General features: G+C 44.7%; 3 protein-coding genes across 5 annotated transcripts in view; 1 reads left to right on the forward strand and 2 right to left on the reverse strand.

Moving 5' to 3' along the window:
• Positions 1–14,043: 14,043 nt before the first annotated feature.
• LOC121599301 lies at positions 14,044–65,109 on the reverse strand. 3 transcript variants are annotated; one of them, XM_041927011.1, is made up of 10 exons: positions 64,900–65,109; positions 52,934–53,316; positions 24,936–26,489; positions 24,170–24,396; positions 23,709–23,862; positions 23,318–23,587; positions 22,651–22,929; positions 22,374–22,574; positions 17,257–17,435; positions 14,044–16,964 (listed from the first exon to the last, which is right to left on the reverse strand). In XM_041927011.1, exons 2-10 carry the CDS (start codon positions 52,992–52,994, stop codon positions 16,479–16,481), a joined length of 3,411 nt encoding a protein of 1,136 aa, XP_041782945.1. In that variant the 5' UTR covers positions 52,995–53,316; positions 64,900–65,109; the 3' UTR covers positions 14,044–16,478. The 3 variants fall into 3 exon arrangements, with proteins under 3 accessions (XP_041782945.1, XP_041782943.1, XP_041782944.1); XM_041927009.1 differs by having other exon boundaries at positions 23,709–23,865; XM_041927010.1 differs by having other exon boundaries at positions 23,709–23,865; positions 64,669–65,109.
• Positions 65,110–97,942: 32,833 nt separating this feature from the next.
• LOC121600041 (CCAAT/enhancer-binding protein-like) lies at positions 97,943–101,749 on the forward strand. Its single transcript, XM_041928315.1, is given in 2 exon segments — positions 97,943–99,332; positions 99,335–101,749. Coding segments are annotated over 2 exon segments (1,365 nt in total). The 5' UTR covers positions 97,943–98,564; the 3' UTR covers positions 99,932–101,749.
• A 40,838-nt stretch (positions 101,750–142,587) lies between these two features.
• Positions 142,588–144,179, reverse strand: part of LOC121598589 (alpha-catulin) — a 74,516-nt gene continuing 72,924 nt past the window's right edge. The window contains exon 13 of the mRNA XM_041925638.1: positions 142,588–144,179. This exon is cut by the window's right edge and continues 5,010 nt beyond it. The gene's annotated coding sequence lies outside the window, so the exon portion shown is untranslated.

A 144,179-nucleotide genomic window follows, 5' to 3' on the forward strand; every position in this document is an offset into this window, starting at 1 on the left:
TTTTCGCAAAAACTTCTGCGATTTTCGCAAACATTACTGCGATTTTCGCAAAAATCTATGCGACATTCACAAAAACTCTGTGACATTCACAAAAACTTCTGCGACATTCGCAAAAACTACTGCGATTATCGCAAAAACTTTCTGCAATTTTCGCAAACAATTTTGCGATTTTGCAAACACTTTTGCGATTTTTTGTAAACTTCTGCGGTTTTCCTCAAAACTTTCTGCGATTTTGCGCAAACACTTCTGCGATTTTCGCAAAACCTTCTGCGATTTTCGCAAAAACTTCTGCGATTTTCGCAAGAACTTCTGCGATTGTTGCAAAACTTCTCTGCGATTTTCGCAAAACCTTCTGCGATTTTCACAAACAGTTCTGCGATTTTCGCTAACACTTCTGTGATTTTCGCAAAACCTTCTGCGATTTTCGCAAAAACTACTGAGATTTTTCGCAAACACTTCTGCGATTTTTACAAAACTCTCTCGCGCATTTTTTCAAACACTTCTCTGCGATTTTCGCAAAACTTCTGCGATTATCGCAAAAACTTCTGCGATTTTCGCAAAAACTACTGAGATTTTCGCAAACACTTCTGCGATTTTCGCAAAACTACTGCGATTTTCGCAAAAACTTCTGCTGCGATTTTCGCAAAAACTTCTGCGATTTTCGCAAAAACTTCTGCATTTTTCGCAAAAACTGCGCGAGTTTCGCAAACACTTCTGCGATTTTCGCAAACACTTCTGCGATTCTGCGATTTTGACGAAACTTCTGCAATTTGCGCAAAAACTTCTGCGATTTTCGCAAAAACTGCTGCGATTTTCACAAACAATTCTGCGATTTTCGCAAAACCTTCTGCGATTTTCGCAAAAACATCTGCAATTTTCGCAAAAACTTCTGCGATTTTAACAAAAACTACTGCGATTTTCGCATAAACTACTGCGATTTTCGCAAAAACTTCTGCGATTTTCGCAAAACCTTCTGCGATTTTCGCAAAAACTTCTGCGATTTTCGCAAAAAATACTGCGATTTTCGCAAAAACTTCTGCGATTTTCGCATAAACTACTGCGATTTTCGCAAAAACTTCTGCGATTTTCGCAAAACCTTCTGCGATTTTCGCAAAAACTTCTGCGATTTTCGCAAAAAATACTGCGATTTTCGCAAAAACTTCTGCGATTTTCGCAAAAACTTTTGCGATTTTCGCAAAAACTTCTGCGATTTTCGCAAAAACTTCTGCAATTTTCGCAAAAATACTGCGAGTTTCGCAAACACTTCTGCGATTTTCGCAAACACTTCTGCGATTTTGACGAAACTTCTGCGATTTGCGCAAAAACTTCTGGCGATTTTTCGCAAAAACTGCTGCGATTTTCACAAAAAGTTTTGCGATTTTCGCAAAAACTTCTGCGATTTTCGCAAACACTTCTGCGATTTTTACAAAACTTCTGCGATTTTCGCAAAAACTTCTGCGATTTTCGCAAAAACTGCTGCGATTTTCACAAAAAGTTTTGCGATTTTCGCAAAAACTTTTGCGATTTTCGCAAAAACTTTTGCGATTTTTCACAAAAAACTGCTGCGATTTTTCGCAAACACTTCTGCATTTTGCGATTTTTTTCGCGACACAAAAAACTGCTGCGATTTTCGCAAAAACTTCTGCGATTTTCGCAAAAACTTCTGCGATTTTCGCAAAAACTTCTGCGATTTTCGCAAAACCTTCTGCGATTTTCGCAAAAACTTCTGCGATTATCGCAAAAAGTTCTGCGATTTTCGCAAAACCTTCTGCGATTTCACAAAAAGTTTTGCGATTTCGCAAAAACTTTTGCGATTTTCGCAAAACTTCTGCTTCTGCGATTTTCACAAAAACTGCTGCGATTTTCGCAAAAACTTTTGCGGTTTCGCAACACTTCTGCGATTTTAACAAAACTTCTGCGATTTTTTCAAACACTTCTGCGATTTTCGTAAAAACTTCTGCGATTTTCGCAAAAACTTCTGCGATTTTCGCAAACACTTCTGCGATTTTCGCAAACACTACTGCTGCGATTTTCGCAAAAATCTATGCGACATTCACAAAAACCTTCTGCGATTTTCGCAAAACTTCTGCGATTATCGCATAAAGTTCTGCGATTTTCGCAAAACCTTCTGCGATTTTCACAAAAAGTTTTGCGATTTTCGCAAAAACTTTTGCGATTTTCGCAAAAACTTCTGCGATTTTCACAAAAACTGCTGCGATTTTCGCAAAAACTTTTGCGGTTTTCGCAAACACTTCTGCGATTTTAACAAAACTTCTGCGATTTTCGCAAAACTTCTGCGATTTTCGCAAAAATCTATGCGACATTCACAAAAACTTCTGCGATTTTCGCAAACACTACTGCGATTTTCGCAAAAATCTATGCGACATTCACAAAACCTTCTGCGATTTTCGCAAAAACTTCTGCGATTATCGCAAACAATTCTGCGATTTTTTCAAAAACTTCTGCGATTTTCGTAAAAACTTCTGCGATTTTCGCAAACACTTCTGCGATTTTCGCAAAAACTTCTGCGATTTTCGCAATAGCTTTTGCGATTTTCGCAAAAACTTCTGCGATTTTCGCAAAAACTTCTGCGATTTTCGCAAACACTTCTGCGATTTTCGCAAAAACGACTGCGATTGTTGCAAAAACTACTGCGATTTTCGCAAAACCTTCTGCGATTTTCGCAAAAACTTCTGCGATTTTCGCAAAACTTCTGCGATTTTCGCAAAAACTTTTGTGATTTTCGCAAAAACTACTGCGATTATCGCAAAAACTTTCTGCAATTTTCGCAAACATTTTGCGATTTTTGCAAACACTTTTGCGATTTTTGTAAAAACTCTCTTCTCTGCGATTTTCTCAAAAACTTCTGCGATTTTCGCAAACACTTCTGCGATTTTCGCAAAACCTTCTGCGATTTTCGCAAAAACTTCTGCGATTGTCAAAAACTTCTGCGATTTTCGCAAACACTTCTGCGATTTTCGCAAAACCTTCTGCGATTTTCGCAAAAACTTCTGTGATTTTCGCAAAAACTACTGCGATTTTCGCAATAACTACTCTGCGATTTTCGCAAAACCTTCTGCGATTTTCGCAAACACTTCTGCGATTTTCGCAAAAACTTCTGCGATTTTCGCAAAAACTTTTGTGATTTTCGCAAAAACTTCTGCGATTTTCGCAAAAACTTCTGCGATTTTCGCAAAACTACTGCGATTTTCGCAAAACTTCTGCGATTTTCGCAAAAACTTTTGTGATTTTCGCAAAAACTATTGCGATTATCGCAAAAACTTTCTGCAATTTTCGCAAACAATTTTGCGATTTTTGCAAACACTTTTGCGATTTTTGTAAAAACTTCTGCGGTTTTCTCAAAAACTTCTGCGATTTTCGCAAACACTTCTGCGATTTTCGCAAAACCTTCTGCGATTTTCGCAAAAACTTCTGCGATTTTCGCAAGAACTTCTGCGATTGTTGCAAAAACTTCTGCGATTTTCGCAAAACCTTCTGCGATTTTCACAAACAATTCTGCGATTTTCGCTAACACTTCTGTGATTTTCGCAAAACCTTCTGCGATTTTCGCAAAAACTACTGAGATTTTCGCAAACACTTCTGCGATTTTTACAAAACTTCTGCGATTTTTTCAAACACTTCTGCGATTTTCGCAAAACTTCTGCGATTTTCGCAAAAACTTCTGCGATTTTCGCAAAAACTTCTGCGATTTTCGCAAAAACTTCTGCGATTTTCGCAAACACTACTGCGATTTTCGCAAAAATCTATGCGACATTCACAAAAACTTCTGCGACATTCGCAAAAACTACTGCGATTTTCGCAAAAGCTTCTGATTTTCGCAAAAATCTCTGCAATTTTCGCAAACAATTCTGCGATTTTCGCAAAAACTTCTGCGATTTTCGCAAAAGCTTCTGCGATTTTTGCAAAAAGTTTTGTGATTTTCGCAAAACCTTCTGCGATTTTCGCAAAAACTTCTGCGATTATCGCAAAAAGTTCTGCGATTTTCGCAAAACCTTCTGCGATTTTCACAAAAAGTTTTGCGATTTTCGCAAAAACTTTTGCGATTTTCGCAAAAACTTCTGCGATTTTCACAAAAACTGCTGCGATTTTCGCAAAAACTTTTGCGGTTTTCGCAAACACTTCTGCGATTTTCGCAAAAACTACTGAGATTTTCGCAAACACTTCTGCGATTTTTACAAAACTTCTGCGATTTTTTCAAACACTTCTGCGATTTTTTCAAACACTTCTGCGATTTTCGCAAAACTTCTGCGATTTTCGCAAAAACTTCTGCGATTTTCGCAAACATTACTGCGATTTTCGCAAAAATCTATGCGACATTCACAAAAACTTCTGCGACATTCGCAAAAACTACTGCGATTTTCGCAAAGCTTCTGCGATTTTCGCAAAAATCTCTGCAATTTTCGCAAACAATTCTGCGATTTTCGCAAAAACTACTGCGATTATCGCAAAAACTTTCTGCAATTTTCGCAAACAATTTTGCGATTTTTGCAAACACTTTTGCGATTTTTGTAAAAACTTCTGCGGTTTTCTCAAAAACTTCTGCGATTTTCGCAAACACTTCTGCGATTTTCGCATAAACTTCTGCGATTTTCGCAAAAACTTCTGCGATTTTCGCAAAAACTTCTGCGATTTTTGCAAAAACTTCTGCGATTTTCGCAAAACCTTCTGCGATTTTCACAAACAATTCTGCGATTTTCGCTAACACTTCTGTGATTTTCGCAAAACCTTCTGCGATTTTCGCAAAAACTACTGAGATTTTCGCAAACACTTCTGCGATTTTTACAAAACTTCTGCGATTTTTTCAAACACTTCTGCGATTTTCGCAAAACTTCTGCGATTATCGCAAAAACTTCTGCGATTTTCGCAAAAACTACTGAGATTTTCGCAAACACTTCTGCGATTTTCGCAAACACTTCTGCGATTTTTACAAAACTTCTGCGATTTTTTCAAACACTTCTGCGATTTTCGCAAAAACTTCTGCGATTTTCGCAAAAATCTATGCGACATTCACAAAAACTTCTGCGACATTCGCAAAAACTACTGCGATTTTCGCAAAAGCTTCTGCGATTTTCGCAAAAATCTCTGCAATTTTCGCAAACAATTCTGCGATTTTCGCAAAAACTACTGCGATTATCGCAAAAACTTTCTGCAATTTTCGCAAACAATTTTGCGATTTTTGCAAACACTTTTGCGATTTTTGTAAAAACTTCTGCGATTTTCTCAAAAACTTCTGCGATTTTCACAAACACTTCTGCGATTTTCGCAAAACCTTCTGCGATTTTCGCAAAAACTTCTGCGATTGTCAAAAACTTCTGCGATTTTCGCAAACACTTCTGCGATTTTCGCAAAAACTTCTGCGATTTTCGCAAAAACTTCTGTGATTTTCGCAAAAACTACTGCGATTTTCGCAATAACTACTGCGATTTTCGCAAAACCTTCTGCGATTTTCGCAAACACTTCTGCGATTTTCGCAAAAACTTCTGCGATTTTCGCAAACACTTCTGCGATTTTCGCAAAAACTTCTGCGATTTTCGCAAAAACTTCTGCGATTTTCGCAAAAACTACTGCGATTTTCGCAAAACTTCTGCGATTTTCGCAAAAACTTTTGTGATTTTCGCAAAAACTACTGCGATTATCGCAAAAACTTTCTGCAATTTTCGCAAACAATTTTGCGATTTTTGCAAACACTTTTGCGATTTTTGTAAAAACTTCTGCGGTTTTCTCAAAAACTTCTGCGATTTTCGCAAACACTTCTGCGATTTTCGCAAAACCTTCTGCGATTTTCGCAAAAACTTCTGCGATTTTCGCAAGAACTTCTGCGATTGTTGCAAAAACTTCTGCGATTTTCGCAAAACCTTCTGCGATTTTCACAAACAATTCTGCGATTTTCGCTAACACTTCTGTGATTTTCGCAAAACCTTCTGCGATTTTCGCAAAAACTACTGAGATTTTCGCAAACACTTCTGCGATTTTTACAAACTTCTGCGATTTTTTCAAACACTTCTGCGATTTCGCAAAACTTCTGCGATTTTCGCAAAAACTTCTGCGATTTTCGCAAAAACTTCTGCGATTTTCGCAAAAACTTCTGCGATTTTCGCAAACACTACTGCGATTTTCGCAAAAATCTATGCGACATTCACAAAAACTTCTGCGACATTCGCAAAAACTACTGCGATTTTCGCAAAAGCTTCTGCGATTTTCGCAAAAATCTCTGCAATTTTCGCAAACAATTCTGCGATTTTCGCAAAAACTTCTGCGATTTTCGCAAAAGCTTCTGCGATTTTTGCAAAAAGTTTTGTGATTTTCGCAAAAGCTTCTGCGATTTTCGCAAAACCTTCTGCGATTTTCGCAAAAACTTCTGCGATTATCGCAAAAAGTTCTGCGGTTTTCGCAAAACCTTCTGCGATTTTCACAAAAAGTTTTGCGATTTTCGCAAAAACTTTTGCGATTTTCGCAAAAACTTCTGCGATTTTCACAAAAACTGCTGCGATTTTCGCAAAAACTTCTGCGATTTTCGCAAACACTTCTGCGATTTTCGCAAAAATCTATGCGACATTCACAAAAACATCTGCGACATTCGCAAAAACTACTGCGATTTTCGCAAACACTTCTGCGATTTTCGCAAAACTTCTGCGATTTTCGCAAAAACTTCTGCGATTTTCGCAAAAACTTCTGCGATTTTCGCAACACTTCTGCGATTTTCGCAAACACTACTGCGATTTTCGCAAAAATCTATGCGACATTCACAAAAACTTCTGCGACTTTCGCAAAAACTACTGCGATTTTCGCAAAAACTTCTGCGATTTTCGACAAAATCTCTGCAATTTTCGCAAACAATTCTGCGATTTTCGCAAAAACTTCTGCGATTTTCGCAAAAGCTTCTGCGATTTTTGCAAAAAGTTTTGTGATTTTCGCAAAAGCTTCTGCGATTTTCACAAAAAGTTTTGCGATTTTCGCAAAACCTTCTGCGATTTTCACAAAAAGTTTTGCGATTTTCGCAAAAACTTTTGCGATTTTCGCAAAAACTTCTGCGATTTTCACAAAAACTGCTGCGATTTTCGCAAAAACTTTTGCGGTTTTCGCAAACACTTCTGCGATTTTCGCAAAAACTACTGAGATTTTCGCAAACACTTCTGCGATTTTTACAAAACTTCTGCGATTTTTTCAAACACTTCTGCAATTTTCGCAAAACTTCTGCGATTTTCGCAAAAACTTCTGCGATTTTCGCAAAAACTTCTGCGATTTTCGCAAAAACTTCTGCGATTTTCGCAAAAACTTCTGCGATTTTCGCAAAAACTTTTGCGATTTTCGCAAAAACTTCTGCGATTTTCGCAAAAACTGCTGCGATTTTCGCAAAAAGTTTTGCGATTTTCTCAAAAACCTCTGCGATTTTCGCAAAAATACTGCGAGTTTCGCAAAAACTTCTGCGATTTTCGCAAACACTTCTGCGATTTTGACGAAACTTCTGCGATTTTCGCAAAAACTTCTGCGATTTTCGCAAAAACAGCTGCGATTTTCGCAAACACTTCTGCGATTTTCGCAAACACCTCTGCGATTTTCGCAAAAACTTCTGCGATTTTCGCAAAAACTGCTGCGATTATCGCAAAAACTTCTGCGATTTTCGCAAAAACTTCTGCGATTTTCGCGAACACTTCTGCGATTTTCGCAAAAACTTCTGCGATTTTCGCAAAAACTTCTGTGATTTTCGCAAACACTTCTGCGATTTTCGCAAAAAGTTCTGCGATTTTCGCAAAAACTACTGCGATTTTCGCAAAAGCTTTTGCGATTTTCGCATAAACTACTGTAATTTTCGCAAACACTTCTGCGATTTTCGCAAAAACTTCTGCGATTTTCGCAAAAACTGCTGCGATTTTCGCAAAAAGTTTTGCGATTTTCTCAAAAACCTCTGCGATTTTCGCAAACACTTCTGCGATTTTCGCAAAAACTTCTGCGATTTTCGCAAAAAGTTTTGCGATTTTCGCAAAAACTACTGCGATTTTCGCAAACACTTCTGCGATTTTTACAAAACTTCTGCGATTTTCGCAAAAACTTCTGCGATTTTCGCAAATACTCCTGCGATTTTCGCAAAACCTTCTGCGATTTTCGCAAAAACTGCTGCGAATTTTTCAAAAAGTTGTGCGATTTTCGCAAACAGTTTTGCGATTTTTGCAAAAAGTTCTGCGATTTTCGCAAAAAGTTTTGCAATTTTCGCACAAAGTTTTGCGATTTTCACAAAAAGTTTTGCGATTTTCGCAAACACTTCTGCGATTTTCGCAAAAACTTCTGTGATTTTCGCAAAACTTCTGCGATTTTCGCAAAAACTTCTGCGATTTTCGCAAACACTTCTGCGATTTTCGCAAAAACTTCTGCGATTTTCGCAAAAACTGCTGAGATTTTTGCAAAAAGTTCTGCGATTTTTGCAAAAACTACTGCGATTATCGCAAACACTTCTGCGATTTTCGCAAAAAGTTTTGCGATTTTCGCAAAAACTACTGCGATTTTCGCAAAAACTTCTGCGATTTTCGCAAAAACTTCTGCGATTTTCGCAAAAACTTCTGCGATTTGCGCAAAAACTTCTGCGATTTTCGCAAACACTTCTGCGATTATCGCAAAAACTGCTGCGATTTTCGCAAACAGTTTTACGATTTTCGCAAAAACTTCTGCGATTTTCGCAAAAACTGCTGAGATTTTCGCAAAAACTACTGCGATTTTCGCAAACACTTCTGCGATTTTCGCAAAAACTTCTGCGATTTTCGCAAAAACTTCTGCGATTTTCGCAAAAACTTCTGCGATTTTCGCAAAAACTTCTGCGATTTTTGCCAAAACTACTGCGATTTTCGCAAAAAAAAATTTGCGACAATCGCGGTACCAGGGGCGTTCCCGTGGTACAGTCGTCAACTCGATCGACTCAATAACATACCCGTCATAGGTTCAAGCCCAGAATGGACCGTTCCCTTGTAGCAAGGATTGACTATCCGGCTACGTGGTAATGAATTAAGTCTCGAAAGCCTGTATTGGCCAGCATGTCCGCATAGGACGTTACGCCAAATAGAAGAAGATCAACATTTGCTGCTTCAGCTGTGTTCATAGCTGTCATAATAGGTATAGGGTAAAATCTCGGGCCATCTGGTAAATTTGTCGGTCGTGGTAAGATAATAGAAATTGTCTTCTGATGTTGTTAACGGTTCTATGTGATCCATATGAATGTGTGCAAATCGGCAATCAGACGTTTTGTTTTGTTTTGTTTTGTTGTGGCGTTATATTTTAGATATCTTCGTTACAGATGCTTTACATTCTCGACGAAGAGAAGGCCAAAAGAAGCGGTCAGATACCAAACGAAGAGTTGCACGTATACCTGGGTTGATTCGCCATGCATTTTCTCTAGAATCAATTTTCTCCAATTCCTTTGGTACAAAAGAACGAATGGCTTCTGCGTGTTTTAAGCTTTTCAGGTACTTTATTTATCACACTAATACGCTCGACCGGCTGCTCGCAACACCTCTCTTGCTCGAGCGTACAACATACAGTAAGCGGCCCGCGCAACACACTGTCGTTTCCTGAACATCCACGGTGGACCTCCAGGGGTCGGCACGGCTGCCCACAACACACCCCTTTTTACTAATCCAGGGGGGTTCAACCTACACGCGCATATTCCATTGCGGGAATATCGGTGTGCTGACCCCCTCCGGCCCTAGTTTCATCATTCTGGGGCATTTTAGCGCAAATGCAGCTTCTCTGCTGTGACCACGATACCCGTCTACCGCAAGCGCTGTTACGACGTTCTAGGAAATCTCCCCGGTGGTGACCGTATTGTCCCGCTAGCCTCATCCGGTAGAAGAGCACTTCCCAGCAACTCGTTCCGCACCGCATATCCTGGCTGCAACCAGGGCGGCATACGTCCTCGCCCTTTCAGAACACGATGGTGGCTGCTACCCGGGCGGCATTTGTCCTCGCCCCTCTTCCTGTATCAGTCGTTAAACTTCTTGCGACAGTCGATTATCGATGGTAACGTGTACATTATGAATGTGTATGCACTGTATGTGTTTTGGCATGGAAGTTTGTTTACATTTTTCAATATGAAATTTGAATGATTTTTATATTATTACTAGCTGACCCGGAAAACGCAGTAATTCCCACAAAACAAAAATATTTCATCTTTGCTTTATTACTTCTGATAATTGTATCGCGCCCGTATTATGCCCACGATTATGAACGTGACCCCCGAGACTGGCGAATCATTTGCACGGTGCCTATGCACGACTTACCGCTTAGGGCCCCCGGTACCCTGAATCCCCCACTGCTTATTGGTGTCCGCTCAGAAGCGTATCAAATGTGCTTATTAAAAAGCAATTTGTAATTTTGAATCACAATGTCAAACCATTTCCAACCAGCTTTAAACGAAAGCTTTCCATGGAAAAGATAAATTTCCCTACCACACAACTTTTGCCCACTTTCAATGGTGTGTGTGTGTGCGTAGTAAAACAATTTTCCAAAACTTTGCCGTACTTGCTTCCCCGATATCGTCGTTTCGTTTTGCGTCTCGCGGAAAATTCGTTGGGTGACAGCATCGACAGACGACTTGGAAAAGTCGTCAAAGTTTTGTTCCCAGACCAAGTCCACGCGGCGCGCTATATGCTGCTGGGCCACTTTCTTTGCGTGATTGCTGGTTTCTTCCTCTGCTTTTGCGATGAATAAAGGCTGTTGGACATATTAAATGATTCCTCTGTCCAGTGGGCTAGTGATGGTGCAAGTTTGTGTGTTGAAGCTGGTCACACACACACACACACACACACACACACACACACACACACACACACACACACACACACACACACACACAATGTAAGGAATGTATTATTTTACGCAAATAGTACTCATTTGCAGTTTAAGTTGTGAGCACGAGCATTGTTGAAATAATGTATGCAGCTAAAACAAAACTTATCGTAAAACATACAGTTTATTTACAGATTTATTAGGGTTTAGCAAAAACAGTTCTGGCTGGATTTCCACTCAAATGTAGGTTTAAGTTATGAATTATACTTATTTCCAGCATTTTGATTGCATTTTACGCTTTAAAATAACTTTTAACAAACATTTTTCTGAAAAATGCATGTTGCATACCTTCAGGCGCTTTCAAAAGCTAAAAAGGGTGCTAGATTAAGCGACCTCTGTTGGCAATCTTTATAAACAGAACGTACAATATGAATACACTAAGGAATCACGCTGAAGTTTTCTGTACTGCAAAATACTTCCGATTGTCCTTAATCTAAGCCTCGTAGGAGCCATCAAAAGAAGCACTTTGAGATATTGGTCAACGCTTTTAAACATCGTCAACTGATATTGATCTGTTGCTTCAGGTCGGTGTTGTACATTTTCACATAAATGTGTGCGTAATATGCAATTTTAAAATGAGCGTTAGAATTTTTTTTCATTTTAGGATTTTTTTGTTTAAATTGCTTTTAAATATTTGAACTCAAAATCATACAAATCTGCACTACTTTATTTAGCGTTTTTATCTTCTGGGACTTTCAATTAAACTGCATCGTTTTCAGCAATTCAATCGACCATCGTCGGAAACCTAGATGCATCGCAGCCGCCGTGCCGTAATAAGTGTTTTCATAATTGATCATTTTCAATAGTTATCACGTAATTACACAATAAATCCATTACGCACGATTCCCAGAACCCTGTTTACCTTTCATTACCGGTAGCTGTCGCGATTGATAGGAGGTAGAAGGAAGAGGTTCCACAAAAGCGTGTGGAAACCATTTTCCAACGTTCGGAATGTTTCTTCGGTCAGTTTGCTTCGAAACCGCTATGCCAATGCCACATACACACAGCGTTGGAACTATACCACACACACACACACACACACCCAGCGTTGGACACATTGCTCGGGTGACATTTGCAAAAGGTGACCGAACATTCCACGGCTTGGACAAACAATATGCGCCCGTGGCTGGCCGTTTGGAAGGCGGGAAGGATAATTAATGCAACGTCGGGTCTTTGCATTTGCATAATTAAAGGTGTCCGTGTCGTGCGGGATGCGTCTTGATGATCAAAGAAAATGGTACACATCGTCTGTGTTGGCCAACAGAAGGGTATATCCTGGTTCGGTGTCAAGAAGCGAGTTAGGGTGGCGAAGAGTTAGGGGACGCGAGCGAATTCATAACAGCGAAACTATTTGAAGATGGTTTTGATGGAGCGGTGGGAAATGGGAAGCCTGTGCCCAAGGGGTGGGTAAATACTGCAATCCGAACGATAATACAACTATCTGTGCTATTTTCAGCAGCAACCCGAAGTGTGGATTCTTCGATACCGTAAACTAATGCAGTATCATTATGCTTAGAGTGGAGTGGTTAGATTGAGGACAAACAGGATGAAAGATACATAGCAATATAGGCGACATGGTTTCGAGAAGAGCGTGTGTGTGTGTGTGTATGTGCATGCCGAACGCTCAGAAGTGGAACGTTTGATTCACAAATCTTCCGGGTAATCTTCGTTTCCAGTAAAAGGGATTACGTCATCGAGGCCTGCAGCAGTCGGAAGAAAGAGTCCGCAAAGCAAAGGGACAACGGTCCCAGCTGGCGTCGGGTTGGCAAGATGGGGTTGGAAAAATTGCGTCCAATTCCAAACCACTCACCAGTAATCGCAGGTGGAGGCTGAATGTTCGCCAAATCCTTTCCGAAACAAATGGCACATTCAGCTTGGCCGAGTGAACGCACCTGGAAATTTGGTCCCCCGAAGCTATGATTCACGAGAATACTAGCAAGGGAGGGAGAGACAGACAGAGAGAGCATCTAACCTCATCTCTTTTCAAACAAATCGGTTGGTTTAGGCAATTTTGACCGAACCATCTACGGGTTCGTGTCTGACGGGTCCGGTGTGCCTTTTGGTGCGCAATTGGCATCACAATTCTTCCTACACTTCACAGCGACGCGAAGGGCGGGAAATGGGAAGGCGCACCAGGGAATGTGTAAATTATGTGTTTTATGCCACCGTTTATTCGTTTCCGGCAATAAAACCACATAAAATTATACTTTTTATCTTCGGATTTCAGCTCCTTCGGACCTGACAGAACTCATCGTCCCACCTGCCTTCTCAACTCGTCGTCGTCGTCGTCAGCATCATCATCATCATCGTTGCTCAGCCGACCCCCGCTCGGGCACGGGTATGGTATGATATGGTTGAAGGTGTGGGGCAAATTATTCGCAGGTTGGTAACCGGATCCTAGGGTTGGTTACCTTCTTGATGCCAGATGGTTGAAGACGAACGATGCGTTGGCTGGGTCCACCCTCGGCCAAGTCCCCCAAAGAGCTGGGGAGGAAAAGGTAAAGATATGGTTACCTTTTCTTGGGATTAAAATTCAGTGAGTACGGACGTTGCTTGCTGCTTTTATTTCATATTTCTAATAAGAAAAAACTTGAAAAGGTGTATTGTGATATATCAGTTGAATAAAATTTAGTCAGTTTGAGATGAGAAGTTGAATAACTTTAAAGGTAAAGAAATTATACAAAATCTGCACCATGTTTCGATAATAGTTTTCATTTTATTTTTCCATTGTTGGTTTTTGTACAAAATGACAGTTATGTTTTTTTTTTCGTTTCTTGAATTTTTATTCTATTTTATTCATTTGCTGTTTTATTTTGGGTTTTTAAGTGGGCTTTTTGTTTTAGTTTTATTTATGTTAGAAAAACGCATTTTACTTCAAATGATTGGATCCACTATTGGCAGTTAAAACTCAAAGTTTCTCATCCTTGCACATCGAAACCGATACCTGTTTGTTTTTTTCATGCAAAGCCTACAATAACCTCTTCTCATTTCAGTATCAATAGAACTCAGCCGAATGTACACCTGCTTGCTACATTCTTCAAAACTATCTCCAACACAACAAATCTCTTACCGTAAAAAAGTAAAATGCCAATCGAGAACCGGGTCGAAAACAGAACTTAAAGTCCCACCGGTCGCCCTTTAAGGACGCTGCCCAAAACAGGAGCCCGTATGTGTGTGTGTGTGTTTGTGTTTATGTATCTGTATGTGTGTTATCTACTCGTTTTGTGGGGCGTTATCTGCTCGCCGTTGAGCTCCCCGAAATTTAATTCACAGTATAATATCGGTCAGTTTTGTTCTCGTGGTTTCTTTGTCTTTTTTATTAGTATTAGTTTTGGCTTTGTTTTGTTGCATTTTCTTCGCTTGCTCCCTCCTTTTAACCTCAACGCTTTCACTTTTGCGCTTTATTTACAACGGGCTGCCGCCCGGCACGGTTCGCGGATTTCGGGGAAACACCTCTAACAACCCTTTCTCAATCCTTGTTTTGTGTGGTTTTCCCGCGCCACGTTCGCGAGTGTGTTAACTTATTCATGGACTCTGGACTCTGGAGTAGTGTTGGAGGAGTGTTTTTTTGTTGTTGTGTCTTTTCTCTAGTAGATGTAGATAGTGGGAAATAGCAATGGGTGTGGAAATGATGAGGATGATGTGTTGATCATGTGTTTTATGGTAATTTTTCTTACTTCCCTTTAACCGATCATTATCTCGATCACGATCGTTGTTGTTAGTGAGGCGAAATGGAGTGATGCAGTAGTAACTTATCGCTAGATGATGACGATGATGACACTGGTTTATACTACAGAGTGGAACCGATAAGCGATAAATGACAACGACAATGTCTTACTGCGGGTGGCATGTACAGGGATGGTGGGGGCCCAGCGAGCCCCACCAATCGCCCACCTTGCTAGACTAGAGTGCAGTGCAGTGTTTTAGTTAGGATAGGAAAGATACCGCTTTGTTCGTTAAGGAATAGTGTACAGTTTACAGTAAGCATTTTAACAAGCCAGTAATTAGTGAGCTCCATTTCGTTGGGAAGAAAGAGAGACAGATGGATAGAGACGGTAGATGAGGGAGCATAGAGAGCATCCGTTTTGTTAGCATTTCTCTTTCTCTTGCCCCGACGGTGGTAGAGATTAGTGTATGACGGTGCCTTTGCTAGCAAGTTTGCAATTAAAAGAGTCCATCGTACCAATTTGTTCGGCTCTAGAAAACTTCAGCATATTTACTCTTTGCAGTTTGCCTCCAAATTGTGAGGAAATATTGGCACCATTCCTGTGGATACGTGCCCGCTCACGGTACTCCTTTACTACCCCGCTTGTATCACTATGGTAACAAAACGATGTTCTAACGCTTTATTCTCTTCGTTTCTCGAAACTCCTTTTTAGTTTCTTTATAAACCAATCAATGCTTGTATGTTTTCCCATTTATTTTAACCTTAACTAGCACCTAATTCCCTAAATGTTGTTTTTCTTTTGTTATCTCTTTCTTCCTTGATGTTTGATCTTACACGCGAAACTAGTAGGTCTGTCTTTACACAACAACGATGACGCATACGAAACGGAAGCCAACCGTTACGGACACAAGTGATACAAAACAATGCTTAACTTAGGTGACGATTTCTTATCCGTTTCATGGGAGCGGGCCGTGGGAGTTAGGTTTTTTTTTTGGCTAATATGTACAGGTTAGTGCGTCACTGTTTTTTGTTTCTTTTGTTCTAAACAGCCACTTCTCATTTCAGCCTGCAATGAGCCGAAATTGAGCCAACGTTTTGGCACCAAAAAACAAAGAAATTGAAAGGAACTGTAACGAAGAACCGCAATTGAAGCACCATTATATCTTTGCTCATTTTTGCATTCAACTTGTATCATTGTCAACATCACTTACAGCTCGCTCTGTATTTTTCTCTCTCTCTTTTGGTTGGGTTCTCTCAACCAGCTCATAAAATCACGGGGGTGGGGGCGCATTTGGTAAATATATTTCGATCAAAAAATTTGCTCCATTAGGTCCATTTCCAGCTCGTTTAAGGTGTTTGGTTTTCGTTCTACGCACTTTTGTGTACATTAAATGTTGGTTTGCAATAAGTTGCACCTGTTACAATGTCGCATTGGTTGGTGGAAAATGATCACCCAACGTTCCCAACGTTTCCAGTCGGGAGGACATGGTGTACATTGTGGTTCTGGTTCGGATGTGTATAGCTCGATCGTTTCCGTGTGTGCACTTTGCGAGTGACAGAGAGATCGCCACGGGAAGGGGCACATGTACAAATGGTCTCATCTAATAGAGCTCTTTGCAACAATCAGTAGATTGACAATAACGGTAGAATAGCCAGGTGAAAGTTTGAAGATTTAGTGAGATCGGTCAGGATTTAGAGCTGATACAAGAGTAAGAGACGTACGAGACGTTGATGACCCTTGATGGTCTTCAATTTAAATTCCAAAAAGAGTTGCCCAAAAACTACTGCAATCGTTTCAAACAAGGCTCTGTAAACAACCTTTCCTCATTATATCGTACAGAGTAAGTTGGGGAATAGGACGTCGTTAGTCGTTAGTTTGTGAAACAAGAGAACCATCAAATTAAATTGAAAGTTACAGTTACCGCATAAGATTAGAGTTAGATCACTAGTGGACTTACTATAGACAGTAATAAGGACTGCTGCTGACTGCCATCACAATGAGTGGCAAACTGCTCGCGGCAAGAACGGCCGCATGAAGCACTCGCCACCCACGGCCACCCGCACTGCCACCCGTGCCGAAGATGGGAAAATGAATCTCTTCCGGCTCCATCAGCTCCTCGTCATCATCCAGCCCGTTGCCCGGCACGGTGTTGATCGTGTTGGTGTTGATCTTGTATCCCGAGCTGCCCCCGGTAACGGTGGTGCCCGAACCGGAGGACGACGAAACAGAGGAGGAAAGGGAGAAGGGACTGCCGAAGGTACCGGAACCGGCACCGGACGCACCCGATCCCATCTGCTTGTGTTTGAGCGTGTAGTTGACTTTGAAGACCGCTTCCGCGACACCGCCGGGCGAGGAGACGATGAAGTAGAACGTTCGCGGGACCTTCTCGTGCATGTGCACGTAGGTCAGACGTGCCTCCTTGCAGAATGGTGTCGGTAGGTCCTGGTTTTTTTGGTTTTGGGAGGGAAGAATGCAAAGCAATCAGAGAGATACAGTGCTCGTCCGGTGAAATTGGGGAAATCTCTGACTTGGAATGAACGAGATCGAGATGGCACACTTTGAGTTGATTTGCAACGCTTCACGTCCGGCACTGATCCGGCGGGTCACGTTTGCAAATCAACCGAAAGTGGATTTAAGAGTTTTGAGGCCAAAGTTTTAAACAATCTGCTCTGTTTGCGCTACTCCCTAGCCTGTTTGTGGTGATTAATTTGAACGTTTCTAAACGGCTACTTACGATGAAACCATAGGCGAGCACGTCCGTCCCGTACTGGTTGCCGGGCGTGTAGACCCGATCGCCGTGCAGCCAGCGGGCCGCATACGCCGGCGGGTTGGCACAGAACTCCACCGACAGATGAAGCGGCGAGCCCGGGTAGGCGACGGGTGTCATGTTGCGGGCACTTACACTTGGAGCTCCTGTAATTAGGCCACAAAAATTGGGAGAAAGAACAGTTGAAAACCCCAGTTTAACTTTATCGTTTGTACAAATGAAATGTATTTTAATATTTTTTGCTTTCAGTATGTCAGCACGCTAGACGGGGTGGAATGTTCCTCGCTCGCGAATGTCCAACGGAGTGGAACGTCCAACCGAACGTAATGACTTCCATTAAATGAGACAGCTCTCGAGGGACGTATTAAAAGAAAAAGTGGTCAACTGGACCGTCCCAACCGAAGAAAGAAAGATTAAATTTACAAAAGTACTCAGAGAGAGAGAGAGAGAGAGAAAGGATCTACGAACGATATTAGAATACGCGCGTTCGGGGACCTTCCATGAATCATTCAGAGCCAAAAAACGGGGGTCTGTAGGTGGCGACCGATTTGCTAGAAATAATATTTTAATGCAACACCGGGACGATTGCATAAATTTCACCCGAAAGGTGAGTTATTAAACCTGGCCGCTTTTATCTTGCTTGGCGAAACGAGGGAAGGGTAATGGTGGACTGCAAAGCGAAACACGGCACGCTAACTAGTGCCATTAGCGTGGTAAACGGTTTTGTACGAACTCCGATTTCCACAATGCTGACAATTTGCCCCTACCAGGAATCCCGGTGTTGCGCTGTTAAATGTTTTATACTTGTTTTTTTTCGTTTGGTTGTTGCGGGCGCGCGTGTGTAATAACTCCATTTGAAATGGAAAGAGTGCCACATTGGGAGCCGGGGAACAAACCACCACTCGTCGGTCAACCAAAGCTGTCAAATTCATTTATTCAACAACGATCATAAATATTCAATTCGCGCTCTGTTTGACACCGCGCGGTAAACCGCCGCGAGTTTGGCGTGATGGAGTGTGCTGGAGTGCAGCGTTTTGAAAACAAAAAATAAGAGAAAGAAAATGGGGAAAAAATGATACCAGCAAAGCGAGAAACATTTGCTAGCTATGTGTATGTGGCGTTGCATTGCAATTTTAATGATTGTATTGAGCAGAGCGCATTGTGTATTGTCGAGCTATACCAAGAGGCGTATAAGTCAATGGCAATGATTGGCGAAGAGGGGTTGTTTTTTTTTTTTTTTGGCAAAGTGCATGAAATTCTTATGCGCACTCCGGTGCTCCATCGAATGCATCGGCTTCTGGGGTTTGAAAATTTAATCCACTTGCATCGGAGGTGGTGTACGCTAGACCGCGCCATTCGGTTTATTGTGTTTGGTTGTGAAGCACTCTAAGCTTTTGAGATATTTTTAAACCCTTTTTTTGGTTGTCTCCGACTAGTTTCATGTCAGCAGCACACACAAAAATGGAAGAAAAGCGCACTCTACATATGATGGCAGAAAGCAAATATATCATGTGTCAAACGTGGAATGTGACAGGAAGGGCCCACATGTCCTCAATGTCCTCGCACACACACACACACACACTCACTCACCAAAAATACACACCCCGAAATTGTGTTAAAGCAAACACTTCGCAGCGACGATTCGATTTGTCAAATTTGCTCACCGTCTGTTTGCTCTAAGCTCGCACACAGAGTATTGGTGCAAGGGAACGCACGGACACACGCGTACCAGCTAGAATGGGTGGTAGAAAACCTCCCCCAAAAAAAAAGCCACCTTCTGCACATCTCGACATCTAAATGCAATTGTGTCCAATGGGTTCAATCATTGGGTAAAAAACACAACAAAACACAACAAGAAATCCCAAACACATTACGGACATTGGAATGAAATTGTCTGTGGCGGTGTTAAACAATAGTGCGTGTGTGCCTCTGCCCGGTCAAGCGCTCTGTCGAATGATTTTTTCCTGCCTGTGTGTTATCTTCGCCCCAGTTTTGCCTCCCACTCCCGCTCTGGTGATTCAATTTTCTCCTTCAATGTTGACTTTACTATGTGAAATGGAAATTGAATTTCGCACAACAAAAGCCGAGGCCCGGGTGTTGTGGTGGATTATTTGCTAGCAAAATCAAGGCAACATAGGCATAAAACAATGGCATGTGTGTCCACGAGCGGTGCGTGTGTGTGTGAGTGATATATTTATTTTAATCTTTATTTTATTTGTCAAGCTTTTGGTTGGGTGGGGGTCTTTGCTCAGCGGGATGATGAACATAAAAAATGGCATTTTATTTGGTTTGCCCGTCAACGATTCAACGATTCTGGCACGTATTTGCATCTAATTTCATTTGATGAATACGCCACAAAGAGCTATAAGTTTGGCTGAATCTCTCGTTTTTTTTTGGTCCTATTTATTAAATTTTGCGGTGATAATTTATATTTTTTTGTTGATTTATTATGATTTTTCCCTATGTTTTTTTTCTTCTTTTTTATATTTTCTTTGTTGGTAACGATCTTTTGAGTTGTTATTATGTTACGTGTGTGACATCCTCTTTTTAACTCTTTCATATGTTTATCTTCTAACTTGAAAGCTGATCAGCATCTGTGACATTCATAATAAGTTACATCTGCAAAGTTGCTATCTCCTGAGCCTGTGAAGCAAACAATCTAAACAACAAAACAATCTAAATCCCGTTTTAGCACAACAGTGCCGCTCGAAAGCAAACGCCAGCGCTTAAAACAAACGCACCCCAAACACATCCACTTGGGTGCCGTTGCCGTCTGATTTGTAACCGCAAAACTAATTTACCACCAAGCGTTTGGAACCGTTGCACCGAGCGGACGGGCCACGAGATGCTAGTAAATAAATACGACCAGTGCCAGTACCCGCGGAACGTGAACAAATTCGGACACCGTTTTGCACCGTTCTGCTGCACCCAGCCAAGCCGGGCATGTTCAGCCGGGCACACATCCTGTTGAACATTTGCCCACAACTTTCCACCGAAAACACCACCGTCGGGGGGCGGTACTGCACCGAAACGTTCGGGCGCAGGTGACGACGGCTGGTGAAACATTCACTCGCATGTCAGCGACAGTCGCTTCAGACTCGCCGGTGCCACACGCACACCCACGTGTGCGGAGAGTGTAGCAGCCCGCTACAGCGCCGGATATCCGACTGCGCAGCAATGGCATACTGCCGCCATTCGTCAGGACGCATCCCAAAGCCATCCGGCCGTGGCGATGGCGGCACACAAGGCACAACAACGGAAAACGGAACTCTGCCACAACGTAAACAACGCGGTTTGCAACTGTGCGCCTTTGCCGGGGTGCTTTGGAGCGCGAAATTCAGCAGCTGGAAGGTCGGTTGGGTCGGTTGGCAGCAACCAGTTAGCGACGGGGGGGGGGGGGGGGGGGGTGAGAGATGCTGGGAGGGCTTCAGGGAGGGAAGTTGTAAAGCAGAGTTTCAATTATCGTAATGGTGTGCAGATTCGAGAGCGATTGAAAGTGAACATTTCGGGCGACACTTTCGAGAGTTTCGAGAGTTGGGAGCTTTTTTAAGGGACGGCCGCATTTTGGATAGCGTGAAACACAGCGTACTTCGGACTGTGAAGGGGATCTCGTTTTTTTGTTCCCGGTCGTAATTGTATCCTCATGAGATGGATGGAGGTACAAAGTTTAAATGGTCTCGCCAAGAGCGTTTGCAAGCGTGTTGAAAACTATGCGAACGTAGCCTGACTCCGGCTAGAATAGATGGCTTAGGGCAGTTTTATGGCACTACGAGGCTGTAATTTACTGCAATTTTTAAATCGGGATGATTTTAATTATAGATTATTGGATGTAGAAGTGCGATTTAAATGGATAGATAAATGCAGAGTTTTTTCTTGCAATTTGAACTTTGTTCATAGTGAGTTAAATGTCAGGTTATTACAGATAGGATGTCAACATCTCAACATTGCAGAAATAGTTAGAGAGAAACTCTACATGTAAGGATATTAGGATTTTCGGTATATTTGAGGTAAAATTATCCTCATTCCTACCAGCTATAAATTGTTTAAACCTAAATTACTTACAGTAGATAATCAACTCTGACAAAGATTATTAAGGAACAATAATAAATTCGTAACCTCGAAGATACTACAAGACTTTGTCCAAATGCTTCAAATTGCCAATTATCGGAATTTGACATTCACAATTTAATGTATGCCCCAATCACTGCATGCACGTTCTTGAAATAGGACCAATCAATGACACAACGACAAAGGAATGGAAAAACCTTGCAGGGCAATTTCTCATCCATAAGTCAATTATTTGCTTGAATAGCTCTTTCGAAATAGCTTTTGTTTCAGATTTCCAGCAGTTTCCTGATGCTTGCCCTTGGTGTTTCAATAAAAAATCACATCCTGAGGAGAACCACCATCGTTCAAAATGGCTCCTGTGCGTGTATGTGTGGCAGAGTCCGTCCCATTGTGATTGCAAATTATGGTCGATTTTATAAATTATTATTCAACCGTCAACCGTCAACCGTTTTGACATTTGCTGCACAGCGGCATCGGTGTAGCTTGCTCCAATAAGCTCGCCAGCCCGGCTTCTTTTTTTACGATCCATCAAATTACGACCCGTCGAAGCGATTCTCGGCGTCGTTTATGGCGGCGGATGGATTGAAGTAATTTGGAGCTGAATAATTGAAGCATTAATTTTTGAACACGAAGAAGACGCTAGAACTTGAACTGTGATTGGAGCAACCGCTTCCAAGCACATTGATTAGTGTTTGTGTGTGTGTGTCTCTGTGTGTGAGCAAGCAAACTTCCCAATCAATTGCCTATAAACGGCTACATTAATCAAGCAGATAGGACAAATTGTATTAATATTGCAGCAAATTGTTCGCGCTCGCGGCGCAATGTGGCCAAGATAGCAGCAGCAGCACCACCACCAGACCACAAGGCTCGTCGATGAATAAAATAGTAGCGAGAAATCAGTTCTTGTTGGGTGGCAGCTAGCACCGAGTTCGGTAAATAATCGTGTCTATTATCGAAATTGAAGGCATGCAGGAGAGTGCACACACACGCGAGCGCGCTTTGAGCTCAGCACTTACCTTTGACGGCAATGGAGACGGTTTGCAGCACTTCGAGCTTTTTGCGATTGTTTGCATTCTGGCCGACGCACTTGTACGTCCCGGCGTCCTGGTACACGACATCCTTGAGGGAAAACTGCCCCGTGGGTGTGTAGATACCGGCCCCGAGCCCTTTCAGCCGGGCCGTCATTGGATCCAGATGGGACCAGCAACCGAGCGAACCTGGAGGAGTGCAAGCGAGAGATGGTAAGCGGGACCATGGGGCCAGTCATTTAGCTAGTAATTGTGTGCTACAAACCTTGTGGACACTGCAGGGTCACGGAGCCACCGAGCTCAACTTCCATCTGACCCGCCTTGAAGGGATTGGTTCCGGTTTGATCTGTGCCAGCGGCGCCCGACTGGGAGACGGCTCCGTTGGGTGATCCTCCCGGAAGAGAGCCCCCGGGCGATGGCATCGAGACGGACGATGAGGAAGACGACGAGGAGGAGGAAGAGGAGGACGAGGAGGAGCTGGAGGAAGACGGTGACATTGGAAGATCCTGTTCGACCGGTTCGGATGTTACGTCCACTGGTTCGTCTGAGAAATGGGAGAATCGATTGTTAGAATTCAATGTGTTGGAAGACATTCTAGAGTATTTGCGGAAGTTTGTACATTAAATTTAATCGAGTTTAGGTTAGTGTACGGCAAAAATAATACGAATTGAATGAAAATTCGAATTGTGATTGTTACTTTTCTATCAGAAACTATCAACGAGGACTTGAAGACTTCAAACAATTCTACATTATTCCGGAAATGTATCCAAGAAAAAAGACACCCGGTTTCGCAACCCATCAATTGGATGCAATCGAGAAGCTACTTTTCAACAGTAAGCCGGAGGGGCAAAAATGCAAAAAGAAACACGAACAATCGTACATGCAAAATATTGGAAACGAAACGAAAGACAAAACCGACAACCGCTACTCACATCGCACGCTGAGATAATATCCGATGCTCGAGTACTGAAAGTTGAGATGCCTCGAGGTGCACTTGTACCAGCCGGAGTGTTCGCGCCGGATCGAGCTAAAGTTGAGGAAGCCGTCGCCCGTCTGCGGCACCGGCGGATCACCATCGTCCTTCTGCCACAGCGGCGTGCTCGGTGGGTTCGAATCGACATCGCACTTGAGCGAAACTTCGATCCCTTCCCGCAGCGGATAGCCGAACCCGGGCGTGCGCGTGATGGCGAACGAGGGAGTGTCTGCAGTAGGGAGAGAAAAAAAGGGGGCGGAAGTGATGCAAAGTTAGCAAAAGGGAAAATTGCATGTTGCCGCTGCATCAAACGAGCAGTGGCGGCAGGGCTAATGAAAAATTCCACTCACACTGCACATCGAGCAGGATCGATGCGTTTTGGCGCACTTTCAGCGTCGGATGTTCCATGATGCAGAGGATGCGGGCGTTGTGATGCACCCGGAAGACGGCGGGCAGCTTCACCTCCGACACGGCGCCGGCATTGATCTTGTACGGTTCCTTATCCTGCTGGGAAGGCAGCATCAACAAAAAAAAGAAAAGAGAAAATGAAACTCATGGACCAGCGCTGCACAGCACGGGTACGGTGTCGAACAAGCGAAATTGAAAATGCTTTCCCTCTGTGTTCTCTGTTCTCTCTTCACATTGCTCACTCTTTGTCTATGTTGCGCTGTGCTGACTAATTTCCATTTCACATCCATCATGCATCAGACACAAGCACGACTTAATTCCGGCGACAAGCTCACTGTACAAGCCTACGCCACTACACACACACACCCAGCGTTTCTTACAACCCCCTTTTGTTTGGTCTCACCTTATCCTTCTGGATCTCCTGCAGCTCCAGCACTTCGCTGGAAATTTTCTGTGCGTGCCGGTCGATGCCGGGGCTGAGCAGCACCTCCCAGGTGAGGGTGGGCTTCGGGTTGCCGCCCTCGCTGACGCAGGCAAGCGCCAGCTCGGAGTTTTCCTTCACCGGGATGAACATGTTGCCCGCATCGAGCCGGCGGGAATCGATCAGCAGGTACGGTTCCTTCGGTGGATCTGCAACAAATGATAGGTTCGGGTGAGCGGTCCGTGTCGTACGTCAGTGCCGCGCTGTGATTGAAGTGTCCCAAGTGGGAAAGAAATGCTACCACTACTACCACTACTACTACCACAACTACAGGGCCAATCTCCTGCGTGCCTTGCGTGGGCAGGAATGCTAAATTTATGTTACCATGTTGGCAACGGAACGGAGGGCGTTTGTCGTGTGCAAACTTTGTCCCCCGTTCCTGATTGATGGCGGAGATAGATTGTGCGCACAGTATTTGTGTGTTTGTGTGTTTGTGTGGACCAATATATCTCCAACATCAAATGGATCGTTGCAACTACGGTAATGGTTCCTTCGACCGAGCAATCTTCGTCTGCTGTGGCATCATCTCAAGTCAACGCATTTGATGGCGCTTCGAGGAGCGTCTTTTCGAAAAATAAATTGAATATATAGTTTATCACAAGAGCATCACGCTTCAATAGTAAGTTATCACAAACTGCAGGCGCACTCTTTCCCCTTAAGATCGAACGGAATGCAGCGTAGTACTTACCCAGCACGATCAGCTTTATCGGCCGGCCGTTGAAGAAGAAGCCGCGCGCATTCTCCGCCTCGCACTGCCACACGCCATCGTCCTCCAGCATCACGTTCGCGATGGTCAGCCCGCCGAGCGGCTCCCGCACGAACCGGATGTCCGCGGTGCGTGACTTTTTGTCCATCACGTGCACTATCTGGCCGTCCTTGAGCCACACGCTCGAGGTGACGTCGGCATCGACCTCACAGTTCAGCCGGACCGTTTCGTGCTGGTCGGCATACACCACCACCACGTTGTCCTCCTCCACGCTGTGCTCATCGGACGGGCCGCGGATAATCGGCCGCAGTGGCAGCGCTTGCGGCTCGTCCGCCACGTAGCCGCCGCCCCCACCGAGTTCCACCTCACGGGCGACTTCCCGTGCCACCTTCCCGGCCGGCTGGCCCTGCTCGGCGCTGCCCGGCTCCAGCAGATCCGGTCCATTGAGAAAGATAATTTGCTCGTCGAAGTTTTCGCGACCGAAAATGTTCCCGCTCGCGTCAAGCGTCAGGTCGGTGCCGAGGGTGGGCAGGCGTGCCGATGCGCCTCCGCCACTGTCATTGCGCAGACCGTGGGCGGGCGCAATGTAGACGCTGTCGTCGAGCAGATTGAAACTGTCGATGCCGATGCCGGCCGGATGCGGTGCTGCAGCAGCACGGTGTGGTGAAGGGGACGCTGACGACGACGACGACGGTGGCAACGCCATAATTGTTCGCTCGGTCGTACCGGTCACGGTTGAAGGGTGTTCGACTTTGGCACTGGTCGGCCCACTCGCCGAGCCGTTGTCGTTGGCGTTACGCGGCACGGTAGGTGCCGATGCCTTACCTGGAGTGCTTGAGGACACACCGGACGTTCGGGGAAGGTTAGGATGTACGCTGGAATTAGCATCCACGGTTGGCTGTGGTGCGTGGTTTGGTTGCGGTTTCTTGGAAGCTTCTTCGGCCTCGGCCGGCTTTTCGCCCTCCGACTCCTTCAACCGGATCGAGCGCCTTCGCAGCAACGATCGGCGATGCCGGCGGTAGGCGGGAAAGTGATCGACCGGTGCGACCCGGCGCGGGACGGTACCGTGCGTCTCGGCATCACGCAGCACGGCGCTAAGGCCTTCCCGCTCGAACAGCGCTCGCTGCTCGTGCACGTCCTCGAGTGCGGCCCGGTCGCTGTCCGCTGCGGGCTCGTCCAGGCCGCTCATTACGCTATCTACGCTGGAGGGTTGGGGGACAGGGCTGCGGTGGCTGGGCTCCAGATTAATCTTACGATTGTTGTTGACGCGCTGTGTGGACGTGGAGTCCTGCCAGCGGGATGGTGTGGCGGCGGCCGGGGCGGCCAGCCGGTCCCGTGCCTCGCTGTGCCGGTTGAACCGGACGTTGGCATGGGAGCTAAATTCGTTGTCATCTAGTATTCGGTGGTATAGATCTTCTATATTGCTTGCTGGCTGCTGCTGCTGCTGCTGCTGCTGTTGATGTGGGTTGTGATGCTCCGGATCGGCCAGGGTGCTGGCCAGCACCACCGTAAAGGGGAGGATGTGTGTTAACGAGCCTAGAAGATAGAAGAGAGCCAAAGAGAGAAAGGTAAAAGATATTTTTAAGCTAGTGCGTAGTTTAACGGATGACATCGCTGCCATCACGAAGCAGCATAATTCCAGGAACTCTTCCGCCTTCTTCCAATAATTCTCTCCAAATGAGTTTGTTTAAAAGTGACACAAGGGGCAAAAAAAACTACATTCAACTTCCCAGAATAGACACGCTACGAACATCCGACAATAACATGTCTCGGAAATGTGTTCTTACTTGCCCATCGCTCTTCGCTCTTCCTCCCACAGTGATAGCCATTTTTGCTCCCTGGTCTACGGGACGCCCGACAAGAACCGGCTCGTTTGGGTAATCTATCAAAACGAATCTACCGAAGGCGAACAAAGAAAAGGCGTGGCTCAAGTCCAATAAATTCTAGCTCCAAACTCCAACAAATCCTGCAGCATCGAAGGGGTGCTCCTGGTGGGGTGAAGCAGTTGAAGCAACGCGTACACTAGAATTATATCCATATCCATCTCCCTCGAAACGAAAAACCCAACCATTTGATAAAACTTTTTCCCTAAACACTCGGTAGACTAGGATGTGTGTGTGTGCTCTCTCTCTCCACTTTGCCCCTTCACGGGAGTGAATTTACGTAAGAAAAAGAAAGCAACCGTCAGCGAAAGCACTTAAACGCTGGGTGAAATGTTATGCGTTCGTCTCGTGGCTGGGGCATTGGGGAAAAGGGAATTGTAATGGCGAACAACATTTATGCACGTGTTATGTTCTCATGCTCATACAGACAGACACACACATACACACATAACTAATGGGATGATGGGTTGTCCGGCTGGACTTGTGGTTCCCGTATTTGCGGAAGAATATCTTATGTAAAATCTGACTGAATCGAGCTTCGATTTGGGAGAGTTAGCTCGCCGAACGATAGTTATAGAATAGTTTTTGATTTATTTTATTGCTTGTAAATGTTTTCAGCGTGAATAACTTTGATTTGAAACACATTTCTGCTAAGTGCTTTGGAGCAGTCCTGTCAGAATGCGCTGCAAGTCCAATGTACCAAAATTCGCAGCGCAGCATTCGTTTCCTCCATTGGACACTAATTGTTTCGCCCATTTCAACCCATAATTTGTATCCTGCTATTAGTCAAGAAGATTGTCCCCGAATTGTCCCCCCCAAAACGCGCCCCAAGCTCCTAGACAAGCTCGATTTAAGAACAAAAAAAAATGGGGGAAAGAGAGATGGCAAAACAGACAAGATAAGGTAAAGGTTCTACTGCCCTCCAATAAAAGCCCTTCTCCGTAAGCATCTTTCGCAAACGATCAACTTTCAAACAGGGGACACATACACGTGACGGTAGCCGGAGGGGGGGGGGGGAAGGTAAGTAGAAAAGTTTTTAAGGTCCAGCTCAGAAGAAGACGGCGACGAAAAAACGAGACGTTACGAGGCCGAAATCGTTCCACCAGAACAATTTGCTTCCGGTGAACTTTTCTCTCGCGCTCTTGGGCAAAGGAATGGCGGGGAGAAGAAGCTGTGAAGTAGCCTTACCGATTCGGGTTGCCATTGAAGGCACACACACATGCACACACACATGCACACATTCCACATGATACGGGGTTGTCCGTAGACGCGGTGGACGGTGGAGTAAGTTCAAGATTTGTTCTTCGAATGACTTGGCCATTTTCTTTCCCCCTTTTATTCGAGACCTTCTTCTACGGTAAGAGTTCTACCCAGCGAACCTTGGGTTTGGGAAAATTTCTGTTACAAATATGTCCATCGCACGAATTGGACACCTTCCTTTCCTTTATCAGCATCTGCTTCGTTTCCCTTTTTTTTTTTTGGTTGCTGAAACGGGAAGTTTCCCGGGTGTGTGTGTGTTTTTATAGCATCTCCCAAAGACAACGATATTATCGGCGAATTTTGGAAAACCTTTTTTTTTGGGGGTTTTGGTGTGTCCCAACAGCATCTGTGTCGTATTTTTCCCCGTTCTCCGCGCTCCTATCAACCTTCAGGGCCATGCCTAGTCTTCGGGCAGCTTGGTCATCCTTGAAAAAGCATAAAAGCGCTAAAGGAACCATCACCTCCCCCCTCGCCTTGGGACAAGACCCTGTTTGGGTTGCGCGAATGTGTGTATCGAGGAGCGCGCAAGGAAGACGCCTCGAATGGATCGTAAAAATCGAATCATTTTATTAGAGAGCAGAAGTCAAAAACACTCGTTAATGGTGCTTCTCGTTTTCTTTTGCTTCTTCTTCTTCGTCGTCGTGAGTCGTGAGTCAGCGATGAGTTGAAGATGGAGGTTTGATGGGAAGTTTGGATGATGCTGTGGCGGGGTGCAAAAGTACTTGAAAGCATGCGGTACAGCAGTCGGTTCCTGTTCGGTTATATTTTTTGAGGACTGTTTTCGCTGATAAGACACAACGTTCTTCAATTGAAGATGATGAAGACAATGATGATGATGATGATGGTGGCGGTCACGGGTAGCTTATGTTGTAAGTGGAGGTCAAAGGGACCGACCGAACAGACACGTTAACCAGCGTCTTAAAGTTATTAAAAAGGATAATCCAACCCGAACGAGGCCGACTTGGTGACCTAATTATTTATTTGCATTATTTACAAAGCTGACGTACTGGTGTGAGCCGTGCTAGTGTTGTAAAGACTTTAGAGACTTTTGCAACCTCTTCGAAGCTGGAGCGTTTGGTGGCTTTTATTGTAAGGTATTAAAGCGTTTTTTTTTTTGCATAAAATATTTTCTCATTTTTGGAACAAGGATTTAAACATGAACAAAAAAAAAAAGCTTCATTTCATCTTATCTACCAAACCGTTCATTGCTTTTATAAATAGGGTGGGCAAGCAAAAGCAGAACCTGTGTTCGTGGGAAGAGAGAGAGGCAGCTCGAAATCGCTCCATTTGCTCATTTGTGCGCATAAAACCCTCGGCTCGGGCCAAGAACAATGTAATCTCCCGGTGCGAGATTGCGAGTGCACAATTGCACAATGCAAAATGACGTTTTCGGAGGTCTGGGTACTGGGAGCAGAGACGACGACCATACACACACAAAGACACCGCGAACTGACGCCCCATTTGCCAGTGGTTGCTGGTGGTCGGTGATGGTTGATCCATAGCGATAAGCTCAGCTCGCCCCGGATGAAGCAGATAGTGTGTGGGGGATCGTTTTTTTCCCCCCTTCTGGTTGGTTGGAGGTTTTTCAAACCCAACTGAGCGTAGAACTGAGGTAAAACAAAAAAAATGTAAAAAAAGGGAAAACAAGTGAAGGGATGGATTTGTGATGTGTTCTGTTTTTTATTCCTTCTCTTCAATCGTCGCTTTTACTTCTAGCCCGTGGTCGGTGTTGCTGTATCTGCTGCTGCAAGTGCACATCGACCGTTGCAAGGGTGCAAAAAAACGGCCCACAAAAGGGACGAACCCCCTTTTGCAAAACCAACGGGGGCTTCGGTTGTGGTGCATTCGTCCGAATGGCCGGTCGGTTGGCATGACAATGATTTTTCTGCTCGAAAATCTACCTACAGGCAGAGCTTTCACCCCTTGCGCTTGCTGCAACCGTTGTCGGGCGATCGGGCGTAAGTTTTTGCATCGCGCTGCCGTGTGTTTATTGTGCTTTATCTGCTGCTACTCGAAACTGTTCGCTTGGGTGTATGTGTGCCTTTTTTCCCCCCGATGGTTTTTCACATGCAATGCTCGTTAGGTTCGTTACTGGCCGCTTAAAGCGGGATTAAATGAGATGGTGTCAACGATGGTAAACGGGCAGTGGGAGTGGAGAAAAAACACAATTGGTGCGCGATTTTGTGTGCTGTAGGGTAGCTTCCCAAAAATCCCGTAATCTCCAAGGACCAGGTCCAGGAAGACTTGCAGAGAAAGGTAAGTTTCAGCGTGTACTTGTTCGGTGTGTACGTAAAGGAGCATTCTTTTTGTGAATGAATTTTTGTTGTGCACCGTGGTCGGTGGATAATTGTAGCCACAGATACGATTACAATGCAGCCCCGATAACCATCCCAGCAATAATGGGGATGCTGGCTGGCGAAATTGCATCGTTTTTAACTGTCGAATGCACCACATTCCGCCCGAGGTGGAGGCAAAGATAATGAAATGAAGCTGCGATAAACGTATTTTGCAAGCCAAAAATGTATTCAATTGGAAGGAAGAATGTTGATTTTCTTTTACCGTAACTGGGGTTTGGGGTGTAATGGTTTTGGGTTGTTTGGTTCGCTGAGGGCAAAGGTACGCGGCCTTTGGGAGCTTTTGGTAATTGTGAATAAAAGACACTTATTGTAATGTTTGGGGCTGAGTTTTCCACGGTAAGCGAGAAGCATTACCTTAGAATAGGTAGTAACAAATAATGGAAAGAAATGAACAAATTAATTGAAATGTCTGCATAAAGGCAAAGGAATACTTCTGTTTTGATCTAATCTAAGAAAAAGAAGCTTAATCTAGAAGGAAATAGCAATTAAATAATTATTTATTCTAAGTACTGTCAGGCCAAAAAATATTCGTCTAGCTAAATATTTTACAGAAAAAGGCTTATTATGGGCTCAATACGTATGGGACGGTAAAAGTAATGATGAGGTTTCATAAAGGGACCATCAATACACACGTTTTGCTAAAATTAAGCATTTAAATAATGCAATATCAACCAAACTACAAAAAAAACTGAAAACAAGTCGTTTGATGGGCGTGCAAAAAGTATTCGTCCATCTAGCTTTTTAATTATTTACGCTGGACAAACACTACGTAGACGTGAAATAAATTTATTAATATCTATCTGCTGGTGACTTCCTTCCAAATCAATGCATTTCTGTTGTTTCAATTGCACTTCAAGCGGTCAGAGAGGCACTAAAGGCGGGAGAGTTAAATGATTGGAGCATGATGGAGAAAATCGTATCTTTAACTTATGCATAACCTATTCTACCCGTTTTTTGAAGGTTACAAAATGTGTGGGAGGTCTCGTTCCGTCATTTGATCAGAGTTTGGTCATTTTCCTGACACTAATAGTGTAACAAACTGTCATGTAAGCAGCCATCCAGCCAACGAAAGCTGCGGTTTTATGTCCAAAAAATCAAATATTTCTCAGTAATCAGTGTATTTTGTGATGGCCAATAAGATCAGAAAAAGAGATGGGTCACATTTGGTTGATGGATCATGCTGCATTTCATCGTAGCTGGTCATGTAATAGCTTGAATGAGTGAGTTATTACAAACATATTTTGTTTGAATAACACTATACACATAAAGTGGCCAAATCTGTTAAGGTGCATCAAATAATTCAGGAATTTATTCCCAATTAGGCTCTACTAACATATTAAAACATGTTTAAATCGCCAAGGTCATACGGCCGATATGTACCATAGCGAAAACAGTCTACTAAGATGCAGCAGCAAAATCTCGTGTAACGGTAGCACCATGATGTCATGAAACTAGGACTCAGTGAGGAAAGATGAGCCTGAAACATGATTGAAAATGATAGGAGACGAGAAGGGAGAACATATTTATGCAGTTTTTAAGTACTTTGAGTCCTGAGAAATTTTACTTAAAATGTATCACATGTTTCAAGAACAGTCGAGCTGGAGAACATACAGAGCATTGTCATTTGCCCGAAACACCAAACCAGCTGAAACCAAACGGATGAAAATGATTTAGTAGACTCTCAATATGATATCAGTTGCCATTTTTTCAACGGAACTTGACCACGTAGTCCGGAAATGCAATATTTCTACCATAGAATAATTGGAACAAGTCTTGTAGAATGAGTCGATCAAAAATACGCCTTTTTAAAGGTTCAAATGAGTTCTTGCGTTATGCAAGTAGTCACCAATAGTCATAAATGCAATAAGAAACAAGATCAGGATTTTTTTGATTCCATAACCTTTGTTTTCATACGCATATTATGCCAAAAGTCTAATAGACGAATACTTTTTGCGCACCAATCAAATGCCTTTTTTTAGTTTTTTTTTTTAATAATTTAGTTGTTATTGCACTATTTTAATACTTATTTTTAGCAGTACGTGTGTATTGATAGTCCCTTTATTAAACTGATTGCTGATATGATATGATTACTTTTACCACCCCATGCCTATTGCGGCCATAATTCGCCTTTTTCTGTAAAATATTCAGCTAGACGAATACTTTTTGCACTGACTGTATTTAAACATAGGAGGATTCAAAAAACAATTTTAGATATTACTTGATAGCCTCCTTCGATCAGATACCTTAAAAATCAAAATCATGTAACCCTATGTCAAACATAAAAACTATGACCACAAAAAGTTAGCGATAAGTCTTAAAAATGTAAAAACATATGCTTTTGGGCAGCTAATCAATCATTCTTTCAAGTTCTGTTAAATGCTCAGCCCGCCAAATACTTTACCGACAACTACGGCGCCCTAACACACATGTACACATACTTAATTGATTAGAAACGCTCTTCACGTGAAACCGTGTCCGTACCCTGCGGCGGTCCCCCGCAGCGCGCCCCGCTGGCGCCAAATCGTTCCGCTGCCAATAAAGCGCAAGTGATGAAGTAAAGTTGCCCCGTGAAGTTAATTATAAAAGTTCATTTCGCTCCGCTTGTTCATTTGATTACCGGTGTGTTTCGCTCTTATTAATCTTTTTATCAACGAACCGGGCACCGAACACCCAACACCCAGCAAAACCGCCCATTTGTGCACATGCGACCGTACGCGACCGTACGCGTTGATCGACCTTCCTACCTTCCTACACGGAAAGATAAATGTTTGATAAGATCCTGTCGGAATCTAATTTACGCCCGTCAGAAAGCTTCCCTTTTGCGTTCGGTTTTGGGAGGGCAGAAAGGGGTGGGTTGAGAAAAAAGGGACAGCATAAGAACATCGTACAAGCCGTCGTACATGCCGTCGTGGGCTCTGAAGGCTCTAGGCGGGTCGCACAAAAAAAAAAATGCGGAGTCTCCCCACGTTGCGAAGAATGTAGTATCGTTTTTCCGCCAACTTTACCATGAGCTTCCGTGAGGTTGGGAGTGCCTGCGTGTGTGCTTTTCTTTACCGGCACTTTCTACGCAAAACTTCCCACGGTAGCACGGCTTTCCACGTACATGCGTGCTAAAACCAAGACCAAAACGCCGGGCTAGGGAAAGAGTTTTTTTTCGGGGAGTAAGTTTGTTCGGTGTTTCCTTTTTTCTTCGATTTGCTTTGTTAGCGAGGAACATTCTCAGGTTCATTTAGCCTCGATGGAAACTAATGCCGGTGCAGGCAACAAAAAAAAGAGGCGAAAAATATACGAAGCTTGCGAAGTTTGCTCCAGTTCGGGGAAAAGCGTTCACAGTTCGAGGCCGGGCTGCTGCCCCCTGCATCACTGACGCGACGGTGGTGATGATGAAGCAAACAATAAAAAACTATTACATGCATACGGGAGGGAAAACTAGCGCACCGCGGACGTGCTAACGTGGTGGTCGGAATGAAAACGCTTTCGCCACAAATGTTTAGCAATTTGGGCTTCTTTTTGCTCGCGACTTGGCCCGTTTATCGGAACGGCGAATGTTCATTAGACGATAAAATAATAATAAATTCTTTTACGAAGACGAAGGTGCTCTGTGGGATCGTATGAAAATGCTCCTTTGGCTGCAATTATTATATATATTACAGCATTTACGTGTTCACATAATTAATGTGTGAAAATGAAGTGAAACTCAACACGATTAGGGGACAAGTAATGCAGTCCAACAAAGCCAGCTGATGAATGACGGTGAAGCTTGCCGTTTGGAGTTTTGGTTGTGATGGTGCTTCCTTCAAATTTATTCAAAATTATTCTTTAAATGTTCTTCTTGTTGAATGTCTCACATTTCGTTTACTATTTCTAGTAAAGTACGCAATAAAGACCTTTAAAGCTGCAATCAATTTGTAGTTTGAATTGGATTTGAATATTGAACTCAAATTTCGTCAAGGACTATGGAGAGTGCATACTGCCTTAAAGCTCATGCAAGATGTTGAGATTTCAATTTTGATTTCTGTTTCAATTATGTTACCTAAAACTGTTCTCCACCCTGAACAGATGAGTTGAGAATTAATTTACAACTCCTCAAAAGGACTTCCATACGCCTGCAGGCTTATTCATCCACGGCCCCACACCGACACCATTACGCCTTCTGACGCCAGCGCAAATGTTAATGTTCCCTAAGACAATCCCTCATTAAACGTGTCCGCATTAATTCAAACACAGCGCAGGTATGCTCCCACACACTGCGACTCTGCTTACCAAAGACGATGCTGCTGCCATTGCTGCTGCTGCTGATGATGATGATGATGATGATGATGTCGATGGTAATAATGTTATTGATTGCAGTCGCTCTGCTCTCAGGCCTCGGCTTCCAAATCGGGTAACCATTGTTTGCCCAATCCCACAAGCTAACCCACCACTCACCCCTCCAGCTACCCCCTTGCAGCTAACTGACAACGGGAGGGCTCTCTTACGCAACAACCACACTAATGACCGTGGCAGTGACAGACGTCAAGGGAAAAGAAAAAGCGCCACTTCAGCGCGGGGCCCCGAAGAAATAACAAAAGCGTGCGACTGACAGTTCCTTGGGCGAAAGTAATTGATGATCCACGGGAATGTGCCGCGGAGGCAAGGGGCAGCGGTAGCAAAATAATCATCCGAACATCCGGGATGAGCCAGAATCCCGCGGTGGTGGTGGCGACGGCGACTGATACACGTCCGCTTACCGCTCATAATGATGACGACTGTCCGGAATCGGAGACAGTTTGTCAGTGTGCCGATGGCGCCTGTAAGGAGTGGTGGGCCGGGGGGGGGGGGGGGGGAGGTAGGCACAGTGGCAAACATTACTACTCGAGGACATCTCTTGCCGATTTGGTTTAATCGAGGGAGAGAGAGAGTGTGTGATGGGCGGGAGGACAAAACGTGGCACAGATATCATTCACAGTCGGACCACCGTTTTTATTGACAGCGCTCGTAACGGACGCTCTGTGTGTGTGTGTTGGGAAGTTGTTATTTCGTCGCACGCTGACGTCAGTTGTGAAGGATAATTCAGTCCGCGTTCGCGTCAACTGCGAAGGTCAGCGTACTCTAGGAGTAGGACAGCGGCAAGCAGGGAGGAAGAACGAAAAATCCACACCCATTTTTCGTCGGCACCAGTTTGGAAAGATACGTTAAGGGGACGAGGACGAGCAGCGAGTGATTTATGGTTAGGCGGCAGATAGGGAATCCGAAATCCAAAACGGCAGCGCGACACTTTGCTGATATGGGGAATCATTAAAATTAATGGCTTTTCATCGATACATTGGTTCGGATTAGTGGGCGGTGTAGAGTAAGAGAAAGAATGAAGGGTAGGGGGAGGAATTCTCTTTTGTGACTTAATTCGATTGTTGTTCCTTCTTGATTTGGAGTGAAATGTCATCAAAAATGATAGTAAATATTATTTACAAATCATCTGGAAAGCAAAAATTAACAGCCAACAAGAAGATTTTTCAAACGCTTCTATCTCAATTTCGACCTCTCCAGTGTCATCTCTCTGTACGGAACGGAAAAGCAATAAAGGAAATAAAACGAACAAGCCTCCCTCACTCACACACACGGCATTGGCGAGACTACGGCAACAAATGGCAAATGGCAAAACCTTCCCAGCGCAAAACGCAAACTGGGGCTGCCAGGCTCCAGCAGAAAAGGACCATAAAAAGCATGTTGTTGATGTACGAATTTATTGAAAGTTATGCACATAAAATAAACACACATTTTGCCCGCGTTTTTATATTCCCTCCCTTCCCCCCCAACTCTTGCCTGTAGACACATTCCACACGTCCACGATGCCACCCTCCGGATCGGTTCGCTTATTTTTATAAATATACATATTTGAGACGGGCGAGTATCGAGACATGTGTGCTGCGGTGGGAGTTTGCTGGAATTGGGGAAATGCTAGACTATCTACGTAGTGCTGAGGACGCATCGGCTTGGGGTTTTTTTTTTCTCTCGACTTTCGCCCCTAACATGTATGCAACGTTTTTACTAAAGTATGCGCGACGTTTCACATACCATTCGGGGGCGCATTATGGTAGGCGTTGATGACGTGCGCGTATGTTCGATGAGAAAAACAAGAAGCACAAGAGTCATGAAAGGTCCACGTACACGTTTATTCTACGCGAGCTGGCACACTCGGCCCACTATTCGAGAGGGACAAATTTTTTGACAGATGCTTCGATGATGCTTCCTTGTCTTTGGGGCAATCTTGAGCGTCAGCGTTGGGAGAGCCTGCGAGCGTGTGCGAGGGACAAAAAAGGGAAGGAAATTCAAGATATATTACCCACCGATGGAGGGAAGCGATGGGATCCGTTTCACTTCCACCTCGATCGATCGATCGGATATGGTGCAAACGGATGCTCGAAAGCAGGGAAACGCAATTGCAATAAGCGATAGCGGTAAACCCTCCGCTTGCGTGTTTCATCCGGCAGCAGTAGCAGCCGCGTACATGAATGAACGTTTTCCCAACGCACACAACTCCGTATGTTCCTAACATAAAATTGGGAGGACAATTTCTCGTTACGTTTACGGGAGCACGCGCTATCGTGCCCGGACTGCTTTGAAATGCAAATTGCAGCCAAATGTTCCGAAATAGATTGTGTTCTTTGCGGTGGTTCTGGATGATGGTACGGCTGTGTTGTATATAACACAAGCGTACGAAGGACAACCACCGTTTTCGTTTCGTTGCGCCAGTAATTGCTATCGCTTTGGCCGCAGGAGAACGTCCCCCTGCGGGTACTGTATGCTTTAGTCGAAGCGGTAAGGAAGTTTCGGAAAAGTTTGACACCAGTCCGCGCTTGAGGCAGTCAGTCTTGAAGTAATCCTCACCGTAACTCCCTCTCCTGAGGGAAGGTGGGTAGCATCTGCTGTGGGTGTGCGCAAGGGAATTCCGGTAGCGTTTTGTTTGAAGTCCTGAAACTAATTTGCCATCACTCGCCATCACTCACTCGTCCTCGTTCCGGTTTGGAGTGTGACGCTTGTCGCGGAATTGTTCGATCTCAGCACAAAACGGGACCCACAGGACCCCCAACCAATGGGACAAAGCACAAACCATGCGCCAGGCGACGGATGACTATTTACTTAACGTTCGAGATTTTTTCCCTACCTCCGGGTGGGAGGACGATCGCAAACGCACCAAAAACCCACCACCGACAACAGCCACAACAACGCGCGAGGAGCAACGACGGCGATGGACCGTTGTCGTGTTTATTCCTCCAATCAATTCACCAGTTTGATTGCGAAAAGGAAATAAACAGAGCAAACATCGCAGCATCTGTGGCTGACGATGGATGATGCTTCTTCCTGTCCTGGCTGCTCTTTGTGTCTGTGTGTGTGTGTGTTTGTGTGAAGGATGCGTCCTTTCTGCTTGGCTGTCAGTTTTTTTACTGTTGCTATCTCCCCAACTTCTCCTTACCTTCCCCTGAAGGGTGGTGTAAAAACTTGCTAGCTACGCTGCCTTCCCATGACACTGCTGACGAAACACTTCGCCATCGACAGTAAGGAGCTGCTCGTTAATGTCGCACAGGAACTAACGAACCGTCCCTACCGTACCTTAGCAGCGCTGTTCGGCATCGGCTTCTCCATCCTCCCAACGGCACACAATGAACACAATGATGGCAAGTGCCCGAGGTTTTTGTTTGTTTATGGTGTTCAGATGTTTCGCGGAGAGAAGCGTTTCTTTATATCGCTTCGAAAGCGGGGCAAACTGTCGGTTTGATCGTCTTGATTGTCACTAGTGGAGGTTTATGTGTGCCCTTGCTTTTGTGGCAAAGTAAAAAGCGCTTACAAGCGATGAAATTGTTTGTGTGAAAAGAGAGAGAAAGAAGAAAACAAAAGCAGCACCCTCAGAGTGGCGAAAAACATCAAAGGTAATCAATGGTTTTTGGGGGGGGGGGAGGTAATGCATTGATTAGTACTTTGGAGGAATGTTTTGTTTCGCCGGGTAGCATAACTTCAGGCGTTTATCTTCAGCAGTAGCTACCGTTTTGAAGAATTTCGCTTCCATTTGACCGTGTCTGATGCTGCTGTTGCCCTCCGAAGCTGATTTTATTTGCTTCAGCCCACTGAAATGTTTCCTCCTCGTTCAGAACTCGTTAAAACTCAACAATCATCCCCGGCAAAGCTAATCCTAGGATCTGGTAATCCATGGTTTTATGGTACAGTCCCACAGTTTTCCGATTAACTGATCCCACTGCCATCGATTCGTCACGCTCAATGGTTCCCGGTCTCCCGGTCAAATTGGTTCCGAATTAAATCATCCTACTCGAGACAATCGCTTCATTCCAAAACTACCCGCTAGGCTTGCTCTGTTTCCCCCTTCATCCCAGCAGTCGTACAGCTGGGTGAGCGAATTCCTTACCTCGTGATAAAACTGTACCAACTGTCAAGTGGTAAACCAACAAAAACCCGACCATCGTCGACTGGCGAGAACAATCATTTGACACTCATTAACCCACCGCTCGGGCACCCCCAGCAGCACAGGGTAGTCTCACTGGACGCCGTTTTCGCTTCTGACGCTTCGCCTCGTACATGCTAAATCCAAACCACATGAGCTCATTTGCAGCCGAGCGCCGGTGGCTACGGGATGGAAATTCAATCCCATTTTGAAGCACGGAGTCCACGGAAATACGATCAAGTCCCTTTTGTGTGCGTGTATGCTTCAGGTTGCAATCGATTCCCGACGGCCCAGTCCCCAGACGTGGTAGAATGAATGTCACATTTAAGCTTCCGCTTTTCCAACGTTCGTGCTCGATAATAGGCCCACCGTCTGACGTGTGGACGCTTTGCGGAAACAATCACAGGAACCTATAAATTAATTCTGATGCATGAACTCTCGGAGGCAATGCTACGGCACAGGCGAATACATTACCGTTGGTCGGTACGACGAAAAGATGCCCTCGTTTTGGACGACCGATATCGCATTCTAATCCGACATGGTTGATATCGCTAATAATTATTACTTCCACAACATGAAACACCCATGTTTATGGTGGACAGGGGTGGAAAGTCCTTTCCTAATCTAGCGTAAAAATCAATCATCTAAATGTGCTAATCCTCGGTTGTATATGAGCCCTTCTTCCTGAAATCAGTCCCACCAACCAAAGAAAAACAGAAACTTTTGCTCACCGAGCACCGAAAGCTCTGTTCCATCTCACCATCACGACAAAGCAAAACTTCTCTTCCTTGGTTCTCTGCATCCCAACGTCCCAACAGGTCCCTAAACTGACCTGAATCTTGTAGCCGGCGCACCACAACGGTCCAACCAGTGTCCCGCCGCCGCTTAGCCGGCGGGTCTTTGGAGAATTCTCTGCCGATTTGTCCGTCGATAGCGAACCTTCTGCTATCGGGCGGAGGGGGGCCTATGGGGATAGAATACACTCAGCAGACGACCATTCGGCTGGGTGGGATTTCGATTTAGTCGTCAAATATCCTCAAGGTATTTGTTTAAATCCTTTTGCTGTCTCACCGGCCGGTCGGGCAGCTAAACCTCGGGTAGACAATGGGAATATCTTCCTACACCCCCAGAGGCGCAAACCGTTTAGTATCTCAGTCGAGTAGTATCGCTTTTCCAGGAAGAGCCATCCTGGGATTGCTTCCCGTGCAAAGCTATGTTTGCAACACTTTCCGATACGCAAGGGCACTGATGCTGTGGAGTGGTGGGCCATATTTTTCATAAATACTAAATGCGCGCTCTACGTTAAACCACCTCGGCCTAGCCGGGCATCCGGCATCGGCCACCGTTTATTATCGGTCAATTCAGGCTGCCAGCATCAGCATCAGTGCGCTCTATCTCGCTCAATGCCCTTTCATGATCCGGTGCGGTAGAGACTGTAATTATTCCATCTAAAACATGCCCTCTGGGTGGTGTTGTTTTTTTGCTGTTGCTGCTGCTGCTGCTGCTGCTGCTGCCATCACGTTCTGCTGTTCCGGTACCGGCCAATGAAATAGATTGGATGGCTGGGCGAACGAGACGCAACCACCGACACGTAATCAGAAACGGAGGCTTTGAAGACGGCCAGAAGCCCAATTGCCCTCGGGGAATTGCCGAAGTTCATTCATCTCGCCTGTCTGGGGCGTCTATTGAAAGGGATGCTATGAGTTGCGAGAGTGCTCGATTGGCTATATCAGGTCTATTCTAGCGAAACAATCATATCTAGGAAGTTATCTCTCTCTTCTTAAACCGTCTTTTCAATAAAAAAAACGTCACTTTTTGCGTAAAACGATATCTAATGCATTTAAATCACTCTTTCAGCCTACATTTATAAAAAAGATTCCGAGGACAGGCATTATTGAGCCTCTGCTGAACTGAAACACTTCCACGATACTGCCCATGATAAGAAGGCTCGATTTTTTTCGCGGATTAAGCATGTTGATAAACGCTTTTTGCGTTGTTTATCTTCAACATTTATCCGTCGGTCGATGCTTTGATCTTGTTGCAAGAAGAAGAAGACAGTGCAAAAAAGGCCATCAGAGGCTGAGGCAGTGTTACAAGCGCGTGGATCTTTTTTATTTTTATTTGGAAGGTGATAAAAACATAAACCAAAGCAATCCCGTATTATTTAAGCGCTTTTTTTTGGCTATCCTCTTTCATTTGACACGATTTCATTTCGTTTGTTTCATGAGCGGCGCGATTCCAGAAGACAAAACAAAAACCTTTGGACACAAGATACATTCAACGCCGTTGGACTAAGCCCCTGTTTTATAGCCTCTTGCGAAACAGCTCCAAAATCGGTTCTTTTTTTTTTAGGGAGAAGGCGTTTCCTTACACCATCAACAGACGCGATCGGAAAATGACTCACGCGAGTGACAAAAAAAAAGGAGGAAAAAAACAACCACCCACCCAGGAAACCGATACCGATAAACGAAAGCGATGAACGGCGATGAGGGGCCAAGCCAAATGCAACCGGCAACGATACGAATCTGAAGCATTACTCTGGCCCCATTTACTGCCGCTGTTGGGGCCATGAGGTTTGTTTCCCCATAGTCTTCCCTCCCCAAGAGACTTTCTCGTGGCAAAACAGAAGAAATGGCAGAGCGAAAGGAAAAAAACCCAAGCCCAATCTTTCTCTGCTTTCGGCCCCGTGCAATGAGTCCTGCTGCAGAGCAGACAAGCAGACAACGAAAAGCGTACGCTTTTCTTACGGAGGGGAGCAAGGCCACGCAATTCGGAAATGTTTTAGGCCGCCTTTTTCATTCGATTATCCTCACACTTTTGTTCCCTCGTGGTTTCTTGGTTTGGTGCTTCCCTTCTGGGCGGTTGTGCGAAATGTCACCCCGCACTTATTTCTTATTTGCGAAGCCGACAACCCCACCGCCACGGCGTCCACGAGGACCGAACAGCAGCAAAGGGAGTAAGTAAGCGGCTCAGCATAATAAAAGTAGACAAAGCACGAAGGAGATGCTCTCCCCTAGTTTTTTTTTTGCTGGATAAATGAAGCGATTTGAATTTATTCATTTTTAGATTATGCCTCGAGTTTGGTACACATTCGGCAAACCTCCCCACTGCTCGGTGGAAGTCTTATCGATCGTGGCGCTTGCCATGTTTGCCATCATCAGTATTCTACAGACGTGGACGGGGCGGAGTGTGTTGGGCGCTCACCGGGACGCTCTGATGGAATGTTATTGCTTCCTTTTGTTTCCTTGCTTTGTGTTCCCCGTTGTTGGCCACCGCTTGGGAGCGATGGTTTCATGTGGAGATGAAAATTTATTTCACCCAGCCAGTGTCTCAGAGGTTTTTGCACGCGTGCATGCTGCTGCTGATGCTGCTACTTTTTGGATACTTTCTGGCAGATGATTGCAATCGATAGTAAGGCCAAGGGACTTTCTTTGTCGACTTTCGTAAAAAGCGGTCGGGTCTGTTTAAACTTCTCCAGGACGCGTCCTGCTTTAAGCCGTGAAACGTATTCATTGTGCTGATGGCAAAAGCGATCGCTTTTCGGCACACCTCCTGGCAGCTTAAATACAAAGGAAATGGAGGGTGGTTTTATTAAATTACCTCACCCGGGATAAAGTGAGCTGAAATACTCTTTTGGAAATGAAAATGTTCTAAAATGAGAGGGTTTTTTCTCTCTCTCTATTTTACTATAAATTTCCTGTGACTGTGGCTTTCTACTTTGGATTTCGATTAGGGCTGGTTGGAAAGGAAGAAACTCTACTGAGCTAATATTTCACCTTCTCGCGAGTTAAACTATCGACTTCTAAGCGAAGCTTCTGCACAATTACCGTTCGTTACGGTGCCGTAATCGTTTCGCAGCAAGCAGCGGTAACAGCGCGACCGATCGCTCTCGTTACGCGTTGGCCTTGGCCGCTGTCAACGTGCACTTGCTGAGCGTCGTCGTCGTCGTCGTCGTCGTCGTCGTCTTACAACCCTACTAACGAGAAACCGCACCCACCGGGCTGGCGAAAGGCGAGTGCGGGGTGCAATATCTTTGCGTCGATGATGAAGGAATTTTTAAATTTTCTACAACCCGCCTCACTGCCCGGTCCCACAGCAATGTCTTGCACGCAAAACCTGCAGCTCTCGACCGTGTCTTGCGAGCGATCCGCCCCACAGGATGCTCGTAAAAAAGCGGGCGTAGCGGCCCTTCGAAACGGGCGATAGCGCGCCAACATTAAGCCACTGGAGTGGCATGTGTTTGTGTGTTTGTGTGTACATCTCTCCCCCTGCTCCCCTGGCTGCCTGACAGGGCGCAAACGAGCACGCTCACATTCATACTAATGACGCCATAAATCAACCTGCGTCTGGTTGAGGATGTAATTTAGATAACTCCAGGCTCGTGTCCTTCGCGTGTCTTTTTTTTTTTTCGCTCCGTCTTTTGCTCCTTCAGTAAGCTGCACTTCTCTTGGGAGTGTTTGTGACTCAGCGTTGGAGGCTTTATGGTTTTTTTTTTCTTATCCACCCACATTGCCCTAGTTAGTTGTGCGGGGGGTGGTAAACGAGGTCCAACACACACACAAAAAACGTCACACAGTAAACCATCCAGAGGAACTCGGTTTTTTTCTGTGCTAAGAGGCCAATTCTGTACCCGGAACAAATATACGTGAGCAGAAGAATCTGTCATAGGATGAAAAATTTGCCCGATAACACCGCCTTAAGGTTCATTGCACGTGCGACGCTTAAACGGAGAGCTGCCAAAAAACAAACGCTTCCGACCGATAAGACCATTATGCTTCAAACGAGTAACAATCGTTTAATTTCATTTCATTGTGTGTTTTAGCATAAAAATCGTTTTGGGGTTTTGAAATGGAAATTTTGCACTTTTTCCTTCGATAACATGAATTTGGTCCTATTTGAAAATCAGGGTTTCGTAGCTCCGTAACTGATGTTGTCCTCCCATTGTTACAGTTTGCAAGAATGGATTGCAAATTCGTCGTATTTGGAAGACAACCTTGTTGGACAATATCTTTGCTGTGATTATTGGTTTTAAAAATCATTTGAATTTGATTGTTCCTAGTAAATGTTCTTCTTCTGGATTCCTTGATCCAGTTAAATTGGTCACCTCTTTCCTCTGTACGTTCTTAAAAGAAACAGGAACGAAGGCTTCGTGGAACACCCTTTATGGGAAAGCTATTCAAAGGAACGGTTTTGTCTCCAATAATGTTCCTATTGGATTCAGCAAAATCCTTCTTATTCAGGATAATCCTGAATCGACTAACTAATCGAACAAAGACATTGACATCGTGGTAGTCGAGAGTTTCCATACGATTCCAAAGCGTATTAAACATTCCAGCTATAAGGCTATAGACATTCTACAACATCTAAAACATCCGAAAGTGTCATCCGAGCACTTTACGTCAATGTTTCACGAATAAATAAAATCAAACAATTACTTCCCCGTTATATTGCACTCAACAAAAGATGTATTAAGTGCCGCTCGCTAAAGTACCACCACCCAATGTACTTACAACGCGCATTAGCAATCGATAACGAGATCGTTCGCTCGAGCCCAATAAAATCAGGGAGTGCTCTAGCAGGCACCCGGATTTAAACTATGACATTATCAAATTATTGTCCAGGCAGTTTCCTCTTTCTGGCAAACGGCAAGGGGATAAGGAGGTACACGTCGGCAGCAATAAATAACGCACCCCATGCTGGCACCGCTCGGGAGACTCGGGGAACAAGCAGCCCTCATAATCCCTGTGCGCAAATCCGGGCACCGTTTTAATTCGAAATTGAATGTGCGACACGCATTAACAAATGCTTTGCCGAAGTGGTAAGTGAGAAAGAGGGGATTTACATGAGCCCGGTAGAACATGTTTTATTCTCTTGTTTAATGTATCGGGCGCAGGATTAGCAAAAAAGGGGTCCTCACTGGGAGGGATTGCACCCGGTGTTGAATCCGGGGCAATGTCACCGAGCATCCCTTGTAGAGCCTAACCATTAGCGCTAGGAGAACGAGAGAGAGAGCTAGAATTTAGATGAGTTCAGAAGAGAGATAATTCTTTCCAGTAGATTTAATTGATATCGGTTCCGAGCAATAGATAATTCCCATCCGGCAGCGCAGATAGCAATAATCGTTCATCTAGCACGGCTTAGTGGTTTCTTGTTGCGAAGCGTCGCTGCCTTCTAGCAGCATCTTTTTAGTTTTGCGTTGCATTTTCTGTTGCACCCCGTGGCCACTTTCCAACGGGACAAGGTGAAAGGAACCAAAAAAAAAAGAAGGAATGAAAAAAGGAGGGTTTAACGCACAATTGAACCATTCGAGCCACACATGCACCTTCGAAACCGGTTGTAGAATATCCTGCGGCTTAATTGTGTTCACCCCACTTCAGATATTGTCCTCGATACACGACAATTGCACACAAACACACATACACACACACGCTACGGACCATCTACGGCAGCGACGCATGTTACAAAACAGAGGACAGAGAACAACAGGGGCAGAACAGCGCAAAGGTAGCGCAAAGGCTTGGGCTGTCGGCAGGGTAACAACGTATTATATTGCCATCGTCATCACCATCAAGCATGATTGTTGGGTGCGATTTCGGTACCAAAAGTCTGCCACTGCAAAGGTAACATGTTTGACAACAATGGGCGAATATGTGTCACAACATTAGGCGGGGGCATTGCCTTTGATACGGGAATGGTAAGTAATGGGCACGCAGCGAGAGCTACAGAGGCTCAAGGGTTAGAGCATGTGAAAATTGTGAACAACTGCCAGCAGCCGGAAGTCACGCAGTTTTTTTTTTCGATCTACTACTGATGCTACCTGCTGATTTGTAATGACGATTGCTGTCAGGGTTTGGAGTTGAGCTTCGTGCGGGGAACATTGTTACAGATCGAATAAGGGAGAGAGAGCAGGCGGGAGATCTGTGAGCTCATGTACGAAATTAATCACATGTAAGCTGGCACGGTGTAGTTTTCATCAATTACTTGAACTTGTTAGGGTAATGTCAAGGAATTATTGATGTTGAAGTTTTAATGCTTCAGATCAGAGGGTTTGATACCGAACAAATGTGCTTGTTTAGGTATCATTTAAAAGATGCCTGGTACATTCCAGGCTCCTCTACATCATTGAACATCTAATTTGTTTGTAAGTTCCACTGAAACAGTCATTGAAGTCTTCAGCTGAAAATTCTAGTTTTAATATCTGCAATCAATACAATTTTAAGTTCTTCAATATTTCAATTTTTGGGTGGATAAATTAAGGTTTAAGGTATTTTTTGATGCATTCTTCAAAATAGACCAAGATGTGTATTCCATAGGTTTTTTTTTCTTTTGGTTAAATGTAGTGTAGCATTAAACATCAATTCAATTGTAAGTTAAGACAAACAAAACAGTAATTGAAACTAACTAATAATTAAGGTCGTCAGGAATGACTTGGAAGATCGCTTGATGCATCATGGGGAATTCTTCATTCACTGGACCAATCAATGTATCTACTGCCAGGCTCAGAATACAAAAGTCTGTTTTACAGAGTAGGCAGCAAAGATCGCAAGCATAGTGGTAAATATGATATTAACGAGCAATTTCGGCTTCTGCAAGACATGATCCATCTACCTTTCTTCAACTAAATCGAGCTAATATTGAACATTGTAAATAATGCATCACTTACGCATTGCGCACGTTTTGTTTATCAAAACAATCAGATCATCTTAATCAAACAAATCCAACACAGTACAGCCCGCTGGAGTGGTGGACGATTATTGCGCCCTGCTGCGTCCGTATCGTTCCAATACAAATCCCCTTATCGCCGAACCACGGAAGATCATTGCACGCCAAGCCACCGGGCGCCGTTCGTCAGCAAACGCCATCAGTCGCGTGCCGTGTTTGTTTGCGCTAAAGATAATCATAAATCAGCGTATCATTAAACAACACACCGACATGACAAGATCGGTGGTAGGAATGATCTCTTACTCGTGTCCTTCAGCATTCAGCTCAGCTGCCCGTCGTCGGAAGCTGTGCTGTCGCTCTCTCTCTCTCACTCTCACCAGACGGTACGTATCACTGTTTGCCGTATCGTCGTCAATACTTTTTATCCATCATCCTTTTTGACGGTTGCGGGTTTTCCCTTCTTGTCTGTCTCTTGTGGCTGCTGGCGTGGGATGAATGGCTGGAATCGATGGATTAGCGGCACAGCTATCATCCACCCAGAACATGACGCTTTGTGTGTGGGTGTGTGTGTATGTATGGCATTCAAATTATTGCGAGACAAAACGGCCAAGATGTGCGATAAATCGGGTAGAAAAGCAAAAGGTCCCCCGAGGACACGATGGCCCGGTCGGACGCGCGCGGGAAGCAGCAGCGCACGCGAAAGAAGGGAGAGCAAACCAGAGACTCACAACATACCGTGACTAACCCTCGTCACATTTCATTAAGTACCGACACGTGTTGGTTTGGTCGCTCCGAGCCCGGCGAGCCGGGATGGTGCGTCGGGCAAACTAATCGTGTCCTGAATATTTATTGCCATTTTCCTTTCTTGAGGGCGAGCGCGGGTTTTGGTCCCGAATGCTGTGGGTTTTCCCGCTCGCCACCGTTCGAAAAATTAAGCCCCTGCGGCGACCCTTTTTCCGCGCGCGTTTCCTCCCTTCGTACCGAAATCGCTTTGGACGGTTATGATGCGTTGAAGTTTATTAGAGAGAAAGTTTGCTTCTCTCCCATTCTTCTCGCACGGTGTGTACGTTTTGGGTGCACAACCGCACAAATTTATCGTTAACCGTTTTGCCTCGTACCGAGAACGCATTTTTCACCACGTACAGGGAGAAGCAAAGGAAGAACAAGGGACGGCAAACGGGAAAATGTAACAAAAACCAATGGAAAACCAATTTCAGCTGAAGCAGATACAAATACGCCAGAGATGTCGTGGTTGACGACGGCTCGAAAGTGTATGCGCGTGTGTGTGTGTGTGTGTGTGTGTGTGTGTGTGTGTGTGTGTGTGTGTGTGTGTGTGTGTGTGTGTGTGTGTCCAAGCTGTGGCTCACCCCAGGAAAATGGTCCGAATCGAATTGTAAGCAGTTTATTGGCCCCACAATGGCCATTTGGTTTCGGGATTTGTTTTTGTCGGGGGAAGCGACCGTCGAGCATTAAACAACTGTCGACATTTTCGAGTGGAATGCGTTGCGTATGATTCCTTTAGTTTCACATTTTTATTTCCTTCCATCCGTGTTGGTTTTTGTAGTTCTGGATATCTTGTTAACAACATCTTTAACTACGTTTTGAAGGCAAAATACTGTTCAAGAACGAAGATTGTTGTTTGTTTGTTCCCCTTCTTCGATGTTAAGCGCTAACACCGGCACCGGATGTTTGTATGTTTGAGCCCAACAAATTTGGAGCGAATTATTACGCGCGCTTCCGGTGCTTTAATGTTGGCTGCTCGGTGGCGCTACCCGCCATGGAACAGGAGAGATGAATGCTGCCTACGTGGTATCTTTTTTGTTTGGATCAACGCGAGAAGAATCCTTTCCGAACCGCCACCAGAACGGAGTACACGTGGTGATCTGCACGTGAGTCAGAAAGCAAAACAATACCTACTTTCGTGATTCTTTTATCCGTGGACCTCGCAGGCATGCTGGAATGGTCGTAATTTATCGTGCATAACGGCATCAACAACAAAAAAAGAGGGCTCAAAAAAGTAAAACAAAACGCACCGAACAAAGTGGAAAAAATGAGCGCATAACGGAGATTTATGTTTCGGGCTGGGTGTGTGTGGAGTATGGTTGGTGTTCATTTTTGCGACTACTTTGTTTTCAGCCCGAAACGAGAGCTGATTCCTTCGCCTGGTTAGCCTTTCCTTTGTGTATCTTTTCCTGCTCAAAGTGGGAAAAGGTTTTATTGTTGTGCTGTGTTGTTTCTCCTCTTCCCGTACTGTTGGGCAGGTTGGTCGGTAGGAAGATTTTGATTTCCGGCAAAACAAACCGCTTCCCTTCCCGGTTTTACGCTCCATCATCATCAGGGATAATCTATTCGCCGACTCGCGCGTCCCGTAATTCGTCATTTTTTGGTCTTCCGTGCTGCTGAGAGCATGGAAAGGCTTTGCTTTGCCCTACCTTTTACGTTAAGGGGGAAAAACTTCTCTCAACGTCTTTTATCGACGCAATAAAAACCAAAGGAAGCCCTCTCGGTCCGTCTATACGTTCTGGAAATGATACACAGTGTGCTGTTACATTATGTGTAGGTGAGTACTTGAGGGCAGAGATTCGAGCTTTTTTTCGTGGTGGAGACCACTGCCTTCTTGGTTACATCATTACTTATAGCCGTCTGTAAACGAACTTGATGAGATGTTTTAATATTAATATGAATGTGTGTTATTATTTATGTAACTCTCCGCCACCGTACTTGTCACACATTCACGTGCTTCCACTTTGAAAGCCTTTCGTTTCCCCCTAACACTTTACAAACAGCTACAAACACTCGCTTCTTTGCGAACAAAGTTCCCGGAGTTCACGCTGTTTTCACAGCTTCTTGCTTTGTACTTTTGCACACCTTGCCTGGTTACTGTGTGTCACCACACACGCACACACAGGGTTAATTAATATGAATCTCTACGCTACACCACACTCTGCCGGCTGGTGTAATGGGTTTAAGAGCTTTCGAGCTCGGCGCTGCCTGCCCCCGACGGCTGCCAGCTTATTTTTTCTCTCCAACCCCAGCCACTTGTTACGCAGCTTTCTAGCAGACGAATAATAAATCCAGCACACGGCACGACGCTGCGAGGAAAAGACGCGGCGTAGTAAGTTGAAAACTCTACACCGGCGAAACGTAACTGTCGGCTTACGGGCTTGAGGTTCAAAAGTGTAACCACAATCGTAGGGCGCGCGAGCGTCGGTTGAAGAGGGCGCTTGGAATGCCGGGTACGGCCTACACCGTTGTGCAAGTGGCACTTACGTAGCCGGTGAAAAACGAATTGAAGTGTCAGGAGACGTTTGCCTGGCAGCGCAACTGATGACAGGATGACTACTCAGCTGATGTTAATTACAGCGAATGGGGTTGATGTACGTGTAAATAAGGCTGCAAATAGGTTGGGACTGTTTCGCTGTGGATGGTTGGATGAGAGGGCAATTTTCCGTTGATTGAAGCGTAAGTTTGTGAAAAGTCCATATTTCCTTAGATAATTTGATAGTCTCATAATCAATTGTCTTCAAATATAATTATTATTATATGTTTAAAATAACATTTAAGGTTTAGGTTATATAATTAAATGTCTCAGTTATGGCTATCACGTGAACTGATATAATTTATAGTTTATCGTACATAATTTAACCGTCAAATAAAGAATTGGACAAGCATCAACAATTCATAGAAAAGAAAAACATTGCTAAGCGCCTGAAGGTATGCAATGCAATATATTATACTATGTTTTCTAGTTTATTTTTTATTTTGACTAAGTTTGGTAGTTCTAGCCTTTTTTCACATTTCCTGAGTAATTTTTTCACATTTATTGAAACAGGTTTCCAAATGCAAACTGTAAAATGATTGCTCCTTTGCTTACGTTTTACAATCCCTTTTATGAATGAGATGAAAACACACTACAGAAAAAACTTATTTGTTTTTCATCTGCTGCTGTACATAAACCCTTTGGCAGGAGAGCAATCAAAAAAAAAAACTCGCAAGCCTTGTTCAAACCTTATCCTTCTCCGTGCCGCTCCTAAATCCCGCCACAACATGACCGGAACATGCAACTAACATTGTCAGTTCAATTAATCAGGTCTAATAAAAAGAGATGCACGTTCCATTGAGCTCCAACAGAAGACGCACCAAAAAAAAAAAACAACCTGATCATTCATTCTGAACCTTGTTACTGATTTTTTTACATCCAGCCTATTCTCTTTTTTTCACTCTATTTTCCCCGTCAAGCTCACTGATCTGTGTGTGTGTGTGTTTGTCCTGAGTTTGGTCGGGCCTAGGCCAGAGCCTTTTCTCTGTGTGGCGCTGCAAACATCAATTACGCGTGTAAAGCACGTGATCACGGGCCGTGCGAACGCTCGCTCGACAAAAAGGCTCACAACCCTATCGGGTTTCCGGTACGGTCAACGGGTTTCCCGATCCTGCACAGCCCCCGTTCGGACGAAAGCAAACGAATGTGTACCTAAACGGAAGGCTCCCGGGGGACGGGGAGAAGCATTGCTATCGATGGTGAATGCTAGCAAACAGCAGCCGCCATTGGATATGTTTCAGTTTCGTCGTCCCAGTTTTCCAACTGCCTAGTGCAGCGGAGTGATTTGAGGCGTTCGATGCTCCGGGGAAGTAACGAATACATGTTTGGCGATCAACCCGAGCAGCCACTATCACGGGGCGTTTGGAGAAACACAGCAAATCGCACCGTGGGAGTGTTGCGATTCCAGCCTGAGCTTGGGAAAGCGATGTCGTCCGATGGAACGTCGGTTTACAAATATAAGGCTCGGTATCGAAAATGCGATTTGATTGCGAAACGGATCGCTCGGAATGATGTTTTTAGGGTGTGCATTGAAGTGGGAATAGTTCGTGCGTTATGAGTTTCTGTGGAATATTATTGTTGATTCCTGTATGAAGCTGATATTCCTGGAAAAGAGTAAAATTACACACTGGATGTGCTTTTTTCTCCACCATTACTCTACCGAATATTCCTCATACATTTAAAGCATTACAGAAACTAGTTACAAACTACTTTTACATCCTAAAGTTCCAACAAACTACACCACAAGCGAGCGATGTGAGATAGAAATCCAAACAACCAACAATCTAACACCTCTCGCCCTTCCAATACACCTTCTAGAACACTCCAAACGACTGCTCGTACAGCGAGAATGCATGCACATCATCATTATTTTCATCGCCACACATCTCCATGAGCCCACGAACATCCCCATTTCCCACGAGGGACGTTCCACACGGTATGCCATCCATCCATCCATCCGTCCTGGTCTCGGTTCCGGATAGTCAAATTGTTGCTGCCACCGTCCTGTGCACGGTGCAGACGAGCGCTCGTATGTCTGCAGAATGGTGTACACGAGTACGTTGCTGCCTTCCTGGGGACCGACTGACTCTGTGCCCGTGCTTTGGTACGCTTTGGCAAAGCTGTTGCGCTTTGTGCCGTTCCACAGGGAATGTAGGAAAAACAAAAATAAAATAACACACACACACATGCAAGAAGGGAAACGCATCATACACGCCTGAATGATCGAATCAATTTGTGCTGTGCAAATTGTACTGCAATCTGATGCGCTGGTGCAGTTAAGCAGATAAGAAGGATGGTTAGTGGTGGGCGAGAGTGGGTGAAAATGAAACGCATCATTTTCTGAATGCAGGGTAGGTACGGGTTGTTAGATGGGGAGCGAGTTGTGCTTTGTGGCATAAAAATCAACCATAATTACAACGCACTGAGGTGTAAATGATTTATGTGGTAGTGCGTTGATGCTGAAAGTTTTCCATTATCTTGCTTCTCTTTTTTCTGCCCGTAAACTAAAACGAAAGGGGCACGTGGTACATTTGTTGGCATGAAAGTACAGCAACAGAAAGGAAAGGATACCCGTTGACCCATAAGAAATGAAGGCACAAAACTGCTAAAAAATTCATAACATTTGCAGCAAAACTTTCTCAGATTTTAGTGATTATGAGCTTCAACACCGGCGCTACTTTACATCTTAACGTTGACCCACTTTCTGGTGTTTCCAAGAAAAGGGAATCCTCCGGTCACTACTTTCTCAGCTTCAAGCGTTAAAAGCGGACGCAAAGGTAATGGCGGGACCGGCAGTGGAAAATGGAGCCTGATGGAATTAATTCATTATCAAAAGTGGAGTGAAGCGAAAAAGCATCCAAATGCAAATGATTGCCGACCCGACCCGACCCAACCCTGCGTGATGATTAGGGAGCATTTTAACAATTCAAGAATAGCAGAAGAGGAACAGAGAGGAATTACTAATGTGGAGTAACAGAAATGATTCACATTGAAGATGTCGGTTTCCAAGAAAATGGGCGATATTTGTTTTATTTATAAGCTAACTATCAAACAGTCATACTTACATTGTAAAAGAAGATACGAAAGAAACATAATCCAAACGCGTCGGTCAATCGTTGCTATCATGACGTCATGGGCCCTGCTTTATCCCTCGTTTTGGTTTTCCATTCGTGGCCGAATGTTTTTTTAATCACTAGCAAAGCAGAGGGAGGTGAAAATACTCTTCACTTTTCTTCACTCGAGCGTCGTATCATCGTGAAAGGTGCACTTTATTTATTTATTTTTTAATATAAGTTGCTGCTGCTTTACCCTTCAAACACGGAACACACTCTTCCACACGGAGTACATTTAGCATACAGGTTTGCAGCACTGCTTTTCTTCTTTCTTTTATTTAATAAAATTTATTTACTACATCTGATGCTTCACTTGAATGATTTTCTACACAAAACTAATAGAAAAAAGAGAACAGGAATTATAATGTTACTCTACCAAGAAATCAACAAGAAAGCAGTGGAGAAGATAAGTCTAATGGGCACTAATTAAGTTTGCACTGATAAACAACGCACAAAGCTACACAGCTAACAAGTTCATTAGAATAGATAGCAGACGGGGAAAGAATGAGAACGAAAACAATAAAGAAAGATGAAAACAAAAATCTTTCGCTTCGAGTCGAGCGAAAAACAAGGAAACTATTCACAGCACGTCCAGTTTGGCGCAGCACGTTGAATCTTTCTCCACCAGAAAATTCAATCTCCCTTTTCCAGTAGCTTATTTCTGTAGAAGAAAATGAGAGAGAGAGAGAAGGGGGTAACATTGTTAAATTGCATCCATTATAATTATTACGTTTTGTTTTTTATTTAAAGTAAAGCAGGAAAAACGAGAAAAGGTTCTAGAAATGCATTCGAAAGGAGTCTGTGGAAAAGCTGGGGAAAATCATTCCTAATCTAACTCCAAGCCGCCGTAACAACCCGCTCACAGGTGCTGCTTTGCATCTTGCTTGTTCCCGCGAAACTCCACCTCAACTCATCGAAAATGCAAATTTTCTGTTTCCATCCATCGTACGAAAAAAAAAGAATGACTACGCAATCGCTATTCAAAGAATACAGAAGCTTCGAAAAAAAAAGGAAAAAGCCTACAGATCTTACAACACGCAACACTCTTCCGACCGACACTTACTGGGTAGAGAGTGAGGTTAAAAAAAAAAGCGTGGTATTTTCAGAATTTCGGCTCTCTATAATTTAATGTATTCGGTAATTATGCCTTAAAGAACGAGCGAACATAAATACAACCCCTCTCCCCCTCCCTACACTGATCTGACGCTCAACCCCGGGGCTCGTTTCAATTCCGTCAGCCGCAGGGCGATGTTGTTGTAAGCGTGACGGCTTCCTCTGTGTCTGTGTGTGTATCTGTGTGGGTATGTTTGGTTTCCAAAAACCTAGGGACCGATTTTGGGAAAGCCACGTTGCCCCACCGCCCTAACCCCGAGGCATCGCGGCAATGGAACGAAAATGGAACGAAAGCACTCGACCCAAATCTTAAAGCCTCATTATAATTTTCCACCGGAGCTACCACCGGTTCCCTCCGCGGCTCCCACGTGCCCGGTGAAAACTAATGGAAATAATTTAATTTTCTACATCAGGCAGGCCCGTGCGTCAGGATGGGGCAGTGTCGCGGGGAGGGCCCATTTTCGGAAGCGGCATCGGGCCGCGCGCTCTGGTTAATGGAGCCGCCCGGTAGCTTGTGGCGGAACGACCACGGTTTGAAGGATGGGTACGGAGCGCGATGTGGCTTTTGAAGGGTCGATGAAACATCGAAAGCCATTGTACATCGAGCTGCAAACGAGGCTACAGTCGCCTTAAAGCGGAACTGTGGAAATATGCAACGATCGGAGTGAGTGTTGGTACGAGAAGTTAGAAAAGAAAATTGATTGTCCTACTGAAACGATCGAAAGAAAACGGCCTTTAAGGTTAATAAGCGCTTAATTAAACGTTATTAATAGCCGAAAGAAAAAAGATATCTCATACAGAACAAATATCTGGGTTAGTTCGAACGGTTCACAAATTGACACAGATTAACCATAATCACTCAATGGGGAAACTTTTACCCATAAAGCACCGCGCAAGAAAGCAGAACGGGAAAAAGCTTCAACGCCGGCACAATGCACGTCCCACGTAAGCAATATTTTCCACGCTCTAACACCTTCCTTACATACTTCGCGCGCACACACACGCACACACACACACACACCCATTTGCCTTCCATTCGTTCCATCGTTAAATTGCGAGCGAAATGCCAGCACGGGAAAGCGATGGCACGAATTCATCAATTAGTCATTCCCAGTTCATTTGCTTCCTCTCGGTACATCCGGTCGGTAACAACGGACGGATCAGGAACGTGCCCGCCGGAAACGGGCGGCAGTTGGCAGTAAACTATCGCTCTCGGAGTAATAGTTTTCCCGCTTTTTTTGTGGGTGGATGGAGGCGATGGAGACGATGGTAGTATGAACGGAAGAAAAGTCACACCCAAACTACCGGTGGCTCATTTTTCATCGAATGGAATGTGGTGGAAGAAATGGAGGGCGAAAAATGTGGCACTGGAACTGCTCATTATAGCTGGAGCGTGCGGTGGCATGCAAGGTGGCAAAGGAAAAGGGTTTTGAGGTAGGGCAGGTAATGCTGAACAAATTGTGATTCGGCATGGAAACTTTGATAAGGCTCGGTTTTTGGCTTTTTTCTTTCTTTGCCGCTTTTTTACATCATTTGCCCACTTAAAGTGTTGTAATCTTGTTATTATCTGGAATTACGTTTTCGGTGAAAGTTTTGTCACTATACTCCATGCCAAAGGGAATCAAGATTCTATTGTTGTACGTAACTGTTAAGGCCCAATTTCCTTCGGTCAACTGTTACCTAATTTACGGTCTTTGCTGTTTTCTGAGGTTAAAAATGTCCACACAAAAATAATCTCTGGAAGCTATTTCATCTCCATTAATTATGGTGCTGGCGATAATCTCGTCCTTTTTCTCCCTTGTTGCCTGTCCACTGATGTTGAGCTTTCTTCTCACAAGTGAAAAGAAAAACCATTCTATATTTGTTGTTTTTTCGCTGTCAGCAGGATGAAGGTCGCTTCGGAGGACTCGCTTTCGCTTTTTAGCTTGAAGCGTTTTTTACGATCGTTAGTGAGTGATGCGCATTAATGATGTGCAGGTAGCGCATAAAGGTATTGTTGTTTCATTAGGCCATGCTGGGATGGGATGGTTGTTTGTGTTTTATTGTGCCACAAACAATTTACAGTGTGCGGGGAAAAACAAGGCCTAGAAAAATATAAACATAATTTTAATCAAATTAGAACTAATTTATTTTTCATTTAAGTATCAATTCCTGCGTTACAAATGTTACTTGTTTGAAGCAACTTTATCACATGAAAAAACGTTCTGAGCGCCTTTTACATATTTGTTTCACCAATTTATTTGCAACAAGCCAAAACAAACGCTCGCTCATTATGCTTCCCTCGTTTCACTCGCTCATTGCACGGTCTATTTCTAGCGGACAATAGTTGGCATCATTTTGGGGTGCGATTCAGCGTTACCATCGTGACTGGGCCACATTTCGCCCGGAGAATGCGCTTTGTTTGTGTGCGAACACAGACACAGAACAAGGGTACAACGGGGGAAAAAAAGAAGAGGTCGAGCTCCCTCCCTATGTTCGCCTATCGATCGATGAAAATTGGGTTAAATCCAACAGTCATCTTGGCACAGACGATTATTGATCGTTCACCAGGCGTGGCGTAGAAACATTCACACAAACCTAGACTCACACGGAGAAAGAAAGGACAGAGAAGCTAAAAGGCATCCGCATTGAATGCTGTTATGCTGGCACTGCCACAAAGAGCGACTATGGCACTGCCACGCAGTTCAGACACTCAGACAACATTTGATCATAAATGTCAACCGGTTCGGTTCCAACTGTCGCACACGATTGCAAGTTGCTGGCGGCCCTCTCTGCCTTAAAGAAGGTAAATATTTCAGGCCAAACATTTGCTGGCTCGAAACGAAACCGGAGCGACTATTATGGGGAGTGTGTGATGGTAGACGAACACACTCACACAAAGACTCGTGCCTAAAACTGGTAATAGATGCTGGAAGGGAAGTAGTAAAAGCATTTGGATTTATTTCTAAAATCGCATCACAAATCACCGATAGTGCAGGAGCTGGTGCATTTGAGCTTCTCCTTTTGTTCTATTGCTCTCATCTCGACGGGAAAAAACTGTTCGATATAGCGTTTGCACCGCTTTCACATCCCGCTGTATCGTCAATCGTAAGCCTTTGATTCGTTTCTGAGCGGGGTCCTGCAGAGGGAGTGTTTCCAACTCTAAGGCTTACCTCAACGCGTCTCGTGCTTGCAATAACAGCAATCTAATAGAAGGGCTTGCTCTCGCGTGCACTGCGTGCGTAATAATCGTGTAGGGACTGCCTGGCAGGTCCCCTTTGGGCGCGTACGCAGCGAAGCGCGTATTTACATCGCGGTTACGGGTGCGCCCAACCGAGCCCAACCGAGCATGCATAATCTTTCCCGCACCAACAGCATCAAAGCATTGGGGGGAGAGGGTAGGAGCTGGCCCGGTGGTCGCGAATGAATCTCGCAAATTTTGGGCGCACGTGGCGAGATACGATGTTACAGCGAAGGCGTGCAAAAAAACAGATACTAAAGGGGTTTTCCCCAAAAAACAAATGTGTATTTGAACGGAACGAGTGCTTTTGGTGGGGGGGGGGGAATAGAAGGGGTGCACACACGTGCCACTGCGACCAGGGGGGGTTGTGTTGTGGTATTACTCCGAAGCTACTTAAACGCACACCGGCACACCGCGTGCGCGTTTCCACCGAATGGCGTGACGGGCCGGAATCAAAATCCTCTTAGAAGGCTTCGGTGTGTGTGTTTGGCGCACGCAGTCTGTGTCTGTGTCTGGAGTTGGTGGAGGATAACGACAAAACGAGTAAAACCGCACGCGAACATTTAATTACCATATCGAACTGATAGTAGACCAGACAGTAACCAACAGCTCATTTTCACACCCCATGCTTCGTGTTTTATGGGTCTGGCAGGGTTTCGATCCGTAAAAATAAACGGCCAGGCCGCTAGTCCGCTTGTTTTGCATGCCTAAAAACAACTTCGACGCACATTTCCCAATAGGCAGCTCGTGTGCCGAGGGGAGCAACCATCGCCCCAGTTTCCCACAGTAAACAGCTCACGGACGGCAATAGTCACGACATTTTTCCTGTGTAAAATGGCAAACAGGGGGTTGGGAGCCGAATAATTTCCGACAAAAGCGGGGTCTTTTGGAAGCTTTCGTAAAGCGGGCGGGAAAGCTACAGCGGTTACAAACAAAGTAGGGAGAAAAAATAAGGAAGTGTCGAGTTGTGGTACCTCGTTCCGGTGGTTATGAAATGAGACACGAAACGGCCGCTTTTGGTGTGAAACTTTCGTGCGGGGTGAAGTTTGTAAGCCTTTTTGGTCCCGTTTTTCGCGAGCGGAAGCAAATATGCTAAGCGAGGCGTGCCGTAAATGGGGATTCGAAGAAAGTGAAAAGTTTCGGTTTTTATTGTCGGATCGGGTCGGGGGACTCAAACGCACGCAGCTTCATGGGTTTGTGCAACGGTAGGGTATTACAGAGATTTGTGCAAATGTGAAACTCGTGAGTTGTTGATATTCATTGGGGAGGGTTTAAAGGTTTTGAGACTAATTAATCTAAATTAAGCATTTTTCATATTTCTCATGCTCAACGGACCGTTTTTTGAACAAATTATGATTAATTCACCTTCCTTCCTTCTGTATAATTAAGAAATTCGCCAAGAGGACAACATTCAATACTTTAACGTGAAGTTTGGAATTGAAGTTTCAACTATAACAGGATTTGTATTTTCATGTTAATATTGGAAACTATTGGTATCTTCATCAATTAATTTGTTAATGTCTGATGATGATAATTAGAACCAATAAGAAATCTTTTTCGGGCAAACGTAACATCATGATCCCATGTTTTAAATAGGTCTTGGCAGGCATCTATCGTTAAATACAAAATTTGTTACGCCTCAGGCACTAAAATCAATTCATGCAGAATTATCATGCTTTGAAGATAATCGGAAAAATTATTAGATTGATGAGTTTTACTGGATCTGCTCTCAGAGTATTTGGAGCCTTGTAATCAAATATTTGCTGGGATGACTGGGAACAATATTTCTTGATAGTGTTAAGTATGTACGTCATGAAAGAGGGCTACAGAATCGGAACACTCTATTGCAACGAGGATACTTCAATGTCTTTGAGAACATCGAGGACATGAACTCAGTCACTCAGTCAGGCTTTTGAGGCTGACATATCCAAATATTCAAAATATAACTGATGATTGCATCAAAAATATATGAGAATTCCTTCATTGAGTAACCCTTACATCAATCTTTTATATAAACTTTTTGTTTAATATAAACTACCAGCCATATTCTCTTTTAACTCTTTTTTCTTATTAAATGTCCGCAAAAGATATAAATTTGCTCAATATTGTAATTGCATAAAACTACTCGTACCAAACGCTAACCCCAGAACAGAGACAGATGTGTCTCTACCGAACAAGCGCTTAGATAATACGTCTAAACATTCTGCAATAATACCACACCATTGCGACATTGGCTTAGATAGCTGATCGCTCCTATCTCGTACGTTCCGTCGCAATTGCAAATCCCTCGCTCCAATGCAACCTGATCCTCCCGCCCGATACACGGCGTGCACGGTGTGGTGTGGTGTAATATCCGTACCAGCAATTAAGTCCATACGCTGCCATTGTTTGTGGCCAGTCTACCTACATTCCAACACTCCGCGGCACACTCACTCACACACAGAGCCTGCATAAACGGCAATTGCAGGGCAAGCACGCCTGGTCTGCCAAACGCGTTCCCCCTACGCCACACAATGCGTCCTTGGTTTTGGGGTTTGGGGTAGCAGTAAACCGGCCAGCTGCAATGAATGTGCTCCCGGTTCTGCCCGAAATCGTTCGGTTTTTCGGCAAATGTGTCAAATTCCATGCACTGGCCGCGCTGAATATGTATTTTAAACCAAATGCCCCGGTACATGATGCAACGGCGACGACGACAACGACGACATTATTGCTTTTGGCCAGAAGCGGTCGTCGCTCGTCGTCGGCGGGGTGCAACCCCCATTCTCGGGAGAACGGTTAATCAGATTTTTGACAGGACATGAATGCATGAACCCCTGTGTACAAACGAGCCCCAACGTGCCAACCGACATGCACTAGCACGTTGTGCGAGGGTGCGCAGGTGAGTTTGATTGGAAATTTTGGGGGTGCAAAACTGGGCCAGGAATGATGGTTTTATTCACGGTTTTATTGGATGCGTTGTTGTGGTTCCTAATCGAAAGGGCTTTTTTGTAATAACAAGCACGAGCTCCGCTGTTGGTAGCAAGAGACAACGTTGTATATTAATTATATGAGGTACCAAAATGAGAACATTGAAGCGAAGCTTAAGCTTCTTCCATCACTTGGCTTGGGATGTATAATCGGCCGCAAGGCGTTCCTAATCAGCTCGCTCGTTATTACAACGTGCGATGAGCACTGGAAGCGAGATTATACACTCTACTAGAATCGCTCTAATGAAGCGCAGTGAATTGAATTCTCTTCATCATTCGCCGGAGTGAAATGTGACATGGGAAGGCTTACCGCCTAGCATCATTAGCGAGCAGCAAGATAATCAAGCCATCATCCGCTTCGCCATAATGTGGCTCGCCTCTGTCTGCTGGAGCTGCTGCGACAACAAATGTGTCCAAAGAGTGACAGCGAAACGGTGCTTGGATTGTAGGTCACAACTAGCAGGGTGCGAAAGTCTTTCATGAAGTCGAGATGAAGTTATTATTTTGTGTAATTAACGAAGCAGAAGCATGCTTGAAAGCTGCAACAATAGAACCGTAAAGTCACGCGCAGCGAAAGGAAGAGAATATGATTTGAACTATTTGACAAGTAACGCTTTATGTCAAACCAAACGTTTTTTTATCGTTTGGAGCAAACTTGGAGTTGTATAAGTTCTGAAAGGAGATAATTGTTCGAAGCGGGACTTTTATTGATACGAAGGAGTGAATATTAGCAAGAAGCTCGTTTTTATTCCTACAGCATTTGCTTGCTAAGAGCCTCATCTGCTGGTCGTGAATCGTTGCTGTCGATTTTTAGCTTCGATTTTTAGCTACAAAACATGTACTAAAATGCATTAAAATTCCTCCATTAAATAATATAAAAAACTCATAAAACCCTGTTCTCTCTGATACGCTCCTAATTCCTAGACAAGTCTAAATTAATTCTAACCCACACCTTAACATCATACAGTGCCGCTTGCCTTCCACCCCCGGGACACAGATTGAAGGCTTAAATATTTCAAATATCATCCCAAAATTGCTGTGGTTTTTTCTTCTTTCCACCCCGTGTACCGAGCCTTAACTCCGCTGCAAAGGGTCCCCACCGCAACCGGATGCCGGATAGTGACTAAGGAGAAAAGTACTGGTGAGACGGTGCTCTACTGCTTGTCTACCTGCAGCTACACCCAAATACCGCAGCAATAACATCAAACCATTGCACCAAAGGACGATACTTTGGCACCCTTCGTTTTGGAGAAGTGGAAAAAAGGGAAACAACCCAGCGTGTAGGTAATGGCAGCTTCTATTCCCTTTTTTTCCTTCCCTCACCAGGACAGAACTGTAGTGTTGTGCCATGTTTCATCATACCATGATGTGCAGGTGCTTCTTGGTGAGAGAATGTTTTTTTGTTTTGCTGTTGTGTCGAATCGCTCGTTTGACTAACTTTTAACTCCACTAGCTGGCAAACAAAACTCCAACCAACTAAAAAAACGCACAACAACTCCCGCACAGCTGCGTCCGCTTCGGCTCCTGCCTTCGAAGTGGGTGCAAAAGCAGAGGTAGCGAAAGGATCGCATCCATCGAAACGCGGCAAAGCAAAAATAGATAGCTGTGTGGATGTCCGCCCCCCTCAAGCCAAACTCCACCAAATCGGGTCGGTGAATTAGAGGAAAAAGTTTGCATTTTTCCACACCACGGTCGGAAGGGCGTTGCAAATCCACACGGCTGAACATATAGCAGCGTAGAGCGGTGAAAACTGGTCCAGCGTTGTATTGAACTTCCTTCTTTTTTGCCCACTTATGTCTGTGTGGCTCACACATCCCTGCCACCAAACAGGGACAGATCTGCGGATGTGTTCAATGGATAGAACGGTGTGATAAAGGTCCCCACACAGTGTGTGGTGGAGGAGCAAACAAACAGCAAAAAAACAAGAAGGGGCAAAACATAATCCCGTTTCTCTTCCCGTGGCGCTGCCGCGCCAGCCCGGGCTGGGTGTGATTGTGCTATGTAAAACAAGCGAATGATTGTTTATGAACAACTTTTTTCCGGCTACACTTTACGTATGATCACACACGAACTGGCGGTGCACTGGCGAGCGTTTTGCTGGTTTTGTCTAACCTCATCGCGCTAAGCGCTACCTTTTTGGACGCGGAGGGAATCGATAGAAACTATGCTTCAAAGCCGGCTGCTAGCAAGGGATGTTGAAGCAAACCAAAAGTTTGAAAAAGGAACGAAAAATAGAACCAAAAAACCAAGTGAAATAACACCAATGATGAAGGGAAGCGAGACAGGAATGGCAGATATTTCAACTTCATTTGGTTTTTGATTTTTTGATGCCCCAAACTTTCCAGTGCTGCCGGTGAAACAGTACACAACACAGACACAACTTTGAAACAATTCCGGGAAGCCGAACTCCCCCTGAACCGAACAACGTGGGAGGAGAAGGAAGAGAAGGAGGGGGACAAAATTTAACATTAATTCTGGGGAAAGCTTTCCGCATTAATTAGGGAGAGTTAGTGAAATTGTTTTTGCCGAGTTTGTTTTTTTTTTGCGACTGAGGCTGGCACAACCTCCCCGATCCGATGAAGCCGATTACTGGTGGAACGGGTGGCGTAAGCTTATTAAATGGGTTCGGAACTGGGGCTGACGAGCAGCACAGCAAATACACTGGAAAAGGCAACAAAAAAAGAAGTTACGATTAGTTCGAATGGAGGTAACAACAGTTTGAGTTTGCAAAAACTCAAAATTGTTTGGGATTTCAAAAATGTTTGTTTGCTCGCAGATTGATTTGAGTCGAGCAAATCGGGTGTGGGAGTGAGAGGAGGGCTTGCCAAAAAATCGCTTCGTTTATCTGTGTTTTATATTTATAGCATCGTACTGGGTTTTTCACAATTAATTTAAAGGCTCATCTCACCGCTCGGCGAGCGATTAGGCTCGCTTCGCTTGACTGCAGCTGGCATAGACAGTCTGCACCAAACATCCGACTGACCGACTTTTCGGTTTCCTCTGGCCGTTTTCTCATCTTCTCTCGCAAACACACACAAACCCAATAACAAAACCTGCGGCACATGCCTGCGCCTAAGCTCTTTTAATTTAATTTGTTTGCTTCATTTCTTTCTGTAGTTTATGCTTCTCTTCTCCCACAAGATTCTTGTTACCGGGGATGGCACTAGTTTCCAGATCCTACACCACCGTTCCGAACACAACCTTCTTCAAGTGGTTGGAGCAAACATTTTGGGCCGAAAGCTGCTGATTTGCTCCCATCCTCCCACTGGACGCCTTTTTCCACCAACACGTGCACGTGTTTTTCTCTCCAGTCCACCCTGTTCCGCTGTCGGAGCCTGCTGGCATCGTTTCTGTCAGCATTGATTTCAACCCGACGACGGCGACGCAAACGACGACGATGGCAGCGACGAACAGGCACGCACCCCCTTTTCCCCCGTTTTGCAACCCATGCTCCGTGTTTACGGTGGGATTCTTTTGTGTCCAGCTCCAGAAGAGGGAACAAGAGGCGTGAAACGACGGGAAGGGAATGGGCGAGATATACAGGCCGGTGAAGAAACTTCCGCCTTTGCGCGAAAGGAAAAAGTTCTTCAGCGAAAGGCGCACACGCTACGGCATTTTCATCGGTATGCGCGTAATGAGAAGAAAAACTTCTCGCTCCACGTTTGGTGTGCACGCTTCCTTCCTCTTCTTTTTTTATTTTTTTTTTGTTGGAGTTGAAGACCCAGCTGGACCAGAGGAAGGGAAAGGAGCGTGCTTCCTGTTTCTGTGAACGCGGTATAAGTGCTAAGACGAATCAGGAAAAGAAGGAAAAGGCGAAACTTTCTTTTCGAGAAGAATGTGGGCACTGTTTTTTTTTTAGGTTGGTGGGCAAAGAAAGGGCAGCGACAACACACGACGACACACACAAAACTTTAGCAACACGCATACACATACGAGGCAGATAAGCGGGTGGAACGAAAGTTCCCCCAACAAACACGCACACATACACATTCATACAGAATCTAATGGGATGAGGATGAGTTGAGGAAAACGAGACGTCTTATGAGTATCGCTGTTCGGCTGACTGCTGACTACTTACGGATTGGTTAAATTGGAAGAAAAACTGCACACTTAACGATGGATTGCGGTGCTTAAATCGTGCGAATCATGAGCTGAGAGCGTTGTCGGCGAGCTCGGCGTTGGTGATGTGTTTGAAAATGCAGAAAGTGAGCTTTATTTCTCACATTTTTGTACAGAATCAATCGGGTTTTTTGATACTAGAACACGGTTTAAACCATTGTAAATCATCACATTCGGGACACACGCTCAAAATTCAAGTGTAAGGCACTACCTCGTGGGTACTTTTAGTGGACACTCTGCGCGTTATTATTGTAGCATATTACTCTTACCAACACTGTGCAAAGACTGTATTACACAACGCGTCACCACCGAAAAAACGGGGCCAACACACTGACCACAACATTCACTTCTTTTCCGGTCACTAGCAGACTTTTCCAACAGCCCAAACACCACCACCGTTCACTGCAGCAAAGTCGAAGATGGCAATGTCCATCGCCAATTGCGAGGCACCCTCCTGCACGAACAGAAATCCACCCCACAATATCACTATTTTGACCTACGCTTTCCGAAACACGCTAGACGGAAAATTCCACCGTACGGTCGAAGTATCCGCAAATCCCCGTCTCTGTGTATGTGTGTGTGTCTGTTCAGCCAAACCATAGGAAAAAACTCAATGAATGTGGGAATGATGATAATAATGATGATGACAGTGCGAGATAGAGATAGAGAGGAAAGAACGCGCGCGCGTAAGGTCCATCCCCTGCGAAGGACACTCCGAAACTGATATATCCTTGCGGAACGCGACCGTGCTCGCTGCACGCAGTTCGTTGCACGCTCCGGCGAGAGCGAGCGCTCTGGCTCTCTCCTTCAAGAGTTTGGCTGTGCATCCTTCGATCTCCGCTCTCAGCGAACCTGAAAAACAAAGCATCCTTTTTCTTTCTCTGAGCTGAGTGCTGTGAACGCAGCTTCACCGCGCCGTGTTGAGTTCCGCACACAGCAAGTAGGGGAACGATTCGCACAAGAGGGTTCATTTGGTTTCGCATGTGGCAAGGGGACGATTTGGTTCCGTTCTTTTGTTTGTTGTTGTACCGCTTTCAGCTGCAAAAAAAAACCCTCCCCGAAGCACGGTGAGTCTGAGAATGCTCATTGTTATTTGGGGTTTAGGAATGTGCCGGCGGAGGTTGACGCGCGGCCGGGAATAGGGGCGTGAAGAATGATGTGTCGTTTTGCCAGAAAACGAGGTCAATGGATCCTAATGACCTTTTTTTATTTTATTTCTGAACGAAAGGCAAAGAGGCGACGAAAGAATGGGCCAATTGACGTATTGCCGGAAGTGAAGCGAGACTGGTGAAGCGAGTGGTTGATTGTGTGTGTGTTATTCTTCCCCCGGGGGAAGAAGGAGTTTTCAATTGTTTTGATTTCGAGCAATGGGATAAGATTACAGCGCTTCAAAGAGCACGATTGTTCGTCAAACTTTTAATTGAATGTTAATCCGATCTGAAGGTGTCACACACACACAAACAAAAAAACGTAGCTCCATAAATTACAACCCACACAACATGACAATGTAATACTTTGTAGTTGTTTCTTGGCTTCGGCGCTCTAATTTTGAACATCGTTTCCCAAAATTCCGGTGCTTATCTCATTTCAGCTGCTCGGTTCACATTCCACTGCCAATAAATCTTAAAGCCCGCCGGAAAGCCGGCACGATGATGAGTGATTTATGCGTCGCGTGTCCAAAATCGTACTAATGCTCCGGAAAAGCTACGAGCTTTCCAGTCGAGCGTTGGAGCATGCAGGGGTACGAGGCCTCTGTCCGTCACTTCCTTTCTGGTCAAATCGAAGCGGATATGTTTCGGAAGGGTGCTTAAGATGAGAATCGCAATCACGAGCCCGCTCTTCACGTGCGACCATGTGAAGTGAGCTGATGAAGGCGTGGAGCGCTGTTTTATTTTCGTCTTCTTCTTCTCTTGCACGGTGGATTTTGGAAATGTTTGATCCCCGCACACTTAAAGGGTGATTGGGAAGAAGTGTATGTCTGTGTCTGCAGTGAGCGATTAATGCAAAGCTAGAAGAGAACGAGAGCGAAAAGCGCTACGAGAGTTTCGGCGTGGAAATGGGCTAGTACGCGTGCGCGCACCCGCTCACATGCGGATGCAAAAGTCAAAACAAAAACACGCTTCACAAGGCCATGAGCGTTTCGCCCGGCTATCTGGTCCGGGGGAGGGTTGTGTGCAGGAGGCAGGGAGCGAACACTCTCGAGGGACGGTATGTCGGTTGCCACGGAAACCGGCAATGAAAGTTTTCCCTTCACTGGGGATGAGATTGCGGTGAGAGATGAAGAAAACTCACGACGCATGAATGCGGTTCACCGCTCGCGTGTGAGCGATGAATCATGGGAATGAATCAAATGAATGCTGGCTTCCAGTGAATCGAAATGAATTCCTGATGTTGCCTTTTCGCCTGGAATGAATTGAATCGAGTTTATAAATTCTTACTTTCTCAACATATTGTTACTCGCTTTGAGCTAAATAAACTTACCAACAAATCAACCTACTGACCTTCTTCGGTTATGAAATTCCTTCCATTGCAGTTGTTGTTGCCCCTATTTCGATCGGTTCGCCCTCGTTCGATTGTCCTCTATTCATCAACCCGACCGACCGAACGACCGTTCGGCAAAGCCACAACAATGTGGAAATCATTAGCGACGTATTGTTGCCCGCCGAAAGCAGCATCCGAACTGAACGGAGAAGTACGGTACGGCAGCGAAGGCCTGCAACACCCCCTTTCCAAATTGTCAATGGAATACGGAATGTCTTTTCATATTTATTATTATTAACGTTTCCGTTTTCTGTCTTGATGCAGCCACCAGTGGATAAGGAAGGAATTGCAATTCACTTCCCGCCGAATTATCGGGCCCTTTTTGCCTGCGAGGCGGAAAATTTAGCGCGCAGCTCGTTCGTAAGAAAAAGGAACTCGCAGAGTGATGAAGAACGACGGAAAAAAGGAAAAAACAGGACGAAATGTGACTTTATTTTCTTTTCCATTTTGCTTCGACTCTCCATCGTTTCTTGTTGTCAATGCAAATTATTCAAGGGGTTTATAGCGCCAGGGAGGAGAAGGCCTCCTTAAGACGGGGAGAAGGTAGAGAAAACGCTGAAGGCGAGCAGAAGACGGCGTAGTTGTGGGGGATTTCGAGAATATGTTTGTGCTGCGCGTCCGATCGGGTCGAAGTAATTGTGGTGGGATTTTGTGTGAACGGAAATCTAATGAACTGGTCAACATTGGGGAAGCCGTGGGAGAGCAAGCATTGGCAAAAGAAGGGCAAAAGGAAGAAAAAGAAGACACACACCATCCGGTTTGTGGTCCGAACCCGGAAGGATTTCGGGGCACGCCGGTGGAATTTCCAATCGCGTTGATTCACGGCCCGGAAGCTGAATTTGATTGGTGATTGGACGTTGGAAAGAGAGAAAAAGGGAGTGATCGGTTCAGACCGAAATTCGTATGTGTTGATCGAGCAGTGGATGCTGTGACAAATATAAATAACTTTTACTTTCGTCATGGAGATGGTTTATTGCTTACTCGAAACGATTATTGGAATATATTTGGGGAATATATTTGAAACATAAAAATATGACATAAATATCACGATTCTTTTTTAATTGAATCAGAATGTTTTATACTTTCATTTGCGTAAAACTGCCATTTTGATCGATACACTTCACTCGGAAGAAATCGAATCAAATTAAGCCACCACAGTTTGGCACGGCCAAAATCATAAAACCAATGACAAAATAAACAGAACCGGAAACGCTTTGCCCGCTCGAAACTATTTCACTCGGGCATCTCAATCTTTTCTTTTTCTAGACCGTTGCCTTCCAAGACCTTCGCAAAAGATCTTTTAACACACACACACACACACACACACTCAGTCAGGAAGAGACACAAAACTATAAAAGAACAATCAACCAAATGAAGGAATTAAACTTTGATTTCTCTTGGCGAGGTTTCTGTCGTGGCCGCTTCTCGAGTTTGAGTCAAAGTTTTGCTCCCTTCTCATGCTCCCGGTGCCGCTTCCCATCAATACAAAAAAGCAATATGAGCAATGGAGAACGAAAAATCAAATTAAAAATAACACCAAAACTCTAGAAACTTGAAAGCACAAATAGTTATCGATAGAAAGATTGTTTTTTCTTTTTTAAAAGCGAAGGGGCGAAGCGGGTTTGTTTTCATCCTCTCTCCCGTTCGATTCGATTCGAAGTGGATGGCTCTCCCCCGGTTTCTGCATTGATGGACGGCAATTCAATCGCAAATGATTCGAAAGTAAATAATTCAATTTGAGCACAGGCGCGAACCGGTGCCCTGGCTAAACAGGGCGAAATCAAATCACCTGCAAAAATGGAGCGAACGCGCTAACAAGAAAAAAAAGGCTTGCCTTCGTTTGCATTTGATTTTTTTGTTCTTCCATTTTTTCCCTTCATTTTTCTTGGCTTTTCGAGCCTTTGTTCTGGGGTGGGTCATTTTCCCGCGAAGAGAGGTTGAAAGGAGCCCATTTGTGCCCTCTCTTTTCCAACGCTTTCCAATTTTCCTGGATGGTCCTTCGGTTGCACGAAGGCATCCCGGGAGCTGAAAGCTAATTTCACGGACAATTAGGCGAGCAAGTAATTAGACAACATCTATAATAACAATTATTGCTACGGTCGCGCGGACAAGTCGGACCCCCTTCCCTGTTTTGATGTATCAGTCAGTGAGTTCCCCCATGTCCTCGCGGATTGGCTTATAATTCAAGCGAAACCCTATTCCCCCTGTACACTTTGCACTGCGCTCGAGATGTATATCCCTTTACAGGATTATTCTCCATGTTCGCTATCGCTCCATCGCCCGTTTATTCGGACCATACCACTACATAAAAAAACGACCACCACAAAAGCTTATAATCGGTTAACTTTTTCACGCGAAATGAAACGAACGACGATGATGATGATGATGTTGTTGGAGAAGTTAGCAGACGTAATTGTTAAACTTTCGCGCTTGCGGAAGTGCGAGTGGCGCAAGTGAGCATGCCGGACGGGAGATGGCTTTCTAACAGGCATCTGCCAGTACCGCTTAGGATAATTAGGAAATGATTTAAGCGAGTGGAAAAATTGGAAAAATGCTTATCGAAATATTTCCCACCGATAATTGAAAGGCGCCTTCGCAATTACTGGCCAGCGCCAGCACAGCAAGTGGACGGAGAGAGAGAGAGTTTGGATTGGAGAAACTTTAAATGTGGCATTCTTTTTGCGTTTGCTGGAACCGGTTCCGAAATGGAATGCTGGAACTTTAATTGAAAAATGTAAAGCGATTGTGAAGAAACGGCGGTCCATTCCTCGGTAAGGGAGTGTGATTTAGCCGCGATCGGTATCGATGCTATCAATGACCTACATTTCATGCCTTCTGCGACGCCTCTGCAAGGAAGGAAGGGAAATGAAATCAAACACAAACATCATCGGGGACAGTGGTGGCTTTTTAAATTAGATTTTTATCATACATCCGATGCGATGCGCCCTGGCAGTGTGCGATTGGTATGCGCTGATAGCTGAAACCTCCTGCAACCGGCTGTTAAGACGCTTTGCTATGGAAATGTGTGTCTGCAACAATGATCCCAGACCAAAGCCTTCGCTTAAATGTATTCGTGTTTGCCGTGTTTGTGTGTGAGCGCTATTTTTTTTTTTCATTTCACACAATCGTAAAGATATAAAATTTCCTCTATTTATCAGATACCATCAGGGGTTTGGTAACCTTCCTATGGGCAGCGGTATTAAACTTTACCCATCGTGTCGTCACATTCAGTCGTTATCGTTTCATGGTACCGTGCCCGCCATCTGTGCTGGGAAAACCCCCGTTTGCACAATCGTTTTGAACGTGAGCCAACACTCGGGAGCTAGTTAACAAACATACGGCCAAAAGGCGGCTTTAGGTTGGATGCTTTTTTTCCTTTCGTGTTTCCAAATTCTCATACCGTTTGAAAGAATATGTTCAGCTTCTGTGTGTATCTGTGTGTTTGTGTGTTTGGGTGGTGTAGCTAGGGGTCAGTGGTGGTTGAAAAGGATTGCTTCCGCAAGGAAATGAAGAAAAAGCGCCAACCATCTCGAAGCCTTGGATCGGATTTTTAATATTCCGATGAAATATTGAAATTGAAATATTTCGGTGAAATATTTCGCTCTTTTAAATTGCGCACGAAAATAGTTCACTGCGTGTGGAGTTTTGTTTGCGTCGTGCCTTAACGACCTATATTTCGTAAAAAATTAAATCAAAAACCTTAAACGAAAAAAGTCTCACAAAAATAAATACAAAAAACGACACTCTGACCAAAAATCCCAACACCGATGCCAAACAAAGCAGCACCGGGAGGCTTCAAAGCAGGGCAGCATGAACAAATGCTAAGCCACTAATACTCTGCACGAAACAAAAAATTAGCTCCCGAAAGCTTACAGTATGGCTTTCGGGGATAGCCCCCGGGCCCGAGTGCTGCAACGGAAGCTTCATGATAGTAATAAAAATAAATGTTATAATAAAAGTTTGTAATCCTTTCTCGCAAAAAAAAAACATAAATACACACACACAGTCACATACTGCACATACTGCTCTCTGTATGCCAATTCCCACACAAAGCGAACGCTTTGATCCTCTGGGGCGGGCTGGGAAGGTGTTAGTGTACTTATTGTCTCAGTGCCAAAGTTCGTGCATTTATCCAAACAGCTCACTTTTACCACGAAAAGCGGGGATAATGTTTGATAGTTTTCACACCTCTCAATTTCCGCCCGTTTGTGGAGGGATTTGGGACATGAGATAGGGGGGGTTTTGAGGACGAAGACTGGAGGCATCGTGCAGAAAGAAATCGAGCACACGCTGCACCAAACAGCGCTCTGCTCAAGAAGGGCAAACTTTCGCTCCCGGTGTGGTCCGCTGTGAGCGAAAGGATTTGCGAAATACTTTAGCAGCTTGGGCACGGCGCGCGGCATTTGCCTCCGTGAGGGGGTGTGCTACTGATGAGGATCAAACCCCTGCTAGAAGCCAAAGCACTGGGAGCTTGGGTAGAAGCGCATAAAAATTAACTCTTACCATCCGTTCTTCGTAAACTTAAAGCTGCTTCTTGCCCTGCAACTGGCATTGCATTGCTGGAGAAGTTGTGCCGAAAAGGATTTCGGTTGAGGTATAATCTTTGCTCCCTGGCATCGGTAAAGTTTTTGAGTGGAGCATGTGAAAGGACACACATACGGACAGGCAATAGGGCATTAGAAGCAGGGATTAGCGATCACCCAGGGCAGGATGTCAACGAGACGAGCTGAGAAACGTGTGAAGGTGGGTCTTAATGAGGTGATCTGGTTGTACGACAGACGAGATTTGGGGAATGAGAACCTCTTGAAGTAAGATTAGCAAAAAGGAGCATAAGATGTGTACACCGAATTTCGTTTGATTTTCGAAACTCTTAGCGAGCAAAGCTTGAACTTGTCTTGCGGTTTGTCACTTCGCTTCCTTCAAAGTAAAATCTTTATCATCGCTTTTTCCTCCTTCAAGGCTCGCAACACAATTCCCATGCAGTGAAATGAGCGCACGCCTGATACCCGTTCTAATTCGAAATTAATTGTCATGTTCTGTGGTGTGCTTCCCCACGCGCCCTGTCATCACCACATTGCCCGACAGCACGTCGGAGGGAAAATGTGGGACAATCCAGAAATCAATTTCAAACGCCACCCCGCCGCTACGCTGTATGTTTAACGACGCCGCACGCATGTAACCCGGGCTCCGAGGAGTTGTGTTAATATTAAATTTCAATCAAACCGACCCACAAACAGTCGTGCGCGCCGAGCACCCCAATCCAACCCGATTAAGTGCCGGTGGAAACGAGAGCGATTTAATTGATTGTTTGATGGTACGGTGCTGTTGCTCGTGTTGCTTTCAGCGCGACTGTCGTTTGAAGTACCCGCCCGTTTTGGCCGTGGTCACCACCAGCGAACGACTGCGCTTCGCAAAACTAATTTAAAAACAAGCGTCCCACTAATCGTGTGTCATTCTGCGTACGAATGAATCGTCTTGTATCGATGGGTTATTCGGTCTTTAAGAGCTCGATGGAAAGAGTGGCACACACACACACACACACACACACACACACACACACACACACACACACACACACACACACACACAGTGTAAGGAGTTTGAGAAGGTTCAACGACAAGCACCATCGGTATTTACATACCGATTGGGTACGACCTTCTTTTTGCTGAAAAAAGGATTGAATTTTGGAAGACGATACGGGTTGATGGAAACCTTAATCGATTTTCTGACTCTTCCGCTGGATGCCGACTGTTGGCGAACTATTTCGACCGCTTGACCGTAAATCAATCAATTACGGGACACTCTACTCGGAAGCCGTTTCAATTTCCAGCTGATAGGCAAATTTTACAAATTAGTTTTACCCCTCCCCCCTTTCTCCATCCATCTGCCTCCCCATGGAGAAAGGAATCAATATTTCTTCCTTTTTTTTCGAAGAGGTGACATTTAAATAAATTCCAATATTCAAATTAACAATCCACAGTTTCGGTTCAATGCAGGAATTCAGCTTTATTTGAAGTGACATCTTCCCGACGATGACGACTGGCTGACTCCGGGTCCGGCTTTTGGGACAACTTGCAATCATGCAGATCGAACCAACACGAAAACCAACCGGCCACACAATTTAAGGTGAACCATCAAACTAACCCTTCCCACCTGCCGATAACTTCGTTTCATTTACGTCGATTGCCATTGGCATGCAGAAGCAGATTGCGTCCAAACGGTGCGTCCATCCATCCGTCCAGTCGAATGGGTTGGGATCGGTTTGTCCTGTTGATGAAAGTTCTGACACACAAACACACACATGTGCAATCGATCTGGAAGGTTTCGATAATACATAGCTAAGTTCCAAGAGCCTTTCGTCCTTGAACAACTTGGAATGGGGAATGTTTGACTTGGGCTTAGAAGATGATTCGGTATCGAGCGGCGCCCGGGAGCTGTCAAGCGCTGTCCAGAGCAGAACCGAACTTGCTGGAGCTTTTGTCTTTGGCGTGTCCAGTGGCACGAGCGCTTTGGTGAGTGAGTTTGAAATAGGTGTCCACTTGAAAAATGTCAGCCAAACTCGATGACCCAATTTGTTCTGGTCAGGGATCAGGTTCTGGTGGTCCGGGAGCTGCAACATCTTGTTCGTAAATAATCTTCAGTGTTCGATAAGCTTTTGCGAGAACGCTGTTTGCGTACCGGAGGGCCGGTGAGTTTATTTGCATGGCTCGTCTAACGCTTCAATGGTTTAGCAAATGCGTCTGTGTATGTTGCAAATGGAAATGCTTTAAATTTTTGGACTCTATTCTGTACTCGATCGAAGCTCTCCTCTTTGGTTGATTGGATTGTTTAAAAAGTTCTTTATTCGTGCAGCTCGATCGGGGGCAGTTCAACGCGCACGGAGAAAAGCTTCCCAAAAGTGATAACGATGCAAGCCTGATTTGAATTCTGATTTGCTTAAGCAATGCAGAAACGACTTCGACCACATCGGATGGATGGAAATAGAGTGGAAAAGGAACGGACACGAGAGGAGGCTAACACTTTCCCAATCCAAATGCCATGAATAGCTGATGCTTGTTAAAACAAACAGAGCTCGAAATCGAACTACAAAACAAACTCCAAGCAACACAGTTGCCTGAATCGGTGTGCGATTGTAGAGGAAACACACAGCTGCAAAGACAGCAACAGAAGAAGAACAAAAAAAAACAAGCGCTCCCTTCCTTTACTTCCAACGCTTGCCCGAGCGCATTCTCAGCTTTTCGAATGCAATTTCTTCCCTTTTGTAAATGCAGCTGCTGCAATGCAATGCACAAAACAAAAGAACGAACTCTTCCTTGCATTCCCTGCATTCTCTGCTGCTGCTGCTGCTGATGATGATGGTGATGAGATTGGAAGCAACTAAGTAACGGGTGGGACGGCCGGCGGCCAGATGATTTTGCTTCTCCCAGACAAGAAAGTCTCCCTGCTTCTGGGCGGAAAAATGGCTAACAGATGTAAAATAAATAAAGCAAAGCAGAAGCGAGTGTTTGCTGCCCTCATACTACGCCTTTTACTTTGGTTTGCCCCTTTAGTGTTCTTTCCCCTGTTTGGGAGAGAGAAAGAGAATCGGATTGAAATACATGCTTGGGACCGTTTGTCTGCAAGTTAACTAACATTTATTTCGTGTCCCTTAACCACTCGCTCCGATTGTGCCCATGTCCTGGGAAGGGATGCAGTAGGTTCCATTGCTTTTCCGTTTTTCTCGACAGGGCGGGCACACGGGGAACGATTATGATGTACTAAGAACCAGTTTGCAAGAAGGTAACATTTGCCGACGGAACCTAGGCGACGGGTGTCTTCCAGTTTTCCGAAATGCCGAATCGAAAGGATGACGCTGCTGCCGCTGCTGGTTGCCTAGTTGCGCCCGTTGCTTTGTTCGAAGACCGGCAACAAAACGGCACTTCGAGCTGTGACCAGATGTGGCCAAACTAAAGGGCGATCACCCGCCCGGCGGAGTGGCCCATGCACAAAGTACACTTTTTGAATGATTGCAGCTTGATAAATACAATATTCATGAACCTGTGCAATCAGTTCACCGTGGATGGAGGTTTTGTGTTTCTGTGTTGTACCGGGGGTGAAAGGCGGGAAAGAAGTTTTGAATTATGGAAGTACAAAACAAAAGCTTCGAGAAGTGGTGAAGAAAGAAATCAGGACCATGTTTAATAATGGTAAGATGAGATTGAATCGAGCATCGGTACATAAGTCATTGAGAGTTTCGTCTGCTTTGGGAAATGGGAGTTCTTCTATAGGAAAAATTCCGATGGTTTGAATTTATTTTGAATTTATTAAGACTGAAATCGGTACTAATATGTTTATAATTACAGTATTGCTTCCCGTCATTCGTTTATTCTGTGTAAGGGAATTGGGGAGAGCACATTGAGCTTTTGTAATTCCCCAATGTACAAAGCATATGGCACATTGATTATATTTTAAAAGCTCTCTCTGCCATTGGAAGATTTCTACAAAGATTGATATTAAACTTTTTTACTTAAAATATATCGAGTTTGAAGATGCACGTCATCTAGACCTCTTGTGCCTTATCTCTAACGACCATAACTCAATCAATGAACTTTCAGGAGCTCCAAAATCAAATAAACGGAAAGCTACACCCGAGGCAACACTCAAAAGTTGTTTAGAACAATACAACTTCAATACTATTGATGGTGCAACACATCAAAAATTGCAACATTCATTGCGTTCCCTTTAGCATTATTAAAAAAAAATTAACAATTAAGCAAATTAAAGGATAAATTCCGTCCAAAAACAATCCTTAATTCTACTGTGTACCTTGAGAGGATCTACAGATTAAATAGACTTGCATCAATAACTGAACATGCTATGTTGCTATGGAGTATCCAAGAGTTGAGTTCTGACATCCTAGGACCGCTGGAAAAGACATTTCTTCTGTGACCTGCATACACAAGTTTGAAAAATTCGCATTAAGAAGACATTTATCTTATAGAGAAAAAAGTGATCATCAAAGATCTGGATTGCGCTATAGCGACTCCAATGCGCTATCAGATGAATGACGACGAGACATAATTAGACAAATTTGCTGGACTGCATCATTCTATTCACAGAAATTTTGTAAAAAAAATAAGACAATGCTAATTACTTGCTGTATTTATTATTACACGAAGCAAGATGAATTATGTCGACAAGCTTCTCGCAATAAAGGGTATGAAAATGGCATGTCCTCATTGTTATCGTTACTCCCTACACCCATCATCACAATTCACTATTCAATACTTTCTCAACCAACTACAGATATTGAAGCTATTGCCAGTATTCCTCCACAAACCTGGAACATCCTACCCATTTCCACCGTTTCCTGCCTCTTGCACATCCGCTGCAACGCGTTCAATAATTCCCCGCAGTGGACGGCAGGGCGAGGGCCCGGGATCGGTGAGATTTATTGAAAAGTGCATCGATGCTGACGGTGTAGTGCAGGCGCTGAAAAATGACTTTCCAGTTCCGCTCCAGTTCGCCGGGCTATGCTGGGGGGGCGCTGTGCCTTTGTAGCTTCTTGGCGCATTGTTTCGGTGCCACCGCCTGTACCGTACTGCTTAATTTAATTTCAGCTAATTATGTTTTGTGTTTCATAATGCTCGTTTCGCCACTGTCGCTCGTTTGCGTTATGGATGGGCTTGGGCTTGTGGGCGCGCGATCGTGTCAGCAGCGTCATCCTCATCCCCCGGCAGTGGCGGTGGCAAGGAAGCGAGAACGATGACAATGTGTTGTTTGCGTTGCTGCCATGGTAGATACAACACGCGGCAAAGGGTTAACACGCTTTGAAGGGTGTTTGGTGGCACTTTATAGATGTATGCCACTGTCACGTTGCTCGCAGCAGCAGCAGCAGCAGCAGCAGCATCATCATCATTTTCATCCACCGTTTGGGGCTTTTTATCGGAAGCCGGTGCTCAACTCTTGAGGGATTTGATGGATTTTCCTGCTGCTGTGTGCTCTTGCTGCTGTGAAGCGCCTTGGTCACACTTCTTATAGCGGTGCTTATGGACACATAGACACATCGTTGGGCTTCCCTTTTTTTGCACCACGGCCCCGGCATCTCTCGAGAATACTTTTATAATAGAATTTACTCCTCCACTCTCCCGCTGCAGCTGCTGCGCAACGCTTTCCAACAGCAACGGAAAGAAAGTAAATGGAAAAATGGATAGGATAATTCATTTTTCTTCGGTGAGTTTGTGTGCCTGTGTGTGAGCATGGAGCAACAAAGCAAAAACGCGCCCGAAGGACGGATACAAAAAGTGGTAAATAAAATCGGATGTAGTCGAAAGCAGCGCAAGACAACTGCCCAACCCCCTTTCGCAAACTAGTAGTCCTAGAAAGCTTGACGGAAAAGTAAACAAGCAAAGGCAATGAGCGGCAGAAGTAGCGGACAGAAAAGAATGGTGTAGCCGAAAGGGCGAACGAAAAGTTTTAACGAAATAGAGTAAACAAAATAAAAAGAAAATTCGCTGGTTTGTTTTGACGAAGCAAAAAAATAAATAAAAGACAGCAAAAAAACAAACACAACACAACAGCCCCGTACCAAACCAAAGACGAAACAGCGCTTTTTTCTCGTCTGGGTGCAAATCAAAAACGAACTACACATAGCCCCCATTGGGCCGTCCGCCGACCAACTATCGTGAAGTGGACCCACCGCGTACAGAGGCTCGGACGAACTTAATTAAATTGAAATTTAATTTCACTATTGTAGCCATTTTTCACTCTCTATCTCTCGTGCGGGCTTGTGGGTCGGAGGCCCGAAGCAAACTGCACATTGGCTACGCAGTTCGGGGATGTCTGTAGCTAACTGGAGCTACACAACCATTTAATTTCATCCGCTGGCGATGGCAGGCGGATTGAACAAATGCATTACAAAGAGGACCCCCCCCTCCCTCACTACTCAAGTGGCACTCTTTAATGGGGAAGGGGAGTACCTGGGGGATGGAAAGAGCGGAAAGAAAGCTGGTTAATTTGATGAAAAAAGAGTCGTAAATAAAATGTTGTGCCAACAAAGCAGGAGAGCATGTGCTAAAACATATTGAAAAACATAAATTTGGAGGAAGATTTTAAAATATACCATTGTGAATGCGGGTGCGAACGCACGAAATGTCATCAAAACTTTTAATTTAAAGTGAAGCATAGAATGAATGTTTTGCTTTATTATCGTTTGCTGAGTAACTGCGGCCGTTTTTCTTTCTATTCGTTGATGATGTTTGATTCACTTTGTTTTAGTTTGTTCAACCTTCATTTCTATAACCACCTACCCGGGTATGTTTAGCTTATTCTTTTTATGATAACTTTTTATTGGATTATTGAATCGATCCAAAAAAATTAGAATGCCTAGAGAAACATGTTTTAAAAAAGTGGTAAAAAATTCAGATTTTTTTTTAATTTGCTTTAAAAAATAAAATCAACTTTTACCCCTTACTTCTATAACCACCTACCCGGGTAGGTAATACATACAATAAAGGATTTTGGTTTCGATTAGTCGCTAATTTTGTAATGATATGTATAGCAATGCATGTAGTTATATTTATAAAATCCATTCCAAAAGTTTTCTAGCTATTAATATTTTTCTAAAGCCACATAGATTGAAATGATTGCCCCGACAGTCGGGAAGACATGGCAGTGTATTAGCGTCAGTTCATCTAATTACTATGCAATCAATTTATGTAACTAAAAGCCATACTTCATAAATTTATAACATAAAAAGAAGTATTGTTATTATAGCTTCATATAATAAGTTAAATACGACATTTTTTACCAATAAAAATGCGAATTCCCTTCTAAAATGTATTACCTACCCGGGTAGGTGGTCATAAAGATGAGGGTGTATTTTTGGTCATAGAAACGAAGGTTAAGTTGTGTTATTCTATAGATTGTATCTTATGTTGTTTGATTTTTCAATATACTGATTGTCTTTTTTCTTGGCAGAACAAGACAACCACCACAGCAGCAGCACAGAAGTAACAACAACGACAGCATCGGCGCAGACGACGAGGTGTCAAGCAGTGATGGACTGGCGGCCGAGCTCATCAAGATGGGGCCGGAGAGGCTTAACGTCGAAATGCAACGGCTGATCGTGAAAATCTGGGAACAGGAGGAACTACCGGAGGAGTGAAAGCTGGGTTTTATTCACCCAGTCTACAAAAACAGGCGACAGGCTAGATTGCTCGAATTTTCAAGTCTTATCAGTCCTGTATGCCGCCTACAAGATCCTGTCACAGATCCTGTTTTACAGACTTGCGCCCCTTGCTACAAATTTTGTCGGCAGCTACCACGCTGGGTTTGTTGGAGGCGAATCTACCACCGACCAAATTTTGACTCTGCGGCAGATCCTGCAGAAGTGCCGAGAGCGCCAGGTCCCTACACACCATCTGTTCATCGACTTCAAGGCGGCCTACGACACCATAGACCGCAATGAGCTATCATGCAGCGGTACCACTTCCCAGGGAAGTTGATCCGGCTGTTAAAGGCCACCATGAACGGGGTGCAGTGCAAGGTGAGAGTGTCGAACTTGACGTCGGAGTCGTTCGAATCTCACAGGGGTCTGAGGCAAGGTAACAGACTCTTCTGTCTGCTCTTTAACATCGCCCTGGAAGGAGTCATTTGAGGCGCGGGGCTAGACAACGAAATCCGTGACACGATCCTCTACCGGTCTCTCCAATTTCTTGGCTTCGCGAATGACATCAACATCATCGGCAGGACAACTAAGGTGTGTGAGGCGTTCACCTGACTCAAACGCGAAACAGCAAGAATTGGATTGAGAATCAATGCGACGAAGACGAAATGCCTGCTTGCCGGCGGCTCAGACCATCTGGGAAGCAGTGTATTAGTTGACGGAGACAATCTCGAGGTGGTAAAGGAGTTCTGCTATCTCGGGACGGTCGTTACTTGGGACAAAGACACCAGCAGCGAAATCCGGAGACGCATTATGCCGGGGAATCGTGCATATTATGGGCTTCACCGACTGCTGAGGTCTAGAAGACTTCGAGCCCGTACGAAATGTGAGATATATCGCACATTGATTCGCCCGGTGGTCCTCTACGGACACGAGTCCTAGACCATCTGAGTGGAGGATGCAAACGCTCTGGGCGTGTTTGAGCGACGCATCCTCCGGACCATCTTTGGCGGTGTGGAGGAGAAGGATGAACCACGAGCTTGCTGAGCTGTAAGGTGAACCGAGCATCCGAACGGTGACGAAGGGAGGCAGGATACGATGGCTGGGGCATGTCATGAGTATGCCGGACTCATGCCCCACCAAGAAGGTGTTCGACAGCGATCCCCAGTTCGGCATTAGGCGCTGAGGAGCACAGCGTACTTGATGGCTGGACCATGTGAAGCGAGACCTGACGGAGTTCGTGTGTCTGCATGGATGGGAGGCTGCAGTCAGCGAACGAGTATCTTGGAGAATGATTCTTGACCGGGCCATGTCACATCGACGAGCTCTATCGTGAGCAGGCCAACAAGAAAGAGTGAGAGAGCGAGAGAGAAAGAGAGAGAGAGAGAGAGAAATAGAGAGAGAGAGAGAAAGAGAGAGAGAGAAAGAGAGAGAGAGAGAAAGAGAGAGAGAGAGAAAGAGAGAGAGAAAGAGAGAGAGAGAGAGATAGAGTTTTTTTTCTTCTCTTTAATGTTATAATGTTAGTAATTGACATAATGTTTCTTGTATTTAACACTTTTTTCATTGTTCTTACTTTCTCTTAGTGTATTTATCTTCGCATGGAGCTTAAATAATCGTTTTCTTAATTTTAATTTTCCCTTCCCTTCGTGTAATTTTTTTAAATGCTTTAGTTTTGCTACGCCACATCGTTTTCTAATTTTACTGTAATGACAATTTCTAACTTTTTTTTAATATTGTGTGCAATGACTGATCTTACAAACCAATTATGATTTCATATTTATCAACACTCTTTTTCAATCACATCATTTTGTGCGCTTTACCACACAATCATACGCTCACAACGAGCAATTAATTTTCATGATCAACTTTTCTTTCAAAGGACCGACTTTTTTCTTTCCGTCCACATTTTCCATACCCGCATGCCATAAGATATTCATAAAAATAATTAAAAGTAGTTCCGCTCAATGTACGACAGTCGGGTATGGTATATGCGGCGGTACTTGTGTGGCACCATTTGCAACCATCGCGCGAAATGAATGCCGGCTCAATCGACAACCATCCATTTCGCGTTTAATACCCATTCGAAAGCTGCGGGAAGCGGCTTTTCCCCAAGCTCGTGCATTCGTGTGTCATTGCGTGCATTTTTGTTATACACCATTCCGCATCCACCACACTCTGGTTACAATGGTTTACAATGGGTTGAAAAAGGGCTGGATTTTCGCACAATCGCTGTTTCATATTTAAATTGTCAAACATGAAATATTGCCATTACAATTGTTTGTTTTCCCGTTTTCGTACCTGCCCAACACGTTTCGTGCTCGACGATACAACAATTGTGCAATTGCACTAAAAAAAATGAAGGATGACACCGGCCAACGCACAACGTACGAAAGCGGGGGGAGAAATTATTTTCCCCTTGGATTGATCACTCTGGAAATCAATGCAAACAACATACGCGACAACGCCCGTGCTTAATTTGAATTCGCAAAAACACAGAAAGCAATTACTGCACCGTGCCACGCCGGTGGACGCTGCACGCTGGATCGAACGCATTCTTACCAATTATGCAACCTTCCACCGCTTAATGGTGGCCGATTTAATGGTTAAACGGTCGACAAACAGCACGGAACATTTTAATTAACAAACAACTGGACATTATTAAGCACGGAGCTGGTGGAGTGGCGATAAATGTGTGTTTTCTCGTTGCTCAAACTGGGTGAAAGTATTAAATGAGTGTAAATTAAGGAAATTTGGAAGGAGGAATGAATGAATTGTATGAAGAATCAAAAGAATCACCAAAACAAAGAGAATTGCCTGCTTTTGAACGCATGAAGTATAACTTCAGGGGTACTAGTACTGACTGATTACGAAAGAGGGCGCTTCATGATAAGTATTCCAAATAGAGAATAAGAACGAATTCAGATTTATTTCACGATTAGACATGAAGCAAAATGGGAAAATTGGGAAAATCTTTCACAATAATACAAAATCCATTTCTAGCGTAGACGCATTGTCTAGATATTTCCCGCCAAAGCTATTTCCTTCCATTACGTCCCAGCATCCATTCAACTGTAAACGAACCAAAAAGAAAGACAAACAATCTCGCTCCCACCAGGCCTTCAAGAAGTCACTGCGTGCACATTTTCCTTCCCAAGGACACGGAAGGATTCCCCACGACAACATCCACCGCGTGCGCCGGTTATTTCGCATTTGATAGCGCACTTGGGCCCGCGTTATTCCTAATCGTCGGTGACAAACGATTCGCAAACAATCATCGTTCAGCTGGAAGCCAATAGTCGATACGACAGTGTTTGGCATGAGCGTACAAGCGACCGTGTGTGTGAGAGAGAGAGAGAGAGACAGAGAGCCGGGAAAGCTTCGCCGAAATATTAAAGTATCATCGTAAAGATGTGCGCGTCTCGTACGGAAGCTGGAACAAAACACAGCCAAAGCAAAGTACAACGCGGGTGAGCTTTTAAGAAGAAAGAAAGAGCGAGGCAATTGTGAGAAAGAACGGGATAAGGCGCAAGGATTGAAATATTTGTTTATTTCACTACGCTCGACTACCGAAAATGTGACAGTGATTGCGGATTGGATTGTGCTTCGGGCGGAAAGATACGTCCAAAGAACCTTTGGAGCCTTGTTTGTTTGCTTGCTAGCTTCATCTAGAGCATGTCCGCTATGATTGCTTTAGTGAAATAAGCTCCTTTTTGTATTGATTTTAACAATTTATTTCATATCATTCAACCTCATTTATGCAATTAACGAATCTCCTGCTAATTGGCACTATTAATTCAATTTCAATGGCCAATGAAAAGAGCACACCAAACAGTTTTTGCCGCATGTAATGAGCGTGATTACGATATCTGAATATTTAATTTCGTCAATCAGTTTGTCCATCAGCCATGCGTGTGAGTGTTTGCCTTTAGTGAGCATTATTTGTACAATGTATTATTAATGCAGCATTAACAGGCACGCACGCTGCGTGCTGGTGGGCGGTTATTAATTGGACACTTTAAATTTAAAATAGCCTTTTAGCTTTACAAAAGATTTTTTTGCAGCTGGTTCCATGTGTCGAATATCGTAGAAAAATATATTTTAAAATATTCTTCCATCGGCGCAAAACATGATGCTGCATTCATGATGCTAACCAATGCAACTGTAAGCGCCGACACCGGGCAAATCGACAGCAAACGCTAACGACGGACCGGGCACCAGCTTGAAAGCGTACCGTGAAGTGGAGCTGCGGAAATCTCAGCTCCTTCGCCTTTGGACACACATTTTCAACTCATCATGGTAAATATTTACCGAAATAACCATAGAATTCTAAATGGACTTGATGCTGCACACACCCAGCAAGACGAAGGCACCGTGCGAGCGACGGCTCCAAGAAGGCGACACTCCAAAGCAACCAACCCAAGGTTCCCTCCGAGTGGAAGAATTTACCATTCCGACCTTCCGTAGGGCGTTGCCGGAATTGACTCTTTTTTGCGGTTTTCACGCTTCACATTTTTTCGGAGTACAGGCACACACACACACACAACCAAACACACGCGTCAATAGCCTATCGTGAAAACCGAGAGTCAAGCATTGAGTCGGTGGAAATGGAACGCTGAAATCGCTTCGTCGCCTCAAATCTGTCGAGTGTGTGTTTGAGCAGTATCTGTCGTTCCGCGAAACTGGAGCGAAATGGAGAAGCCAAAACATAAACACCACGATGGCAGAGACCCTTCTCGGTCTGGCTGTCTGTGCCGCAGGACCTCATTCTACGTCTCCGGGCCCCCCTTTTAGGCTGCACAGTGCCGGTGGATGAACAAATAAATAATTCACTTTTATGCCAAAAATTGAAGCGAAATTTTTATTTACTTATCACGAAAACCAATTCCACGTGCCGGAAGATGAAGGTGTGCGGTTGAGGGTTTTTTTTTATCGCTGGTGGCCTTTTTGCTTACTTGTAGGTGGAAGTGTTCTGCAATCGCAATCGAGAACGAAAGTAACATGTTGAGTTTATTTTACTTTCCAAAAGATGAAGGAAGCGAAAGCAAATCTTTGGTGGATTTGTGACGTGAAGCAGTGCAGTTCTATAGGTTTTTCGTTAGTATGTTGTTTGATGAGTGTGTTTACTTTGGGCCAATTTTGTGGGGGAGTAAATTCGATCGGGCTGTCTTTGATGGCAGCAGCATTTCAAAAACAGCGATATTAAATGTGTAATTAATTAAGGGAAATTATCCATGACTTCTTAATCATTTTGTATCTGTTTTGTGGATTTTTTGAGATGAATGTGTGTGCAGTTCATGTGTCAATATTAAGCAGTTCTTGTATTCATATAAGGAAATGTTTGAAGAATGAGGTCATCAATCAATTCAAATCTCTGTCGATCGAGTCTTTCAAAAATGATGGGAAAAATGGACATGTACAAGGTTGTACTTCACATAACTCAGGCATCTGTTACATAAAAAGCCGACACTGACTTCCCCAGGACACTACTTACCATTTGTTTTGTTTGGGCTTATTGCTCAGGAAAGACTTCGGAAATCCCCTGTAGAATATTTCCTAAGGGTGTTTATGCCAGGGAGTTTTCAGACCATTCCATTAATTCTGCTGTCTAAGAGCTGAGTATTGGAATATCTGCTACTACTGGGAACTCTAAGAACCCTGTAACATTCGTACAGACGGCACCAGTACTACTACTAACTGAAAACATTGTATTACTGCTGAATATTTGAATATTCTGAGATTCTGAAAGGCATAAGCAGAATGTCGAAAAACCTGATGATGGTTGTCCATCTCGACAGACATTGATCTTAAGAAGCTTTTTTTACATGCTTAAGAGAATAACTCTCTTCTACCGAGAGAGAAAACTATCAGTGCACCTTGCGAAACATGCTAAAGAAAAGCGCCTGAAATTATGCAATCTAAGTGAAATGAACCCCTTTTAAACAGCTTGTTCATTTTTAGCACTTTTTGAGCGTTTTGACAACAAATCGATGCATTTCCCAACCTGTCTTTAAATTACTCCCCAACAATGTGTCGTCTTGTCACTCCGTGCAACAACAAAAAATCCCCTCGTTCAATCAAACAACTCCTAACAACTGCTTCGACAAACGGGGCACATTAAGCACCAACCAGTGCATAAGAAATCAGCTTGCCGTCCGTTCCAGTGGCACCCACGCATTCACCCTGATTGCATCGACGAGCAGCAGCAGCAGCAGCAGCGCATTCATTACTGCAGCCTGCACACTTGGCCGAGACATTCACGCCAGTGCCGGGTGGCACTGGATTTGGCACGGATTGCATCACAAATGGTAAACGGGGCGGAAAACTTGGTGGCATCCGTGAGCAGCCTAGCGTGAAACCTCGCCACCATCCGAACCCCCAGCGGCCATCGGAATGTGGTCATGTTCCCTTGTGGGGACAACACTCGTACGACAACTCACCCCTTCCCAATCTCTCTCTCCCTCTCTCTCTCACTGTCTCAAACTGCGGTCGATTGCACTGCTGGAAGGACATCCCCATGCAGCTGCACATGAAACCGCCAAAACGAACAAACAGCCACACAGTGCTGGAACGCTTTCTTCAACACCGCAACATTTGAATGAGCAGCTTATCGAAGCTGCGAGGCTCCCAAGAAGCAGACCCTTCCTCCCTGTTTTCGGAAAGTGTGGGGTAGTGTTGGCAGTCACCCACCCAAACCCAAACCGGGGACAAAACGGATTCATCATGGGAAAAAGGGATCTTCCTCGGCGTGCTTGTTTGTGAGTGGGGTGAAAGCGAACGAAGGGAGAAAAAAATGGGATGGCGTCTCGGTTAACCAATAGCAAAACAAGCTGCTGCTGCTCCGACTGCTGCCTTTGGTCCGCTGCCGCTTCAAAGCAAACACACACACACGCACACTTGAAGTGAGCAAGCTTTTTCCGGTGAAAAACATGTTCATGAAAAGTTATTTATTCAACCATAAAATTGGAATAATTTCACGCTCGTTTCTCACTGATGATGCGGTGCTGTTGGGGACGAGTGCAGGGGCCAGAGTGAATTCGAGCTGGAACTGTAGTTGGAGACAAACCCGTTTCCCGCCTTCGCTTCGCTCTTTCCTGCCCACGTCCCAATGGGAAAACCGGGATGGAGAGGATGGAACCCCTTCAAGCGTGCTTGGCGAAATGTATGCGCATTAATGCAAATTGCTTCGGGTTTGGATTTTCACCGAGCGACGCACCACGCTAAAAACTACACATTCCACCACCACCATCACCACGGTCACCAAAACTACTTTTAAGGGCGGGTCTGGTGGCAGTGAGCCGCTCTACAACTACATGTATTTATGTACTTCCTTCTTCATCAACGTCGCCCGATTCGAGGTTTGAAATAAATCTCGGGCCTCAGCAAAATAATGACTGTGCAGCGGAAGGCAACGACGCTGTTTGCTGTTACTGACTCGATCTCCCTCCCGGTGCCGGTGCTTTTCGATCAACGAGCAATGATACAAACTTGTGTGGAGCATCATTTTTTACCAGTCACAATCACGAGATAAACCATTCGAAAGGGAAAATATTATTTTAGTGAAACATAAAAAAAAACAGACGAAAAGTTTCACATGTGCTGCAACATCTTCTTGATCAAAAGAGAAGCATAGAAAAAAGAAAAAAAAATAACTGCATGTAAAGGGGGTTTAATTATCGCGTGAAATAATTTAAATAATGTGGCAAGATTGCACAGGCAACATCCGCCGACAGGCAAGCCAGACAGACACTTTTGACGAACGTTTGTTTTAGTTCATTCCAGTTTCAACCTGTAACGGCGCGTAATCAAATATGCAAATGAGCTGCAGTCCGGGATGGGCGGGTACAACGGGGCGTGTGTTCATAATTTCTTTTTCGATTATTTGGATTTCTCCCACCCAGCCCTCATCTCCCCCACCACGCAGGAAGGTATGTGTGCGTGTGCGATTGATATGCAGCAAGCAGAACGCAAACTATCGATCGATTGAGTGATTAAAATTGAATTTATTTTAAAAGATAACGAAGTTTCCACAAATTTCAACAGCGCCAACGAGAACAAGGGATCACTTCTCCTTCCTTTGTAATAAAACGTATTTAAATTAATACTTTTTTTATCTGAATTGCTTTTACTCCCAATCATTACTCATGACATTCAAACTATTTGTAAATGGGTGTTACAATGTGTGACCTTTCTAGTTTTATCTTACTACATTCATATTCAAAAATTCGAGTCGATATCTATGCACCATCCCGAACACTTAGGTCTAGAGAAACTCTACGGCTCGCTCAACCCCGTTCCAGTGCTGGTCGGTCTGACCCTATGTTCCGCATGTCGGCTGTCTTCAACACTGTCTCGGATTGCTTCGACTTCGACATCTCAACTCAGTGCTTCAAGGAACGTCTCCGGCTTTTGCCGTGGCCGCAGTGAATTGCGATGCAAATCTTGTTTTTGCTATGTATTTTTTTTAAATTGAACTGTTACATCTTAATTAGGCCATACGGCCCGTTAAAGATTAAATAAATAATAATAATAATAATAATAATTCGTTTTTCAAATGCCTAAATGAAGAGTTAAATGTATTTGTGAAATTCAAAATTTCTATGAGCCAAATTTACATTTTTTTTATCTAACGTAATACAAATACTTCATCGAGCTATGCAGCGGACTTTACCGTTAGAAATTTGAATCAAATTGCATACTTCGCGGCGTCGTGGCTGACGAGACGATGGCGCTGCTTCAAATCATGGCGCTGACATATAGATGGCGCTGTGTAGCTTACAGTGCATGACATGAATTTAAGAGAATTTCTTCAATATAGATTGTAAAAAACAAGGCATAAAATAGTGTCAAAATATTGTTTTAAATGAAAAGAAAATTAATTATTGTATTCCTTACTTCCTAGCGATTTTAGTACAATGAAAATGTTAAATGAAAGTTAGCCACAACAGGTTATCGTTTGTTTAATTATCTCAGTCCTATCATGTTCACATTAATAGTAATAAAAATTTCACGAGTTGCTGCAACAAAACGACAACAATAGAGCTACCATATTTGTCTGGGGGGGGGAAACAATTTCCTGTAAGTACATGTTTTGCATCTTTCCTCTTTAATAATTCTAAAGGAGGCCAACAATGTAGAGCTGCATTGCAGACTATTGCGGACAGTGAAGATTAAACAAATTGTTGATCAATCACGTCGCTACACGTATCAGAAAGTGCAATTTGTAGCGTCCTCATCTTTCTTCCGCGATTATTCCTTTTTCACCTTTTTCTCATCCATGGAACGATAAATGACATTCATTGCCACCGGGCTGACGGCTAGGTGGCAAATTTTCCTCACCCACACTGAGACGGAACATGCTGAGGATGTGTCACGCACCGCGCCGACAACCGCACGCGCTCAAATGCATTCTGCACTGCAAAGCAAAACATTTGCTTTCGAACGCCCAAACGCATACGCCCGGACGGGGACCGGGAACGATGTGAAATTTATAGCCTGTTTTCTTTCGCATCAGAACGCATGCGGCGCGGCGTGCCGGCCCCGCCGGATGGGCAGTTGTCGCGGGAAATGTGATGATGATTTAATGTGTACACATCGTAAAAAGCCGTTCGAGTGCGATTGCTTTCGCGGTGCGCAGCGTTATGGCTTTCGACCTCGATGATAGTCCGGTGGCGTATGTGTTTGTGGACAGGTAAGCACTAAGTACCCGATGGGGTGGGGGGGGGAGAAGGAGAGGGACGTCGAGAGAGTGTTTTGATGATGGATTCCCTCCTATAATAAAAAAAAACATTCCATTTCGGGTTTTATAGCCTTGTCAAGAGCATGGGAAAATGGGCAACGACAATATTATTATTGCTCCGTAATGATTATTCTTAGTACCAGACGAAACAACAGAAAAACGAGCTTATATTGCAAAGCAATATCATCGTGTAACAGACAGGCGTACAGCTTAACACAAAATCAGACTCTTTTTTATCTCTTTCCACTAGCCAGCATAGGCACAAGCCACCATTACCCACACCTGAAGCCGGAAGAACCTCGAACACGCTGCAGTAACGAGCAGCGCGAGCAGCGGTCACCTCATTTGCTCAATCGCAAGATCAGCTCGAAATTGGAGCGGAATTTTCTACGATTGACAGATCATGCCGACGCCAACGCCAACCCGGCCAACCCCATCATTAGGCGGCCGACGAAATCGAGGCACCCGCGCCAGCACGCGCGTCCAATGGTTGATGCTATCACTCTCACTTTTCAACACACGCGGCCGAGGTAGGGCATGGAGGAAGGGAGCATCAGAAGAAGAATTAGAGAATGGATAAATGGAATAACGAAGGAAGCAAAATCGAATGCGATCAATACAGTAAAAAATGTGTCACGTGATTCCAATAAAGAAATTAAATATTGAAATAAATAGAATATTAGAGATTTAAAAAAATTGGTAAATGTTTTACAAATTAACAAAAATACTATAAACAATTGCGCGAGATAAAAAGGAAACTGAAGCAGTACAGCCATAACCATCAAACAATGACAGCACGTGTGAATTAAAAATTAAAATATCAAACAGAGACAAAACAAAAAAACACGAATTAATAAAATCATCCGATCTCTTTCTCTCTCTTCCACACACACACACACACACACACACACACACACACACACACACACACACACACACACACACACACACACACACACACACACACACACACACACACACACACACACACACACACACACACACACACACACACACACACACACACACACACACACACACACACACACACACACACACACACACACACACACACACACACACACACACACACACACACACACACACACACACACACACACACACACACACACACACACATATTCGTAAGCAAAAGTGAAATTGAATTTGCCGTAGCCCGCATTCGGTGCGAGCCGCGTCTAGTCCGTGTCTAGCCGGGAGGCGACCACTTGTTTCGCGCTTATGTTTGGTGCGTAGTGATCGGTTCCGTTGCCACGGGAAACAACACATACAGCACGCATGGTGGTTGTCTGCGTTTGAGTGTGTGGTATCCGTACGCGTTGGACCATTCAATAGACATGTCGCATTGTGTTGAACTTCCGCTTCAGGTAAGAATTGTATTAAATTTAACACCACAGCAAGACAACAGAGGATAGTTGGTGAAAATACAACTTTGGCAGTGTGATGTAAAGTAGTAGAGATTTGTAAACAAAATGTAAATTTTGTAAAATTTAATCATTCGATTGGAATCTTCAATGAACATTTGAAAACGTTTTAAACCTTTCAATTTAAAGCCCTTTTACCCGTTTCGTAACGAGTCGGTGTTATGCAGCGGAGAAGAAATTTCCAAACAAATTCAAACGATGGAATTACGACCACTGGAGTTAAAAATACAAATCAAACTTCCCTTTTCTAATGTTTACACTGAACAAGACAAATTTCACACACTTTTCCTCGAAACCCGTTTGGGCAATGCTCAATCCAAATAGCTTTTTTTACGACCTCGGTCACATCCTTTAGTACAACTCCGCAAAGGCGTGTTCGATTGGCACTGTTTATTCCTTTCCACAACCTTTGACAGTAAAATTTCCCCTTTTTGCTGGGCTCACTCTCTACGAACTTTTACTTTTAACCCGCACACCGTACCACCGGACCCGGTGCGGAAAACAAATGCACAAACTTTGCGATAAAAGCAGAAGGAGGAAGATACTCCCATCAAATCGATACCGATTGAAGGGGATTTAATTCCTCGCGATTGTACCGATCGCTTTGACCCGCACGGCGTACGACGGCGAATTTAATGAGTAGTTTTCCCATGCTTTCTAAATCTCCCCATCACTGGGTCTCGAGGGTTTGTTTTGCTGCCGAAATTACATCAGCTGCCCGTACCGTCCGTTGCAGAGGTGTGCACGTGTAAAGTGTAGCTTAAAGTGCTTTGGCTTTGCACAGTTGATGATCGGCGGGAAAACATCGTTATCAACCCTACCTTGCGTGTGTCTGGACTCTTTCTTCTTCCAGTGTGTGAAAGGCGCCAACGGTCCGATGGTGTCCAGTCGCGGTGCTTAGCGGTTTATTTGATAACTTAAATCATTTCCTGCGAATGGGTCGCCAGCACAGGTCGCTTATCGACGCACACCGATATCGGCGATCGGCGCTGGGTGCAGTTCGCTTGATTTGCTTTAGTCTTACAGCCCTTGCTTTCGAAGTTGACAGAACCAGTCATGCAAATTATGCTATGAACATTTAAATATTTTGAATCTCTCACAAAAAAAAGAGAATTCTTTTCTCTTCTACGACTATCGTCAAAACCCACATCGCTTGCCCTTCCTTGAACTGTGCCGCGTGATCGACGCGCTTGAAGTTGGGACTGTGACGCAACCGGTCGCATCGTCGTATCACGCGATCGTATCCCTTTGGCGATACAATCAATTCAAGTGTTTCACACCGCTCCGTGTGGGTCTCCCTTTTTAGCCCTTGACGACGTTCTCCCTTCGTTCCTGTTTGTTCCCCAGTCAAAGTGCACGTTAAAAATACGTTCCAATGGCGTGATGTTTGGGTTCGCGTCTTTCAATCGATATGACATCTCGGCGGCCACAACAATTCCGAAAACGTGATCGACGAAAGTTAGATCGCTACGGAGGATGATGATCGTGGTACCGCGAGAGCGCCAATCAAGAGTGAAAGGCACAAGTGGAGAGGGTAAAGGAATTTGATAGCAAACGATCGTACTGGTTTGGAAAGTATTCTAAGATGAGGGTTTATTTCGATTTGAAGAGATTTATTGGAGTAAGATCTCTATGTCTTGAAGTCTTAGGTAATATCTGTGAGTATAAAACATTGAAAATGTGATTTTATGTATCTCTACCGGAACGATTTTTCCCTAATAACTTCATTCGATTGAGCAATTCGAGGCACAGACAACAGTCAAACAACATCAGTCTGTCTTAGAAAATGAGAACCTCCTTCAATGCCCCCCGCCCAAATTTCCGAATGTAGCTCATTAAAAGGTCATTTGTGTGTGACCCGCTAATGGTAAGCATATCGAACAGAAACGCCCAATGAAGGGTCTTGATTTCTATTTCATTAACAATTCCTAGTATCTGACCCACCTGCACGTGGAAAAAAAACTATCAACCCCAATCACCCTACAACACTACTAAGAAGTGTTGAATAATGGTTGAATCCTTCCAAACCACCATCTAGCTCCAACCAATTGACACTCTCACCCTCTAAATCCGGTGTCAGAAATAATTTGTTTAATGTACTCCAAACCCACTGACGAGACGTTGGGGAAGGTAGCAATGCCATTTCTTTGCCGACACGCGTTACTACTTACCCGATAGTCAAGGTGCTCGTGGTCCACTCTCGTGGGTAATCATTATTAAATTGAACTGCGTCCTGCACCCTCCGGCAGCCTGGCGATGATGATGAGTTGTTGCCGTTACCGATTGGATTGGAAACCAATCCGGGTCGGTAGCCCCCTCCTCCTGGTTAAGTAGCAGCACTTGAGAGTAATTGACTGTTATTCCCCTGGTTGTATAGTTTGATATTTAGATCCTATTTTAAAATATTTCTAGTTAATAGACAACTGTTCCAATGAACTAGTTTTTTTCTTTTAGAATAGAGCGATTACGAACTCATAGCACAGCTAGAAATGGGGACAAAATAAAACTCAAAATTGAATCATAAAGGCACAACAATCAATAATATAGCTCGTTTCATTTACAATAACTGGAAGACACGATCAGGTTTTTCCTCTATCATGGGTATTCCCATCCAAACAAAAACGGTCCCGCCCAGCCGCCACAGCCTATCTCTGACATTCAAAACCAACACCACCGTGGAGCGACGTCCCCGAAAAAGGATCGAATATCTCCGAATACGTTACGAGGAAGCGAAAAAGGCGACTATCACCATGGCGACTATATCCCGGTTTTCCGCCATTCCACTGCGCACATCCGTACGCTGTGACACACTGACCATGATAGTTTATTTACTCTTACAGCGCTCTTTCTCGCTCTCCTCGTTGGGCCAGTATCTACTTGTCTCTCGGCTGCGATGGAAGCGAATGCTGAAAGAGAAATCAAAAATAAACAGGACATGAATCACGTAATGTGGCCACTCGCGCTCTAAACTTCCAACCCGATTCGCGCACACCGCCAAAGCGCCACCAGACTCTACACGCGCTCTGTTGCTGCTCATCTGCCCCATCTGCTGGCCTGGCCTGGCTGGCTGGCGCGAATCAACAGGTTATAACAATTACATAAAGATTGACCCAGATCCGGCGTGAAAATATGCTGCACGAGGGAAGGCGGGGATGGCTTTGTTCCCCTTGTGTACCCCCATCGGTTCCCTCGTCTGAGCCGAGGCTGATTGAATGATGCCGCATCGAGCACCGTGAGATGAGTTTTGCCCGTCTTGCAGATATTATCACACACTCACAGGGGCGAGAAAATCGGAGCTGTGCTGCGAAAGAAACGAAAGTGAAAACAGCGAAACGGCGCTGGCTTTGGGAGCTCGCTCAGGTGTGCCCAGGGGTGCGGGTGCCCAGCATCGCATCATGCCGTGGGTCTAACCTTGAAAAAGAAATGGCCCCATTTCATCATACACACACACACCCTCTTCGGAGCCCCCGTGATTTTCATTGCTGAGCCATTGGGGCCGTCTTTCGTTCCACGGCTTTCTTCACGACTTTCGTTTTCTTCGAGCGTGCTCTGCTGGTGATGGTGGGCTTTCGTGGGGTGAGGTAGCAAACCAGTTTTTTGTGTCCGCGATCGTGCTAATGCATCGCGCCTCGTTCGCACAGCGCTGATCATAACGGGTTTCGGGATGGGTCGTCTCAATAAGTATACAAAGAAAAAACATAGCAGGCAAGGGTCGGTTTGTAAATCCCGGGAGCTTTTTTACACGATTGTTGTAAGTATGCATGTAAGACCATGCAGATCATTTAAATGAGAACATTACAAAAATGTTATCCTACATAGGACGATGGCTTGTCTTTACTATCTGACTCCAATAGACAACCTATGCATTTTAAGTGACTTCTTCATCTCTGTCTTGTGATTTAACTATTGGATGTTGCCTTTCATTATTGATCGCCAATAGGATCTTTCAAGAAGTCTGAATTGTCTTTGAAGACAACCTCTGGACATCAAAATCCCTAGGAGCAGATTTTTCATTACAGCAGAGCAGACCTCATCTGATGTCGAAAATTTGCTCTTTGAAATCAAAACACGTTAAATTACTACATTATCAATCTTTGGAAATCATCCAGATAGTATCCATACTATAAAGAAACTCTGGTTAAAGCATAATTAAAACGTTTTGTATCTCTGAGAATGACTTTAAAGTTCAATACTTAATAAATCCCTAATCCAACGGCTTCAAATATATTTTGAGGCTTATGTGATCTGTAAGCCTTGACATTTGAATATTGTTTTGATTCCAACAATACATGGTGGTCTCTTAAGGGCCACATTTTTTCTGAAAAGTTTAGATTTTGTTGTATTGATCTACAATTCTTCGAAAATTTGAGCTCTCAATCTACTGAGAGACGTTCATGACATAGCTCTCTGTTCAACACTACCCACGAAAGCAAAGACCTTAACTCATTATCTGCCAAGAACGCACGTGCTTCCTTATCATAAGACACTTCCCACACACACGACAAGAAACAAGAAGGAAAAAAAGCCACTCAAAACAAAACAATTTAGCAAGAATGAATCGTGCCAAAGATACCACGAATTTCACATGAATCTTCTCCCACGTGACGTCAACGCAATCCCTGCAAGCTTACAAACTCCTTCTTCCGTAGGCCGGACCGGATGCGCCACATTATTACCGGAACAACGGTGAAGACTCGGCCTCGATAACAAACAAAAACGCGTCTTAAATGATAGACAAATCCTGACCATCTACCTGCTGGTGTCGAAGTGTTTAATCAGTCCCCCTTGCTGCAAACTGCTCCCACCATCACCACCTTGCCTTTGGCACACGTCAATGACGTACTTAGTTCCGGTGATAAGAGCTGATTCGCACCGGTACCTGACAAGGGGGGAGATGCTTACCGGTACGAGTCATGCGATAAACCTCGCGATAGCAAATCATTACGTATTGTTTTTGGCCGTGAGTCACTTGTTTTTATGACGGTTCGCGTATCGGTGACGTGACCGACAAAAAAAAACTGCTTACCAGCCACGCTAATCAATGAATGATTACAACGCGTGTGTGTGTGTTTTGTTGTGCATTGTTACCTGTAGGCTCACCTGCTCCGTGCCCTGTTTCTGCAGGTTTTCTCAATCTATCACACTCACAACTACCTGGAGCGTTCCGCTGCCATGTTTACATCTCGCAGTACCCCCGCCGCTCCGGTTTTTGATCAGCAAAACCAAATAAAACCGATTATTGGTGCAGGCTGATAAGAAATTGACGGTACACACGGTACAGTGGGCCAGTCACAGGGGCAGAGAATTCCATGGAGAAACTGATCGGTGCGACCTGTTTCTGGGACGACCTGCGTGCTAATATTGACCCAAGCTTCGTGGGGCGAAAGCGCTTTACGCCGCGAAAAGGAATCGAACAAACGAAAGCATTCTTGCGCCCTGGGCTCAACTGGACCCTGAGACTGGGGAGGGTGAAGCTGAGCAATGCTCACATGCAAACCTGATCGCAAATGGTCGATCGCCGTGCGACCCGCGATAAGCAATCATCGTGCAAATTAAGGTGCAGCAAGATATGCTACGGTAAACAGAATTGGTTTTGCTCCACACTGTCACCTCCCGTACGATGACTAAACGAAGCGGTACATACTTCCCTGCAGGGATGGAATGTGCGTCTTATCTTTTGCTGACCACTGTCCATTCTTTATTTGCACTGAATGGGTGGGAATGTGGCAGAAAGTGTAAACATGCTCCGGGCGATTTGCGTCCAACTGCTGCTTCAAAGATTTATGTAGGTTAAATAAAATGCAAATTAAGGGCACGAAATCAACCGAATGGATAAGATATGTATTAGGAAAACCAAAAGCTTGTACAAAGCCTACAGGAAACGCTCAGAACGAAAGTGAAATCTACCTGTGTAGCGCAGTGTCAGAAAACTGGCGCCAAAACGTAGGCCCAAACGGGCCACACAAACAGCACAGCACAGCATTCAACGAGAATCTAAACGGGAAACCCCTTTATGTCCTCCCTACAAACCACCTCCCTATCTCCCACAATGCTTGATTATATCATACCACTATGAAAGGGTTTCCACGGCGTGGTAATGTGCTCATGAGAGAAAGAGAGAGAGAGAAGTACAGGGAGACACACGAAGAGAGAAACTGCCTCAAATGACGAACACACCAAACCGAATCGATGACGTCGTGGTAGTACAGGTTGACTTTTGGAACCGAATGGTAATTTCTAAGCACAAGGTGGGTACTAGAAAGGGGAGAGGGTGAAACGCGGGAACCACCTGTGTTTGTGTATGTGTGTGTGAAAATGGATACTGGTGTTGGCAGCCGTTATCTGAACGGCCGGCAAGAGTGAGAGTGACCAGGCGTCCGCTTGTTCGCCATCACACTATGGGAAGTTGTTTGAAATTTGTCCTAAGAAATGTCAAAATAAGAGCCCCTATGTTAGTAATTTGCCTTTTTTTATACCTTTTGTTTGTATGATCAATGAAAAACGACTTTCAAATAATAATAGAAATACCACGTTTTGTTTTATCGTTAATTGGGAACGCTGCTTAATGTTCTGTGTTAAATTAGCACAATATTTCAAATCAGTCGTCTATAATATCTGTAGCTCAAATAACCTCTATATTACTCTCCCAATGAATTTTCAATTTAATCTCTTCAATAAAAAAGATGCCATATATTTCACAAACACAATTTTGCCCACCGCTTGCTCCAACTATGCTGAGGACGCTGGACCATTTCTCACTTTCCCACCACGCATCGGGCAGCTCACGGTTCAAGATTAGCGCACCACTCCGTTCCCAGAAAAGGGTAAGCCCGATACCAACGAGAAAGAGAGAGAGAGAGAGAGAGAGAGAGAGCGAGAGCTTTTTGGGGTGCGTGTGTGAGCGAATTTCGCGTCGCGTCTCAACCGAGCGGACCCGAGCGGTTGGCGCTTGATAGTCGTGTTGCTACACCGCAGCGGTTGGCTCACTCTCGTTCAAACAGCGCAACCGATCGTACACGCGCGCGCGCACATACGTTTCGCTCCCCACGGCTGGGCACAGTTTTGGGACACGGCATCACGAAACCTCACTGAGCAGATCTTCCCCCCACCCCGGTCCCGTCGCTTTCGTGATTCCGGGAGAGCCCACGCAGCAGCAGCAGCAGATCGTGCCAGAGATCGGGTGCGATCGTGTGGTGCCGAGATAGCGTGTAGTAAATCACCCCAAGAAGGGGGTAGGATCGAAACCGGGACACACTGGTGCATCCCTGTCCACCCCAAAACGGAGTGGGGTCACCACCACCACCAGCCCCTACTGTTAGTGTTACCTACTACCACCACTGCTGCACCCGACCGACCGACCGCACAGCCTACTAAGCGGGAAAGTCATCAAGAGCGCGAGAAAGAGAAAAGAAAGAGAGAGAGAGAGAGAGCGCGCACATCGAAAGTGAGAGCGCTAGTGAGAGTGAGTGAGTGTGTGAGCAGGCAAGCGCACTCGCGCAAACATACACACACACACGCGCGCGCACAAGCGAAAGAAGCAGTGTGTTAATATATAACAAGTTGCATCATAGTCTTAAGACTTCAGTCTTAAGAAAGTGTACCGTCCACCAACATCTTTCGCAAAAAAAGCTGGCCGACCGGGGCAAAACAAGCGCTAGCCCCCCCCCCCCCCCCGAAGTAGCCCGCGGTCGTGGTGTGTATGTGCGGATTTTGTCGCGCGTTTTTTTTTTTCTTCACTGGTGCAGAATTTTCCGCGCTTTCCCGAAACGACCGTTAATGCTTCCCTGCTGTTACCTGTCACAGCCAAACAGCCAGCGGTGATGCCGAACGCAGCGAACAGTTGAATGAATCATGGATTATTTCTACTTCTGGATCTACAACAAATGAAATCGTTTTGATTAGTGACAAGTGCCTAATTGTTCCAAAGTGTTGCAATCGATTGTTTTGTCTTCGTGTGCAGTGAGTGTTTGAACAAACTTGATACAGTTGTTCTATCGGAAAGGTGAAATATTATACAAAAAGAGAATAAGAAGGACTGACACGTGTCTGCAGTGTTTTGGAGAAAGGTTAAGGTGCAATTGCTGGTGGAAGAGAGATTGAAGCATAATCCAATGTGCAATTTGGTGGCGTTTGTGTGAATGGAAAGCAGCAAAGCGGAAGAAAAATCGTGCAATAATTCTATGATTTTGTGTTGTGCCTGCAGAAGTGCGACGTGCTGGTGAGTGAATTTGTGTACCCCTCGTCACCTCTTTATGTATCCACCCCTTGGCACGAGCGAGTGAATAGTGGGCCAAAAATATGGAATCGCCGCAAATGTACGATACGAATCAAATCCAAGTGCGCAGTGATATCAAGAAGCTAACGATGGCCGCGAACAATAGCGTGAACGGTGCGAACGGCACGGCCAACGGGGCCTCGCCGACCAACAACAACAACAACTCACCGACCGCGATTAATCAGAACACGCTGGCGATGAAGCAGCAGCAGCAGCAGCAGCAGCAGCAGCACCAGCAGGTCCAGCAGCAGGTCCAGCAGCAGCAGGTCCAACAGCAGCAGCAGCAGCAGGTTCAGCCCCAGCAGCAGGTGCAGCTCGGCCAGCACGCCGCCACCAACGGTGCGTCCGGCGGTCTGCTCTCCAACGGTAACCTCCTGTCCAAGCAGATGCTGCAGCAAATCCAGTACTCCCAGTCCGAGCTGGACGAGCTCACGTCCCAGGAGATCTCGCTCGACCTGCAGCACCTGATCGACGACCAGTTCCGCGACCCGGAAGCGCTCGGCATCTTCACCGAGATGGTGACGGTCGGCAGCACCAACGGTACGATGGCGAACCCGCTCGTGCAGACGGCCGCCGCCAAGGCGCTCCAGCTCCAGCAGGCCCGGCTCTCGCAGCACTCGAACGGTGGCAACAGCTACCAGCGCTCGCTCGCCTACATGCCCCAGCCGGTGCATACGGGCGCCGCGTACGGCAGCACCTCGAGCGACGAGAACAGCTCCGTCGGCTCGTCCGCCGACTCGGCCAACATCAAGGAGGAGCCCGTCGACCCGAACGAGTACCGCCGGCAGCTGCTCGCGAACGGTGCCTCCGGGGCGCCCAGTTTATGGGCACCATCAACGGGTACCCGGGGCTGCCGGGGGCCGGTGGCGGTGGTGGTGGCGCGGCAACACCCAACGGTGTCCCCGGGGCGCTCGGTGCGTCCGGTGGCGGCGGCACCACCCCCAGCTACGTCACCAACGGCAACGGTAACAGCTTCTCCAGCCTAACGCCCGCGACCGTGCTGCACCATCAGGCGCTGCCGCATCTGTCCGGCGCCGCCCATCTCGCCAACCTGACCAAGCACAGCAAGATGCTGCCGCACGTGGGGCGCAAAACGCAGCAAAAGGTGGTGGACAAGGGCACGGACGAGTACCGGAGGCGGCGCGAGCGGAACAACATCGCGGTGCGGAAGTCGCGCGAAAAGGCGAAGGTGCGGTCGCGCGAGGTCGAGGAAAAGGTGAAGACGCTGCTGAAGGAGAAGGACGTGCTGATACGCAAGATCGAGGAGAAGAACAACGAGATCGCGCTGTACAAGCAGCTGTACATGCACCTGATGAACCACAGCAACCCGGAGATCAACCAGATCTGTCGCAGCGCGCTGAACCTGTCCAACATGGGCGACCACATGTGATTTGGTGCGCTTTTGGGTGAAGCGTTTCGGGGAATCGTTGTCCGCTGCTTTTTGTTTTTTTGGTCGGTCCAGAGCCGAGGACTGCTGCATTGCATCCTGGGTTACATCTCACTTTTCCTCCCAAACAGCCCACAGCAGCAGCAGCAGCAGCAGCAGCAGCAGCAGTCCAGTATGGTACGGTCGGAGATGTCCCCTGTATTAGCTACCCATTGTCCATTCTACGTTGCGTTTTGTACACATAATACACACAAACACACACGAACCAAAGACAAGTTAGGCTCGCAGGATATTCTTTCGCCCCAACTCGGGACGTAGAATGGAGTCAAACGAAGACACACAAAGACGGCGCAAATGTAAGGAAGGCGAAAATGGGGAAGCGAAATTTCGGTGGGGGGACAATCCCGAATTCGATTCGACCGCAGGCAGCTACTCACCGGAAAAACAATAGCACAAACACACACATACACTCTTGTGACAGCTAGAGCAGTGAACGTGAAGCAATTCGAAAGGAACTTAAATACCTGTACATAGCGTTTAAGATATTCGTGTTTATTTGCTACTGCGACGTTATTAATGTTATTATAATTATTGCCGTTTTTTTTTTGTTGTGTATAGAAGAGGATGCATTCGCTGAGTGCATTGCATTGCGGAGCAATTGGGTGGACAGGGGAACAGGGACGAATGTAGCATACATACAGTTATATATCTATCTCTCTTTCTCTCTCTACTGACGTACAGCGACCGATGAAACAAATCGTTCGACACAATACCTACTTAAGTACTACTTTTTGCACAAAGATTCACAAGAAACATACACACACACACCCTTTTGGTATCGCTGGTTGTAGATAAGACTTGATGGAAATGTTTCCTTTCGTTTTCTTTTTTTTTGTAAATTTGTTCTTTAGTTTCATGGTTAAGCTGTATGTAGTGTAGTGTGCTTTATTCGTTCGTTTGCGTTCATCCAGAGTCAGGGCAGATACGTCTGCTACGAAAACGGTCAAAATACAAACTACTTTTTTACAAAATTAAACTAAAACACTGTTCTACTTCCTTTTCTTTCTTTTTCTTCCTGTATCTTCATCTCCAATTACTGTTTGTGGTGTACTTGTAACACGTTATAAGCTACAGGTTAATGTTTCCACCCTTAAGACTGATGTTCCTGTAATTCTTTTAGTGTTTTTCCTATTTCATATTTCTCTTCACTCTGCTTTTTCTATTTCTGTTGTTGCATCTTTGCAGATGTTTCAAACAAAATTTGATTTTCTTTTTCCACATTCCTGTATTCATCTTTTCCTTTTCTCTTCCAACAATCATTTACACAATTCTTTTGTTTCTTTTTCTACTTTTCATTCATGATTTGTTGTTTCATTCTATTATCTTATTGTTCGGACTTCTTTCATTCAACTACTCTGTTTCTAATGTTTTTCGTTGATCCTTTTCTACTTTTCCTTCTGAAATTTACCTTTAATTGAAATTTACCTGAAATCTATTTTTTCCTCTCATCTTTTCATTTTCATAACTAACTAAAAGCTTGTTGCACTAAAATACTCTCTCCAATCATTTGTCAAGAATCTTCTTTTACTATCTTGTTCGCACACTGTTTCTTTCTACCTTTTCTTGTTCTTATTCATTCATTGTTTTTCCTCTTTTACCTAACTTATTTTAACTACTCCGCATCTAGTACTTTCCCGAACTAAACCAAAAGACATCGTTTTGTAGACTTTCGCAACCACACCACCTTCCATAATTTTCCTCACAAATGTTAGACACAATGAACCAGTTATGTAAATATTGAACCACACACATATACATATCGCAAAAAAAAGAAAGGAAAAGCGAGCACACAACCTCAACTTATCGAACTATTGTTACCAATGTGCGTATCAAAAACCTAAGAACTTAAAACCCGTAATAACGTCGAGCTAGGAAGTCGAGTAGGCAAGTGTCTGACATTGTTCTGTGTTAACCGAACGCGTGATTAGAATATTGGGTGATCGAATTATCCCGATCGCGCGCGACCCAGCGAGCGAACGAAGGGGAGCGACGAAAATGAGACCACCGGCAAGAGCTAAAATAACCGATACTGAAGCGATCGTACTGAACCCAATCGATAAGTGGAGTGAATATTTAAATGTCTAGAAAAATGAAAACGCGCGAAGGTGTGAAAGTGAAAGCGGAAGCGAATCGGCATGGCCCCAGAGGCCCCACAATCGCACCACAATGGTCACTGTGTGCATGAGAGTTCTTGGTGCGCTTGTATCAAAAAGGGAACAGAGCAAAACGGTGAATCAAGGGGTGAAAACTAGAAACAATGAAACCGAAGATAAGTTATGAAACTGATGAGGTGCACTGGTTGTGTTTAAGTAGGTGAACCGTGCGTCCTACGAGCCGAAACGATAAGTTACCAGACAGAGTTAGTCTTAGTCATCTCCTGCACCCCAAATATTGTATAAAGAGAACGAGAGTGAGCGAGCAAGCGATGCACCCACAGATTTTCTTCACTCTCAACATGATGATGATCGTTTTGTAGCATGATTGTTAATTTAATTTGTGTTTTTCTCTCTCCCTTTTGCGATTCCTTGTTGAGTATCAATTGGACAGATATTCCATCACAGTTTGCGAAATGTGCGGTGGATGCGTTCTAGTACGCCCAGTTTAGCGTAATGGTAGGGTTTAAAAATGGGTGACAGCAACCGTTCGGCAGCAGCAAGTGGTCTCTGTTAAGTTGATAGCATGGAACATTGAAATCTGTGTAATCCCATACCTGTAACACACACACACACACATACACACATAAAACACAAACACCCACACCACCTTTCTTCTCAGCTTGTGATGGCAAACAACCTTTTTTGTAGTTAGCTGAATATTAATCGAGACAAACAACTCTACATAAGCACACGGGCTGAATAAATGTAATAAACTCATTTAAAAATCATTAAACTATATTGTGTATTTTTATCTTTTATTGAGTTTTTTTCATCAATTTCAGCTTCAAGTTCACTGTCCATTGTCAACAGGGACACTGTATCAACCAGCGAAAGAATAATTGAATTTTGAAGAACCGTTTAGGGCTACCCTTATAGAACCTACGATGCATGCATTTCCTTGATTTTCATATCGTGCTCTTAACCGACTTTGAGGATGAGAAAACAAACCTCCCTAAAATAAAAACAACCACATCACCTTCAACCCAAAACCCATTCGCGGTCCCATTTGGACGTCTAACCGGCTTGAACAAATGAGCCGACACCTCAGCCCCATCGGATCCCCATCGGACGCAAGTGCGCCACAGAGCCGATCGCGCCAACTGGCTGGTTCAGCTGGCTGGCTGAGGTTGAGGAAACACAATACCGTTGCCTGCGCCTCTTTAGCGACACCTAGAACGAACGGACGCCTTCAAAAGAAACAATCGTCCGTTCGGCGTGTTGGTGCGCTGCCAAGTTCTGTCTGAAAATCATTGTTCCCCATGTGCGGAGCCGTCGTGTGAAAATTATCTTTATTTTCGGGAGGTTTGTTTTTCCCTGCTTGTTGAGTGTTTTGCACAGTGAAAACACGTCATCCGACCTGTCACACCGTCATTCTGGCACGGCGATGTAGTTTGCTGGTGTATTTTTTCTTCCTCTTCTTCGGATGCACCAGGCAGCAGAGGGACATTAATTCGGTCGCCGTTTAGAAGTAGAATCCGCCGTCCCCTTCCTGTGATAGTTGGCACTCACTTACCTCTTAGAACCCGGCCCGGTCCTGGGCCGGTGATAGTGCTCGCGTCCGCGCTTGACAGTGGATTGTAAATTAACCGTACGGAATTGGGGAGCCACCACGACCTCCGCCGCGGATGCAGTGCAAGCAATCTTTTCACCCCATCATCATCAAACGCAGAACAAGATCGCTGAATGGTGGAGGCCGCGTAGTCCGTTCATAGCTGATGTGGTGTCTGTTTTGGTGCATTGGTGCTAACTATCCCGCCCGGTGATTGCGAAATCCACTATAAAAATTCACGCGTGTCTCTCGGCGAATCGGCAGTAACCTCTGGTGGAAGAAATTTGCAACCGCACTCTTCCTCTTTCTTCTTTTGCTCTGTGTCTCCGCTTCCGCTTGATGGCTCTTGGGTGAAAGTGGGCTGAACTTGAGCTACTTAACTGTGGGGTGTGATGGTGGGAGAGCCATGACAAGCCGGTGACGTGAGAAAGCAGCGGAAGACAGCTGGTTACGATATTGGCGGGATGGCGAACAGCAGTTTGTCTGTGTTACGCGATGATCATTAGTATTGCTGGTAATATTAGCACATTTAACAGGGATTTGCAAATAAATTGGTAAAAGTAAATAGTTTGATTTTGAATGGTAGATCACATTAAACAAACTTATTTATGCTTTCATTCACCATGTAATATAGCAAAAGTTTAGTTGTCATTTTTGTGGAGTATAAAAACAAGAAACGTTTCGTTTTGTATTACTACGCATTATGCTTTTATTTTGAATACAAACAAGACCTGTAAAACAGCACGAATTTTAAGACTTGATTGTAGCAAAAATAATCAATATTAGCAAATGGGTAATGAGAGGAAGTTAAATTTTATTTACTTTAATACCTACTTTACTTACTTACTTCCTTTTTTTTGTAAGTACAGTCATTCCCCGAGTTACGCGAATAATGCGTACCGGAGACATTCGCCTAACTTAAATTTTCGCCTAAGTCGTATATCACATTTTACTACCAAAATATACTTAATTAATAACGGTTTTTGGTTGAATTCAATTTATTTATGTAATTTATTACTTATTTTATGCAATTCGTGTAGAACGTAAGGTTATTTCTGTTTGTTTGGTGATAAAGCCTTTGAAAAAATTGCAGATTAATTTTCATTTGACAATTGATAGATAAAATTGTATTGATTTGCCATCTTAACTATCAAAAATAAAAATACTCGAACTCGAATATGCGTAAATCGAGTGTCGCGTAACTCGGGGAGAGACTGTAACAGTTATGAGCCTTATTTTGCCGCCTAGGAATGGAATTTACGCTTGAATATTTGCTCTACTAAGCAAGCGATTTTATAAGTAATAAGAGACCAATAATTCACCATAATTAAGTGGATAGCAATTACGTTACAGAAGTAAGGAAATATGTTAATGTGTAATAAAAATAGTTTTTATAATACTATAATTATAATGTCCGTTTTCAAATAATCAGTTAATTCTTTGAACCATGAAGGTTTTTTTGAAATATTGTGAGCATTTTTTGTTAATAATAATTGATTTAATTGAATTTTTTTGGCCTTTTCGGACCGTTCTTTATAAATAAGAAAAGAACTTTGATAAGCATAGCCAAACTAATAAATAATTGTCAAATTGTCTTTTGTATAATCCAGCACGCGAGATGATTACTTGCCATAATTCACGTGTAGTTGAAACTTCGCTATCGCTATGGTATAAATACTTGAACAAAACGATCAAACTGTATCGTTGTTTTAACAACCTCAGAAGTGTTTATTTTGTTGAATAAAATGTTTTCACTATGTCCAGAGTTTAAAAATCCGACTATTAAAAGTGCAATCCTTGACCATTCCGTACAAAATTCCCATTACAACAACAACTCGACGCAAACAACATAAAACCCGTACGCCGTAAATCGCGGGCGCGCGCACGAGACCACAGCGTAAGATCGTAAAACAAAACCTACTCCGCGAACGGGACGCGTTGTTCCCACGATCGTAAGAAAGGGCAGCGGCATGCGATCGATTGTCATCACATGCAGCAACAGTATGCAGGAAACCCCTAAAACACTCTCACTCACACACACACACACACACACACACACACACACACACACACACACACAACCCACTCGCACAGCAATATAAACTTCAAACACTGCGTTTATGTTTGAACATTACCGTTTTGTCCGGGCGTTACGGTGCGAAAAAAAAAAACTTTCACTCTCGTTCCGCCGCTGACCATTGCGGGCGGGCGTTGATGGCGGTTTTTGGAAACGGCTTGACAATGGCCATCGGCCACACAAAGCGTTGGTCGGTATGGATTTGTAGAGAAGAAGAAAAAAAAACGAAAACAAAACAAACAACACTTCACCTTTACGCGACCGACAGCATAACTTCCGCCGTATTGATAGTTTCACTCTTTCATTCGCTCTGTCTCTCTCTTTCTATTTGATGCGTTAAAAGTACTGGTCAATCAAAATCACACACAGCTGCAACGGTCGCGATGCGTACCGCGATCCACCGCCCTGCAGCTGCATCAAGGCGGGAGAGCGTTTGCTGTCGGAATTATTTTTAAAATGACCTTCCGCAGCCCTTCAAGAACCTAACCAACCGCCACGCGAGCGTACACACGCGTGGAAGTACGCATTTTATGCGCGAGATTCCGCTTCCCACCTTTGGCTACCTGTGCCCCGTCCCCTGTACCTCTAACAGGCGCTCCATAATGCATGATAAAACGCGCAACACCTACTCGAGAACGTAGTTGTCGCCTCGCGAAGAAGGTACGGAACAGAGCGAAGAAAAATGGACTACTTTCACGCTTCTAATCATCGCATCATCTTCACGGTAGCACTACTGACCTACTACCGGATGCAGCCGGATGCATTTTTTTAAACCCCTTGCTCCCCCCGGAGGTGTCCCAGCTTGTGTGTATGTTTTTATTTCATTTTCGACGACCGGATTCGGGACCTAAATGCTATTATTAGATCGGGTTCACAGTATCGATGCTACGGCTAAACCCTGCCGCGCGTATGGTGCGCTAGTGGAGTGGACACGGCGTGCGTACGGCACGCCACAGCTTCCAACACGTTTTAGGCACCCTCCTGTGTTCCTCCCACGATCGTGTACCGTTGCGGTCTTGATTCCAGCCCAGTTAGCACATCAGCACACATGCATTTCCTTCGCATTTCCATCCGTTTGGCGCCGTCCAGGGCACAACACTGTTGTCTATTCGTTCTGGGTTTGGAGTTTCCGGTGGAAACAAATCTATTCCGCTCATTTATTATCGGAAAAGCGGAACGGAAAAGTCCGATTTCCGTGGTGGTGGTGGTGGTGGTGGTGGTTTTGTGCTTGAGGATGATTAAAACGGGGCAAGGATTTGTTCGGTACTGTTGCGGTGGGTAAACATATTTAGTGTGAAGAATTGGACGTAAAATCCGTGACAGATCCGTCACACCAGCGGTGATGTGTCATTTGTCAAAGTTATCCACTCTTTAGGAATCATTCGGGTATATATTTTCAAATTATTCTTAAAATATTCTTGAGTGAATCACCAATTAAAGATGATGGTAGAGTTGCAATACAAATTAAATTCAAAAAGAAAACCCTGCTTATTTTGTGGGAAAGTCGTCAAATTCACAGATTCGGCTTCTCATTCAGCAAAATAACCGTATATGATTAACGCAAGTCTAAGCCCTTATAAGCGTTCTCATATCTGATTGATTACTTTATCTTTATGCTATTTGTTTATATTAGTTTAACGACATCAATGAGATTTGAAGTTATGATGGAGATGCTATTACGTTGAATGGTTTGACGAGAAGTTTATACCCAGGCTCCAGAATTATAATGTAAAGTCACAAGCTTCAGAGAATTTGAGTTATGATGAATTTGAACTTATAAAAAAACGAACATACTTCTACAGATTTGATCTTTATACCAAACAAATGAGCAAAGAAATGGAGATTCAAATCATATGCTTCAACACTATCAAAGAGAATTCGATTTAGCATCATATGTAACTTAGTAAGGAAGTAGTCGTTTAGCATGAACTGATGCTAATATGATAAAAAAAGCGGCTGATTCTTGATCTTTTATTTCATTCAAGTTTTGTCCATCTTCTTTTGTTGAAGAATTTTCCTGAGGAATCAGAGATGTTTAAGCAACTAAACGATTGAAATGAAATCTGCACCAAAAGCATCATAATTCAACCATTACTGTCAAGTACAATCAGAAGGAAACTTCACCTCGTAAGAGCATTTCAATGTTCTCGTAGTATCAATCAGCTTCACTTTAATCGACTTAACTGCTATCATTTATATGAAACTCTCAAATGTTGCTCTGTTTTCATCTCTACATCAAACATGTGATTAATTTAATAAAATACAAAACATTGTTGCCAACACTCATTCACACCTGATAATCGACACGTTGTGCTCCACTTCGCATTCCGCCAGGCACCCAGAACACCGAGAACACACGCCATCCCCTAGATAGAGATAATTAAACAACCGGTCAATCAAACGTGTAGCTGTAACCATTGTTTTGCTCCTTTTTTTTTGTTGGTTCCAGCCGTACCAAAATCACCGTGCAACAAAACCATGACCCAGGTGATGCGAATTTTTGTTACTCTTTCCACCTCCCAAACGCACGTTTTTCACACCTTCGCTGGGAATGGGAAATCCACCATGCATCATGCACCCTGGCCTATCAAACCAGCGCAAAAAAACACACACCGCGGCCATTTATCGCACAGCACAGACGATAAGGATGCTGTGCAGTGCCAAGAGGATCACACCGCCTCGTTATGTATTATTTGCCGCTGCGTAATGTAAACAGTGCCACTATCACTTGGCGTTTGCACTTTGTGATTAGGTTTTTTTTGTGAATGTTCTTGTCAATGTCAGATGCTTTTGATGGTCAGCGGGTCCCAATTAGCTGCTGTGGAAGAAAGAAAGAGAAAGAGAAGGAAATTCTTATGCACTGCACTGTGCCGATGATGCAGTTTGCAGCATCTGCTAATCGAAAGGCTGACTGGAAACGGCTCAGCTCACCTTTTACTCCTCACCATTCTTGTACCAAGCGGATGTTGAGGCACTGATAGCACATTAACCTTGAACCGCTAAAACATTGGCGCACCGAAAGGTGCCAACGACCTTCTGCGAGGTGATTTTCTAATGATTTATGTGCTTCTTACCGGTCGGTACAATGTTTTTTTATAGCTATATATTTGTATTTCATTTAAATCAAAAGAAAAAAAAACAAACCTTAAACGGCAATAATAAGCGGAACGGAAGCATCAAAGTTATTTGTTCAAATTTAATTCATGCTTCATGCAATCGGAACGGCAAGCTTCTGGGCACACTATCTAAGCGTGCTATTCTCGTCAGATGTTTTTTTTTTTTTCATTCTGCTACTACAGATAAGCAGTTCAACACTCACCTTAGACTCGTCACTTATCATTTTAATTATTATTGTATACATTTATTTACATTTACTTTGACAGACCACAGTGTTGTAGCTGTACCGTGGCATAATAGCGATTCTATCCAAAATGAAAATCGAATACCAAACAAACAGTACATTCTTTGTGCCCAACTGTTCTACTGCTCCAGTTTGCCTTTCCTCGTTTTGCTGACCTCACCTGGGCACCAGGCAGCAGCACTTCCGCTCGCTGCTCTAAACAATCGACTTTGTCGAACATCGCACACAGCGAGGTTGCATTTTTTCCCTTTTCCGCGTTCAAAATAAACCTCAAAACGCATATCTTGAACGCATCTTTATACACACACAAACAGCAAATAGGCAAAAGCATCCAAAGAAAAAGAAAAAAATGACAGTGTGTAGCAGGAAAGAAAAAAAAGGCACAGAACTAGTGCAGCAGCAACTAGGAAAGCATAACGCACCGAAACATCACGAGCATCACGCACCAGGAAGACGAAGAAAAACACACACACGCACTCACACACACACATGGGGCAAGAAATAGGTCAAAACTATTTAAAACGAAACCTACTTCAAAAAACCATGCCCTATAGTGTTTTGGGGCGGGTGCCCGGGATGGGCGGCAAACAAGAACGATCGGAACGGTACGCATACACACGCATAAACCCCCCCCCCCCCTCATCACACACGTACGAGATAACACGAGAGCGATGGTGTCCGAACTCCAAGCCCTTTTGGGTTGGATGGGAAGCTCCCACCTCCACTCCCTCCCGAAAAACATACGGTTCAATTTAAGCGACTAAGCGTGAGCGGGACGGAGCGATCCCGCAAATCAAAGAAACAAAGAGGTGGCCTACGCAAACACTAGGGCTAGCAGCGTATGAAAAATGAAAGAAAAAAAACTCTAACTTTGTGGGAAGGTTGGAGGCGGGAGGGCCAGTGATGCACCATCGACTGGCCCCAAAATTTACTCCCCCATTCCTCGAGACACACGCTACGAACGAAAAGCGAAAGTGATCGAGCCCTTCACCCATACATCCAAAGACAGCACCCGCCCGATTTTTTGGTGAAGATGTTCCGCTTCTAGCAACTTCTAGCCCCGAGGGGAGAGAGTGGGTGGAGGTGAGGTAGGGCCAAAAAAAAAGTACATACACACAGAAAACTAGAACACGTTCCTCGATCATAGCGGTTCGAATTCTTTCCCCGTCTTCGCTGTTAACTTTTTGTTTTTCATCGTGCGAGATCTTCCCCCAATGACTACGCGCGGCAGGGCGTGGCAAAAAGAGGTGGCAAGAGTGCGTGGAATTTATGTTTGCGTTCGTCGATTTGTCTTCGTGTTTGTAAGTGTCAGTGTTACTATTTTTTTTTTCCTCGTTGGTGTAGCATAAATTTTACACGGAGCAACAGAACGCACAAAGCCCTCAGCACTGTGCAGGCTGAGAGACAGAGAAGGGAAAACTACATCTCGCCCGAAATGAATTATGCTCTTGACCAGTGCCGTTAAGTGTTTGGAGTCCGTGTTTGATAGCGAAGGGAGCAGAGGGCTAACCGGGGGGGGGGGGGGCTACTTGATGTTTGGGCGTGATAAGACACACGTAGGGAAGGCGCATTTGCTGGAACGAGCTGGCAGTGGCAGACAGGCGAGACATGAGCGAACCCCAAATGGTTAACCTCTTAAAATGCGAAAGGTTCTGGTTTTCTGGTGGTGCCGTACGCGCACTGTTCTATGGATGGAGTGTTTCAGCTAGAAAGGGGACTCCTCCAAAAACAGGGCACAACGGAAGAGAGAATGTAGGTCAACGCAAGCCCTCGCAGTGTAGGACAGTATCGGACTCGGTAAATGGGGCAGCACTGCAATAAAGATCGTCTTGATGCATACGATCATACTTTTTTTGTGTGTTTTACAACGCACCTAGTTACAGTAAAAACTGGTAAAATGATGCTTGCGTTATGCAACAGAGTGTGGCATCTGCAGCTTTCTGCTGGAAAACCGTACTGCCGTAAGCATATCGGACGACCCAATTCAATCAATCAAAGGCTTTTGTGCTGATGCATCTAGACCATCTCTTTATCTCGTTGCTAAAAATACACCAGCCGCTTGTAGTAAGTCGAAAGCATGTTTTCTATTGCTCTTTTCACTCGTACGACATGTGACCATCCCCATCCCCTGGGTTTCAAGTAATAAGGCACCCTGTCGGCAAAAACGCCCGTGCATTCCAAGGTCGCCCGGATTCTCATTGGGACCGCTGCGTTGTGCATCACACACACCATTTGCGTTTGTCACGTTTGTCCCTTTATGCAAAGTGGTGTGTACCTGATGACGACGATGATGATCCTCACACCCGGGCGTAGCCCGGGATGAAAGGGCTTTTGATGGCTCTAACGTGTCGGAGACATAGACCAAATCATCCATCCCGCATCCCCACTGCGTACATTTGTACAAAAGCTGAGCGAAGAGCTAGTGTGCACCCTGCTAAATACACCGCTCGATACCGGACACCTCACCTCGGGGGCCTTTGCGTCCATGTTTTATTCAATCACATACGAGACAGGCGCAGTACGCATGCACGCAGAAACACACGCTCGGCGATCGGCGGTGCGTAGCGCAGATATGGCCCGGTGAAGTCTGGTACGCACTCGGACTAGATTCCGACTGGAGTCGGCCGAACGGAGGACGTGCGTTGATTTTTAAGAAGGCGGACTGACGGGAAAATGTATTGTGGGTTATATTTTAAAATGCACAAGTTTATCGCCCGGCTGCCAGCGGCCCCAGTTGGGTTGACTGTCTGTCTGAGGCTTCTGAGGGTTCCTCCCGGTCGGGTTGTACGCAGCCCGCAACTCCAACCGAAGAAGATCGCGATCGCCGTCTTTGGACGTTCGAGAAAACGACGTTCGAGGTGCATCCGAAGACGTCCCGAAATGAGTCAAGCGACAACGCCTTTAGTGGACGGAAAAGGAAGAGAGAGAGAGAGAGAGAGAGAGAGAGAGAGAGAAACTTTCGAAACTGCATTACATAATGGCTCATCGTACCGGGGCAGAGGCAGTTTTGTTTGCTTTGCTGTGAGGTATCAGTGTGAGGAACTGCCACTCACTCTCACGACCAAACTCTCCCGGCCAGGATCAAAACAGGGTAGTGTTTAACACCTTACGATGGGATGTTGTTTGTGTATTATGCACAGGCATTTCGTTCGCAGCAGGAAGGCCGGTAGGGTGGAGCCGCTCGTCTGCTAATGGATCGCATCGAGCCATCGGCACAGGCTACTCCAGCAAGTCGTCGGAGGACGGAAGCAACGGTACCGTATTTGGCAAAATTTGTCAAGTGATCTATGTATTTTCTCTTACGCTTCTGTAAGTTGTATCCCACTTCCAAAGATGCTTCTCTAATTGTAGGGGGGGAGAACAGTTGTGGTTGCATACAAAAATAACGAAAGTGCTCAGCGGCAGCACGCACAAACGTCCCACTGGCAGAAGGGATTAAAATTTAAATCGATTCAAGCGCCCCAACCCCCATCTCGTGGTGGGCACGGGAACGAGTCAACGGAATCACTTTAAAAGCCATATCTCGGATGTTCTGGGGTTGGCTGCTGCCACACACACACACACACACGCACTAAACTAGGCCACCCGACGTCACGCCGACGTCGGACGCTGGCTGCATGCCGTTTGTCATCTGTTACATGGGAGGTAGCGGCTCTTTTTGTGTGTGTTGGGTTTTTTATTGTAGTCGCCTTAATCCACGGGGAAGGTGACGCTTACCGGGGCTTGTCGGAGCGCAGCGAAATATGGTCGTAGGTGGTCTGCCCCGCATTAGCGACGGCAGCAGCAGAAGCATCCTCCCAGGCCGAGAATGATGGAGATGCACAACGGCAGTGAGCAATGCGCTTGTATGTCCCGTACCGCCCGAAAGCCTTTTATGGAAATGGTTGCAGTTTTGCGGTGTTGCGGTGATGATGCAAGGAAGAATTTGCAGATGAATTACTTCCGGAGTTATGACATTGTTTATGTTTAAGCGAATCTAAATATGTGTAGATGATGCAGAGACAGAACTGCATTATTAAGCAATAAGTTAGCTTCTAAATATCAAGTACGAAGCAGTCTATTGCATAGTCAACTGTGTTTCTTCTTGCATTGTTGAACTTTACATTTATTGACCAGATTAGATCCAATATAGTTCAAAGCAGCCTTAACAAGTCTTCATTTCCCGTTCCATTGTATTGATTTGTTCGGAGCTTCTATCCATCTGAAGTCCTATTCCTGTAACCTTCTAGGAGTAACTGAGATGAGACTGTACGCCTCCACCTGCCACAACAAATAACATCGCTTTGTTTTCCCTATCTTTATCAAACTCCCCGCCCGGCATCTGGAGCTGATAATCGATGAGGCTGCATTCGATGCAAATGATTCGCACACACCGCTGCAACATTCTTCTTCTTCTAAAGTCTATATTTGAATTGACAGAACCTCCCTGTTCAGGCGCAGGGTAGGTTTGATTTGCATATCCAAACAACACATGCCACCCTCTGGGCACTGCTCAGTATACTGCGGATGTGGTCCGATTACCGGCCAGGGCAACAAAGTATATCGCTTCATCGATAATTCAAGTTCATGGAGCTAGAATTTCTCCAGAAGATGAGATGCAAAGAGATCTTCATGTTTGGAGCACGTTTGCCTATGATTTGCCTAGAGCTGTTTCTAAGGCATACTACTTTAGCCATAAATTTACTACCTCCACTACTCAATGATTAAATATCTTTCTACTGGAATGTTGGCATTAAATCGTTTGATCAGCGATAAAGTCCTCAATCGGTAGTGGTTGTTGATCCTAGCACTTTCCAGTACTTCAACTATCTCGGCTTGTTATATCCATCCACAAACTGTTACTTGTTAGCTACTTCATGAATCAAAGCATCAACATCTCCATCTCCAAACCATCTTCCAACCATTCGCATGACAATCACATGACATCCAAATAAAACCTAAGCCCTTCCTGCTTAACCAACACCGTACGACGATCGATCGGTTGCTCAGGTGGAAATGGTCCGGCTCGCCGGGGCTGCTGTTTGAACTTCTACACACCAGCAGCAGCAGCAGCAGCACCGAGCAAACAGCGCAAAGCCACCAGCACCAGCACGTTTGCGCAGAGGGTTAACTATCAAACGCACGCGTACTGTTTGCGCTCCTATCAAACCCTCCCTCCCTCATGGTTGGCTGTAGCGCTGCGCTGCGTATGATGGCACTGTGATGATAGGGCCGTGCTGGATGCGCTCAGGTAACCGGTAACACCTTATCAGCGATATGCTCCACAAGTGCGATGGGATCCAGGCCCCTCCTTTCTGGATGGGAAGAACAGCAACAAAAAACAAACCAACCAAACATTGGAAGCATTCTTCGAGGCTCCTCAATGTGCATCACTTGCGCGTTGAGACGCGTTGTGCATGTGCAGACAATGCAAACACGCGGCACTTCTTGTAGGGAGAGCCAGCTCGACCCCTTACAAAGTAGGCCAATTGATCCACTTGAGCCCGAACGCTCCCTGTTTTGTCCAAAGCAGTGCGAGCGAGTCCCTCGGGACCGTGTAAGCCTCTCGCCCAGCTTAACCGTCCGTCTTAAGTAGGCCAATGTTAGTTACGCTGATAATAATTTACTCGCTTTTTTCTTCTTGCATTTGTTGGGTGGCGTGAAGGGCATGAATAGGAATGAAGGAAGGGCTTTTAGTTTGATAAGGTGCATGGATGGAACTGACGGCCGCGGGAATCTGGTGCTTAACGAGAAAAATAAAACTATCGGCTGGTACGATAACGGAGGGTGTTCGTGAGAAAAAGAAAGGATTATATAACGTTCGGACGACACACTACAGCACGGAAAAAACTGTTCGAGCTGGAGTGTACTTATAACCTTGGAGACAACTTGAGAGAAACGTGAGATCACTCGCAGCTCATTTGGGAATCGAATGCTCGCGGACGATTTCAATTAAATCCTCACAAAACCATGAGTCACCGTTTGCAGACGGCTTAAGCAATCGTAAAGAGCAGGAACAAAACCGTAGTAAATCATCCCCCAGCAGTCCCGACACAACCTTGGAACTTTGGCTCTGGAGCGAGCGGACTCGCTAATTATAAATGGACCACGCATAGTTCCTTACGACAGTTTTCGCTGCTTTTTTGTTTGTTTGCAATTATAAACGAGCGTCACTTAAACGCCTTAACCCTCACTATCGCTCCATGTAGCCCATCTGTCATTCTGCTGCTCTACTTGCACGACTCGCGCAGCTTCGACCCAAAATCCTTTTGCCCGATCGGTGGGCGATGGATGTCGCTAGAGCCTGAGGAGTGGCGCATCGCCCGAAGATTGCATTCTAACATCGTCTCCCGTCGAGCGGGATGTTTGCGGAGCCCAGAATGTCTCACGGCGCGGCGTACACCATTAGATGCGCTCCGTACACCTACACGGCGCGATGCAGAGATGCAGTTTAGAAACGGCGTGGCTGGGGGTTTTGGTGCAGCCAGATAGACCCCACTGCCATAGCCAAACGAGAAGGAGGATACCCATAGGACCATAGGAATCGAATCGCAACATCCGCAAATGTTCGCCTGCACTGTCTGGTGAGGCTCATATATGGGCAACCGATGGAACCGATGGGGTTCGGCTCGATCGGCCCACCACCAGCACCGCAGCAGCAGCAGCAGCAGACGCGTTGGCCACGAAACCAGCACCATGTAGTGCTCACCCAGCTCAATGCATCATAATTGCCTGCTAGCCAGCGTAGGGCGTCGAAACGACTACGGGCCTCCGCCGCCCTGTTCCATAAATGAAGGGCACATCACACCGAGGAGCTATCATAGACGAGCTGTCGTTGTGGCGGTGCATGTGGGTGGTGTTCGCACCAACATCTCTAGCATCTAATTGTCACCTCGTCACCCGTCGTCACACGCACGGGGAGTGCAGGCAGGCCCACGGAACTGCATTTCGGATGAATCATAGAAAGTGAAACGATCTTCCGTGGGTATTTGACGTGTACGCGATGTGAGGGTGCGTGGCACATCACAGTTATGAATGAAACTGTAGTTTAAAGGGGAGGTCTGTAATTAACATGTTCTGCATTGGAGTACTGTTTTTTTTATGAAGAGCAGTTGAATGTGAAAAAAGAAGTGAAATAACACAAGTACTTAAGGGTTTGGATATTGATTGTTGTCAATATCACATTGAGGCCGAACATTTCAGTAGGAGATCGTATTTGCTGTAAATTATGCCTTCATTCTTGTTTTTCGTTTTCACTGGAAGCTACACAAACATATAATATTCTCTTCAAATTAGGTACAAATACACTTAAAACGTAAAGAATGGAAAACTGGAAACAAAAACCAGGACATTTTAAGATTCTGTCTTATTCCTAATGCTCCAAGGATTAATAAGTATTCAATTCTTTTAAGTTACAGGAACGTTTAAGAGTGTCAAACACAGTAAAACTTGTTTAACAACTCGCTTATCGTACCAAATGCTGCATACAGTGACAAATAAGTCAATTTAATTGAATGAAATTGAAAACTTCTCTTTAATAACAAATAGTTCAACAATTAGTAGATATTCCGCTACATACAACGCACAGCTCTTTTCAACGTCTATGTGTCTGACTGCCTTGAGGCGTTTGTTTTGTAAGATGTTTTAAAAGATTGTTGTGTTGCTTTATAGCACTAAGTCAATTTGTAACCCGTGGTACTAAAGAAATGCTCGGGAAATACATGACTGTACTTACCATTCTTCCAATAATCAATTGCATAACATCATTTTGACTTTCTAGAGCACTTTGCTTAGATATGCTTGTAACTGAAAATATGGTCTACCTCATTTATAAAACTAGCTAAATACTCCAAGTACAATTCCCCTTTTAATCCGACGAATCAACATAATTCAACATTTTCCATTTGCTATGCTCAAAATGTCCTATCCGTCATCGCGACCGCTGCACCAGGAAGTTCTTGCCGTAACCTTGCATTGCCTCAGGGGGAGGAGGAGACCCGAGCGACCAGAGAGCGGGAACTACGCTTACCCGGATTGGAGAATCAATGATGCCGTTCGAAAACCCGCACCAGGCTAATGCAGAAATCACGACTACGTCAATCTCCTCCGCAGAACGTTTTCACTTTTTCCTTTCCGCAAATCACGTTGGCGGAATGGTAATGCTGCTGCACGACGTCGGAGCGAAGCCTCCCCCTCCCCCTTCCTCCCCAGCAGTTCCAGCGTCACTACTACCACCATCTTCATCACCCCCACAGTTAGCGTCCTAGGGATGCTACTTAGAAAAGAAGGAAGAAAATTGAAGCAAAACAAGTTTTCGTCTTGCATCCGTCCCTGCTCTTCACCAACCGTCCTACCATTTGCCGCGGCATTTGGTTAGTGGTGCGATGTAAAAATCGTTACCCCCAAAACCTTCACCTCACACGACCAGCTACGGTCGGTCCGGCTTCTCGCCGCCTCGCTCACCAAGCTCACCATTACAACGGCGATCGGCAAACAAACACCAGCTCGCACACACTCTCACAGCACGGCAAGCTTAGTCGATCGTACGGCTCCGCGGCCTGCTGGTGGTAGTGTCGCGATGTAATGGAAATGAATTGACCCACTTTTTTTCACGTCCGAACCGAAACCGACCTATCTCGTTTGCTCGTTCACTCCCCGTTGGTGTGATTGTAGCTACGTGTGTTTGTGTATGTGTGTGTATGACTGTAGTTTCTCCCCCTCTCCCCTAAGGGGGGTCTGTTTGCTAGTGGTCTCTTTGGGGTTTCTCGCTTCTCCCCTTTTCCTTGTAGCTCCATGAACTGTAATGAAGGAAATGCATAGCCAAGGGGGAACAGAGGCAGAGAAGAAAAGAGGGATAGTGTTTCTTTGTGTGAGTGTCTGTGTATTCCCCCCCCCCCCCCGCTTGCGTGTGACACGCTGTTGTTGACGCTTCTTGTGCTTTACATCCCGTGTGCCAAACATTAACGACGGCATCAAGCGACAGCATCACGTACGCATTATAACACTTTTATTTTCATTTAAAACCTGTTCTTCTCCATACGCTTACTATTCTTTTTATTCGCTCTAGGTTTGTGTGTGTGTTTCTATGTGCTCGTTAGTTGTAAGTAGCCTTTTCAATGACCAACAACACTGATCAGGATCGATCTATGACCGGGTTTTAGAGGATGAGCGAAAGAGAGAGCTTCATTAATAGCGCTTATCTTTCTAAATTGCATCTTATCGTTTTTTTTTCTGTGTGAGCATTACGATTTTTGGGTTACTCAGATAACCTAAGATTCTAGAGAATAGATAAATCTCTGCTGATCACGAAGTCTGACGCAATCGCCTACTTGAGGAGATGATTTTAAGCAACTAAGGGCTTTCTTTTCTTTTCTTACTGTATCTGTAACATATTTTCTCATTGATTTTAAATCATTCCGGATTAAAATGTTTTTAAAATATTTATTTACCAGAAATCCACATTTTTTACATTTTAGTTGCCGTTTCATGTTTTACAGAGTTTTTCCTTTAAATAAGTCATTATTTTTTAAATATTAGTCTATCTTTTGAACATTTCCACGTACGTCTACTTGGTTTCTCAGGGGTTTTTTATCCATTTTCACACATTTTTGAACATGTTTGAAAGATTTTGAATCGATCGCATCATGTTATTTATTTTTAAACTATTTCGAAACTGTCAAAGTGCTAAGATGATGCCAAACAATTCGGAAAACTATCCAGAAATATGTGGTAAGCGATCAATGAATTGTGAGACGGGTTCAAAAATTTGGAAAACCACAAAAACTCATAAATTTAATTGCATAGCTCATTAACCTTCACTTTGAATTCGCAAGCAAGTAAGCGGTAAAATAAATTCAATAATTATATCTAATTCTCATTTAGATATTTCAGGAAATGGTGTTCCAATCGAACACAACACAACCAAAAAAATAGTCTTAAATTATGCAATAAAAAAGGAAAGAAACAATCCCTCCGTAAAAGTTGCTACCTGTGCTTCCACTGGTTTCTCCACTGCCCTTGCTTCTCTAGCTTCAATTTCTGCTTCCAAGATAAACACTTTATTTGCTGCAGCTTATCCCCTTCCCAACCGATCCGTTTGGTTTGCAAAACAGGCCGAACCGACGCGTTCGACGTCATTTATCACACGCATCCGTTTACCTGACCTGGTACACTACATCTGATCGAATGCAATCACTTCCTCTTCTGCCTCTTGATTGCAGCAGTGCCGTCCGCTCCCAACGTCCCCCACCAAACAGCGGACGATCATTCCATTCATTCACCTTTCGCCCTATTCTTGGCGGGTAGTAATAGTGGTCAGACCACCACCACTACTACTCACTACTCACTAGCGAACCTAGGACCACTGGGAAACTTCTCGTGCCGGGAGGTACCGAGGCCCAACCGACGTAAGAAGAAACCACGCCACCATCCCCTCTCCCCTATGTGTGGCTGCGATTTCCTTCGCATCGCATTCCTTCCTCCTTCGGTGACCTCAATACGGGCATCTAGCTGCATGACTGCCGTGTTGTTGTCGCGCATTTCCCTTTCCATGGCTCACCAGCACAAGCTCACAAGCTCATCTACGCCTTCACGCTTACATCGGTTTGCCTCCGCCGTTTCTCGGGCTTCAGCCGTTTTGATCCTCCGCCCGCCCGAACCGATTGCAAAGAGTCTTTTCGAAAGAGAGGCAGAGAGAGGGAGAGAGAGAATAACAAAACCTGTCTATCATATGTTCGACAGTTCTTTTTTTGTTTGTGTCTTGCTATAGACACATCGGTGGACACAGATCTAGCCAGCCAGCCTGCGAGCCCGTACACGATCTAGGCTGGTTCGTTTCCAGCAGGTCACGTGAAGGACTGGACCGGATGAATGGATCGGTATTCAAATCGTATTGCGTACTTCGGATCGTTCTAAACAGGAAACTGGAAGTTATTTGAAATGTTAAATAGAGTCTTGTATTGCATGATGAAACGATCGTCTACATGCTTTGTCGATAATTTAAAATTAATTGAATTTCTCTTCACATTGACCGATGTCACCAGTTTATTAAGCTTAATGCTTCTGCTCGTAAGTATCTTAGAAGAGCATATACATTCTAATATCTTCTAACCAAAAGTTTATTTCCCGCCAGGCAGAAACCCGCCCACCCACGATCGGTGAGGCAACAAGCTTACGCAAAAACAGCGCCCGAGCGCCATCCCAACGCAGGGACCGGCAGATCGTTTGACGCAATCGAGCGCAACTTCAGGGGGGGATCAAAACGTTAGTGCTCATCTTGCATCTGCAAATGCTCTGATTATCTGCGGAGCACACAGCGGCCCAAAAGCCCCACACCCGGGGGGAGCATAAAAGCTCCCGACTTGTGGCGGGTTGCGCAACTCAAAAGGCACAAGATTTCCATTGTCCATCCACTGACTCCCACACGGTGGTGCACAGGTTTTTCTTCCCTCTCCACTAACCCACCTCGAGGCGGCAGGTATCTCTGGCAAACCACATGCATCACAATACCCCCAGCGTTTGCTCCCCAGCCGTTTTTTTTTTTTTAAATAATGCCCGATAGAATTGGAACGAAATAAAAAACTGGGCTACATCGGGGCTGCTTTTTGAAGATGGTGAGTGTTTTTCTTCTTCTTCTTCTTCTTCTTCTTCTTCTTCTTCGTCTTCTACCTTTGATTTTTTGCTTGGTCGTTCGTCTGTCGTTCGTCTTCATGCCTCCCAGTGCTTCGTTCCCATCGCCTATGTGTGTCTGGCCGCAAACAAAACAACCGCCGATCGTCTATCGAAACTGCAACCCGGCGGAACATGGCGGAGGGACATGGCGCACACGATTCTTGCCATGAAACAATGGCCCTGCCGTACCACCCATGCCAAAAGTGCCAACCAGTGCAAAGTCTCCCTTCGCTGCTGCCGATTTTGCATGGCAAAAAAACCAAGCTTGCCGGCGACTATTTGAGGCGCGATGGTGAGACAAAAAGTCTGATCCACAAAGCACAACACTGTTCGATAATCGCCGTTCGTCGTGCAAGGAATGCACTTTTTTGTGTGCATGAGTGTGTGTGTGTGTGTTGTTGTACATTCTTCATTCCCAACCCGAGCCAGGCGCCGCACGGATTCGATTCATTCAAAATGTCGCCGACGCCAAAGTGTAAACAAAATTTTTCCAGTTCGCTGTACTCATGTTCCCGTTTTTTGGAACGGGGTTGGAACTTTGTTTTTTTTTTTGCTCATCGAATTTGCATCGTCCACAGAAACCGGCCGCCTCGCACCCCCTAGACTCGACGAAAGCACTTTCGAACAAATTCCCAGGAGGTTCAATAGCTTGCCCACATCGGGAGCTATTTTTCCTGGAACGGAGCTGCTCTGGAGTGAAAGGGCTGTGTTGCTTGTCGTAGAAACATTTCTCCCCGTGCCAGCAGGTACCATCGGAGCCATCGGGGTCATTAGCACCAGGAGCCAACCACCCAGAAGGAAGTAAACATTCTCGCCCAACGCAACGGTTCTTTGGCCGAATTTGAGTGGCCCGGAATTTCCTGGAACCACATGGGAAGAAGCAACTGAGGGGCTGAAAAATGCGCGCTCCCTCCCTGGCAGACACCTCCCGCCTGCAGGTGGTCGTTTGCGGGAAGGTGGCCAAGTGTGCCTGGATGGGAGAGTGAAGAGGAGAGAGCAAAAGAAAAAACACACTGCAAAAAGCACGCTGTAAATTGACATGCGACAAAGCGACTGTTGGCTACCTGCTGCACTTGCTGATGATGCAACTTGCAACTCGCCCTCGTCGGTCGGTACGGTGTGCATCATAAAAATGTTTAAAACCATGCATGATGAACGGGTCGCGTAAGTAACAATAAAACATGGGGGTAGACAGCAAACAATAAAAAAACAACAACAACGACAACCTGTTCGCAAGCTCCAATTACGATAATCGGAGTTTAAATTTGAGAATGATTTCATGTAGCATAATCACCGTTAGGTATGGTGAGTTCGTCGGTGGTGGGTTGGAAAGGGTTCGTGCTGAGCTGCACGCTTTCCCACTTCGTGTGGGTTGCGATTTTTTCTTCTTCTGTGGTTTGTTTTTCGCGAGTCTCCCTCTCTCTCCTCCTCTCGTTCTCTCTCGCTTTTGAAAGTAACACGGGAGCTCTGGCCAATGACAGGCCATTGATGTGTGTGTGTGCGGTATGTTAAGTGCAGCACGATAAGTAATGCTTTCGCTGTGACACTAATGCTTGCGCGGAGCAAAAGTGAACGTAAATCACGGCCTAAGCGCTGTGATAAAGCTCCTTGATCTGCTATTTTTTTATTTTTAAAATGTTTATTTTACTTTCCTTAAATTTCATTTCCGTGTTTTATTATATTTTTGTGTTTTCTATTGAATATTTAACAAACCTTTTCTGTTCTTTCATTCATTGTTGCCAGTGCAATCTATCAAAAGAACGTCCCTTCAGTGCTATTGAACCCAGTTTCCTTCACACAATAAATTAAGCTTATCCTGTCCCATCAAGGAATGCCTTGATCCAGCACATAATCTCACGCATGTGGCGGTATTGGCGCGAAAAATTCTTACCCGTTACCCATGGTGACCTTTTCCCATGAACTTTCTCTCTCATCCACCCGGCGCAACACACTCGCGAAGCATAAAACTGTAACGGCCAACAGCAGAACTCTGGCGCATTTTTTGTTTATCTGTCACTGTCACCGCTGCAAACAAACGACTCCGCACCTTTACGATCGTGGATGAAGATTAAAATATTATTAACGAGCTCGAGCTGGCTTGATGGAATGACCCGAAACCGGTCCCCCCCGGCGAGAGCACCGGTTCATCACCGCTTGTCAATCTGGCGGTGGTCACACTAAGGAAAGGTGACGTTTGGTACGGTACACGCGGATCATTCGCATACGCACATAAGGACCATCCTGAACCGGGAACGGTGATGCCAAAAGGTGAATCATAAAGCAGACAGAACGAAGCAAACGGAGCGCGCACGCGGTGTAAAATAAAACCAAAGGTACGTTCCATTTTTAAACGGACTGCGGGATGAAAGGGAGGGTCATCTTTGCGGCCCGACATGTACACGCTGGGTCGGTTTTAAATGCATGATTTTAATGCATGGCGAGTATGTGCGTTGGATTATGAACCTGGTGTACTCTCATGCTCATTACCTTGCTCGACATTTGTGTTGTTTTTTTTTGGAGGAAGTTGATTTAGGGCGAGAGGAGCCATAAAACAGAAACTTTACCGCAGCAAGCATTAAACGCACGTATGAGCTTGTTTCGTTTTGAATGCCTACAGCGTTCCAGCAAGGCATTAATTATTGTCCGACAATGATTCAACGAAGCAAAACATTATTTTACTTAATTAATATAGCTCCTTTTTTTACATAAAATCAAGCCTTTTGTTAAATACTAAAAATACATTTAATTTACAATAGATTTTTATTTCCGGGACGTACCTAACGACGACACGAAAATCGTGATTCGTTCCCCAACCGCGTTGGTGCATCTACCGCATCAATACACCAATTGATATATGAACAAAACTGTCGTGCCTGGTTCTAGCCCGCCAAACGCCCAAACTACCAATACAAAATCAATTGTCCCATTGGCAAACGCTTCCCAGCGGCAGGATTAAAAATTCAACTGTGACTTGTGCACGAGAATAAACGACGAACCCTCGCCGCTGGCGGTCGAGTCCCAGGTACAGCGCTGATGTTTCAGTCTAGCACGTATCCAACATTTTCGAGGCGGTGGTAAAAGGGAAAGGAGTGCGCGAAAAAGAGAGAGAGCGGGAATCACTTTTCCTAGACATTTTGCCTAGCCGTGCACGGGGAGGGCAATGAAGAGAGAGAGAGAGAGAGAGAGAGAGAGAAAGAAAGAGAGAGAGAGAGAGAGCGAAAGAGAGATAGAGAGAGAAAAATTGGGTTAATCGGTTGGATGTTAGATAACCGAACGAAATGATGCGAAGCTGGCGGCTCGCTCTCCCGCCCCTTTTGGTCGGCGCGCTGTGACGCCTGGCGGGCCTTTGGCCCGTACCGTGTCGAGTCATCGTCTGGAGTTTGGAGAGTAGATGCGAGGGGTTTTGCTGCGGTCCATGGAGATGCAGGCGCACATCGAAAGACATTTACAAGCGCCCGCAAAGCGCCGTAACGCTGTGCTGACTCTAAGCAAGGAGTAGAAAATTAGTAGAAAGAATGGAGAGGCAAATAGTACCATTGAAAGAACTCCTTCCCATCCAGTGTTTCTACCATCTTAGTCAGAAAGGATGGCTGGAATAATGTTGAGATGAAAATAGTGTAAGTACTATCTAAAAATCACGTTTATTTTATTAACAAATACAATGTTTTTCATTATTTATATCATTTTGATCCTAAAAACTACTCTAAAATCACATCCACTGGCTTAAATAACGCACTGGCCCATCTTTTACTCAGCCGAAGCTTCCCATCCGCGCTGCATTGTGCGGCAACATCTTATCTAGCTTTCCCCCCTCAGTCTAAGCCTGCCCTACCGTTTGGCGACTCGTTTTAGTCGTGTTTCTCCTTCTTCGAAAATTACGGTCGCATAGATAGCTCCAGTCTCACTGCTTCCCTGCCACCACTGTAATCCCCCTTCCTGATCGTGGTTTTCATTTTCATTTGGCACAGTAACCGAGAAAACTCACCCTTCTTCAGCCCCCTCTCCAAGCGACCCAGCTGGAAACCGGTAAAGGCAGCGCGACCGACCAAGCCAAAGCAATCGTGTGGAGCTTCTTCATCGCGCCGAGAGGATGGTACAAGACGAAAGAGATAATGATGATGATGACGATCATGGTGATGATCGTGATCGGTGGAGTATCTCAGATCTGGAGGGGGCTAAGGCAGTGAAAGTTATATAACCGATAAATAATCGATAAATCAACGAGCAGCGTCTTCTTCGGTTCGTTGTGTGGCCCGCCAGCAACGATGCAGACTCTTGTGCTTTGTTTTGTGGCGTCGGTTAGCTTCTTCTTTGGTTTGGAGTGACCCATTCGAAGTTGAGGGTGCGGAACGAAGATAACGGCCGATTTGCCCGGGAAGCTTGCATTTCGAAGGTCTTGGAGCGGTCCAAGATAACCTAAGCTCGGGAGGACTGTGACAACGCAATTTGCATACTGAAGTGGTACCAATTTATTTCCACCGATTTTAGCCTAACTCGGCAAACGGATAACACGGCTGGCGGGAGTACAGCTTTGAGCAGCGCTAGGCAAAAAAAGAGGTCGCCTGGGATGGGTTGATATTTCTGATCATTATGGTGGCCTAAAGGTGGAACCGATCGACCGATCAACCGATCCCATCGACTAGGGGAAGATTTATTGCCACTTTTGTGCATCTTTATTAAGATGCATGAGTTGATAACAAAGAAAATAAAAAGGAATAGAAAGATAAAGAGAAAAACAGAGATAGAGATGGAGGAAGCTACTCTGTGGAGAAGCAATTGCCATTTATCGACAGAAACAATTTTCAGCTTGTGCTGCATTTCTGTTATTATTGTAAATAATCAAAAACAAATTCTAAATGCATTATCTACCTTGCTTGTTAAATCAAACCATCTCTTAACACTCAGACGATATGCGACGCTTGTAGTCACATGTGTTACATTCGGGTTTATGCCTCACAAGACACTTGATCGACTCCGCTCTGGACCGTACAAAACTCCTCTACTCTGAACCAAATTTCATAACCCAATTTTCCAAAAATTAAACTTTCCCTCTCTTATCCAATTGCGTAACACATCCCATTTTCCCGTGTAAAATCGACCGCCAGACGGGGACGACACGGTTTCGCCGGACACGCACACACACACACATCTGCGCGCGCTGGCTAAATCAGCCTTTTTTCAATAGCAAATATCACATAACAGCTAATGAATGGACTTCATTAATGCACCCACGGGCCGCCGGTGGAACGACACCCTCTCGATTCACGTCCAACATTTAGCCTCACCCTACCCTCGAACCATCTCTCACCACCGGTGATCGTGCCATTTCTTCGTGTCGCTTGAATTTTCGCTTTCGTTTCGGGCGCTAATTTTCCCTGCCCGAGCCAAGCGCCGCCACTCATTCACACCGAGGGCTCTGCATAAAGTCATAAAAAACATTCCTTCCTTTTCCCTCGCACTGGTCACATAAAAATGCCTCCAGCAACGGACTGGGACGGTGGCACAGTGGCCGCAATTTTCCATTCCATTTTCCAACAGACCGAATGGCCACGACGGCTTTATGGCCGCTTTTCTCGTGCTCGAGAGCAGGCGAGCGGACAGTTTTTCTTACTCGAAGCTTCATTTTACTCCAGTTTTTTTTTATCTCACATATTAAATAACAGCGAGCGGTGGTTTTTCTCCCTCTTTCTCTTTGTTCGTGCACGTGGATACACACTCACACACAGTCCATTAAATAATCGCACACAGACGATGCCATTTCTACGCACATAATATGATGAGATGGTTTAGTGTGCCGTGGCTGCTGCCTGCTGCTGCTACTGCTGCCACCACACGTTGTAATCGCATTTTTACTCCATTTTCGCGCTTTTTCTGCTGCCATCGACACGCCATTTCTTTCTCACTGCACAGCTTCTCACGCGCGAGGTGAGAAATTGGTCGAATGGGCGAATGAAAGTGAGAGCCTTTTTTTATTCAACAAATCTCACCACTGAACACGCTTGACCATTCGCGCACATGCACCAACAGGCTCACACCGTTGGGCCGTTTTTCATTTGCTATTTGGCCGTGTTTCTCCCTTCCACCCGTTTCCACTCAGCCCGGCACACTGATGCGTAACTTGCGCGAAACTAATTCACGGCGTATTTAGAGCATAGCCAGTGAAAATGATTGTTACCCTCTTGCTTTCTTGGGCCTGCTCCCCACCAGCCTGCCGGCGGTGTCTTGGCGAGTGGCCGCGAATAAGTTACGCGACTACCGCTCCATCCCGGCCTCACCCCTCTCCCTTAGTTGGGTATTGAGGGTTGTAAGGGTTAAGGTAAATGGGGGAAAAACACACACACACACATACACACGGAGGCCTGCGGTTCTTGGGCTTCTCGCACTCGGCCTCGATGGGCCAGACCATTCCGTTGCGGGCAGTAGTGGCCACCAATTTTGACCAAAAATGATATAACCACCGGAGCGACGGAGCTCCTCACCCTCAACGCCGCGTGAACGCACTGCTTTCGAGCCGTCGTTACAAGGCAGAGCTTTCCAACATTGTGAGGCTTTTTGTGCCGTGTGCACGTTACAACCTTCGCCTTAGTTCTTTCTCCAGCCTGGCTGTAATTTTCCAATAAAAATCGTTGTGTGTATTTTGTTGATTGGTTGTAGGGGCCCGCGAGTGACAAATCGTCGATGCCGGCGCTACGGTATGCCGGGGCTTGGGATGGATTGATTGATGGTTGTCGATTTGGTTTCCAATGTAACGAAAGTAAGTGGAAAAGTAAGGCTTACCGATTTCGACAAATTAGGGCGGTTGTGCGCATACCTTTTGGGACGATTGTGGGATTATTGCTGGTAGGGTTATTATTGGTGTGGAATAAAAATGTATTTTAGTCACAATTATGGGACACACGTCATTCAGCTAAAATCTTTATTTAAATAGAAAAGAAAAAGTATACCTTGTTTATCATAAATGTGTACTAAATTCCTTGAGAAGTTTTTTTCTCTTGTGTGTTAGTTTGGTCGTTTTACTTTATTTCTTATTTGTAGTATTTCATTAGTATTTCATTGGGAATTTTTAAAAAGCTTTATTTTATTTTTATTAATTTAACGGAGTATTCTCAGTACAATAAAATCAATCCAAAAGCAATAATGCATGAAATAGCTTGTTAGGGACGGCAGAAAAAAGAACAAAAAATATTCAAAAATGGATTAAAATTGTCAAAAAATTCAAAGTTCAGTAAAAATATGTACAACATGGTTGAAAATAACCCTTAATAACAACCCTTTACTGTACATATTTCTACACATACAATCAAATTCTCTTCCTGGAATAATTCACTTTTGCGTCTATAAATAAAGAGCTTATTCAACAAAAAACTGAATTGAACTGCCTGCAGTTGAGACTACCCTATTGACACACCAAACTCTTCAGAAGCCCTAGAACCCAATCCCAGCCTTCCATCATTAAGCCCTCCAAGCTTTCCGTGCTTTATCGACCCATAAATCATCTCGCACTCCCTGACACAGAAGCGAAAAGCGCCACTGTACACTGCTCCAGCTGTAATGAATACTAATCCAATCAAGCACCTGCCATTGTGTCTGCCCTGCTTCAGTTCGGTGCTACATTTCACACCCATCTCCTCTGCCCATGCCAAACAAACGCACCGTCTCGAAACGGTATCCCATCCCGAAACGACGACAGTAGAAGCTGCACACACACACTCGTATCCACGCAGCCAGCCAAACCACGGTTATGCTACATTACGCAACTTCACCCGGTATGCCCGTGCACCCGATCTTCTTGCACTCGATCACGCAGCCCTCATTATGCAGTCCTCCCCATCGCGTGCCCCATTACACACGGTGGGTGACACTTTTGCTGGTTGCTTCTCCACCTTTCGTCTCTCTCTCTCTCTCTCTCTCTCTCTCTCTCTCTCTCGCTTCGGTGCTGATTAGCATCGTAATAGCGGTGTAGCAGTACGTCGATTGATGATCTTGCCCCGGGAGTGGGAGTGTGCGACTAATTTTAATCCACCAAACCACGAGCAATGCACCGGCCGTCGTATCAATGTAAACATTGTGCCGACGACGACGACGACGACGGCACCAGACCGGGAGCCTCTTGAGACACGGTAGAAAAGGGGCGTAGGAGCTTTGATTAGGAGCTTTCTTGATCCAGCACGTGTGTGCGAGTGGATCAAGCCATTCACGCTACCTGGCTTGCGACGGTGAGGATGGGAGGAAACGCTTCACACCTTCCGCCACCATTCGACAAGTGGCTCCAGTTGAATCCAGTTGCTACTAAGTAAGGGCGCAATTACTGCTCTGCTTTTAATTGTTATGTAAACATGTGCGAAGTGCAGCAGGAAGACGATCCGCTCGTTTAGCTGTAGTATCGATTGAAGCGTGCTCACCATGGCTCATCTTTACCTGCTAAAAACACCAATCTGCACTCCAAAACTGTTGGTTTTGCTAGCCGTCCCAACCGAGTAGGGCCTTTTGGATTAACAGCATTGTTGAAGCGATTGTTTGGTTTGGATAGAACCCGTTTACAACACTTTTCAGGAAAACGTCATTATGGCAGAGGTCATTACATTGTCACACGTGTTGTACAGGCTTTGTAGCTGTGTGTCTGTGTGCTGTGGTACTTGTCGAAGGGATTGAACGGTTTATCAAAATTGTGCTTCATGACGGTGCTTATCTGGATCTAGAGGTTTTATTAAAAATGTTTACCGCTTTTATGATGCTCGTTGTAGCGAACCAGGTTTTATGGCGCCAAACTGTTTAAGGCGTAGATGTGGTCTTCGGAACCTTATTGATTTTACACGAAGAAGCCATTTCCCTGTTTTCAGGGGTGATCTAATGGGATTTTTCCAACAGTGTACTAGATGATTTTAAGTAGGTCATGTGGATTAGAAGCCTTTGACATTTTTTTGACGAAAATTGAATACAAATGAGCAACTGATTCACATGACAGACTTAAACTACCGATCAATCGGATATTGAAATTATTTTTCCCCTTGTTTGAAAAGCATTATGCTCGTAAATTATTGACCGCATTAAGTGCAATAAACAATCGCTACTCACTTTCATTCTCCAGCAACTGCACTTGCCAGCCCAGAACCTATTTAACAGGTTTTTATTTTGCTTATCCCATTAATTTTCCCCTATGCGAGAGCGAACAGAAAAACAACATCCAAGATATACATACATCCACCAGATTAGAAGAAAGAAAAAAAACCCTTACACACACACATACATGAACGCCATCCCCATCTCGGGCAATCTATTTTCTAATGCACAAAATGCAGTCCATAGGCACACACACACGCACACTACATACTCATACGATCCGTGGGTGCTAAGCAGCGAAGAGTTGACGGTTGCTGGTGCGCGAGAGAGCGAAGAAAAACCAGCGAGCGCGCGCTCGAACCAAGCGCCGCACAAAACGAAGACGAGAAGGAAGCGAGCGCATAAGAAAATCAAACAAAAACAGCGTCCAACGGTGGTGCTTGGGGGGAGGGCAGAGGCATTAGAGGCAAAGGGAGGGAGGGAGGAGGAAAAAAACCTAGTTTGACCTACTTTTGCAGGCATGCCGTTACTGCGCCTGGGTACGACGGTCGGGTGCGACGGTTGGGTTTGGGTGGTGGGTGTCGCATGAGGTGAGATTTTTTTCTTCTTCCACTGCTTCTCAACACGCGCGGCCGCACCGTCCATCTCTTTTCTAAGCTACGGCCTACAGCCCACACCTCCTCACTCTCACTTTCTACGAACAGTCGTCTGGGTGAGGGGCGACCACCACCATCACCATCAACTACTCCCGTTTTACGTTTCAAGACACGGAGAGAGGGAGAGAGAAAGAAACTCCTATTACGCGGTTTTCTGTGCTAGAGCATTTTGTTAGCGCGAGATGTAAGTTGCAGGGGTGGGAAATGGGGAGGCAAACAACAACAAAAACAGCAAAACCACCGTCTAATGTTCTCCACTTATGCTGCACCAAATGCGATCAAGACTGACAATTCGCTCGTTTCTTTTCCTTCGTGTGTACAAGTGGGTTGAAAGCCTTTTTTGCTTCTTTTCTGGAGAATCTGTTTTACTTTTACATGTCTTAAAAATTCACAGTAATAATTCAATCAGTATAAAAATACGATTTTTTTATTTAACAAAATATTTTTAAGTCATTATTATCCAAAACTATTCCAAACAACCATGTCAATCATATCGAAAATCTCTTCCCTCTGGTCTCTGGTCTGGCAGGCAGAACCGTTCCAAGTAAAATTAGACCACACACTTCCACCAACTCCCGACCTCCACCACCGCCACCACCTTCTCCATTTTCACCCTACTACGCTCGTCTTGCCGCTCGTCAAGCGCGACGCGGACGTTTTAGCTGCAGCACGTCCGTCAACCCGAGTCAGCTGAGCCGCGTGAAAAGCGAGAAAGAAACATAAACAAACATTATGCAATATTTGCGCTCGTTTTAGCCCATCTGTAACGGTCGGATGATTACACCGCGGCCGCTGCGGGGACGGGGAGACGCATGCTGTAAAGGTACAAGACGTGAGACGAGATGAAAGGTTTTCGCCGTGCGGGGAACGGAGAGGAGTGCATCTCGTGCCAATGCGGGAAATTGCTCCCGTGGGAAAGAATTGGTGGGATTGGATTGGTTTCTACCAGATCTGTTGTGTAGTGCATAAAGAACAATCTACAATATCAATTGGCGGAGATTTCCAAGCCCTTATTTCGATTCTCAAGACTTGGACCTCTTCTAATTGTTGTTCATATCTTATCAATAGATTTATTTGTACTTTTAGGACATCATAGACCATCTGATAACTCCATTTAAATAGATTTAAATGGTTTAGTGATCTGTTTGTTGCACACAGATTTTATTTTTCTTTAGTGAGATTAATTGAATATTTGTTTTCTCTGTTAGTTCTTTTTTATATGTTTTGCTTTTGACTTGAGAAGAATTTATCCTTTATATCTTCTTTTTGTTGTTACTATTACTATTATTATTATTATTACTATTATTATTATTATTATTATTATTATTATTATTGTTATTATTATTATTATTATTATTATTATTATTATTATTATTATTATTATTATTATTATTATTATTATTATTATTATTATTATTATTATTATTATTATTATTATTATTATTATTATTATTATTATTATTATTATTATTATTATTATTATTATTATTATTAATAATATTATTAATATTATTATTATTATTAAAATTACTATTCTACGTATTCTTCTTCTTCTTCTTCTTGTTTTGACACAACAACCGCTGCCGGTCAAAGCCTGCCTCAACTAGTACAGTGGGCATGGCTTTCAGTGACTTTTTGTTACCGTAGTCAGTTCTACGTATGGGGGCACGGTCTATTCGGGGCTGGAACCCATGACGGGCATGTTGTTAAGTCGTTCGAGTTGACGACTGTACCACCAGACCAGCCCGAATTATTATTATTATTACATATTTATTACTATCATTATTACATATGTTTCATTTTCATAGTTTGCTTCATTAATACAAATTAAAGAGAAAAAGGAAACTTTTAAACTGAGTTTTGTGCTACTACATGTAAAGTTTAGTTATTACAATGATTTTTCATTACTTTATTCGGAGATTGTCTTATCTAACACTGAAACAGTGTATTTTCCTATGCCTGAATGCATTCTGCACAAAGTCATCTTCAGGCAGCCCTCCCACGAAAAGAGGGAATCAGTCCACCGAGCAGCGACACCCAACCCCTTTTCCCATTTGGCAACCTTTCCAAGCACAAATTGTACTGCAAGCGATATACACCTTACTGTACACTGCCTTTTGCGTTGGGCCGCGCGTTCTACACGACTCGCCATTTTGGCTTCACTCGGCAGGCTTCCCTCCAAGCAACCGAAAGAGAGCTGGGGCACCAATTAAACACAACGGGGCGACCCGAAGACGATAATTACTACCCCGGCCAACCGGCAAAGCGAGAAAGAAAATGGATGGATTGATTGGTGGAAAAATCGCACCGAACCGAAACGCGAGCGCCCGTGCTCGCTTGCCGCCATATGCAAACACACATACACACACATGTCTTCCTTGCGGTGGCCACGCTGCTGCTGCAACATTGCAACCGCCGTTGTGGGGTGCGTTGTGGCTCCGGGTGGCTCGGTGGAAAACGCCAACGAAAGCGAAGGAATGGAAAAAGCTCTCTCGTGTCGAAATCGAAAGTTACGCCGTCGGTATTTATAGTGCAGTGAACCGGGTCCGGCCGCAAAAGACTCCACCGAACCGAGACCGTGCCTGCCCAGGGTGGAGAGGGAAGTGAAGTGAAGTGGATCTGCAGGCCCACTGACACACTGATCCGGTGGCCGTATGGCCTTGTGCGGCACCAGGAATGGACGCCAAAAATAGCTCCGCCTGATAGACCCGGCCCCGACCCAACGGCTGCTGGTTTTGTTTTCTACAGCCTGTTCGGTTTGGTTTCTGTTGTTTTGATCGGCTCCGGTTCGGCACGGGGTGTGTTTAGTTTTTCATGCTGATCTGGGATGGCACACCAAGAAACGAGAACTGTAAAGGGGTGCGACGGGAGCGGTGGTTTTGTTTCTCGATATCGTAATCTTTCAATTTCTTCTTCTGCTGCTTGCCGATCGATTGAGCGATTTTCTTTTGCTCTCGCGCCATCAGATCGATTTAATTTTATGAAAATTTGAAATACCGAACCAACCAAAGACCAGAGTGGTTGATATTTATCGGCAGTGCCATTGGAACGCACACGAACACAAAAAAACATCTAGAGTACATTCGACTGTCTACTAGAAGGCCCCACCAACTCGTAGCATTTGGCGCTCGGATTGGTTTAATAATCAATTATTAAGTTATAATTAATGCTGACATTTGATTATGGAGCACTCGCGCTCGGGCTGCTGCTGATGAGATGCAAAGGCGAAAATTGAGGCTATTGGAACGATTGGTAAATAGTGTTAGCGGGAGGAAATATTTATGATTTATTTCGATTTTAAGTCACATAAAAATATTCCCAAAAATGTATTCCAATAATAGTAAAGCAATTCATTTGCAAGCACACCACTAACTCAAACTCTATTTAGCTTTGACTTATGTAACACTTCTTGCGCGGCTTAAGCTGACAGCAATCAGCAAACCAATCAGTTCATTTCCTGTCCCATTGATCGGGTCGGGGCTCCACCCTTTCCGCGCTGCAACGAAGCTGGAACGAAGCGATCCCTTTCGAATTAGTGAAGCTATTCGTTCGATTCTGTGCGCGAGAGAATAGATCTCGTGGGCGAACGGCTCGCTGCTTAAGGGGGAGGACGGGAGGTTTGGTAAACTTTCGCCCATAATCCTAGCTTACATGAAACGCGGGTAGAGAGGCTTAAATTGACGGGTGCTATGATTGAAGCGTTGGAGAGGCAAACTGGCACACGTCCTTTAAAGTGGATTAATTGAAAATTTTAACTGTTTTGTGGAAATATTTAGTTGTACACAGAGATATCGATTCTTATTCATTTCATTGGTGCAATTAAATTCATTCATTTTTTCTTTACGATGCCCATATTGCCCATCGTCTCTTATATGCGGAGATGTAAAGACAAATCAATCTTTTGGTCTGAATATTGTCACAGTAGCTTTCTAACAAATACAAACCAATTGCTTGGCTTTATGATATTAATAATAACAATACAATGCATTACGTTAAACATATTTTGAATTATTCAGCCACATTAACTCTTGCTGTTTATCGTTTCGTATAAATAATAGCTTAAACCTCCATCGTGCTCCACCCTAACAGCAGGTGACTGCAGTTGCTGATAAAGAAGAATCTCACCATTATCTGCCCGCAGGTTTCCCAGCATCTCCAGACTCCAATACTTCACAGGACACAGCGCGACCGCCGCTTCTTCGCGGGCTCGCCACCTCGATCGCCCCCGCCGTTTCCCTCGTCCACCCGCCCCGGTAGCTGCTCGAAAAGTGGGTCAAAATGCTAATTAGTTTTGACATGCTTTGAAGCGCACGGTACACCTCCCGGGGGGCTCCTTTAGTTACTCCAATTAAAAAGCAAACCCCGGCAGCCGCCAGCTAAGGCAACAGCTGATCGAATGCATTTTCCCTTTCGTTTCGCTTCTCCTCCTACTGTTCGCTTGCTCTTCTATTTCGGTCGGCGGTCGGTCGGCGGTGTAGATTCGCCAACAATTAATGTGCCCCCCGTACCCCCTTCCCCACCGTTTTGGATTTTATGTTTGCCGGGTCGTAATTTTCTTTCCACGCCAAACCGATTCGGCGACGCGGACGGTGGGCGGTGGGTCGTGGCCTCTGAAGCGTTTTCTTTTTGCGGGCTCTAGTTTTTTTCTTTCCTTCTTTCTCTGCTTCTTTCGATTCTCTTCAGTCTTTAATACCCCGCTCTCCGCTCGGCACTGGGGCCCCCAAAGGGCCTGGTGTTCGTGTGCCACGAGCCACGAGGCGTACGCCTTTTCGGTGCCGGTCGGAGACGACGATGTAAGCGACTTTAGGCATTAGCCGATTATATAATCGGTTGCGGTTCAGCGCCCCAGCCCATGCTCCAGCCACTGCCCTCGCGCTATTCCGTCACACTGGGGCGTTTGGGGCGCTGGAAAACCCTCAACGCAGCGACAGAACGCAGCGAGCGAGCGCCTGCGACTTGGCCCAGTCACAGAAGCCAAATGGTAATAATCTTCATAATGATGATATTAATCGCATTGTGGTATATGTATCTGTAACTGAGCGTGTGAGTGAGTGAAACAGACTGACGGACAAATATTTCTTCTTTTTTTTTCGGTACACCCGTGTCGAGCATAATTCCTGCCCCAGCTGGAGGGGTGGGATTTTACGACGCTTAATTATTATTGAATTTAATCTCCTACACAGAAACACATCTTACGCGGCTGGCCAGTGTGTGCGGGCACGCAAAAAAGGGGGTAAATTAATTAACAAGGCGCAAGGTGTTGGTCGCGTGCAGTGGAAACGATTGTGCAGGAGTTTTGTTTAATTTCATTTGGCGATTTTGTATTTATTGTGTCCCTGGCGTCTCTTTGTTATAGTTTATGTTGTTATATTTTATAGCTATCCAACCGAATATTTTCATCAACATTATTACATAAAAGCATTAGTATTGATATTTAGCACTGATTTATCTATATTAATAGTGTTGCTTAAATATAACTTCCTAAATTGTCTTACAATTGTAGCAATAAAAGGTTTATACACCGTCTTTTATTTTTGTGACTTCCAACGAAAGACACTCTTTCAGTCCACCCCTTCCTTCTTTTCCAAACCAATCATAACAATAACAATCCAATGTGGGCCTCCCAAAAAATTTAAATTTCTGCTTACACGCTTGTTTCAGTTGCCTTAAAAACCCAAATAAGCCGATAAAAACCACGCTTTCAAAGGTACCTTTTATTTTACCCTTATTTTGTCTACTCCAAAACCACCACCTGCCACCGAAAAACAAAATCAACCTCCTTTTAGCCATTTATGTAACGCTGAAAAAAATGCTAATTTTAATGCCATAAAGCCACAACAAAAACGTACCAAACACTGCAAATAAATAAAAGCCAAACAAAATCCCCAGCGCCAGAACGGGCGCACACGCGCACATTCATTGTTATGCTGACCGGCGTGACCGACGACAGCCGAACCGCATTTCCCGGGAAATGGTGCATAATTCGTGTGCTTCCTCCCGGGCCGTGTGTGCGCCCAGCGTGTGTCAACGAACGAGGGGTCACGATTTGATCGGAATGAGCAAATCTCGGCCACGGTTGCATAACCGGGCACCGGTAACGGTAAATCTGTGTGTGTGTGCGCGCGGAAACAGATAGATAGCGTCCGGCCGCCGTACCGGAAAATGAATTTTACATTTACAACCCGCGTGCGTGCGAAAAAGCGGCCCAGAATCCGGTGGAAGGTGAAAGTAAAAACGGTGCGCCAACCCGAAAAGGGGTTCTATCTGTTCTCGGTGGGAGCTTGGCGGGTGCTGTAATTAATGATGGTGCATTATTTTACTTGCCATAATATCAGTATCACCATCTACTTGCAGCAGGAGCAACATTCCAATGCACTTTGAGCTCCAAAAGGTCCGTGTGCTAAATAAATTGCTCTATTTCCTCGTTATGCATTCAAAAAACTGCCTCTGGCAGCCCGGGGAAAAAAAACTCTCAACCCTTCCTGCCTTCTAATCGGCCAATCTGCCTAATCCGCTCACGAACGCGGCCCTGTACAACTGTTCCCTCTCGCGTCTCGCCATTTTTGCTTTTTTTTTTCATTCGTTGCCGACCTAATTCTTCGTTGCACAAGGGTTTTTGATCTTCGATCTGCGTTGCATAAGCCGGTTTTTCCTAGCCCCGGCTTCGAACGCTTCACTTCACAATTCACTTTCGCACCGACGGGGCACGGTGGGGGGTGGGGGGCAATGGCCCTTTTGTTCGCGCTGGTTCTTTCGGCCGACGAGCGGGTCGACATTTCACCCTTCTCCCTCTTTCCGATCGAACCAAATCAATTTAAAGACGCTTCGGCAGAGGTTGAGGTTGGTTTTTTTTTATTCTTCTTGGTCTATTTCTGATACGATTGATGGGTCTTCCTCCTTTTTTTTTTTGCAGGCACAAGATTGATGCATCACGATTCTGGGCGCACGTCTGCGCTGGCACGTCTATTCTAAGTTCAATTTAAAGCTTGCCCAACTGCCCCAATTGCTGGAGGAGCTTATCAAAATGGGATCAAATTGTTTGGCTTTGGTGCGCCGGACAGCAAAGGGCAGCGCTTTCATCACGCAGCCAAAGTAAAGGTATCCAATTTCAGTTTGCATACTTTTTGGAGCGTAATGGATGTAGTAGAAAGAGAGGTGTGATTACTCATAAGCGCAGGAAGAATTATGTGGGTAAGCGAAAACCTCTAGGACACTCTTGAAAGGCAATACGGCACGCACGAAATAGGTTGAACAGTTGCGGGGACTTTGGGTTGATTTCATTTTTAATTTGGAAAGGAAAAGTGACAAGCATGTTAACATATTCGTATGTAACCTTCATTACCTGGGCGTCTTGGGCCAATTAAAAGTTAATCAACGGGTTTCCTTTTTTTGCTAAGAAAGTTCGTTTTACACAGACAAGTTGAAATATTTCAAATTAACTAAAAAAAACCAAAATTGTTCTCTACAAATCTCAAATTAAAAAAATCAAAACTTTCACAAATTAGGTCATCAACGGGTTCCCTTTTTTCACTAAGATCGTTCGATTTAGATAGACAAGTTGAAATATTTCAAATTGAATAAAAAACCAAAATTATTATCTGAACATTAAAAAACAACAACAAACCTTCACAAATTAGGTCATGCTGTGTGTAGAGAAAGCTTTTGAAAGCCTGAATAGCTTCACCACCTGCACTGTATGACGCACTGTTATCAGTGCCACCTACCTGTTAAAATATCCCATCCCCTCCGATGCAGGAAACTCCAACCAAAAAGCACGCCCAGATAGCATTCACTTTCCACCGCTAACCTTGTGTGCCACGGCACGGTAAACACGGAAATGACACACTCCCATTTTTCTTTGCATCCCGCGAAAGTGAAGCCACACCTCAGCGCAGCTGACCCTCCTAATGCAGCACCCCGGTCGGTGCGAAGCACACAAACTGTACGCCCACCCACCACCAGTGCCACCTGTTAATTGCCGATAAATCTGTAAATATATCGGCAAATCGTGTTAACTAAACATTGAACGCACATGCAGCTCGGGTACGCACGGGACGTCGGAGCTTTCCCGGGTTGACGCCGGCAGGGGTTTGAATTGGATGCAAAATGCATGCTCTTATGTGGTTGGTGTTTTTACCACGAATCTTTGCTTTTCGCTCACACTCGCTGCTGGCAGAAGGATTTGCGTCTTACCTTCACTGCACCGAGCTCACTGGCTCTGTACGCATGTGCTACACACGAGAGCGGTGTGCGGTACGAACAAGGAAACGGCAAAGTTTCAAACAGTCAAATGAGTTGAGCGATGGAGAAGAAACGAACCCGATTTTGAAAAGGCTACTGGTTGAGTTTATCGCAAGAAATTGATGTAGGAAGATAATCTTTACAATAAGATTAAGGGACATTTCAAACTATGTAAAGCTATTTCACCACAATCTGAGCGATACTGTTATCCTTGAGCTGTCTGCTTACATTACTCCCCCAAGCGGGTCTAGCTTTTGTCAGGTGTGTAAAAGAAAAATTAGATTGTAATAAAATCCCTCCACAATCTCTTTAAGCCCTTGTACTTTCAGCTTACGGAACCGGGACAGTAGCTCTGTTAGACCCCCAAAATACGTGGGCCCCCCGACAAACGCCGGCACGATCGTGTGCGATGGGATTAGCAGCTCGTAAGATCGAACCCGAAATCCCCTTACACTTCCATCGGCTCCAGCAAGCGTGCGGCCAAGCAATTAGAAAAACATACATTTCTATACCCACCGCCATGCGCTTTCCGGGCACACCAAGCAACGATACCGCAAAGGCAAGGGCGGATTGTGTTCGCAGGCCGTTTTTCCAATTAATTATACCGCCATCAACACACGGAGACACGGCGCAGCGGCAGTGTCTCGATACACGGGAATGTCGAACCATTCGACAACGTTTAGCACCAACCGACATCGGCAACGAAATGCAATACGCCCAGGTGAGGTTTGAGCCGGGGGTTGAGGAAATTCCGGACGCGAAAGAAATCGAAAGATAATCGTACAGGTGTGTACACGGGCGGGGCTTAAACAGGCCGAAATTATGCAATTATGATTTATCAGCGGCAAGTAGTACGGGTATTTTCTGTTTTTGTTTGAAGCTTTATTTATTATTAACACGTGCACACAGGGCCCGAGGTGCATTCGGTGGAGCGCGTTTGAAGTTTTGAGGAACATTAATGCAAAGGAATTTCAAATGCATGATTTAGAAACTGTCTACTCGATAGAATAACTCAACGTCATTCCCGATCGAGCTCGAACCTCCCAATCTGTTTCTCGATTGTTCTTCGTTTGCAAAAAGAATCGCCTCCGGTGCCATCGCTTCCAACCTCCAAGTCCATTCAATCAACCAAGCTAGACAAGAGAAAGGAAACCATAAGTAACCCGAGGATCGTGAGGCAAGAGCAGGAAAAAGGTTCACTGGTGCTGCCAGTGCTCGTTTCATTTTCGTTTCCACTCGAGCGGCATCACTCGGTCGGGCCGCGGCGATGTCATCATCTTCGACTTTAACGGAGCGTGCACTTAATCGTCCGAGCGGCTTGTTATGCTTGAAATGAATGCCCCATTCAACGTGCGAGCGTTAAACGCTGTAGAATGGAGCCTTTTACCATCCCTGTTCGCTACGTGTGGATCAAATGAAATGTTCCAGAAATGTAAGTAGAAAGAGAATAATTTGGAATTTATTCTTATAAAAATAAGTCCTGCATTCCAATTTGTATCAAACCGTAAACCAAAACAAATCTATTTTTCACCTTCCCTCAAAGCTCCTATAGCTACACAAGCCCCTAACAGTTGGCACGAAAGTAAATTCCACAAACTGCAGCTGCTCACTATCCTGTCGACCGATCAAAGAACCGCCAGCTCCATCCGCTATAGATAATAATAAAAAAGAGCAAGTCAACGAGTGCAATGAACACAGCAGCCACCGGTAAACGAAACCCGCACCGTAATGTAGCCCAAAAGCTTACCCCTAGCTGCCGTGCTCGCCATGTGCACCCTTTTCCAGCCTTCGAAACAATTGAATATCATCCGAAACAATCGGTTGAACCTGATGCTGAGGGCAGGCTGAACGGCTGGCGCTTATGGCCACCGGCGAAACCGACCGCGTTCTTTCGACCGCGACCGAACAATTAGTGTACGCGGTGCAGCCACAGACGCCCACTGCACTGCACCCAGTGGGTGGATGGTGATGGTGCAAGCGCGATAATCGAACCGGGAAACCTGTACCACCATGGGCTGCCGTCGGCTGGTCGTCGGATTTCGAGATCGGTTCAGCGTGATAGGAGATTATCGGTGCAGTGCAGAAGGGATTGGTTTCACTCAGCTTCTCGAAACGTACCACAGTCAGTTTATTGTAACAAAGGAAACAAACACTAACGATTTGTGGTGCATATCGAAGGAGCATTTTTAAAAAGGTTCACTCACAAGTTGCATTGCAAGCTGTTGCTTTGTGTGCAATGTTCTTTTCAAGCTACTTCAACCAGCGTGAATGTGGTCACCAAGTGGCCTTTCTGGAACTTTTTTCGCTTATTAAAATAAAAATACGTGATAAACATCTATGATTCTGATGGTTTAATACACTTTTGAAACCTACAAGAAGAATTCAATGAAAAAGAACGTCCAAAATAGATAACCAACATAGCTTGCGTGCAATAACGGAGATTTAGTTGTATACAACATTCCATGTATGAATACACTTGTACGCAATCTTCCAAACAAAAATGCTTACACAGGGTGCCTCTTTATAATTGCATTTGCTAGTTCTGCTACTCAAAATGGGGAATTTTAGAGTGAATTTGACAGCAACAAAAACCTTCTGGTAACGGTTTATTGAACAATATGATAGCAGAGTCGGGTGCTGAATCGGAAATGGTTCTGTATCGATTCCTGGCGCGAGACTGGTTTACCAAATAATATAGATGAATTGCAGTGCCTGTATGGGTTCGGTATAGGATCCTAGCTGGGTGTAGGTTTGGGATGAGTTCTAAACCCGGTATAAGTTCAAGATCAATTCTAGGACCTTTATGAGTTCAGAATGAGTAACAGGACCTTTAAAGGACTAGAAATAGTTCCGGTTGCCAGTATGGGTTTTAGATCAGTTTAACGGCCGATGTTGATTTCAGTAGCATTTCCAAGGTCCTATTTAAATATGAGACCAGGATCGATGTGGAATCTGTGTTAGTTCTAAGACCGGTATAGTTTCGGTACAAGTTTCAGGGTCGATTTAGGTTTGAAATTAATAACAGAACCAGCTATTTTCAAGTCATAGATTCAAGCCTGTATAGGGTTCTGGATAAATTTTCTGAACGCTATGAATTCGAAATAAGTTTCAGAATCTGTATGGAATCAGGATCAGGGTCAGTATGAGTTAAAATTAGTTCCGATACCATTATCAATCCTAGAAACAGTATGGATTAACGATCAGTTTCACGATCATAAATGGTTTAGAATGATTTTCTCTTAACAAGGCCCTTCGAGTTTAAGGACCCTCGGTGAATTGAGTTCCATACTCCTGTAATGGAAAAAATAAGCAAAACAGCACCACATAAAATTTATAATTATAATAAAGAATTTTTATTTGATAATAGTTCAAGTTACATTTTCGGCTTTTCTTTCACCTCCCCTGCTTTTACATCGCTACTGGTCTGTCTGCTGCTTGGCCCTACGAGTTCTTACGACTTTTTACAACATTTATTATCTATTCGGTTCCATTTTTTCGCCTCCGCTTGCCGATGCAGATCTTGCCGTGCACAGAGAGGAAAAGTGTCCTACAATCGCATTTCACTCCAGGTCTCTCGCTGCACACGTGCCAAATGCCTTTGCTTGCCAAATGTTGCGTTGCACAAAGTTTTGTTTTTTTGATTAGAAATGTATCATAGGAATATGTTTTGTTTATTAGTGTTTTATCGTGTGGTTTATCGTGTTTTTTGTTACGCCCTCTTACTTAGTTCATTGTTCCTTCTTTTCGCTCTTGCTACGCTCATACGTTTCGTACGGTGACGATTTTATCCTTTGCTTGTTTCGAGCTTTCGTTTTAAAGTTTTAAATGATATGTCTATCTATTTTTACAATTCTCTCTCTCTCTCTCTCTCTCTCTCTCTCTCTCTCTCTCTCTCTCTCTCTCTCTATCTCTCTCTCTCTTTACTTCGTTTAACGGATTCCTGTTCTGATGCATCGAGTTGCCATTAAACATACACATCCAATTACACACGCGTTTCTATTTCACACTTCTGTTCGTATGCTACATTTACCACGTTCCATTTACTTGTACTGCCTGCTGTCTTGCCGACTTCCACTACGAGCACTATTGTATGATTCACAACGGGGGGGTTTCACAATGCACGGTTAAATATGTTTTGCGTTAGCTTCTGTGTTTTTTTTTTCTGCGGAAATATGTTTTCCATTTTCTAATTAATGTTTGCTTCATCTTTCCACTTATTCATCCTCTTTTTATTTATTTTTTCATTTATCAATCCTTTGTAAGTTTCGAGGAATAGTTTGCTTGCTAGTATGCCTTTCTTCATTCTATCTCTATTACAGAACTATAAAAAATCGTGGCAGATCTGGGATACAAAAATACGCCTAAATATGAATTCCGATTTCGATTCTACTGACTTGCTCATGATAAGAGTTTAGAGTAAGATTTAAGGAGGAACCGATAAACTTATGATTCACACTAATGAGTAGTGAAGAGCACGACGTCTAGCAAAAAGGGGGGTTCTATCACTAGTATCTTAAGATGAAACAACCAGAGTAGTTAATGGCTTTCCAACCAGCACAATTACGCATAACGGTGTGTGTTAAACACTTCCTTCCGTTTGCTTCCTTCCAAAATCTGTACTGATCCATGATCCCAAGTGGACCTGGCATACTTGCTGCCAAACGATCGCACAATTGCCTTCTTCTAATCGAACCAATCGAACGTTCTAGTGAATTGGATTTTTGGTTTCCTATCTCCCATGCTAGCAACTATCTATGTCTAGATACAACTGTTTAAGAACATGCCAATGTCTGGTGTGTACTGAAAAAGTGTGAAGAAGATTGAGTAACTGTTTGTATCTGTTTTTTGGATTTGATTTTCTCTGTTTTCCGCTAATGCAACTGCTACTAGCTGCTTTGCATTTAGTTATTTCTATTCTACAATAAATACTGTCATTTCAAGGGACATCTTTTGCTTATTGCATCTGTTTTTTTCTTTTCTTTTCTTCTTCGTATTAATATTTCATTATTTACTTTCACATCGCAGCAATGTTTCGTTTCCTCTCTTTAATGATTGTTTTCGTGTGGCATCGCTTCGTTACAAATCTTTCAAATATTGTTCGTTGAGCTTAATAATTGGTCACTGTTTTTGGGGGCTGTGGATACGGTGGGCCACCGCTAAAAGAAGCAATACGGAATTTTAATTCTCTTTAATCTGTATTCCCAACAAAAACGAAAACCTTTCTTTGACGAAAGCATTCGTCGCTATATTGCTTTTAAAAATTTCAATTCACGAACGGAGACAAATTGCTTTCTATGTTCTGTATGACGATATGACGATTTATATATGTATGGCAAACTCAACTCGACAAACCATCCGCAATGTGTACAATCCGCCAAAACAACAGTTACGCGAAACTTTATAAAAGTTCCTCACACACTAGCTCCCCTTGTTTCGACTCTT

The sequence above is a fragment of the Anopheles merus genome, chromosome 3L (genome assembly GCF_017562075.2).
Source record: "Anopheles merus strain MAF chromosome 3L, AmerM5.1, whole genome shotgun sequence".
NCBI classification, from domain to species: Eukaryota; Metazoa; Arthropoda; class Insecta; order Diptera; family Culicidae; genus Anopheles; species Anopheles merus.

What these genes read in the sequence shown, in the direction of transcription:
- LOC121599301 (XM_041927009.1), bottom strand. Translation starts at nt 52,994, where the DNA reads ATGATAGCAACGATTGACCGACGCGTTTGGATTATGTTTCTTTCGTAT. An exon ending in GATAAAGCTGATCGTGCTGG is followed by an intron (nt 24,397 to 24,935) that starts GTAAGTACTACG and finishes CATTTGTTGCAG; the next exon opens with ATCCACCGAAGGAACCGTAC. An exon ending in AGGAGATCCAGAAGGATAAG is followed by an intron (nt 23,866 to 24,169) that starts GTGAGACCAAAC and finishes CTGCCTTCCCAG; the next exon opens with CAGGATAAGGAACCGTACAA.